Source organism: Pempheris klunzingeri, chromosome 4 (assembly GCF_042242105.1).
Source record: "Pempheris klunzingeri isolate RE-2024b chromosome 4, fPemKlu1.hap1, whole genome shotgun sequence".
Lineage (NCBI taxonomy): Eukaryota > Metazoa > Chordata > Actinopteri > Acropomatiformes > Pempheridae > Pempheris > Pempheris klunzingeri.
The window spans coordinates 5,789,061-5,933,239 of NC_092015.1; the positions used below are offsets into that span (position 1 = coordinate 5,789,061).

The 144,179-nt window shown below is 40.5% G+C and overlaps 1 protein-coding gene across 1 annotated transcript; it reads right to left on the reverse strand.

Moving 5' to 3' along the window:
* Positions 1-552: 552 nt before the first annotated feature.
* tenm4 (teneurin transmembrane protein 4) lies at positions 553-112,145 on the reverse strand. Its single transcript, XM_070828739.1, has 29 exons — positions 111,923-112,145; positions 110,736-111,008; positions 89,282-89,503; positions 79,770-80,019; positions 77,492-77,590; positions 76,381-76,616; positions 70,137-70,301; positions 67,854-68,068; positions 66,614-66,824; positions 62,461-62,562; positions 61,585-61,779; positions 59,882-60,082; positions 56,040-56,225; positions 50,747-50,893; positions 49,666-49,882; positions 44,902-45,021; positions 40,906-41,167; positions 39,228-39,495; positions 38,999-39,142; positions 36,086-36,335; positions 30,877-31,109; positions 29,888-30,042; positions 21,931-22,808; positions 17,437-17,609; positions 14,372-14,607; positions 10,231-10,527; positions 7,607-9,221; positions 5,261-5,403; positions 553-1,311 (listed from the first exon to the last, which is right to left on the reverse strand). Exons 1-29 carry the CDS (start codon positions 112,143-112,145, stop codon positions 553-555), a joined length of 8,475 nt encoding a protein of 2,824 aa, XP_070684840.1.
* Positions 112,146-144,179: the final 32,034 nt, after the last annotated feature.

A 144,179-nucleotide genomic window follows, 5' to 3' on the forward strand; every position in this document is an offset into this window, starting at 1 on the left:
AGTTCAGCTGGGGTTTTGATGAAGGACTGTACCGCCAACAGAAATCTCTCTCATTATTTATGGATGACTGGGGCTATGAGGGTTTCAAGTATAAAAAAGAAGTGATTAAAAGAGAAGGAATCTCCTTGGCTGAGGCGCAGAAAAGGCAGAATGGAGCAAGCTTGTGAATAACAATCTGCAAGTCTGGCAGCAGAGTGAGCCAGTGAACATAATGCATTACCAATACTCCTCTTGGATTCCTTTGAACAGAATCACCAAAAGGAACGAAGAAATGGAGTCACAACATAAGTCACAGACATCGCAAATTTTCATCCTCTAGCAGCCGCACTTGGAGGGCAAAGACTGTTAAAGAATCTTCAAAAGGGCAGAAGGGCACTCTTCTATTAATACAGTGCAACTGATTGCAACCATGTTTTTTTCTTTAACAGTATATTAAAAACCAAGTTGAGCACAGTCAAAGAAAAAAAAAAAGTGGTCATGTCCACAACTGTCTTTGGCAAGAAGTCCCATGTCCTACATCAGAGTCTGTCACTCCAGAGCCTCGTGTTCATGTCACCTTCGGCCCATTTCGCTCTGTCTCATGAAATGAATGTTGTTGACACTGTCTGCCAGCTCAGGGTACTGGTCAACTGAAACAACGTAGTATCCATCATAGCCCTGCACCTTCCCTGAGCCCAGGAGCTGTTGCTTCTCTCCCTCAGTCCAGGTTCGCGAGCCCTCCTCTCCATCCCTCAGTCTCTGGCGTTCCCGGGCCCAAGCCTGGGCGACAGCTCTCTGCCGAGCCAGCTCCAACACACGAGCTTTCTCCTCGTCCACACTGCTGCCATAACGCGTATTCAGACACAGCGCGCCATATTGTAGCTGGATGTCAGTAATGCGCCTAGTCCTGCCATTGAGAACAGTGTTAACCTGAGACACTGTCACATTGACGCCGGTCTCTAGTGTGCGACGGCCCACCGTCATGCCGATGAGGGACAGGTCTCCCTCCACTGAGCCCAGTTTGACAAAGTAGTGGGTGTCCATTCCAGCAATGGTGAAGTGGAGGTTTTCAAGGTAGAACGCTTCGTTCAGAACTGCAGCCATGCGGCGCCCATCCTCATTGGCTAAGCTGATGATGTCAGTGCTGATGCGCCCCTCTCGGATAGCAAATTTCACCCCCTTGCCAAAGATGGAGCCAACAGAGGCAAAGATCTTCTCGTCCTCTGTCTGAGGACATCCGGCACTTTTGGCTCTGTAGATCTGGCCAAAACGCTCCAGCTTCACAAAGGCCTTCAGCTGCCGCTGAACTTCACACTGAACACCCAGCAAAGACTGCAAAACAAAGACAATACTGTTAAGTCACAGCCCCCGCAGCCTCTGCATAGACAGTAAAATATCACTTCTGTTTGTTCTCTGGGCATGAAATGGATTTACACGATATCAATGGGGACGTAAAAATTGTGACTCAAATGTTTGTAGACATTCCTCAAAACTTCTGATTTCCTCACACCTTCGTTTGTAATCTTTATCCTACTATGCATGAGAACTAAGCAGATGCTCCCATTTTTCAAAACCGACATTCACACTGCTTCATTAACACTTCAAACATTTCAAATTCAATGGTATGACTACAGAGTATAAGCTATTCTTTTTTATGTTAACGCATGTGACTGAATGAGGATGATTTGACACCTTTTGTAAATTGCTCATGTATTAATGTGATGGAAGTCAAGACCTACAAAAAAAAAAAACAACTAAAAATGATCTGGGTCTAACATAACCTGTAAAACCTGCAGAAGATCACAACAAAAACTAAAATCTAGGAGCATCCAATGCAGAAAACAGAATTCCTTAAGAACAAGTTCATCAAATTTTACAGGACATTATTTCCCGAAGTTCTGTTGCTGGGGTCTCGAATTTGAACACCAATGGTGTCGTCAAATTTATTTGTACAATAAATTGAAAGGTGTAAAAATAACAGCTTACAGGTGGCATAGAAAATATCCCATTGATCCCTCATTTATATTTGATGAAAATTATAACATCGCATATAATGATGTAATTGCTTCGCATCCATTATCAATGGCAAACAGCAATTCCATGATTCTTTGAAGCTGTGAATGTATCACACATAGTCAAGGTAGGGGTAGAGGTGTTTGTCAGCAAATGCAAATCTCTCTGATCATCTGTGACAGGCATGATATTTTGAAAAAGGGTGAAATTACTATCTTGTGACAGCCATGCTGTGCCAAATATGAAACAGGAATTGGTTGGTAACTCGTGTGTGTATATTTTTTTCCTTAAGAGCTTTGTATAGATACCCTTCAGCCAAAATTAATCATTTGTCCTAATACTACTTGACAAGAGATACTCCTCAGGATGAAAGCGAGATGTTAAAATGAGGAGAGTGATATGGAATGGAAGCTGGCCAACACACAGTGAGGCAGATGCCTGAACTCGTCTAGGCAGGAACAAAAAGGGTCTCCAACACTGTGCCTTCTTGCCATCGCCCAAGATCAGGGGCCGTGAGCATCCTGAGGAGTTTTTGTCAACCAAACATGTCCAAAGTTCTCCTGACAGTTTCTAATTCGGTCTCGCTGTGCCTCCGTTAGAGGGTGGCTACAGGCTGGGACACTGGGTGGGGCTGAGGAGTGTGGAGCAGGACGCAGTGACCAGCATATCAGGCCACTCTTTGACGTGACACCGTATCAGATCTTGCATGAAGATGAAACAGAAGAGGAGGAGGGGACAGCTGTGCTGTTGGGCCCCTTGGGAGAAATGGCCTAAAGGGACACTTCACACCATGCCACTCCATGTTTGTTTACCGTGCCAACAGTGTGACCCGGTCAGCTGTCCCACAGGCGGTGGGGGGGGAAGGGGGCAATGTCCTCCACTTTACTGAAACTGCCTCACGGGACGCTCCCAGAGAGGCATCATTCACATAGCATGGGGTGCAATCAGCCTCCAGCACAATCCACAATGAGAGATCAAGCCTCGTGCAGCACAGACCTCATCTGTCAGGCCCCTCACTGCATTTTTCAATCTGTGTGCGGATTCAGCAGCATGGCGAAATAGGGACTTAAATGAAAAGGGATAGAGAGGCAAGCATGCTTTTTTCCTGTATAAAATGAAATAAAATGCCAAGTGCACAGGATAAACCACATGTAGTTTTAAAGCTATATTTATGCTTCAAAGAACCCTACATTTAATTAGGCTGGTCTGGCCATCTGCAGTGAGGATCAACTTGGCATTTACCAGCTCAGAGCACCACTTTTGAAGCAGGAATTCGAGATAAGAATATCATTGCATTGTCTTGTACATGGGGTAAAGACTAATTATCTCAATCTTTTCTTACATACTGTGCTGTGTGCTGAAGGACAAGCTCCCTCACAAACACGAATAATACCTCTATCTAGGCTAACATTGCTATTTAAAGCCTCAGTTACATGGTTTTTAGAGACATTACAGTATAATGGGTAGTCATACTTGAAAGGTTGGATTGATGCATGAAAAAAATACCTTTCAATGATATTATTACCGAAATGGACCTAGTTCTATTTAGTGCTTCTGAGTGAAGCAAACATGAACATAGCTTTATGTATGACTCATTTCATTTTAGCATAACAGAAGTAAAAAATGTAAGCAACCTAATATCTTGGCTTGCTGTGTTGGGGTTACTGTCTCTAAAATGATGGTTAAGGACTTTAACTTTAAATTCTTGGCAATTCAAATTATAAAAAAAAAAAAAAAAAGGCTAACAATACCTATTGAAACTGTTTTCTGCCATTTGAAAATGCTGATAAAATTGTGTACTCTGAGTTACTAACAAGCAATATAAGTTATTTTGTTTGTTGAAAATGTTCCTAAAAATAACAAGAGACGTCTTCCACCATAGAAATGTATGTCCGGCCTTGCCCCTTCTTCTTTTTTTGGTCACTATGGTAGTTGGCATCCATAAGCTTTGTGGTATTGCCACCTGCTGGACTCTTCCCTTGTCCCAATCTATTCTGGCATTGCCATGGCATGTGTGAATAGGTGCGAGATGGAAATATTCCTGAATGTAGCTGCATGTGTGAACGGTGAAAATCACTCGCTGTGTCTGAATAGTTATGCCAGTAATTTAACGGGAACTATGTGTGAAAGAGGATTTAGTCAGATTTGCAACTGTCTGTCTGAAAAGAGTGTGGCATTTATTCTTTTAATCTAAAACACTATTCAATCATATCTACTCACAAATATTTGAAATGGAAATACCTAGAGTGTCTTTGCATTCAGTTAGATATTTCCTCTGTTGCAGCTCCTTTGTAGAAGTACCTTGGGTGAATTTGGATATTGTCAGTGAGAGTGTCAGGCACGAGCAGCATGCATGAGTCAGTCCCGGGGGGGTTTGACAGTGGCCCTCCCAAAGCGTTTTACACCAGATGAGAACATGACCGGGATTCCTACTGTTATGGTTTCACACTTCATAGATGTCCTTTGTATAATTTTTTTATTTATATGCAATGTCAAACCTACAGTGATTGTGGAGATGAAATGGAAAACACAAGGTACATGTATGTGTTTCTGAATTTTCATTCTAAATACTTTAAATTCTTGATATTCCAGTAGTAGGTACTATTACAGCATATTCTGACTATAACTGCTTTCTCTGTTTATTATGCCCGGTTGGTGTGCCAACCTATTATGGTGGGTTGGTCAGATCAGAGGTCACAGATTTGGATAACCTTGCATTGCATCGTCCCAGTAGCTTTTAGTTTAACAAATGTTTCATTGCAACAATACCCACTGTGTTAAGGTAGCAGCTAGAGTGTCACTCAACATTAGTCTGGCCTCCTGATGGGTGGCATTCACTAGTCTAGCTGTAACCAAACCCGAGACAACAGTGGCCTCTTCAATAATTCAGGTAAGTTGGAGGCAACTTAAAAGGGCTGATAAACGCGGGAATCAGAGCATGTCTACTACTCCTCAGACCTTGGCTAACGGTGTAAGACTGAGATAAAATCAATGGCCAGTGGTGGAGGGAATGGAGAGTGAATTTCCCTAATGGCAGGACAATTACAAGAGCTATTTAGCCTGACCCCATTCCCCAAGATGAGGACTAGGGGCAGGGACCTGGCTCACTGGGCTGTGTTTTGGCCAGATAGCTGGCAGCTCTTCTGGGAGTCTGGCTACACAGAGCATGTCTATTAGCTCATGATGTTGGAAGGGAGGGGGAGCAGCGGTAGAGGAGGGTGATCTGTGGTGAGGTGAAAGGTGGGATAGGTGAGAGTGAGTGATTTACCTTGGTGCTGTCCCACTCCTGTGTCTTGATCTGGGTGCGGACTAACTCATAGGACGGCTCCATGGATTCTGTGCTCGGTTTGCGATAGCCAGGGATGACGTTGTACAGCTGGAAGCCAAAGGTCACCAACCAGCTGTTTACATCTGCAGGGGAGGGATCAAAACATTGAAACAGTGATTTAGATACTGCTATCTCAACAGACAGAGTGATTTCTGGCTCCAGAGAATTAAGCGCTAAGAATTGATTTGTTCAATTTTAACAGTTGACATTCTGCGGTCAAGTAGCTGTCTCCTTGAAATACTTCTCACTCGGTCTGAGCACTTGATTTGTTTGTGAAGAGGGGACAAGCTATAATAAACACTCAAGATGGTGGCAATGATTCATGTCCACTCCTGCAGGTGCCGTACTAATGACACACAGCTGGGTCCCAGAAACGCCAAGTGACATCTGAGAGTGTCTGCTGTGCTGATAATTATATACTGTAATTTCACGTCATTTCAAAGCAGCCGAGACTTCAACATGAGATATTTTGAAGACTCAGCGGGTTCTTCTGCAATATTTTTTTTTTCTAATGAGACGCTGAAAAAGGGGAAAGTGACGTGTCTGGGTTTCAAATCCATGCAAATATGATAATGTGGTTGGTCTAATAGCACTGCCACCAGCACTGTGGTTATAGGTGCTGCTGCCATCCTCTGCGATAAGTTGTCATTAATTCTGAATATCACAGAGAGGGCTACAGACATGACTGGAAGCAATGCCTGTTCAATCCTGGCCATTTGTTTCCTGCCCCTTTCAATGTGTTTGTTATGGACAGCAAAATCATTGCTGTGACACTTGGGGGGCAAGTTTGTCACAGATTGGCACTGCCACATTGTGGCACCTGACAAAGCTTTTTTAAATAAGAATTTGTTTGAGGACAATGAAAGGACCCTGATAATTTAGTGGAATGAATGGAAATGTCAGCGCCATCAATCACAATTGAGGCAGACCCACTATAGTATATCTAACAGTCTGCTTAGCATTCAAATGCCAGTCAGCCCCTAATGGTGGACAGTGAAGCTGAACGCCTTTCTGTTAGGCAGGCGGCTAAATCACTTTGTTGAACAGAAAGAAGTAGAAGACTCCACCTGAACAAGAAGTGACTATTTTTCCTCTCCATACTGTCTACAGGTAAATGAGTAAAGGATAAAAGTTAAAACTGATTATTTGATAGACAACATTATGCATTATTGAGTGAATCTAATGCAGAATGAACACAGAGAATGAAATCTCCCAGTTATGAATGCGATCTGGCTAAAACTGTGATTTAACCGCAGAGTATTCATAGAGTATCGTTAACAATGTTGTTTTCCTTCCAGCCAAAGAGGTTGATACAACTGGCCCTGGCTAAGGTTTCTATGGATCCATTGTGCTATCCTTCTCCACTGGGGTGCTTTCACTGCCATTTACCTCCTCCCTACCACAAAGCTACAGAAAATGATGTGATATTTCTGGGAAAAGACCTGAATGTTCAACAACAGAGGGGGCTTTGCTGTGCAGCATTGTTCCCTTTGAGCACTTTCAGAACAACGGCCACTGGACACACGCACAAGCGCATAGGTACGTACGTATGCAAACACACACACGCACGCACACATGCACGCCAGAGCAGGAAAACAACCTCAGTGTCCCAGTGAGGAAGCTCTTAAAAGCCTCTCTAGCACACTGCTTTTCAATTTAATTTTGGCAGGGTCTATTCTTCCATTTGTGGCTTGTTGTTAAGAATAAAAACACACACACACAATTTGACAGAAAAACCCTGAAATGAGTATTGTTTGCTCAACTGCAAGCAACAGCCATTTCACAAAGGAAGGAGATTTAAGATGTGAGACCCTCCTTAATACCCCTAATTTTAGCACCATAAAAAACCCTACATGCTTCATTGATTGCCCCGGTGGGACTCACCTAACATCTGTCTGCTGCTATTTATAAACAGTTACTTACCTGTAAACAGTTCAAGTACTCATTTTTTTTTGTTTTAATTATTTAATGCTTCCTACATACTTTCATTTCAGTTAGCGTAATACTTTATGCAAAATTTTGCTTTTGATTATCGAATGCATGCTGTCCAATGGCTTGAAATGTGTCCGTGACAAGTTTGCAGGTTGCTCTTTGGCAGGGGATGGCAGCAGCTGTGGTTTGACAATTTGCGATGGACGTTAGATACTTAACTAAACTGTTAAACTAAACTCCCTGTTCCCTGCATAGAAAGGTTAGGTGGATTTATTTTTGTAGATTTTTATTTTAAATGAATAAAAGAAATTCTCTCATCTCATCATCAAACATGGGTCTGATAAGAGAACTTACCTGTCATGTAGCACTTTATCTCCTGATTGTTGCTGAGAGGATTGTTATTCTTGAACATATACAAGTTGAATGGCACAATGTGGTTGCTGTTGAGACGTTTCCAGATGTCATGATTAGGTGTTGTCCAGCGGCCAGCAAGGACATCGTAATCCCGTCTGCCCATGTGGACGAGTCTACTGAGAGGCTCATACAGGCCTCCTTGGTAGCCGATTATGAGCTGGAAGCTGGGGTTGGTGTCAAGGTAAACCTCTCCAAACGCTGTATGAAGGACCTGCTTGATCATGAGGCCTGAGCCACTAAACACAGCCAGAGGGGTGCCTATGTTATCACAGGCCACATAAAACTCATCCCCGCTGCTTAGCTCCATGGCAAACAGGTGTCCCTGTAGGTCATAGTACAGTGAAGTAATCTCAGAGCTGGAGTGATTGTACATATGGGTGACCCGAGTGGGACTGGATAAGTCAGCGTAGAAGAACTGCAGGTGGTGGCCCATGGTGCTTCTGCTGGACACCCTCCTGCCCAGGCCATCATAACGATAGTTGATGCTCCAACCGCTCACTTTGTTGTACACCTTAACCAGCAGGCCAGCTGAGTTGTAATCGAAGTAATCGTTCCCTCGCTGCTTCAGGAAACCGTCCTCATCCATTCTGTACTGGACATCTCCCAAGCGAGTGATGCGGTCTCTGATATCATATCGTAGTGGTGTGAGGCGTGCGCTGTTACCAGGGCTGAGGAGGTGCAAGTTGCCGTTTAGGTCGTAGCTGTACCTCCACAGAGGCTTGTCGTTGATGGAGACCACCTGGAGTTGACCATCTGCGTCATATTCATATGTATAGCGTGTGGTGTTGGCATAAGGTCCAACCTTTAGCTCCTTGGCCACCACTCGCCCCATGTTGTCATATTGCACCATCATCCAGTACATGAGTGACCGAAAGATCTCATATTGGACCTCCTTCACTCTGCCATAAGCATCAAAGTGTTTGGTGTGGGTCATCACTGCTGTGGTGATAATTTGATTTATGTCATAATAGATCACTCCAAATTTGCCAAACTGCTCTGTTTTGCCGGACACGTCGTCATAGCGATACAAGTCGATTGGCAGCGGTGTTTCATTGATGACAGCCTGCATGCTGGTGACTCGGAAACTGTTGTCATACACATAGTCAAATCTGGCGTTGACCATGCCCTCTTCACTGAATCTGAAAATCTGTCTGTCGATCAGTGGGCCGATCTGACGGTAGCGGATGGTGCAGGTAAAGCCTTCACTCTGCAGGTTGACCGTCTTCAGCATGCCTGCCACCTCGTCGTAGGAGAAACCAATGCGTGTGGTGTCATAGAGAATCTCCAGCAGCTTGGCAAGCTTGCCATATTTGTAGATGACCCTGCGGCCAGTGCCCAGGTAGGTTGTCTGCAGCAACTGCCCGTCCTCACTGTAGTCCTGGAGCACTGAAGCGTTACCTTCAGGGGGCCGGTAGGTGTTTCTGTAGTAGCCAATGGAGCGGGAGGTCTCTAGGGTCTGCCGTGCCACGTTGGGCATGGTCACAGAGGATAGTCGGTCATTTTTGTCAAATTCAAAGATATACTGCCTCTGGCTGTACAGCAGCAGTACCATGGACTGTAAAGAGAATAGAAATAAAATAATAGAACAGAAAATTATTTTAAAAATAGCCATTACTTTATGTCTAGTACCTGTATTTACAGATACATAACGATTATATATATATATATATATATATATATATATACACACACACACACATATATATAATATATATCAATGTCATAGAATAAACAAAACAAAACAGTTATTTTTTAACATTTTTTAACACAAAACATACTACATACTGTCACAGTGTAGGTTGGGAATGTACGAGGCACACAAACAGACAAGCAAACTGTCAAAAAAATAACATATTATTCATGCAAGTCAGATTCAGACCAAATCTAATTTCTATACTGAAAGTGGAGTTGTTGATGTTCCTCTGACATAAAGATTTCCTTAAAAGATGATTTCACAAACAGGCTGCATCTTGTTTCTTATTTGTGGGATCTTCTAATCCAAACAGTATGGAGTTTTCACAACTTGTCAAATCGAAAATTCCCATTCACACCCTTTGTGATCCTATAAATGATGTGTTTAAATCAGTTCTACAGCTGTCATAACAGATAGTATGCATCTCACTTAGAGGTTGCTGAAAAATTGACTGTAGACAATTAACAAGGTGACTGGCTGCCATTTTCATATTACAGCTAGAGAATCACAGTTCTTCACCTTCTCAACAATCATGCCTTCAATTAGTGAGTGGAAAGTGACATTTCACTCTGTTCTTCTCATCATTGCTATTTCAGGTTGGCCTTGCTGCCAGACTAAAGTATAACGTCTGCGGTGCACCAGACAGGTTTTAATTACATTTCTACTGATATCTGTGCTGGAGCCTGATAAAGCAGCACAAACACTGCTGCAGTATTACAAGTTAACTTTTAACTTCAGTCTAAAATCTCCTGTCAAGTTTCTTACACAAATAGACCTCCAAAAGTTATCTGTACAACATGTTGCTACCATCTTAAATAAAATTCTTATCTTTAAACCATTTAATCATTATTACAACACCAACTATTCGTACCTTCTCAAGGTAAGTGTAGCTCCACGATTTACCATCAGCGAATATCTGGGAGGTGATTCTGCCATTCTGGTCATACTCCATGCGTACGGACATGGTACCTCTTTGGATACCTGCCACATGCCCTCCAGGGGAATAGGTGACATTGACTCCATTCAGACGACTGCTTGGTGCCCACAGAGTGGGCCGTCCAGCATGGTCGTAGTGGATCCGCAACGTAAACTTCCTGTGGTCATCATAGACCTTTTCAGTCCTGGTGATTCGATCAAAGTCCAATGACAGCAAGTTCCTGTTATGAACCTATAGGAGAAGAAGCGGGGAGTTAGAAACATTTACCACAGAATATCCACCAAGAGGGAATAAATATGTTTTTAAGTTGGAAATGATTGAGGGGAACTGGTGCACTGCTCCTCTGAGGTGGAACCTTATAAGGCAAGCTTTAATCACAAAGTGATTATTTTATATTCTTCTTTTCACAGCTTTTAATTACAACAGAGGAGCTATATCTCAGAACTGCAGGAGCTATTGAAGTGATGAAATTATAAGAATTACCATATTTCTTTGTTTGTGTAAAAATTCAGCTGAGTCTTAGTGGGAGTATGCCTATTCATGCAAGAAACATTAGAGCCACATTGATCATTAAATTCATTTTCACTGCTTACTGAAAAGAATTACCAGGCGCAGATGACTCTCGTTTTATTTAGCCATTTCCGTAAATTGGAAAAGAGGAGAAAAAAATCAATTATTCTCCTGCATGACTCAGAACATTGTTTAAATGACACTTCAGACTTTTTGCCTCTTTTGAATGCACGAGGCTGCACACAGTGACCCTTGGCTTCACTGTGATCAGAGCAGAGAGCCACTGCTCTGAGGAGCGTAATCCTTGAGGCCATGTTCAGGTCAACAGAGAGTCGAACCCGCTGCCAGGCTTTATGGAGGAGGCAGCTCCCGTACTGCAGGCAAAAAGACCAACCAATAGCCAAAACACTACATTTATCCATCAGCAGCAGAAGCTATAAAGGGAAAACAAATTAAATCAAGTACCGAAAAGGGTCTTAGGTTACAGGTCAGAGCAAATCTCCATACAAACCACTCCTTTTAGAACCAGCTGATTCTATATTATTTATCCTGTTTTTCACTTATTAATCTAGATAGTTTCTCTTAAGATGTGCTACTGTTTGGCTTGCTTGGCAGGGCTTAAAAACATCTTAGCTCAGAAAGCTGCTTCTGGCCTCTTTCCAGACACTATATGCTATAGAGCAGGTCGCAGGGGTGGATCTTGAGAGGCCTCACTTTTTCAGTCTTACACTGAGAAAAGCATGCTTAAGTCTCTCATCTGTGAAGGGTGAATTACACCGGAGGCAATTAATGCCATTGATAGATACCTAATTGAGAGGATTACTTTACGCTAAAAGCAGCAGATTCATTTGGAGCACGTTTCCATGAAGGTTTAGAGTGGCACAAGCAATTTGAGACCCTAGTCTGATGGGGGGGGGGGGGGGGGTGTAATCTAGATCTGTGGATCTAGAAGTAAGAACAGGGGGGAGTCACATTAGTTATCTTCTCTGTAACTTTCTTCTGGTGTCAAAACACACTGGTAAAAGAGAAAAATACTACAGCACTGAGATTGAGTTGTTAAACTACCTATATTCTTAAAGATAAGTAACTGGATATCACAGAACTGTAGTCCTTCCTAAAACACTGGGTGCAGTGGTTCAGACTCTTTCATTGGCAGCAGAGACCTGCTGTCTGTCCAGAAAGATTGTATTGAGATTGCTTCCAGCAGAATATAAGGTATAAGAGAGAAAGTTCCTCATGCCAGGATCTGGTTCACCAAAGACTCAGCAGAGTGTAAAAAACCTCTTACAGCAGAGATCCCACGATCCCATGAGAATGGAAACCCACTCAAGAGGAATTATTTTAAATTGGACATTGCCCCTAAAAGGAAATTCTGAAAGAAAGTAGATGTGTAGAAACAGAGGAAAGACTATGGCAATACAGTGGACCTGCAATGTTACATTTTTAACAGTTAACATAAAACAATAGAGCAACATCTAATCTCTCAATCAGTATTAATAGCTCTTGTGTCAAATGACAATCCCAATCTGTCACTGAACAAGTGAAAATGCCTTTCATCACTTCTCATGCTTAATTCAACAGTTACTCTGTTTTCTGCACTGCTTATCCTCACACTGCAATCAAAGAAAACAACTTTTCTTTGTCAAATTTTCTTATTTGTTTCCAACTCGTATCTCCTCTGAACACACAGCCCTACATTATGAGATACTATAATGAAGCATGGCTTTAACAGGAGCAAGTCTGTGAACATAAAAATACGTGGATATATATAGTTTACGTATTTTCATTCCCTTTTGTTGTCCTTAATCGTCATTTACACTGTCAATGTTCTTAATTGTTGGTTTTGATCATTGTTGTTTCAATTACTGTTTGTAGTGGTTGTTTATCTATGTTCATTCCATTGTCTGCCCCTATGCCTGTATTATTTTATATTTTTTATCCTTGAAAAGCCTAACAAGGGACAAGGACTGCAACTTCACCACAGCTAGAAATCCTGCATACACTGCATCGGTTTCAATTTTTAAATGTAACATTTCCTACATGCATCGTCTCTGTCAAATAAATTAATAAAACAAATAAATAAATTATACTAAAATGCTCCTGTCTCTGTTTGTAATTCCACACTGAAGTGTTGAAGACCCTTGCTATGGCAGAGTGGCAACCACAAGGGTTCTCTCATTACTGTACAATTTCAAATTGATGTAACAGGAGGGTTTGCTTCGATGGTAAAAAGCAAATCATGTGGGTGGCTGGGCGGGGCGAGCCCGAGTGGCACGTGTCACTGTGGAAGGGGTAAACCCAGGACTATCAGTGACCTGTTTAGCCTTAGGACACGTAAAGCACAACACAGCAAACACATGCAGGCGTGGTTCCACAGTGTAAGAAATACAGACAGAGAAGCAAACTGGAACACAAACAGCAACAACCCAGATGGCTTTTTTGTCATCTTTGCTCCTTCTGATCACAAGAAAAACATGTGAAGTCAGAGCCACACGCTTGCATCTCTTGCTCCGTTTCTCATGCGTCCATCTGCTCTGTATTCGAGACCCCACCCACCCCCCAATGCACTGCCACACTCATTCAGCCACCCACATAATGTCACTTGACATGCCACTCAAGGTCGCTCAATGATTCCAGCTCTGTTCATCCCCTCTGTTCTTGCCATTAGGCTGCTCCCATTTCCTATCTCACCCCTGGGGCCATTGTCTGTAACATACATTAGAAGCTTTCACTTCCAAAGGGCCGACAGGGCCATTAAATGAACAGCCAATGACAGACAAAGTGGCACCTCCCCATTAGCTGTGTCGCCTTCCAGAGAATGTGGAAGACAACTTAACCAAAGTTGTTATTTGCCTTACTAAGCCAAGAGAAACAATACAAGCCAATTAATGAGAATAGGTGCTCCCTGTGCTTACAGTAATTTCCAGTCAGCCATTTTAGATTCTTTATGGTCAAACATTGGTCGTTTATCTTATTATGAAAAGGAACCTGTTGATGTTTTGTGTGTAAGTGTCTTGTCTTTACCCAGTCACACGTCTTTGAATTTTGATTTTATCTGAAAATATTTTTAAAGACTTTTCTTATCAAAACACCAAAAGAAAAAAGAAAAAGTCTCCACCACACTTTTGTTTGCTTTTGGTCAACTTAGGTCATGTTCATGTTACTAGGTATTCTAGAAGGAACGTGTGCATGTATGTGCTTGGCCAGCACAGTGAGCTACCGGATGACACTGCGTTGCATTTTGAAATTGGTTGAGCTGGGTCAGATTTTCTTTCCCAGACGACCCTGTATTATAAACTCTGCTTTGCCAAAATTTTAACACTGACCTGAATGATGCCTTAATAGTGAGCAGAGCTATCCTACACCTCAGACTCACAGTGAGGAATGAAGAGGTCTGTCAGTCAAGGCTAAATTGTGCAGCCACATAAAGGGGATAGCTAAAATTCAATGTCATTTGAGTGAGATAGAATTTTTCCTCACTGCCATCCATCTTTTAACAGTCACCTTGTGGCCCATTTTAAGTGTGTATAAGCTCGAGTCACCTTTAGCTATGCGGCATGCTTACCCTTAATCTGCGTCCATACACAGTGACCTGGCCACGAGCCTGCTCCTTCCGCTGCCTCCACTCCACCAGATTAAGACCATTGTCGATGGCCAGGGTCACATTCCTCTTGCTGACTGTGGGGTTGACTGTGCCGGCCAGCACATGGGGCTCAGTGTACAGGGACACCTCCATACCATTGGCCAACACTAGCCGCAGCGAGCCATCCAGACCAATGAAATAGCTGTTCCGAACTTGATCTGAGGATGTGGAGGGGGCACAGGGGAAAACGATTATGATTAGGATTAGAAGAAGAGAAACAATCAGAGCTTCTTGTAGCTGATGTAAGAGGAGTAAATCTAATATTCGTCTCAGTCAGACACAAACATAATGATCTAAAATGGCTGCTCAGCAAAAAGAAAGCCTTTAGCAGCAGTATTTAACTGAACCCCTGCGATAATGTTGGGTCTGTGACAACAAAGATCAATAGTGAGAGGTTTCACAGCGCCAGTAAAGTAAAGTTTTACAGCTGTAGCAGCAGCCTGGAGGATATGGGGGAATGAAAACTATCAAAGCTGCTAGCTTGCCTGTGGCCACAGAGAAGGCATGGTGAACACACACACACACACACACACACACACACACACACAAATTCACAAGGGATAAATCTGAGCCTGTCTGTTACTGTCCCTAGGTGACGACAGCCTGTGTTCCAGCTCCAGACCAGTGACTAATGTTTCCACTGAGCATCTCATGTACATTTATCAGAGAATGCCTCCTTCTTACCTCCTGTAGTAGACTGACACCAGAGACCAGGATGAATATTATTCTCATTAACAACAGTGGAAAATGAATTGCTTGTCAAACACTAATTAGATGACTTCATTTAAGCAAAAAAAAAAAAAAATCTATTAAAAAAAAAAAAAAAAATCAAAACATACACTGCAATTTCCTAATGTTAACATGTCATGTTAAAGTAGCTGTGACGATTTCTCTACTATGCAGAGGGAACAACAGTAAACACCACGTGAGAGGATGGAGTTCTTTGTCTTTTTCTCTTGTACTGAGCGCGGCAGGATGTGTTGTGCTGCTGAGACAAGAGAAATGGGCAGAGGAGGCAGGGCTGACCCTGCACTGGCCCTTACCTCTCTCCATCATACAGACACTTCAGGGGTTGACCAAAGGCCTCTGGGGCAGACCTTACCAAAAGGAGGCCCCCCGAGACCAGATAAAGCGAGAAATACTGCTGAATTTGGGAGTTAACGCTAATGCATGCATACAGTTCAGCAGGGAAGACATCTGCCTCGCATTGACATTTAAGGGGGCTGTAGTCTGCTGAAAATGAAACATACAATAGAACAGCACCGCGATCAAGCAAATAAGGATGTTTCTGTTGAAGAATAAAAAAACAATGAGCCTAGTTAGTTAATACGGTTTAATAATAATTACAGTAACAGTTAATTATAATTTCTTGTTTTACTCAGTCATAATATATTTTGGGTCCTATTGAGTAAGTTAAACAAAGGGAAGTGCAGTATACTTAAATGATTTGCATTATTTTACACTTGAATCTCTAGTTTCATCACTATTTCTATTTTGATATATTTCACATCTTGATATGATGGTTATTGGAGTTGCACCTACAATTTTGAAGACTTTTACAATAAAGCTTCCTTGAATCTTAAAGTTTGCAGCTTCACAAGTGTGTTGACGCTCGCGCAGAGGAGGACAAGCACACAAGCAGATGACCAGAAAGGAATCTTGAGGGCGGTGCATTCATGTGTTATGTGATCACCCAGTTGCAAGCTTACAAAGCAGACAATAGTGAATTAATTAACAGCAGAGTTCCTGGCGCCTCTCTACTCACAAGCAGATGTCTATGACAAGGTCACAGCACAGAGGTGACCAGTCCATTGAGCAACAGTGAGAAACCAGAGATTGTCATCTTCTGTTTCAGACACAGCTTTGCAGTGAGTCAGTAGGGCCAGAGGTTAGAGGACACATTTAAACGTAAATCAAATGTTTGAAGGGAACAGGGTGTGGGTGGGGCAGAAAGAAAGTTCAAAGCTATCAACAGGTAGTCAATGAAGCAATCTGTCATGTACAAAACAGCATATCAGAATGTCTGTGTAAGACAAATTGGGTGGACTTATCCACAACATCAGTTCGCCCTCTGGCTGCATCTCTCTTACTAAATTTCCTAAACCTGGAGGATCTTGTATACCACCAGCATAGTCCTTTATAAATCATTTTTTATGATAGACAGTCAATGTACGTTTCCATTTTGGTAAAAAGGAGTTACACTACACATTTAATTAAAACAAAAAGGGGCAACAAATAGTACTATGAGTCAGCTCTGTGATTAATAAAATCAAGATAATTTTCTAAAAAAGCCTTTTATTGGCTCAGGTTTTAAGACATCTGTATATAAAACATCTCTCTCTACCTCAGTACAGTGAGATAAAGGTGAATGAAATTTTGTTTGTGCTGCTGAAAATTTGAAAAATTCAATAGCTTTGTATCTGTCCGGATCGATGTCCTGGTTCTTCTCAAATCAAAACTGGAACTACTTTCTGAGTAGTCCCCGTTGGTCTGTTGGTCAGTCCACAATGCAACAGCCCACATTACTCCTTCAGGCTGAACACAACCAGGCATCGCCAGGAGATGTTTGCCTACAAGCTCTGACCCCATGAGTCCCTTTGCTCGAAGAGGGTCGATCTCAAAGCGACAGTCCACACTCCTTTTGTCTAGTCCCTCACCTGACACGAGTTTGAGAAGCACACCAAAACCCCTTCACCGTGATGACGTAGTAACTCTGGTCTTGTTTAACTTTCAATGTCATTTAAATATTTGAGAATCCCTACTACAAGTTATACATCTAAACAAACAGAAATAAAAGTTTGCAAACTACAGCATGTTAAGATTCATCTTTATCTAGAATCTAGAGTACCTGATCACAATCTTATATTTCAGATAAGATAAACGAACTTTGCAGTTCAATCTAAGTTAAAGGTTTTGGCACCTCTATTGGCACAAAATATGTTTAAAATCACACGCTCCACTTGTGAGCAACAGCAAAAGGCACTCACCTTGCATAAGTGTGTAGAAGGTGCCAGAGGCTGACAGGTTGGTGGTGACGGTGATATCCTCTTTGTTGGAGCCCTCTGTCTGGATGCGGACTGAACTGTCGGCGTCTGTACGGTAGCTGCTCACTCGGCCCGTGGGGTAAGTTACGTTAGTCAGACGCCCGTAACTGTCATACCTACAAGGAAATACACTGATGTCAGCCAAAAAGGCAAAGAGGGGCATGTCATCTGAAACTGTGCATAAACAGTGACAATAGCAGAATTATAAACAGTGTCCTGGCATGACAAATGCACTGAACCTTGTTGAGATTTGTAAAATCACAAGGAAGCAATCATAGTAATAAATGCAGGTCAGGTATGCATAAATGCATATACATACATAAAAGTGACTAATGAGTTGTGCTGTCATCTCAGTCTCACTGTGATTATAAGCTGCTGTCGAGGATAAACCGTTCTAGTGGTAATTAGGAAGTAGGAATTGGGAGTTTTTTTGTGGAGTCCAACATTTTCTCTCTTGGTGTCACAAATTCCAGAGATGTGTCATCACAGGCAGTAAACACAGCAGCAGATCCATCAAGGTTGGCAGCCTGAGGTAATAAAACTCAAAACTATCAGCTTTAATCACTGAAGCACAATCATCACAACTTCTACAAAGTGTGTAATGTCTCCTGCAGTTTGCTACTCATGAACTGAGAGTGGGCACACCAACGATTTGAACTCAAAGTTCACAAGCTGAAGTTTGGACTTTTCTAGCTCTGCTAGTAGGATATGAATGTGATATTAATATAATGCTGCTCAGTTTGTAAGTAACATTTCAAAGGGCGAATGCACACAATAGAAAAAAAAAAAAACACAACTACTGAAGGGAAAAACTGTCATGGCCAAGACAAGAAGGCACACACCTTTTCACATTTGGAAAACTGCTTATTAGCTTAAAAGATTAGTGATATCACCTAATCTCATTATACAGTCTATGAAATAGGAGCACTGAGGTGCGACTCCTCAGAGAGACGGAGCCTCTCCCTAGCCTACAAATCAGTCAGTTCATCACATACAGGAACATGAGTGGCCAGATTGTTTCATTTCACTCAGAGAGCACATCAGCATAGAACAATTTGAAATCTTTCAGATTGCCAGTGTTCCAGAATGGGAGTGAGTGAACGGTACATTACTTAGAATGAAGACTTTTATCTGTGCACTGAATACAGATTGGAAAGCCCTCTTCAATGTTGCTGCCTGCCATAATAAAGCCTCTAATAAATGAGATGGCGGGTGCTGGTTTACGGATATTTCCTCAGCGCTGCCATCTCAAATATCCAATATGGAAAGGAAGAGTGGGAGAGGAATCATCTCCCAGAGATAAATGTTATCTGATCTCAACTGTACTAGGGACTGGGATTCACAGATGCATTTCAACCCAAGTCTTTCACTTCAGGAAATACTAAATAGCAGAGTAATTTATATCTAAGGCATTTGATTTCTTTTGATACTGCTCATATTTTATCAGCAAGAAATTCTCCCTGTGTTCATCATACAATCAAAGTTTTTGCAGTGAAAGCACTAGAAGTTACACATCTGCAGTGTACCACTTCTAACTGTCCAACTCATGGACGAAGACAGTGTTCCTGTTTGCCATCACCTCTGCACAAACGACAGAGTCCCCAAGACAGAAATCTCATTCCAGAGCGACGCTGCATGCCCCAGCTTGATCACTGACCCAAACTCTCTCTGTCTCAATTAAGGCCCTGAGCTAGAGCCATTCCTCGGGCTTCACCGCTGAGCTCTAATAGCTCTTGCCTGCTTCAACTCAGCTGCCTATTAGCTTGCTTTCTCTGGACACGAGGGGCATGCGGGGGCAGGGTACTCAGCAGAAGGAGAGGACTGCTTTCCCCCTGGATGGCCAAAAGTCCATTCGGATCGCATCACCTCTGTGTCACATGCTAGCTCTATGACCTTTCACGCTGGGGCCCAACAATAGGCCGGACACTTCATATCAGCATCCCCTCCAGCATACCTAACCTCACTTTTATGACTTATTCTCATATGTTCACTTCCTCTTTCTGCCTGAGAATTTCAGAACGCATGTGACTGATAACTGTGGACATGACATAGAGGCAACAGTCTTGCCATTGCTTTAATTTCATTAACATTGTTTTACATGATTCACATGTTATTATTCATGTGTTACATCAACCTAACAGCAGTTGGAACCTATCCACATCTTGAACCCAGTGGCTTAAGTGCATTCGTTAGGAAATAGAAGCATTACAGTCCTGTTAATTGGAGGCTAAGAGAACAATTAGGCATTCTCCAGAATGCTCCGTGATTTATTAGATTTACAGCAACCCTTAAGCACTTATCATTACGACAAAAACATAAGGAGGTTAGTAAAGCATCTGCATGCACAGTAAATGTCAGAGCACATGAGGTTGCCAAGGGTTACAACAGAGAGAGAGTGTAGCATATGTGTTTTGTTCTCAAGTCAGTCCTTTGTGTTTTGCTTCTGCATTCATCCAAATTAATTTCAATCTATAGGCTATAGGACGTAGCCTTAGTACACATTAATTAATACGGGTAAAATGTTTAGCTGTGCACTTTGTTGAGCAGAGATAAATGGATGTTCCTTTTCAATTCTGATGACAGCAAATAGTTTTGACCCTCAGGTGGTGGTGTGACCTTCAAAGCTAATTATTCAGGAAAAACAAACACCCTTTATTGGGTCTAAATGAAACATGGATGATCTGACTTGCTTGCAGGTAAATATGAAGTCTTTGTTAAATTAGAATGAGGAAAACAGGAGTAATTGCTTTTCTTGATTCTATCTTTAACACATTTCTGAATACAATATTGTGTTTTGTAAAAGGAGTGGTGCGTATTCTGTTCTCTCTGCCAGTGAGCGTGTTTTAAAAGGAAATGAACAGGCAACAGCTCCACGACTCAGTTTGACAATATGTGTGTTTTCAAATCGTATCCCTTTTCCCACATTTGATACATAGACTCTAGCTCTTTCATTACAAATGCTTTGCTGTTGCCATCAATGGAGTGTCACTGACTGTGGGCAGCAATTCAGTTTTATTCATGATACAATCATATCGTTCTAGATTCTGTTGTTTAATGAATGATTACATGTATTGTTGATGTATTGTTGTTGTAAAGGAACACAAGTGTTGAGTATTTTTAGATGTAATAAACTGTGCAACAGTGCAATTACACTGACCATTAATCTTATACATTGCCACTCAAGGTGGTAGTGGGTTAGTGTACATAAAGACCTAATTGTAGAACAATATGCATACTTGCCACAGTATCCCAATTTCTTCCACATAGCCCTGTGATGTCATTAAATAACACATGTGTAATTCAGTCGTCCATGTTTTTAAGCGTAGATAGGATTTGTGAGAAATTAAGGATATTCTTAATATGCATTGTTTGTATTTAATTTTTTAAAAAGCCCTTTTTGTCATTGGTGCTATAATATCTTTCTTCTATACACATAAAAGGGAGGAGTCTTCTCAAACCTGATATTAGCAGCAGCCATTTAACAGAATGTCAACGAGAAACAGTTCAGAATTCCAACCACCCGCTGGATTTGTTAAAGCCGTAGGCAATTCACTCTACCTTGAGAAATGCCTATGCAACCGTCTCAGATGACGACCAAATCAAACACAGGTGATAAATGTCTGCTCAGATTAAACAGAGCGTCTGATTATGTGTCAGAGTGTTATATTCCTCCAGCGAGGTGTAACAGATGTCTGACCAGCCAATCTGCTTAATCACGCTTTTTGGAATGGCATCCACTTAGCACAGTATCCCTTGGTACAGTTATTAAGCTAAGGGACAGATTGCTCCTCAGAAGTCACAAGAACATGAAATCCTGAGCTTTAATGCTGCAGCATGTGGGAGTGTTTTAATTGCTCCTTCACAATGTGTGGTTTGCCTCGATCAATTACTACCTCTGGCTATTCTATTATGCTTATATTGCCAGGCCTTGTCACAGTCCTACGGGTAAAATGTGCTTGCCAGCAGATATATGTTGCTCCTGTAGCTAAGGACTCCGAGCAAGCCCTGGTCTGCACTTTGTCACTGCAAGCAAGGGTGCAGATGACTAACATATCATGCAGTAATCCTATTTGGTATGATAACAGCAAATAGGATTACACCCATACTTCCACAGGTCTTGTATTCTGAGTGACATAGACATCAAGGCATACGAACGCAGCTCATGTGCCAAACTCAGATGTCAAAGAGCTCTTCAACTCTACACATTCACTCACTAAATCATCTTAGCATTTAGTGCTACCATGAATACAGAGCTTCTGGTTCAGATGTTCCAGAAATGACTTTTTGAAAACTGTATTTTGGATTTAAGAGATTTAACAGATCTATTCAGTTGCTCTCTGGGGTGATGCAGTAATCTATAAACAGCTCAAGTGGGATGCAGACTCTGGATATAAGGATTATAAAGGTATTTTGCAAATGTTTCTTAATATTACTTACTCAAAGAAGGTTGTCCATCCATTTTCATTTGTCTTTGTTGCTAGAAGTCCTGAGCTTCCATGGTAGGTCATTACAGCTAGTTCTTGACCCTGGGCAGCAACAGTTTTTAGGGCATTGTTGGTGCCAATAGTGAACCAGAATGTCTGTCCATCGGGGACCATCAGCCACAGAGGCAATCCTGTCGTGTCTCTTCTAATGATCACGGTGTTTTTGTTCTTATCAGTGATGCTGCTTAGATCTCCTGCGCCCGTGTAGGTCAGATTGTAGAGGTAGTCTCCTGTAGTCAGACTTTGCGTGAAAATGTGGCTGCCGTTGGAGTCGAACAGATAGAGCTCATCATTAATGGGTGAGGACACCTCATACATGCTGAGGGGATTCAGATAGGGCTTGTTTTTGCGCACATAGCGGATACGAATGTTGCCTAGATCTGCAATGTAAAGCTCTCCATCTGGACACACTGCCAGCGAAGAGGGTGCATTTAGCTTAGCATCCTTGGCATAGCCTTCATCTCCAAAGTAACAATCACAGTTGGCATCATTCTTGCAGTCACAGCCACTCGGTGCCCCTGCAACCAGGGAGATTTCTCCATTGGTGGACACCTGTCGTACTCTGTTTATTTTCTTTTCATCTGACTCAGCGATGTACAAAATGCCATTGTGGGACACAGCTAGGGCATTGGCGGACTCCAGGGTGGCATGGATGGCCACTTTGCTCATGAGGAAATGGTCTATCCCCGGCACTTGGCAGTGCATGGGCCTGCCTGCTACAATACGGACTTGATGGTTTTCTGAGATCTGAAGTACTACATTGTTGTCCAGGACAAACAGGGAGTTGTCCATGGGACTCACAGCCAGGTCTGTGGGCCATTCAAGACGCACCTGAGAGGGAAAAAACACATGAAGAATATCAGACTCAGGTCACAAAAAACACACCATACTCTTATTGATCCACACATTTTTCATTTTATCAGAGGGAAACAGTCCCTCAAGGGAGGAATCATTGAAAACTGCTTACAAAAAAGATAGGGTCTGTAAAAAAGGTGGGCTATCTCAGCACTCACGCTGGAAGAAAAAAAATTTTTTTGAAACGATTTATTATCTGATAAGGAGGAAAATAGTAGCTGGTATACCGTTAAAGGGGGAAACACAAGAACGTGATTTTTAAGATCAAAGATGATAACAAGAGTGGCGAGGAAGGGCAGAATGAGGAGAGATCATTCAAATGATCAGATTACCTGAAAAAATACAAGCACTAAAAGAACACAAAAGAACTCTGGACTGGGCTTCTGTATCCCTCACCTCTACTGAGTCACTGTTTTTCCTTGCTTTGGGTTATTAATTTTGTAATGACAAGAGATTGCATGAGTCCTTGAAAAGAAACTGGAGCACACTTATCGAATGAAAGCCTAGCCTGCCTCTGGCCTCCTAAATTATGACTTATTGTTCTGCTAACAATGTATCAGGCTTTTAACAAATTGGAATGATTGGATTCATCCAATTTACCGGTCTCCCTCTCACTTATGATCCCAAGGGGATCTCTTAGGAACATAATATGAAGTGCCATATTTCAATAGAAGCCTTGGAGCACCAACAAAGGAGACTGATTAAAACCAGAGCCAAAATGCAAAGATCATTTCAGGTTTTAGGCCACCTATAAGATAATGGCAGCCTTAACATTGTTTTGGTCATTTTGTCCTACAACCGGACAAGAGGCAAAGTGAATGAATTTCATGTAGCTTTTACCCTGGATGAATAATCACTTTATTTATTCATTAATATCATAATGACCAAGAAACTGTCAAGTGTGTATAAATGTAAAAAGTGGATAATAGAGATGCTATCTGGCCACGAAGTGGGCACCCACCTACTGTCTGTGGTTAAAGAATACATTCACGACAGGTTTCTCACTTGTGATTTAAAAAACTTGACGGTTAAAAATGCCTCAGGGAAATGGTTTCCACTGATAAATGTGGGAAAAAACTAAAGGTTGACACATTCACATTCATCTTTTTTTTTTGCCATGCTTCCCTGCATTACACAGGGGTCCTGAAACACAAAATATGACACTCAGTAGAGCAAAGGATAGCAGGTTGTTAACAGCCAACAGCTTTCTGATAAAAGTCTGCAAAAAGTGTTTTATTTACCTGCTATCTGCTCATATTCTTAATTTCCTAATTTAAAAGGGAATGCTGACACAATATATGGGTGATTACTTGAATGCTTCTACACTACTTCTACTTGGTCTTGAATCCCTGTCACTTTTTCCAAGCGGAGCACTTGTCCACCTTTGATTGAAAAACAGATTTGAGCATCACGACCAACTCACATTCCATAAACCTCCTATCATTCCCCACAACACAGAGGAGGTTTATATAATAGGACATATCTTGAGCCTCATACAACAAGCAGGAGACTGGCAGTGGATACATGTCGTCTTTCAGTGAGCAGAAAATGCATTTACTTGGGAAATGAAGGGGAGACTTTCAATTTCTTAAAACCTATTTCTTGTCAACACTGCTGGTTAAATATTTCATGAGCCACAGTGTGGAGTGGCTCAGGGGAGCTGCCTGTAAGGAGGTTTTCACGCCACTCTGACTGATGAGGGGACATTTCCCGAGCTGCTGTCCCATATGCTGTAACCCAATCGTACCCTCCCCTTTATACAGTGGGGCAGCTGTCAGTAGTGCCTGCCTGACACAGCCGCCACCAGCAGAACACCCAAAATGCGTTCATCAGCCAAGGAAGCGAGCCGCGGACTTGCACCGACGTAACACAAAACTATTTTCAAATGTATTTTAACTTGTATTAGAACTATAATGTCATTTTCTATTAGTGATCGTTTCACTCTTTGCTCGTCCCAGCATGATGCCCGTCTGAAGAAGTGTAATATGTCATTATTTGAAGTCCTTCTCAGATTTGAATTAAATGTCACAGTCAGAGCGCTGATGAAGCTTTCTGAAGCTGCTAACACCCTTGAAATATGTTCAAGTGATCTTGTTTTAAGACATGGTTTCCCTCTATTTAAGTTTGAACTCAGCGGGGGATGCATGAAGGATTTTCAATACTTGAAATAGAAAATGAAACAGATTTTCGAAACAGCAAGGACCTAAGATCGGTATAAACAATTCAATGCATTCTTAAACGAGGTCAAACTCCAGTCCTTTTGCATGACAATAATAAGTTAAAAGAAAGAAAGGTTACACAGTTGCATACTGAATTAAAAGTGGGTTTTGCTGCAGTACAGATGGCATGGCAAGATAGCGATGACTTCATCAGAGCAGAGAGAGAAATCTGACATTATTTTTCTGCCTAGAACAGGTGAGGTACAGCAAAAGTAATGACCACTGTGATGAGCCTTCTCCAGAGAAACTATGGTCCTAAGTGAGGGGTTGGGGAGTGTTTGAAGTAGGAGGCTATGTGCCCTGGATGAATTTTTAATGGATGCTTTTTACTGTCTGAGTGTCTCTGGCAGTGCTTGTGCGATTTGTCATCGTTGTAGAGCTGCAGTCAGTCTGCCTGTATTCTCGCTGCTGTGGAGCTGTGATGGTGAGCATCTATAGGCGCTTGTGTTTATGTGCCGGGGTCTGAGGGAGCAGCAAGGTCAGGAGGGGGATGAAGTTCCCCCGGTGCTGGAAATGGGCAGCTGGAGGCTTTGCTCCCTCCATTGAATACATCATTTCACACACACAGAATGCTTCTTTCCACTGGCATCTGCGGGTCGCTCAGGACCTATTTGCTAGTCGTCCTCGATAAAATACACGATGGGGCAAGAAACTAGTGAACGCACATGGAGCAGGGCTTAGACATCAATCGAAACGTATCAATAAAGCCCAAGAATGCTCTTTTCATGGGAGTGAAACTAAAACAATTATAGACCACAGGAGCCTCGGAGGTCATGGAGAAAAAAAACAAATAAAACAATTTACGCTCTTGATTTAATAATTTGTGCTCTCGAATTACTTAACCCGTGCTTTGCATTTAATATTTTGTACAAATGGATTATATCACATGTGCTTACGATTTAATATCTTGCCCATTCAATATTTATTTCTTTGCAATATACAGACTACTTGCCTTGTATGCAGACACTGTATTCTGTCATGGTTGTTTTTTCTATAATTATATCTATATCTATTTTTCACCCACTTATATGTACATAATATTTATTTATATCACCTATCTTTGTTCAGCTTTGTTGTCCTCCTTTTTAGCTGTGTCTATTTCTATCTTCTTGTAAATTGGTGTTTCAGTACATTCAGAACAACTTAAAACTGGATTCCTTTAATGTGTACACATACTTGGCCAAGACACCCACTTTCAAGCTCTGTCTTTTGCTTTCCTGCCTCCCAAATGAAGCCACAAACCCTCCCCTGAATGAAAATGAAAATATACAGTAGCTGTATTGTGAACTAGCCTGCCTTCTCACACAGGATGCATTCCAGCTCTGAGACAAAAGCCGCAATTTGTGTGGCTTTAGTTGGCGAAGGCACACACACAGACACACAAAGACACACACAGACACACACACACACACACACACACAGATACCATTCCAAAATTACAAATGACCTTCAGGTAGCTTCTAAATAAACAGTTATTACAGCCACTGAATGAGCAAACCCTGCGCTGGCTCCAGCTCTGCGGACGCTGAGGAGCACCGCAATATTTTTGCACTGCACCTCGAATAACAAATAGTCCAATATGAAAACAGATATCTGACTATTCATCATGAATTTAAAATGATTACATATGTCCAGTCCTGTTGGAGACAGCTTTCACAAAAGGGCATACAGTTAAATATCAAACACACATTAATACTGTTGGTAAACAGAAGTTACTTGCTCACTGACTTGCAGAAGAGAGAGAAAGAAAGCTGTGTGCAGTGCGCTCTCTTGTTCTATTGACCAATAAGCTCTTTTATGCACAGCCAAGTAGGCTTTTGTACACAAATGAACAGTTGTTACCGCTGTAGCTGATTAACCAAAACAAACACAGACAACGTTTTTTCCTGCCATACAATGGATTCAAAACAATAAAAATAAGGTTTAGATCAGATGTTTCAGTATAACAGCAGATCTGAACGCTCATCATAAACCAGTTACATGATGCCTGAATCACACAGCCAGCCTTGTTTAAGATTTAAGGGCGCAGTCACTGAGTGTATATTAACATGTAATATTTATGCATTTATTACAGCTGTCACAGACCAGTCTGTTGTTGATGGGAAAGACGTTTAATGGAGCAGACATATTATTTTTGGATGTGTGTTTTCAGATAAATTTCAAAATTTGATTTGAAGTGGACAAATTGTACAGTCTTTCACAGTATTTTGTTATTTCTAACCAATCCTTTCACAGCACACCTGAGCTTCTCCTGTGTTAATCTATGCTGCCACCAGCTATGGCGTCTGAGGGACTTGAGCACTAATATTTTTGCCCATCCCTGGTTTCCAAATAGTAAAACTTGACATGAATTAGATCTGATTGTGTTGCCTGTTATAAGTTGTCTGCCTGTCCATCATAATTAAACCAGTTACCAGCTAAGCTGTATGGTTCTGAGTGCATAACCTGACAGGCATATTAACCAGGTGTGTTTTGGGGCAGCAGCTACGGGCTCAGAGTGTTTCTTCTGGAAGGCTGAGCAACAAAGCACCAGAAAATATCAAAACACAAGTTAATCATAATCAGTAAATAGCATAAATTACTGCTCATGCTGTGCAGAGAGGGACACAGCTGTGGGCTGTATGGCACCCGCTCTCATGCTGTGCCTCTGGTAAGTTTAATGCTCAAGGTGATTTGGTTTTATGCACAAAGCAATCCATTTAAACTCTCAGTGTCTTAGTTGCATTTCGGCTAATTGAAGTGTGTGCGTTTGGCTCACCCATGGACTGATGAAAATGTGTGTGCAGGGCTACTCATACTGCAGTGTTTCCCCTACCATTATATTACGGCACCCCGCCCCCCCTTGAAGGTCAAATTAATTTTATTTTCTATATAGCACCAGATCACAACAGAAGTCATTTAAGGTTCCCTTTCCTATACCTTGTTCTTTTATTAAACAAACCAAAATGCTTTAAGTTATTTATCTTATTTACACGACAGCATGTCATTTCTGTCTCTGACGCGCGTTTACAATTCTCCTCTGCTCTCTATATCGCGCACGGCGGGGTTCCACCCCGATGCGCACACACACACACACACACACACACACACACACACACACACACACACACACACACACACACACACACACACACACACACACACAGACACGTGCGCGCACACACACAGGTGAGCACCAGTGGACAGAGAGCGCAGGTCGGAAAATATGTCGCATATAGATTTACAGATTATTCAGAGGCTAAACCTTACACATATATTTTTAGTATTTAATGATTTTACCTCCTCCAATTAGGAGGTGTGTGTGGCTCAGAGTTGAAATGTGGAAAAAAGCTTGTCATTTAGATGTTAGTTAGATGCCTAGTTAATGATACAGCTACTATACATTTTTCATAGAAGGGTGGTTTTGATTGGGTGGTGAGAGAGCGAGAGGCAGAGCTTGAAAGTTAGTGTCTCAGGCCAAAAACAATAACTGAATAATAATTAAATAACTTGCCAAAAACCATTTTTTGAATTGAGAGTAGAGACCTTTTTTTTTCTGGGACACCTTCAACTCTTTAAACTGAAAATTATAATGCCAGAAAAAAAACAGCCACGCAAAGGCTGCTAGAGTATGCAAAAAGTCTGTCTCTCACCTCCAAAGGGAAGTCACCGAGCTACAGAGTGATGTGACCTCAGTGCAGCGTCCTTGCCTGGGGGATGTGTTCTGTCTGGTGTAGTGGTCTGGTACATATGTGTGCATATGTGTGCGTGCGTGTGTGTACATGTGTTTGCCTGCATCAGTGAGCATGTGTGTGTCAATCGGGAGCCAGTGAGGTTATAGGTCACCTCATCATCCCCCTGAAGCTATAGGTCAAAGGCCCTTTGCACTTCGGGCTGTGTGGCTACTTGACACAGACATGGAGGGACTACAGTGCCACCGCTAACTTCAGCATGGCTCTATAGCCTAGTTTAAAGTCTATTCCAGTTTCTGTGGGTGCCTCCATTCACTTAGTTACATTTGCTTGTTAACTTTAAGATTATTTAAATTTTGCAGTTCACCAAGCTGACACAGCTGCTTTCCTGAATTCCTCATTTTCTGGACCAATAAAATCCATTTCAGTGAATACAGACCATCTTTGGTTTAATTAATTTAACATCCTCATTAGAGGCAACATGCTAAATTTTCCATTTACTCTACGAGCAATAAACACATGCTCAAATATATCACCAACTGCCCCTTGGTTAACCACACAGCCTCACACTTTATCTGATCCTTATTTTATCTTTTCTGTTGATTTATTTATTTCAATCCTGCAGCCTCTTTAGTGTATTTTATTCTGTGTCTATAGTATTTTCAACTATCTTTATCCATTTTATTGTCAGATTGTGTTTTTATGTTTTTTGCTGCCTTACGGCATTATGAACTCTTGTGGAATAATAATGATCTGACCTGACATGAACTATTTCAGTCATCTTTCATGATGAATAACAGGTGCAGAAATTTTACTAACATGGGCTTAAGTGAACATAGGAAAGCAGTATTTTGTGTGAAACTGGCAGCAGAATCCCAACAGTGCTGAATGTCTGTAGGCTGTGCCTGCCTTTCTCTACCTTCATATCCTCTGAAGATCCAAAAACTAGCATCATGCAGTTGTGAATCCAAAAACTGGCATCATGCAGCCAGTAAACAAATGTGGATCAAAACTAGACCGACGGCCACTAGATCCAGACTAGGAGCCTCCAGCTGCAGAAACAAAAGCTCACATGGCCATGCAAGCATCCAGGAAACCAGGGTCAGTCAAAGAGGTTGAGAGACAGGAAAACACATGACGGCTGCCCAGGTCAGAGAGGTCGTACCTGAGAGATGTCCATCACAGCATCACAGCTGAGAGGTCGGGCAGAGGTCAGATCATTGAAGCCCAGAAGTGTAGAGATGATACCGTTCTGATCAATTCTGCGAATCATGGTCCCATCCACAAAGAAGATAACACCGTACTTATCCACCGTAATGCCTGCAAATAAAAGTCACCCAATGGACAGAGCAGGAATATATCCATTAATTATTTTGTTTATCTGTGACTTAATGTGAGGACAGAGCGCCACTAAATGACAATTAAGCACTATTCACTGCAATAAAAATTAAGGACTAATGCCAGGATTGATTTTTTAAATCAATAATGGAGAATAAAAGAAACATCAAAATAGATGAAGGGTATTGTATGTATTGATTAAATTACAACAAAAATTTCATCAATGTAGTCTCTTTCTCTCACGCTCAGCCTCAAACAATAATGAAACTAAGAATACTAACCTTCACATTGCACAATCTGTGTTTCTGTGACAGTCAAACAATATTTAAGCAGCTAGGAACATCTAGTCCACAGTAGTTACAGTAAAATGCTCCATTTCCAATGCAGACTTGGACCATTCAATAAATGTTGCACATTTCAGTGGGTCTAGAGAGTTATTTCAGGATATGTGACTCACAATGTCATCCCAATGGAGAACAAACAATATGCATGTGATCTAATGACTAATGCATCATCCAAATATGGAAGCAACAAAAAAAAGGAGAACCCCTTGAAATACATGGAAAGCCATGTTGTAAAAAATAAATAAAGAGAGTTTTAAAATAACTGAAGCTAGAGAGCTACATGTACATAGTTTGTGATGGAGGTAAGAGAAGTGAATTGAATGCATGAAAACTGAAGGGTATTGATTTAGCCTCTGGGACTACTGTCTTCAGCTATTGAACAATCAAATTGTTGAAAAGAAAAGAGAAAACAAGACCCCCGACTGAAATAGAACTGCACACTACATTGATAACAATAACATCCATACAATACCTCGAGGGTTAGTGAGAGTGGCCTCAACGGCCTTTCCTCCATCCCCGCAGCGAGTATCATCATAGGGGAGACATTGGTCACCAGTGCCCGCCACCAGCTCCAGATTCTTGGCCACATCTTTCACAATATTCAGCGATTTCACCTTGAACACCTTTCTGCTGCTGGTGTCCGAAAGGTACACAGCACCGTTCACTGGACTGGTGGCCAGGTAGTACTTGTGAGCAGGGCTGTTGCTGAAAGACGGAAAAAGAGAGGAGAAGCCCAAGTCAATAAAGCTCAAAGGGCTACAGTGCTTTCAATAAGAAACATTGTGTAATACAATTAAAATGGATCCAAAAGCCATTTAGAGAGTCAATTGGGCACAATTACAGTTTAAACCAAGGACATGGAAAAAGAAAAATAGAAATGAGATTAAACATGGCAAAAAAGAATGAGATTAAACATGGCATAATGGTGGAGCTTAGAACTCGTCTACAATACAGTCAGTTTAGTTAGAAATCCCTGTTGTCAAAAGAGAGTTAAGACTCCACTCGTCAGAATGTATCGGTATAGACACATACACAGTAGAAAAATGTGAAAATACCATATATGTATAGAGAAAGATACAGATGTCGAGTTTCTTTGAAATTAGTGAAACACTGAAATGTAAAGTTGGAGGGATAGAGTGAAGAAGACAGAGGGGAAAAAGGTCTAGTGGGACTCATTGGAGTACAATGGATCCTTTAACAGAAATCCTAATTCCTCATTCCTCCCTCATCCTTGACCTAAGAATTCTGGGATATAATCTGAAAGCTACAATATGAAACCAGTGTCTATACAGTAGCAGGAACCTGTTTGAAGAAATACAAACAAGTGTGTTTTTTTATTTCCCCTGGGATTTTTTTTAGAGACACACAAATGCATAGCTGAAGCAGCAATCCAAACACACTATGCATCCATCAGGAATAGATTCCAGAAAAAAAATATCCTATTAAACTTCCAACCAAGTCGACAAAATAATCCTTCATATCCAGACAGACAACAGAACCAAGTAGAACCAATCCTGGTGTAACGGGATGCACGCAATCTATTGGCACACACCAGACAACACAGAAAACAAAGATGACAGTAGATGAACCCATAATAACACAAATGAAAAGACAGAGAGCACTGCTTCTATTAAAAAAACTTCATGTTAATAATAAACACATAATCATTATACACTAATGGATAGTAGAGACCACAGCCAGGGCAGGTCTTATTTTGAAAGTGGTGGACTTGACTGGTAGATTTGACAGACTTGTCTGTGCTCCCATAAATACAGAAGTCCTTTTCTCTACAGGTGCCTCCTATGTAAAAAAACAGCTGACTGATCCCTTTCAGCTGGTTCTATTGTCACAAAATGTATCAACAACATTGCATAATTTGTCAGTTTTGCCTAATCTATTAAATTGTTAAATCATTTAAAATGTTCTTATGGTAGAATTGCATAAAAAAAACAACAGAAAAACAGAAAAAATGTGATATTTTGCTGCTTTTCCCAGTTGTAAATTGAACTCAATCACTGCAAACACTGAGAATTTTCAGGTTTTTTAACTGTCAGGAAAAAAGCCGAAAAAAGCCAAAAAAGGAGTTAGTAAACAGTTAAGCAGTGTAGTGGTTGGAGCCACTTTAAAGATGACCACACTTATCAGGGCAGGGTACAGCACAGTTCTGACAGACCTGATAAGCATTATGGAGAAACCTGTCAGCAGGGTGTCATTCAAAGTGGATTAAGACAGAATTTCAACTATAACCTTGAGGGTTCTTTGAGCGGTTATGGTCAGCATGACAGCGCCAAAGCTGATATTTTTATAATACAACAAGAAAGACCAGTGGGTCTGTGGAATCGTCAACTCCAGTACATAATTTTAAATGACAATTGACCTTCAATGAATCAGTGGTGACACGACACTGCAGCAAACCCCAGGCACATGTGTCAGAATCAGCCCAGTGACCAAGTTGACTGATATGTTGGTCTACAGTACAATCCAGGTACAAACAGCTGGCGTAGAGAAGCGACCGCTGTTTTAGAGTAGGTCGGTAGCAAACCTCAATAACCGGATTGTACTTTGCATTCTATCTGTCATGTGCAATCAGCTGATACCTTATCAGCTCCCAGTTGCATGTACAACATTGTTGGTCCCCCATAGTGTTTGAAACTATAAAGGGTTATTCTCTGACCTTGAGCTATGGCCATATACTCCATCTATATTCACTGACAACATCTAGTTTGTAGAAGATAATTGGATTTTGCTGCATGCTGGCAAGGCAATGGAGGGAGCGTGGTAGGAGTGGATGGGGACATCCTTAGCAGGGGGTCAATGAACACTGTAGTGAGATCACCCACCTCCCAGTCCTATCGCTTACTCACATATGAACAGGAGGCAGCCACACGTTTTATACAGACACATGCTGTGTTTTCCTGGATAAATCTCCTTTTTAATATGCAAATGTGTTTGGAATACTGAGACCAAAGGAACAGAGCGCTGACATTTCTTTCTTCTTTGTTTTGCTTTAGAATACAGAGCTTGGAATGGGAAAGTTAGTGTGAGTAAGCATACTAGCGTTTTTGTTCTACATGAAGACATTTTTGATATTAAGACGGAGAAAAGATAACTGCAGAGAGACCGAAAAGGCAATAGAGAGCTTCTGAGTGCTTGTTATTGTGATCTCTCTTGAAACTAGAGATCGGTGACCAGTATTATTTGTCTTTTCATCCAAAGTTTGACTACACATTCCCCAGCTGAAAATCAATCAATAGCCCTTTGCCGGAGGCGTGGTATCCAAAAGGAAGCACACAGAGATTTCCTTCACCAGTACATACCAAGGACTAAAATCTTCTCTGCTATTTTATTAGGCTCACCTGGCTACAAACATAAAACATTTGAGACTTATCATATCCAGTGTTGCTATGACAATCAGAAAGGGGTTGGTTTTTTCTCTGAGTTTTTTTTAACTAGTAATATGCAGTGCAGCTGATTTGCATTTTATAATACAACATGTGCCTGTTCGGAAGGTGCCAGTGGCTTCCAGTAATTCTAAATAAATCTAAATAGCTAACTACTCAGGACTAGGCTATTTCCAGGAACAAGAGCGTTAATTCTGAAAGTTACAAAGCTAATGCTTGAAATGTGTGAGTTAGCTACAATGTAAAATCTCCAATGTCCAATCAATTCTCGAGTGCACTGTATCGAGCAGTAGTGTGTGCTGTACCCTGCATGCAATTCTGCAGTGTAAGAGTGAATGGAGTCCTCTCTCAATACATCACACAGCAGGGGTGGGACCAAGCCATTGTTTTGCAACTCAAAAGTACGCCATTAGTATTTGGCTTGTATATAATAACCTTTCTCTGGCTGTAGTCAAAACTCTGTAGTCTTGTTCAACGTCTCACCCACAGCACAATCTGATTGGTTACATGAAATGAGCGACAGCTTTTCGACACTGAAGGCTACTGTGCCACAGACAAGACACTAGAGCTGCTCTATGTGCAGCTGTGTGTCGAAGGGTAGGCAGCATATTCTGCCTAAGTTGCAATAAGCATCAATCACTCAATGGAGATTCAACTCTTACTGCGGCAGTAAAACTGTATTTCACACTATGATGGTAAAACTTTGCAATTAATCGGCGCTCACATGCGCGCTGAACCGTGGGGCGGGATCCGTATGGCTCACGGATCAACTACGCTCTGTTACACAACTAGTTAACATTAGTTGATTCAGGAAAAGGAATTTATTCGTGCCATGCTTCTGAAATAACGTGTGCTTTAATCTTTGAGCTTGGGGGAAGGTATCAAGTACTTTCACGTCGAAAGGCTCAAGTCCAAGTGAGGTCACGAGTCATTAGTCCTAAAGTCCAAGTGGAGTTCCGAGTCTCTTTTTGATTTTGTCAAGTTGAGTCTGAAGTCATCAAATTTGTCATCATGCCCCCTCTACACAGTGTGCACTTCTAGCGGTGGTAATGCACCACTAATAAATATGTCCTGTAGATCTATAGAGCTTGCACTTGACACTGCATTTCCTTGGCTCCTCAGTAATTCATCCGCCATGTGTGAAGTTGATTGGATGAGCAGTTGTCGAGAAACTCGAAGGACAGACATACAGACAGGTGGAAAGGTAAAAGTAATTATGGCACCTTTTACCATATACTACACTCTCCTGAATGACCACAGAATTGCTGCCTCCGACACTCACAACACAAACAGAAAATGATAAACTAAATAAACTAACCCGTTTCATGAAGGCAGTGTCGCTGTGCTGTCATGGTTGTAGTGAGGTGTACCTAATAAATTGGCAATGCAATCTGTGCTCTATATCCATCTTGACAAATGGCAATATCACGTCATACATCAAGAAGCATAATACTAGATCAGTCAATACTTCACACATGGTTGGGCTAATAATATCAAATGTAGTATATTGGACAATGTAATCTGACTCCCATTATGAATCTTGAAGACAAGTGCAGCCTCTACTGAGCCAACAATCTGCTGCATTCTCTCTTTGCAATCACACATACAGATACAAACACACTGTTGTGAAACACAGGCACTTAATCCTGAGATTAAGTAAACTCGGGAGACTTAGCTAACCACTAAATCTTCAACTTTATGAAGATGAAAATTATACAGACACTCAATAGCTTAGGATATGATTTTCTAGCTGCTCACAAGTGCATGTCAGAAATAGGCTAAAAAGGTCACTTTGACATCAAGTATGTGGACTGTACGCTTCTCTTTATTAATTTAAGCAAATACCGCATTGCTTACCTATGCCTGAAGTCTTTATTTCTGTCAGAGTTTGCCAAAAGCAGCAGAAAAGGAGAGAGGAAGAGAAAAGAGGGGAAATTTTAGTTGTTAATGGATAGAATAGAAAAAAGCAGCTGTTAGTGGATAGAATTAATTCAAAAAACATTATATTTCTTATCTACTCAAACCTGTCTTTGCTGACATTAACAAAGATATTAATCTTTTCCTGGAATGTCTTCTGTTAAGACCCCATTACATCCTCTTCAGCCCATATCAGGACCAAACTCCAGCTGATACAGGTGGATGAGAGAGGCAGGACCATCAATCCTGGCCCTTTAGGGCTTTTCTGTCTATCGCAATCAACCTCTGTGGTTTATGACCTGTGTGCAGGCCCATCTGAGCTCATGGTCCTGAGTGAATGTTAGTAGGCTGCTCCTCCGTTACCTGAGCTCCAGGACGCTGGTGACATTCCCCGTGGTGAAAATCCTCCTCACATAGTTGAAGTCGCCCACGTACAGGCTTCCATCTGAGCCACAGGCCAGAGCCACAGGGGCCAGGAGCTTGTTTCCGTCAGCAAGGCCATTACAGCTGGGGCAGGAGATGCTGCGCCTGCGACCGTTTCCCATCACACTGCCGATTACAGGAGGCTGCTGGGAGATGAAGACGTTCTCCCCATTGCCCATATGAAGAATACCTGATGAGGGTACAGCAAAGAAACAAGTAACACCTGCAACCTGTTTAGTCTAAGCAGAGTTTGAAGAATGGGCTCTATTTTCCGGAAATTGGATGAAAACAAAAATTAAAGTGAAGCCTAGAGGGAGCGAGTGGAAACGGGTGTGGCCAACTGTGTTTGTTAAGTTTTGCAATTTTGGTAACTAGAGGTGGGTATAAAAATAGGCAGTTAAATCAGCTTTTCTAAAATTATTTGGCAGCAGTAATGTTTTATAATAAGCCAGGAAGTGCATCCAGGCCAGCGTCTCCTAAGAAAAAACTTCTTAGAGAGGCATTATTATACAACAGCCCAATAATGAATGTAAAGCACCCAAGATGTGCTACCAGATGATGTCTCATTTCAAGTTGAATTTATATTTTAGGACGCACTTACAATCCTGTCCAAATGTGTTGATGTACACAAACCTAATTTACAAGAAAGTTAGTACATATTGTAATTTTAATCTCGCCTTAATGTTCACTGTTAGTACACAATTACAAAAATAGTTCCATTATTAGCAAATGTGGACTCTACTTTTACAAGTGTTTCCAAAGTCTCAGGCATATTTACTGTAGGTATGGGTACATGCATCCATTAATGCAAATTTTGCAATTTGTTTGTGCAATTTAACAGCTCCTGGTTAATCCTGTTTACATTCTTATTTAATTATACACAGGAAATACCATTTGGAATTTTGCTTGAATAAAAATGCTGCTACTCTTTTGAAGGAGCTCAAGAAACATCCTGATGCTGCCTTCTACATTTGCAGAAACTTGCATACAAACTGTTGGGAATAGCAAGATGTGTAGAAGACTGTAAAAATATGTTTGCAAATTCTGTGTCAGTAGATTCAATCAATTAATTAAGATACCCATGCTGCTTGATGTGTGTGTAATAGTATGCATTGCGATTAGCAAGTGGTGAGCAAAAGATGCTCATGTTGCTCTGGTTCTGCTGGATGAGTAAGTAGGCAACTGTTCGCTAACACGTTTCTGATGGGAACTTGGTAAGCTGAGAAGATTTCAGTGCTTTGATGCTTCAAGTCCCAGTCTCCTAGTGGTTCAAGATTGGTTAATATAAATCTAAATGTAGTTTAGATGAAAAGTGAAAGTTAACAGACAGATAGGTCTGTTTGTGCACCCCTGCCAACAATGAAAATTGCTCAGTGTGCCTGTGTTTGCAGTATGAAGAGGTCTTAGCGCATGAAAACACAGGCACAATTTCACGCCAAAATGGGGACCAAAAAGCCGTTGGCACAAGTGGAATCTATTGGAGCTAGGAAATTACCACACAGGCCCAATCACAAAAAAATTAACTTTCCCCCGATTAAAAATGCCGTTGTGCTTGCCTTTCTACCTCCACTGGCTCTGTGCATGAACAAAAATACAGCCACATGTGTACAGTTTATGTGCAGGCATGTGTGCACCCACACACACACACACACTATGTTTCCATTAGTGTTGCCAATCGACTCTTGGAAAATTGTCAAATATGTAAATGTAAAGATGCTTCTGCTGCCCAATCAATGTAATCATATTTGAAATTCAGCATCTGCATGTCTGCTGTAGTTTTTCTGCTTCTGATGGTATTTGGTGACCTGAGTTCTTTCAGCAGCACAACATTTGGTCTATCAGAGAAGATCAGCCAAGCATCCCGCTCCTGGGACATGATTTAATCTTAGGGGCTGCTGCTGCTGGGAGTAGCAGACTGACAGCAATTAAATTAGGGATGATTCTAAAAATGCTGGGCATGAACAAGACATGGAGCTGCCAAAGGGGGGTGTGGTAGGGTAAAGGCCCTGGCAGCGGAGGTGGAGAGGGGTGCAAGGAGCAGCTCTCTTCCTCCTCCGGTCAGCACATTCAGACTCAGCAGGTTTAGTGTGACAGATCAAAGTGCCACCTTCCTGAGCACTTTTCATATAAGTATGCCTCATCTCCTCTGATGAGCCCTTCCAGACACAAACAGACTGTGACGCCTAGCTAGTGACAGGTGCTGCCCGAAGTTTTTCTCTCTTCATTCCTACTCCTGCCTTTCAGGAGTAATTTGCTGGCAATAAGAAAATTGACCCCCCTCACCTAAAAATGGACAGCGGTAATAAAAAAGTCAGATCTATCTTAGGCTACATGACACTGCCGAATTGAAAAAGCCTCAGAAAGCCACAGGCAGGGAAGACAATTCAAAGTTACACTAAAAGCATCATCTCAGGCACAGGGTGGACATACTGGCACTTATCAGCAGAATGACATGTGTAAAATACAAGAAGTGGCAAAAGAAAAAGAAACACTGCAACATCTTAACAAATAGCAAAGTCTATGACTGAGTCCTAATGAGATTTACTCTCATAAATTAAGTAAGCTTGTTTCTATTGTAAATTAAAATAAAACTATTGTTTTTACAGTTGTAAAGTAGTGATCTGTATTATACTCTCTTCTTTTTAATCACTGACACTAACTCTTATACAATTCCTAAAGCAAGTACTGGCTATTGTTAAAGTGTAATTGCATGTGTTTTGCAAGTGCAAGTTGAAAATGTGATACTTTTCAAACTCAACAATGGAATAAATAATGTGTTAAATTAAGATCTTTCGCAATATAAATTTAGCTTTTGAATAGGTGTTTTGTTGAATGAGCGGCTTGTCGACTCACCACTCTGGATATTTAAAGCATGGTGCTTATCTATAGTCCATCCACCCAGTCTGGAGGCAGTGGTTTCATAGCCCTGTAGAACAGCAGTCCTCTTCTCCCATAGAATAAGGTCTGGACATGACTCATACTCAAAACCCACAGATACTAGGGAAAGAAGCAAAGATAAAACTAGAATGAGTGAACTGAATAAAAAAATTGCATTACATGCAATATATACTTGATCACTTACCAAAAGCCACAGACAAGCCATAGACCTTCTGGCTGTAGACATCAGCCTTGTCCCACACAAAGTCATACGAGAGGTTGGGGGATGCGGGAAACCACTTTCTGAACAGCCTGCCTTCCACAGCCACCATGAGGTGAACTTTCATCAAGTTGAAAGGGATTGTGGAGTGTGTGAGCGTCACCCTCAGTATTGACTTGTACCCTGGGGTCCTGCTGCTTAAATAGCCGAGTTTCATATCTGTTCCTGGTATAGGCACTTCCTCTTGTAGAGACTATAAAACAAAAAACAAAGCTTATCGATGACAAACAGCGAACGTAAATCACTAAACTAGCTGACAGGAATTGTAAATCTATTTCCTTCAGTGTTTAAGGTAGGATTAATAACATGCTCCTCCATGCCCTTCATTTCACACAGATTATCAATTTGTCATTCCTTTGGTCAGTGGCCACTACTTTTTATAGCACATATATGGACCCCTGGGAAGATTAGAAACATCAATTAGAGGGCAATTATATTCAAGCATTACAGGGAATTCGATGAAGGATTTCTTCATTATGTACTCCAGTGAGTATTTTTCACAATTGATTTAATATTAGCAAGTCTTTCATTAGGACAATAATATTCCCTGGAATCCATATGACAATGGTATCAAAGGAGTGCCCTTGGGCTCAGAGTGTGCACCGTCCTGTAATATATAAGGTAATAAAAGTTAGTTTAGTAAGAGACAACATCGTGGCCTTGGGAAATTTCCACTGATGTCAGACCTATAATCTTTTGATGATACAACAGTAGGTCAGCACTTTACATTGTACAGTGTTCACATTAAGGATCAAGGGTCGACACCCCTGGTTTGGTTGACCAACTCCTCTCTGCTCTAATTGAGTCACCTCTTGTCGCCTGTCTCCACAGTGCAGTGCAAGATGTAAGGCAACAATTAGAACAGCTACCCAAAGCAACATTGTTCAGAGGAGACGTCACTTATGATGTGTTTCTTGCTTGCAGAGTATACCTATGCTTGGTTAACGGATCAAAATTCCTTTTAATAAGGACAAGTGTAAATTAGATGATGTCCCAGTATGGTGTTCTTGCAGCTCAAGGAATAGCAAAGACAAAGCTGCTATAAATAGACAGGACTGCATACTAAATTCACTAATATGCCATAAATCTTATGAAGCAAAGTGGGTGACAAAGTAATTAGAGAAGGGCACAGAGATGCCTGCTAGACATACAGTAGCTGCACACACACCTGCACACACAAGCCCGTGCATGTGTGTGCATGCCCCAACAGGACACATACACATGTAGATAGGTGTCAGAATATATATAGTCACGAAATATAAAAGCAAATGTTTCCCATTGATACTTGTATGCTTAACCTGGGAGACTACAACCCAGGAGAAATTAAAAACGTCGAGGCTGTTTTCTGTGTGCAGGGTAATCATCATCACTCTGCAGTGAGACAGTACAACGCACAGTGTAAATCGCCCAAGTTCCGCAGACCAATTACACTAGAGAGATAAAATCACAGCTCTGCCATGAGCCAGAATCACTATTACACTTGTACTTGATGAATAGTCTTCAGAGTCTCTCCCAGATGTGTGCCATGAATCATCTGAAGGAGAGACCCATGTAGATCACAACCTGCAGGGCAGTAAAGAGGGTGAGGGTGCCGAGTAGTCACCTGGATTTCGGGCACGACGGTGCGCCTTTCGGAGCAGGAGCCAGCGAATGCAGTGAGCGGAGCTGGGGACACCAGGGGGCTGGGCCTGGTAAAGCTGCTGAGGTCACAGCTAGGGATGTCATTTTCCTCATGCCGCATCACAATGGTATCCATGACAAAGAAGCGTCCCCATGGCAACCAGAGAGTGTGCTCCTGGGTGATGAATGGGGCGCGCTCAAAGTGCAGGGCTATGGCTATGCCCCCATTGGTCACCAAGTCAAAACTGGAACACAGACGTGCACAATGTCAGAGGGGAATGATGGCTCACATACAGTGAAGATGAATTAAGTATTTCTTAAATAAATACTGTGGAAAATTTCCATTAGCAATGCATGTAATCTGTTGTGTGTTGAGGATTAAACCATGCCACAATATACTGCGAATATAATGACTATTTTTCTAATGAAGTGTTGTTATTAGAAATGAAACAGTAATAAATTCACATTTAAATAAATAAGGACTGTTAAGACAGGATGTTGTTTTACTATTTAGCATTATTTTTCTGGCACACACAGGCTGGAAATACAACTGGATGATTAGTCACACTGTTAAAAGCACAGCTCTAATCATCACAATCTGTAGATTTTATTTGAAGAATGGAAAATAGTAGATTCATGCTTTGAGTTCAGGCATGACTGTTTCCCCCGTATGCGTGTATGCATTGCTCCTGTGCTTTATGTATGAGAGCGAGAGATTTGTGCTGCAGGATGGAGGTAGCCGCCACTTCACTATCGATCCCTTAGATGAAGGCTGTCCACTCTAACATCAGTCTAAAAGCCCTGCAATGCAATCCCATCTACTGTTGCATTTAAGGGCCTCTGCCTCTGGTCTGGCTTGAGTGGGTCTCAGTAAACAGGCTGCACTGTGGCGATTTCATCATCTCTAACTGCTGCATGGTGACACCAGCATCCCTGCACCTGTGCTGTACTTTTGCAGCTCTTGTCATGTCTCTTTTAGAGCCAATTAGCACCTGGTCACCTACATGCCTTTGGGACAGAGCCTCGTCCGCACATGGGAAGCATCTTTTCCCAAATTACAGGTACAGAAGCAGGTCCAAATTGCAGCCTTTAAAGCGGGTAACCTCCTTCTTGGTTCAAGCTATTATATAAAGAATCTGCTCAGACTAACTTCCCGTGAGGGTAAACATCTGATTGGCTGTGGTGATAAACAAAGGTTTGCTCCGCTCTTGGTGTTTTGCCCTTGGCTGGGTGTAAGTAGAGTGAGTTTGTCCTGCAGTACGGAGGCTGCAGAGCTGATGGGGGCTGTGATAGGTGTACCCTTGTGCTGCTGTGATCCATCAGTAGCCATATAGCTGCAGCCGGTCAGTCTGCATGAAACCTGGCAGGCTCAGGCTACGCACGCTCAAAATACTTCTGGACAGATACTCATGGGCAGCGTGGCCAATCGATGAGGGGATTCACTGGCTGTTATCAATCATGACAACAGCCTTAAGCTATGTGACAAAACTTATTAAGCTACCTACAACAGCCTTGCTTGCTTACGCCCTCAGGGAATGCATCTTGCTTTAAGAGTTAACCCTGCCAATGAACTTGGCATACCTCAAACAAATTATACACAATTACTTCTCAGTCAATGCATACATGCTAGGACCTGGGCGGTATCTACTTGATATTAAAGTGAATCAAGGACACAGGCAAAAGTTAGTAATGAATAAAGACTGTACAGATAGTCTGGTAAAAGGTGGGCACTTAAATTGTGAAGAAGTGATGAAAGCACACTAGTATTAGCTCCTCAGTAAAGTCCTCATTCACTAGAGTGGCCTCAACAACAGGTAGTTCTCATTCACTGGTAAAATACATTTAAAGTCAATAACACACTGGTGTCTCCTTTGACACTGAGTATGTAAAGGAGGAAATCAACAGTATAATAAAATAATAAAAGTGCATGTGAGATGTGACTATTATATCTTCTCATATTGAGACATTTGGATGGAGCGTTTAACAAACTGGCAAGTAATTAAGTGAACACTGGATTTCCAATATACATAAACATGTCATGGCTCCTACAGAGATCCTCACAAGCACCTAATAATCTAACAAGCTGGAATCCATATCAGCATTTTACTCATTATTGGAGAGAAACATTAAAGGGAGCAGGTGTGCCTCAAGTTCAGTCAGTCAGAAAATGGCCACACAGCTGTAAAGAAACTACACTAACCTCTTTTGTTTAGGCCAGAAAACTTTTTAAGATGGTATAGAAAAGGTAATTTAGAAAACCTAAGGTCTTGGACAATAAAGAACACATCATAAAAATGAGTTGAGACAGCTTTCCCATTTCTAAGTGGTTGAACAGGTGCATTTCTGATTTCACGCTGCACTGAGCCAGTTTACAGTGATTGCAGGGGAGTTGCAGGAGACTGGGCATGTTTACAGGGGAAGCTGGGAGATGGAGTAGTGTTTACACATATGCTGGAAGGTAGAAAAGAGTATAGGGCTTTGCAAAGGAAAAGTGGAGTGATGCATAAGAAAAATGGGACACGCATTAATGGGAAAAGGATAGAGATGAGGGAAGCCAGTGCAGTGGAAAGGACATGAGACCTGGGCTCAAGGAAAGCACAGGAAATAAGTGAAAGAGAAGTGCCCAGAAAAAGAAAGGCTTAAGGGCAGTGGGAGATTGGAGGAAGAAGAGCGTGAAGGGATGGAGAGCAGATTAAATGAGTGAGGAAGGTGAAGATGATGAGGTGAGAGATTTTCGTAAAACCGAGTGAGAGGGAGAGGACTAACAAGAAAATGGAGGGAATGAGGAGAGGGACGAATGATCAAGATGAAACCTGAGACAAATGCGGGCCTTTAGAGTGTCAGTGACTGATAAAAGTGTCAGGAGCGAGTGGGGCTTTGAGAGCAAACACCAATTCATGCTGTGTTGTGATAGTGGGGCTTGGTTTGCCACAAGGCCTTACTAACAGCCACTACTATCAGAAATACAGGGGGACTGGAGGTTGTGCGTGCCACCTAATCCAAAAACCATATTCAGAAAAGAACAGAAATAATATTAACCAAGGTTTGTCCCAGGCCTTTCTCTTTCAGTCCAAGAAACACATCGAAATCTGTCCGAGGTTTTTGTCTGGATTTCTGTGAGAAACTCTCCTGGTGGCAAAGCAGCAGGCACAGAGTCGTTCAAAGACAGCCAAACAGAGAACTCAGACTACTTCCACTTGTTTTATTCAAACCCTTCAACACACAACAATTTATCTTTCTCCGAAGGGGTTCTGGCAGTACTGTAATGACACATCAACAATCTAGACGATTGTTTATTGACAAGGTTTCCTGTATCTTGCTGACGCAGGAAATATTTATAAATGTCTGAGGAAGCTAGAGGTAATGACCTATGTCAATAAGTGCATTTACTATTTTATATGCATAGATTTAAAACAACCACACAACTAATTAAGGTTAGGATTATTTTTTCACCCAAGACATTGATTGCAAAAAAGCATTATTAAGCTACAACAAGAGAGGAGACAGATGCATAGCAAATTAATTGCAGGTCTGTGGCCTAAACTTAAATGTCTCACTTAATTCTCTAAATCTTCCATTGTCAAATAAATAATGTCCATCTGCACTATGTTTCATAGCCCCCGTGAGCTGCTTTGAATTGGCATATTTTATTCTTTCCCCTCCCTGCTGCTACTGAAGCATAACTTATGAGTGTACCAGAAGGGCTTTGTTTGATTTCTCTGGGAATTGAGCCGAGGACTCCAAAATTGGACCAAATGAAAGCACGAAGCAGATCAATGGCGGCACAGTTTGCAGTGGCAACTGTGTTTTTTCCTTCCATCATTACAATTCAGCTCAGCTAAACAACCCAATTTGACAATAATATAAATATCAATGCACATCTCTGTATAGTATATTTAGGTAGCGGTCAGTGGCATTTATGCTACATCTCTTGTTTTGGTGTGTGTGCCTGTGTGATGCATAAAGGAGATGCTCTTACCTTCCATCCTGCCTAGTGATTGTGTAACCATAGGATGGATTGTTGATGAAACTGATGTTGACTCCAACCAACGGTGTTCCATCCGAGGTCACTACTTGTCCACGGATGACACAAGCATGGCTGCATGGGAGTGAGAAAGACCCACAGAGTTACAATTATGGAATACTTTTCACCCAGGCAGTGCAAACAAATAGTCTTGCATTATCTAGTTGTGTTTGTGGTGCAGTCTGTCCACCTCATATACGCACACAGGGATGGATAAAAGATATTAACAACACATTTCAACAAAATGTAGTCTAATATACCATTACCAGAGTCAAAAGTGACCGTAGAAATAAATCAACACCTTTCTGACTTGGGGTCAAAAAAGCTGTTTCACAAAATGGGATTTAATGCGAAGCAGGATATTGGATAGCACTGGCTTGTGCAGGTGTAGCTATTGGTAACCCGATGTACCCAACAGTAATAGAAATAAAAAGCACAGCATTTTTCCTTCAAGCAACAGAAATTCACCAAGAGCAGTAAAGAGGAAAAATATACAGTAAAAGTATGGATGTTATCAAAAAATAAATACTGTACACAATAAAAAACAAACAGAACAACAAAAACAGAACAACCTCACACCTCCAAGGATGTCTCTGGGGGTTTTTCTACCCAGAATGGAAGGATAATGAGATAAGGAGGCTTTACTTTGCTTTTGCTCTAATTAAAAAAAAGAGGATTTATCTTTTCCATTACAGAATACAAGGGAAGGAAATAATAGGACTGCAGATTGTAACACTTGGTTGGCTGGTTATCAAGACCTCGACAGATTTCCAGACTGACATCAGGTCTCCAAAAGCCGCATAAATTAGATCTGATCATCAGTCCCCACCAATCAATAGTGGGAAGTCGTCCAAATTCACCTCCTAATCTTACTGAACTGATGAGTTGAGACCTTGCTGTATCACATCTCCCTCGCCGAGTTCTGCCCTCGTCATTAGTAAGGCCCAACTCATGGTCAGCCATCGTTTCTGTAGTCGTTCGCAAAAAGTCCCCTAACAAATGCCTTGCTGCCACGGCTTCATTAGACCATGGCTATTTTTAATACATTTGGGTCTTAAACACTGCCACGTACCGGAAACAATTAACACTAGTGTGTTAGGAGCTGCCCTCAACATGTCCTTACCAGAGGCAAGATCATTCACCCCTCACTATCCTGGTCCCCAGGAACCCAGTTTTATGTTAATTAGGCCGGGTCCCCTTCAGAAGACCTTGGCTGTCCACCACTGCACTGTAAACAAGCAAGGAGATACTGCTCTGAATCCTTGGGCTCATACCCAAAGATCTATCTGGATGCATTTACATAGAATTACTACTAAAGTTAACCCAGCAGTTGGCCCGGCTGTCTACAATTAATCATTCATGCCGACAGTTTATTTTAGAGTCCTGTTTGAAGAGGCAATCATCCACATTTTCTTCAGATGGAGCTGTGAAAGTGGAACTATCTCCTTCCTCACTCTGTGAACCACATGGGGAGATGATTCCTCGCTGTCAAGACAAATGATTTAAATATTGACATCAAATACAGCAGAAGGAAAGAAAGAGCAGCAAAGGAAGCGTGAAGCATTCTCTGCAGAAACTTCCCCTCTGTGTGAGATTTCACTCGACCAATCAAGTCGAAAAAGGACTTCACAATATCGCCAACCTTCAGTTTATCATACATCATCCGCTGGGGGGGAAAAGTGAGGGCATGTGGAAAATAAAACAGGTGATACCCAGATTCAGCAAGAAATTATTTCTGGTTTATGTTCTTTAAAGAGAGAGTATTATGGATAACAACACTTAGTCCAGTCAAGTCTTAGGGTGAATTTTGCGATTGATGTCATGTAAGTTATGCTAATGCATGATGTTGATTTCCCTCTCTGCTTCAATAACTCATTGAGATGATGCACCATTCCAAAAAGCAATTCTGAATTGACTCAATGCCTCAACTGGAACTGGAATTTCTGTATCTAGCTTTATTTTAAATTGAGGGTGTGAATCAATGTTAGATATGTTTTTTGGGATATGGGGAGAGCTAGTAATACTTACGGCTAACTTTGTCAATGTTTCATGAACAAAACTACTCTTATAGTTTACCACAAACTGCCTATTTCAGCTGAATGGGGCACTAGCTCTGGAAAACAAATGACTTTTAATGAAACTGAACAACCTTTGGTGGAAAAAAAGTTACAAATAAGCGCAAAGACATGCAGCTGTAACACGGTATAAATTTATCAAAATATGCACCTCTACCAGTGTGTAATCGTGAGGAAACTACACTGCTCTGCAGTACTTCAGACAAAATGAAAAAATGCATTCCAGAGTTAAGTATAGAGAACTTTCAATAAGCAGGGCTAATAAATGGTACCATCACTGCGAAAGCAACAAAAACATCATTACCCACGCAAATTACTTGATTATAGGGTAAGCCCTGCTACAAATATAAGCATGTCGCTGCAGCCCTCTCTTTCCCTGCCTGTATGTTACCAAGCGCACTCAGGAGAGTAAAATGAGGAGATGTCAATGTAAATACTTAGCTCTCCAAATATATAATGCTCTGAAAAGTTATTGAGCACACTGAGAACAAAACAAACAAGAGGCTTTCTGACACTAATGGCCTGATGCTAATAAAAGAGTTATAAATAAAATAACAAAAGCGCAAGCCTGTAAATGAAGCGAATGGCTTCTGCCTTGCTATTATAAGCCAGCTATCAATCTTTGCCCAAATTGTTCCATGGACAAAGTCCCTGTTTACTATTCTAGTCAGCATCCGCTGCTGGGCCTTGGCAGCCTCTTGTATTATGTGTCATGGTGGAGAGTTGAGACGTTTTATGCAGTGGCAGATGCTTTATTCAGTGGCACCTTTGCAGCTTTTTGTGGTGGGAAACAGCAGGAATAGCAGTCCAACATGTCTACTAGCATGAGGAAGTGGTTAATGGATCAATAAAGAGATGATCAAGTGACCAGGGCAGGCATATCAGGAAGATGCTGAGACTGTGCCTATAGGGCTCATCTGAAGCCCAGAGCCCCCTGTCATAACCGCTCATATCTGTCAGTGGGTGGCGAATGAATACCAAGCATGAATAATAGATTATCACTGATATTTTTAGGTGAGCCGAGGCCTCCAATCTTGCAGCTCATCTCTGGATTCTTGATTTTACTTATTTATGGCTGCGTCTTATTGTGAGAGAGACAAGAGTATTACTCAACCTTCTACGCCTGTTCCCCTGTCCAATGAAGACCTGCGAAATGTTGAGTGGTTCTTGAAAGCCAGAAAAATGTCAATGAGGGAAAATGTCACAAATGTGTTACAAGTGCTTTTCTCAAGTATATGCTGACACGACCACAAAAGCTAAAACACAGGAAGAGTTGTGATGACAGTTGATGTAATTCAGTTTTTTTTTTTCTTTCTCCGCCAGAACACACTGAACGGTGTAGAGATGAAAACGTGTTTTACTGCAACAATAAGGGAGGATGAACAGCATTAGGTTAACAAACAGCACATTATTCACACATCTCAACCAGCAGCCAATACTAAGATGTGTTATGTTGCAAATTATAGTAAAGGAAATGATCCTGCTTCAGCAGTGACACTTTGAAAATCGATTTTCTCTTCAAGAACAAAGCAACATCTCTGCTGGACTAAAAATAGGGATGTCTGAAACCACAACCTTCTGCCATCCAAAAAAAAAGGAAAAAGCCTGAAATAATAACTCCATGCTGTGAAGTTTGTTTGATTTGTTTGCTGTTTTTGACTCAATTTGAAAAAAATTCTATCAATAGAAATGAAAATTTGAAACATTCTCAAGTTATTTCATTCTTTTTTTTGTTTTTTGTTTTGACTGTTGTCTGTTTGTTTCACAGAAGTATAATAAGCCAAGATGAGAGAGATCCACAAGCAAGTGGGATGCAAATAAGGTGACACAGCCTCACAAGCGATTAAAGATGAAAAGAGAAGGAGACAAAGGAAAAGAGAGGCAGGGGATTCTTAGGGGACTTTGACAGCCATCGTGCCTGATATGAAAGCATCTCAGATTCCATGGCTGGGGTGTCATGGGCTCTGCCTCTGGGATTGGGCCTCAGATGGATTACAGTAAAAGTAATCACAATACATGAATACAAGATGCCTTTCACGGCAGGGAATGCGCCTTGTTTTTTGACACATTCTATGTTTGTCCATCATCATCTGTCAATAGTCCCTCTAGCCATGCACACAACAGGTCCTTACCCAATGCCTATAGCTGGATCCTCTCCCTAACACGGACATTTCGGTCTGGCTCATAAAAGCAAAACTTTTACATTTGCTAAGATCTATCACTGCGATTACATTTGCACTGGCTTAAATTAATAATGTGAAAAAAGGAAAGCCCCCGAATTATGCTTGCACCTGAAATGTCATTACTTTATGTTAGTTATAATGCAAATTCAGATGAGATCGCTGATAAATCCAATGAAAATGAGTAGAGCTACACAACTACGTATTCAATCAAAGTAAAGCATCCTTAGTAAGTGAAGTAAAATGTCAAACATATTAAACCCTGATTTAACTGACTTAACTGAATGAGTATGCTCTTACAAGAAAATGGTGCGTGGAAAACAAATCATCAAGCATAAAAAAGATAACTCAGTTTGACACTGATGTCAGACATCCCTTCCCAAGAGAATGATAATCTTTGTCTTTTTACAGACTGTTACACTGGGTTGTGTGTGGCGGTGTGGAGTGATGAACAAGTCACTTACTTTCCATTGAAGGGGTTGGCTCCAGGAATGATGTGGGTGCTGTCCCTGCCCACCAGGAAGTGCACACGGTCATAGAAAGTCTGCAGGTTGCTCTGTGCTGTAGACATCTGTGTCTCCTGGATGATATCCAGGGGGTCCGGGGAGCCCACACACAGAGAGGTGGTGTGACAGGTTGCCTGCAGACAGCAGTCTGGATCCATGCAGTCCACCAGGCCATCTGACAAGGTCAAACGAGTCACACACACACTCTCGCATTAAACAACAGCCTGGACACACACCTGGCAAGAGAAACTAAGTATATATGTTTTTAGTTATTGGGGCATTATTCATTTTTACTGTTCTATATTGCTGGAGCCATGTTATGTACATCTCATCCCAGAGAACCCTTGAACACCTCTAGCATTGTTCATGGTTCTTGATCTGAATTTAGATGAAACAAAACAAGGCAGAAAGAGCTGCTGTGCAATGCACTTTACTTTGCTGAAGTGGGTCATTGGAATCCCTACCCTTTGCTTTAAGGGGCCTATCTGGCCAGATGGGTGATAAAAATAAACCCTGCTGTCAGGAGTCAGTCAAATCCCCAGCAGCACCCCGTCTTTGCCAGTGAGTGCCCTGTGGTCCCCACACAGTGATGGGGAGACAAACAGCCCCTGCATAAATAAGGGATGCTAGTGCATAGCTCAAGCCCGGAATGAGGTCTGGAAGAAAGGAAGTCACGTCTTCCACTTGGCCTCAAGAGTGGTGCAGCCCCCTGGCTGGCTCTGTGTGTGTGCCTGGCTCTGCTCGGGGCTAGTTAGGGGGCAGAGCAGGGACTTCCTCCTGGGGCCAGCGCATGCTTGGGGCTTCAGGCCAGCTACTCTGCTTTTTAATAAAAACCTGCTGTCCATGTGACTGACTGGAAGCCATTCCTCACCCTCACCTGCATAAGAGTATCACTGAGCTTGGAAAGCATAAACCAGGTACAATATATTCTCAAGAACAAAGGAGGTTAATTCTATAGTCAAATGGTGTCTAGTTAAGAGTCCCTGTTGATGCTTGGCCAGTGTCAGAAGGCATTGCAGTGTGCTGTTTGTGATTTTACCTCCATCGTTGTCCTTGACATCACTGCAGGCAGTTTCCATAGAGGTGTCACAGCCAGTGCCCCTCCAGCCCAGCTGGCACACACAGTACCAGCCACTGTTACCCAGTGTGCACCTACCATTTCCATTACACAAACCCGGACAGCCCTCTGTGTAACAAAAAAGGACAAAGACAGAGGTCGGAACAGAATATCAAACAAAGCAGGTTTAAAGGCTGATAGATAAATACTGTAAATTGTTTGGGAACCAACAGCAACAATAAAAACAATGACAACAATGTGGGCTTGTTGATGACAGTGGTTTGTTGCTAATATTTCTCTGGTAGCAATAGACTAAAGTCATTTTAAAATTTCAAATGGGTGAGGGTGGCTATAATGACCCTCAGCTGAAGTTGATTAATTTGATACACCTTATGTGAAGCTTCTAATATCCCTTTGCAGTAAAATCAGATAAGAGGGATCTTCTGAATCAATATTCACTCATTACTACAGTAGATTGGCCTCCTGTATCTATGCTACTAAAGCTGGGTAATGAGAGCGGTGTGGTGGTGTATATGTTGTCACTTCTGCACATAATTGGATCCTTTTTTATTAATGTGATTTTCGAATGTGACCATCATTACGATCATACTGTTGTCAGCAAAAAAAGAATGAGCTCCAACAAACCTGCATTAGCGATTGAAAAAAATGTCCGTATCATTATTTGCTCTTTTCTTTTTGGATAAATTGTCTTCACACTCGTCTTAGTAATCAATAAAATCATCTCTCTAGGGAGAGCGTGTGTTCTGTCATTAAGAGAGGCAAAATAAAATAGTAGGAGGCGGATAGGGCTGAGCTCACTAGCATTATGCAGGGGAGGACTTAGCTTGCACTAACTGTGTTCCCAGGCATGTGACCCCAGGGGAGCTGAAAGCAGACTGGAGCAGAACGACAGGTGAAACATTCCTCTATCTCTCTCCAGATAGGTCTTCACAAGGGCATAGATCAGAGGATTATCTCGCCCATTTTTCTAGGGCTGTTTGGCATTTATCTGGTACCTTATGATTCCTATCCCCTCTGTGAGGCAGAGGCAAAGGCAGAGGGAGAGGGTAACATCTCAAGATATCAAACGCACAAATCTGTCACAGTTAGCGTTGTTAGCAAGCTGCCTTGATAGGGAGAATGTTAAGCTGACCCATTTTATCAACTAAAGAGACTGGGGCAGCTGTCTCGATGCTCTTACATCACACAGGAAGGAGAAGAGTGGGAGACAGAGAAAGCAAGAAAGGAATAGAGACAGATGCGGTGAATGGGAGACATGTTATTAAAGGGAGAAAGATCAGTTGGAGAAAGAAACAGAGATAAGTATTTAGGAAGATAAAAGGTAAAAAGGACACCAAGAAAAGATGTGTGTTGTAGATCACGTTGAAAGCTGACTGTGGCATCAGTTGCAATTTGGTTGTTGCAGAACAGAGGAAGGACAGCATCATGACATGAGTCATAATACAGTCACGGATCAATGAACATCCACACTTATACATGAAAAGAACTCGGACAAAATATTGCCAACTATTATCCCCGACCTTTCTGCGTCCTTTCTTTTCATCTAATCTAGGAAGCTACTATGTAATACTTAATTATCATACAAGTTTAATATCAGAATATAGCGAAGCTTTTAGCCATGTTAACTTTCAAGTATAAGTCATGAAACATGGCAAGGGCGACCTGCAGTTGTGCCCTCTCAGTTGCAGCTGATCATTTATACTTTACACACACTCTGGAGAAGAAACATGGGTTTTGTTGATCTGTGAAAGGATGCTTTGAATCTATGTCAAAAAAGGACTAACCAGCAAACAGACTGTTGAATAATAGGGGTAAATTTTGAGGCATTAAACATTTTTAGAAACATAAATTATGCCATCTCCATTTTCTTCTTGTTTTCTTGAAAAAAGGGGACTGACTGTTGAGGGCTAATTCCATTAGAGAGTGTCTTGCCTCCTAGACACGTTTGGATATTAGCCGTCCTTTTATTGGGCAAATGGACAAAACAACTCTGGTTAGACCAGTGGAGACAGATGATTAGTAAGCTCTGAATGCTTATTACAAGGATAAATAAAGATCCGCTCTCTGTTGGCACCAGTTCAACTTAATTGGCAACCCTTTCAGAAAGGAGCCCCTGCTGAGCCCTGCCCAGGCCTGCCTGAAACAGCTCCAAACGTGAGGCTGCAAGTGTTCGAAGGACTCCTCTGGCAGCCACTCTCATGCCAGGTGGTCCATTACCAAGGACACAGGGAGAGTGAGAGAGGGTGCTGGAGGCAGAAAGGCAGGGTTGCTGCAGAGCCTCCACCCCTTGCTTGCCCTGCACCAACCAGACCATGAACTCTTTTAATTAGAGAGGATGCGGCCTCAGCACCTATCAGGCCCCGCTCACAGCTGCACACTCATCCATAATGCATGGCACAGGTTATGAAGCCCCTTTCCCAACATCCCCCTATTGAGAAAGCAAGGCTGCACACAAACCAAATAACACGAAAAGAAAGCAGCACAACTTGACTCACCAGGTGCGAAAGTGCTAAGTGGAGATTACTGTGTGACAATATGGCAAAAAGTTGATGGGAGGTGGGGATCTTTAGAATGAGTTGTTTAGGGCAACAAGAGGTGCATAGTGTTTGCATATGTCAATGTAGGGGAAGAGCATGGTGTGTGTGCATGATTTGTTAATGCTGGCTGGAGTTACAATGAGAGGAGGGCAAAATAGAAGGAAGGAGGAATGCCATACCTTTCACTACCTTATCCAGATAGTGAGCTTGGGAGATAAAAGACAGGACATATAAGGGAGGTTTGAACAGTGCCACTTCCATGACAAGACAGCAAGGCAAGGTGTTAGTTTACATTACAAAAGGTAAATAAAAAAACAAAAAAAAAGGAAAAGTGCAGTCATGAAGCAGAACCATGCATTACAAGCAACACAACAAATACAATCCAACACAGAGGGAAGAGGGATGGAGACGGAAAAAAAGGGGGTTGTGGAACACCGAGAGAGAATGAGACAGAGAGAGAGAGAGAGAGAGAGAGCTAAAAAATAAGGAAAGAGTGAGAGAGAGGGTAAAAAAGTGATATGTTCAGAGAGAACATTTCAATCTGTCCCCATTTATCAACTGCTGGGATCGGCAGAATATCTCAGGGGAGTATTTCAAAAGCAACGTGATTGATGCACATATTACCACCCTTAAATCTCTCAAGCAATACTGCACAGGAGGTCAGGGTGTTCAACAAAAAGAGCTTTTAATCTTAAAACACCTCTATACGATGAGGTCACCAGAGGTTTTAGCAATGGTGGGGCCAAATTGGACCTCCTGCGCTCACAGTGTGGGGCCTGGGGCCAATGCAGAGCTCTCAATAATGAAAATTGATTTAAATTGAGATCTTTGGCTTCTTAATGGATGACACTGAGGAATATTCTTGTCGAGGGAGTGGGGATCTCAATATGGCACTTATAAAAGGCCCATCAATAATGTAAGGCCAGCATATAAAACATTCACAGACTGAGTCAAGGCTCTGTACTCAGGCAGCTCTGCTCCAGGATATGCATGAGAATACTGTGAGAAAAATTATCTTCATCTACTTGAATATGGAATAAAGCTTTCACCTATAAGACTAGCATTCTCAACCTTTGTCCCATCTCCCTATTGATTCAAATGTGTGGGAGCTGCACTTTTCTGTTCACTGACATGCTGTGGCAGAGGGGGAAGAGATGGCCATTGTGTTTCCACTTCCTTTCAGATGCTTGACTGGTTGGATCATGGAATGATTATGAGTGAGTTACCATGTTAGGTGGCAACTGTTCAGAAAGCAGCAGTGGATCTTTTACTTGTAGTCTTTTACAAGTAAAAATTGTATTACACAGCTGGTTGATGTGGAGTTTACTTCAACGTATTATATGTTGTATAGTTAGCCTATAAGAATGCATCATATTTTATATAATTGCTACACATTTTGAATGTAAAAGCTTAATCAGTAGCTATTAGCTACAACATTTCCCCCTGAAATATGATGGAGTAGAAATATGAATAAAGAAATATTCACGTAAAATACCAATCTCTCAAAGTGGTATCCAAGTACACTTCTTTCCATCGATAAAACCAAATAAAATAGAGCAGAGCAGAGTAGAGAAGAAAGGCAAAGAGAAGAGAGGAGACGAAAAGAGAAGAGAAGAGATGCAACACAGGCACAGAATGGTTAAGTTCCAATCTTGCAAAGCAGGCATTGCACAGCATGTCCTCTGGATGGACTCCTCTGATATTTAGACATCAACTACCACGAGGCTACCTACATTAAAACACTCATCTTAATAAGCTTAAGTTACACTTGAAACACATGAAATTGTCAAACCCAAAAACATCCATCACTGTAACTCGGTAATAACTTCACGCCGTCCATTTGGCAGTGGGCATTTGCAACGAAGCAGAGAGGTCACAAACAGAGGTCGACTACTGCTTACTAGTATTTACATATTACTGCAGTCATAGTCTCTGAAGACAAACAAATTCCTCACAAAAGGAAGCCACCTCTACAGGAACTCCAAAATAGCAAATATACTGAGTACATTTTCTTAAAAAAGTTCAGTTGGCTCGTCTCTAACTATTCTCTCAGTAAAGGATTTTAACAAAAATAAAAAGAGCCAACATTATCAACCCATGAACCACTGCTGGCATCCTCTGCTAAAGGATTATGAAATCCACTACAGAACACACAGCTCATAATGACTTTACTCTCTGGCAACACAGTGAAAACTCAGTCAAAACTTTTTTTTAGGTTTAAGTGAGCCAAGGTTTTTGAGAAAGCTCTTGACGTTTAGTCAAGGTCTTCAAAACTTAACTTCTGCAAGCGTTTACAGAAGGACAACTGTTAGTAGAAACATAGAGCCAAAAGTGGTGGTTGACTTGCTCACAATGACTCACATGTCAGCATTTGAAATTAATAGTAAATGGAAAGGGAGCAAAGAAAGAGATGAGGAAGAGGATGAGTAAAATGAAAGGACACCTTAGCACATTCCCACATTAAAATGCATGAAGGCAAGCCTCAGATCCTTGAGTAAACCTGTTCATGCTTTACCGAGTTGCACAAATTCAATTAAGCATGCTTTTCCCTCTCTTCTCCAACTGGACCCTTCCCCTCACACCCAGCGCTTCATACACACACGCAGGCAGACAGAGACAGCCTATGCCTTTGTTGGGCCCCCAAACTCCTTCCAGAAACATAGAAATACACACACACACACTCCCCCCACCCAAAGCAAAACCTCCTCCCATCCTACCAATAGTGCAGTGTTCTCCGTTCCAGCCCGGACTGCATTCACATTTGCCGTCCTTGCAAGTGCCATGTTCGTTGCATCGAGGGTGACACGCCCTCTGGTCACACCCAGTGCCCATCCAGCCGTCGTCACAGCGGCAGCTGCCCGACACACAAATGCCATGGCCACCACAGTCCGCTGCACAAATCTCTGTGGGAGACAGGGACATAGAAAAAGACAAAAAAGAGAGTGGGGGAAGACAGACATAAAAGAAGGAAGGGGGGTGGAAGTGGGATGGAAAGGGAAGACAAGGCGGTGACGGGACGAAGCAACAAGGGTGAAGAAAAGACAAATCCAGGAGTTATTGTCAAGGAAAGGCGGCCACGCTCCACTACCTTGTCTGATGGCAGCTGAAAAGAAATTCCTGCACCTCATAAGGGGCAATCCTTTTTGACAATACAAATCTAATAAGTCCATTACAAAGAAAAGACATGGATTGTGGTGGCCTTAGCAGACTTATTCTTCTCTCTTCCCTCTTCTCCTCTCTGTAAATTCATCACTTTCTGCCGCAAAGGAGGTGGAGAAGAAAAGATACGCTGCTCTTGTAAAAATGGCAACATTATCAGCACTGCCATTTTGATTACACTGTAAATGTTACTGTATTTCCCTTGTTGTACATGCAGTGTTCAAGGCTTTGCCATATGTTTAACTATAGGCTACAGGCACGAGGCGAAGCTCAATAAAATGTTTCAGGGCATAGAATGTCAATATGCTGTTTTTATTCTACCTAAGTGCAGTGTACCAGCGGAAGAAGTACACTCATGGAATGAAGCAGACTGAGAGACAGAGCCACAGTAAAGCTTGGCTGGCGCTATTGTGTGGCAGCTGAAAGACCTCCCTGACAGGCTGTGATAGAGCCTGGGACATTACCCACGTCTCATGAACTCAAGGGAGAGTATGACAAGACGCAAGCTCAAAGAAATTAAACACTGACAGATTTATTATGAATCTCATTGAAATGTTAACCTCTTTATTAACTATGCTGTTAAAAAAGAGGCTTAGCAGTATGGGCAGTGAGGAACAATAGCTATGTATTCCTGGGTTATTAGCCAAGCTAATTCAGATATAACCACAGGGGACGAAACTGGAGGTAAAATCTTTTAATAAGTCAATTACTGCCTTTAGAGTGTCTATTTTGTCATTGCTACAAATTGAATTTGAGTGGTATTTTGAGCCACAAACCATACCATGACATTACCAGCTTAAAAAGCTTTAAAAAAATCACTCTCCCCTGCTAATTACAGCTCAGCATATTGTTAAACTATGAAAATGCTAATTTTACATCTGACTTTTGATTTAGAGGCACAGTATGCTCGCAGCATTTGTATCAGTGCCCCTTATGACTGCTTATATACACACACAAACAAAAATCATTATATATATATATAAACATAAAATTTCAGAATAGGATTCAGTTACAGAGGTTTGCTTATCAGTCTTTTTCTAACTATTCATTGTGGATCTGTGCCTTCTATATCCTCTAAAGACATGATTAACACAGTTAAATAGAGGTGCTAATGAACCTAATGAACATCTTGAGTGATCTCATTAGCACATAAAAAATGCAAGAAAAACGGACCATAGCAGGTCTTCTCTCAGAGTTATTACAACACACACAGGTCAGAGAAAACAGACTCAAACTGACTGCGAGACAACTGTTCACTTGGAGCACAGGAGAAAGCTTTAACGTGATAAAGATGCAATTACAGCCTGCAGGCAAACCCTCATTATCCGTGGCCAGAGGAGTCCACAGTGAGAAATACCCCCATCCCCATGATGGCCGTTACCATTTGCACTAAAGGACCGTGTAAACAAACTTTCCTCTGGGTGGGAGAATGGCAAAAATGGCATAAAAACACACATATTAAAGGACATAAAACCTCAGGCATTGTTTTATGGCTTGTAACAGTGTTACTACCAACTGTGCACACCCAGGTTGTACTGTTCCAAAAACCACATGAGAAAATGAGTTTGTGATTTAAAAGTATTGGGGAGGGGGTATTAAAGAATCTTGAAGGATGTATTGAACGCTTTCCATCTTTTTCTTCCTTCAAGTCTGCAAGGTTATTGGCTGCTAGCTGTTCTACCACTACCAAACTACCAAGCTTAGTGTTGTATTAGACCACAGAAAGCTCCACAATGAAAAGGATAAAGGCGGATAAAGAGCCAACTCATCATCATTTACAGAGCTCTTTCTCTGCGAGGCAAACTCAGACTAACTGCCCATTTCCCTCAAAATCCCTGGGATTACCTAATAGGTCATTGTGTCTGCTTGGAATATAAAGGGACTCGTGGATCCAAGTGACTGCTGGACTAAAACTCTCACTTCCGAAATATTTTGTGAGAATACAAATTATGTTGTCTAAATGAAAGCAGCTGAAGGCCGCAACTGTATCAGCATCTGCAAAAACAGAGCTCATGTACTGATTACCAACACATAAGAGGCCTGATCAAACAGAGCTGTCTGACGCTGTAATCTGCCAGATAATGACCATAAAACATGAATACAGTGTCATATGAGCATTTATATGTGTGGAAAACTGTGAAATTCTTGAGCTGGCTTTACAGTTAAAATAAAAAACACCCTTTTTTTTATGGAACTTTTGAATTTGCCCACACTGCAAGTGAATGATGTTACATACCTACATTTGACATCTCTTTAACTACCTCTACCACTGAGTTCACTGTGGTTTTTCAGTAAAATACGTCTTTGTTAAGTCTGAGCAGGCTGCTGTCAGTGCTAAATCTAAATTGTGGAGGACATTTTTTCATCCTTACAGCCTCATGAAGGTACATTCTAGCTGTAAAATGGTATATTGTGCTGGGCCTATTCCTGACTACCAAGGGAGAACATTCCCAATGGATAAAATGAAAACAATGGGAACAATCCTCCATGGCAGAAGAAGCTTTCATCAGCTGTGATCCTTGTGGCAACGTGAACAAAGCCAGAACTGAAGAAATAGCATTAACTTGCATTATCTCTGTCTGATTATGCCTCTGACAAAATCCCCACTATGCGTGTTTCCCCTCTTTTCTGTGACTGCCGGCTAACCATGTGGAGACTGAGGATGAAACCATTTGTAAAAGAAATACATTTTGAGCGAAATCAACCAGAGTCTGATTGCTAGCAGTCGACCTCCAACTGATCATTGATGTGAATAATTGAGGCTTTTATGTGAGCCATTTTTGTTAACATAATCAGAAATGTTTACTTCTGTGAGGAGTCTAGCAATTATCAAACTTTTATTAAATCAAGCAGTGAAATAAATTCTGACAAAAAAGGCAAGGATGTTATCAGGGATGAACTGATAGCGATGTCAAGGTTATTACATGTCTATTGTGAGGTAGTAAACTAAAGTTGCATTATACTGAAAGGCAAAACTGTGATGACTATTTGTCAGGAGTTGCGGATCGATAAGCATGAGAGATTATATAACTGAGAAATGTCTAACTACAAACAAAGGCATGACTGAGGTTTCATCTGAACGCAGCTGTGACAAAACTGAAACCTTCAACTGTTGTATTACATTATTTCTTATTTTTTCTCTTACTCACTTTATAGTTAAATTCATGCAGCAGCTCTACTTGAATGGTTACCCTTAAGGTCCAGGTCCGATAATTATTCATCTTTAAGAGGCTGCTTTTCCCACCCAGAAAAAATTCCATCTTGGCAAATTAAATTAACTTGACCTATGAAATAATTTCTGGCAATGCACTGATTTATTTTCTACTTGGTAATACAACAATCAAAATTGGCACTGCTTTGTGAAAGGAAATGTGTACTCTTATCTGGGGGAAGCACTCACCTGTAGAGCAGTCATGGCCTGTCCAGTTGGGATCACAGCTGCAGGTTCCGGCGTCTGCCAGGAAAGCTCCGTGTCCTGAGCACTGGTCCATGCAAGAGGCCCTGGGGCTCTCACATCCTGGCCCGCCCCATCCCACAAAGCAGTGGCACTCTCCCTGGACACATACCCCACGGCCTGAGCATGTTGGGTCCAGGCAGTCCACTAAAAGGGTTGCAAAAATACAGTTTCGAACACGTCAGCCACCTGCTGTTTCCCTCTTTGAGAAACAACCTGGTGTCTCTATTTGAGCTTGCAGTGGGCTGCAGCTCAACTGCAGCTGCAACTGTCTTAGCACATGTACAATAAATGTACAGCGAAAACACACAGATAATTGCATGAGGAGACCCAATTCCTCTAAAATCAAAATTTACCAACAAGCAAATTAAATGGCTGTTTTCAAACTGAGGCTTGCAGCACCAACCTACAGGCGCTGCCCACACTCCTGCTGACACTTGCCCATCATCTCATAATGAAAAGAATTTGCAAAGATGGAAGGTGTCTTGGCAGAGGCATTTTTCTCTAAACTGAAAGCCACAGTGATGAGTAGTTCAGAACTGGAAAAATTAAAACCCACATTAACAGAATGTAAAGGAGAAAATTGAGTAAGTAAGGAAAGTAAGACTTCCTAGGCAAACAATTCTAGTTTACAGAAGTCTTGCACTGGCTTCTGTTTTGTACACTGCGTAATTGTACAAGGTATCAGTTCAATTAGTATGCAAAAATTAAATTAACGCCTGTTTCTATAGCATCCTTTCCTCTGACATGCTGTTAAATGAGCGCTAACTTTGTAAGGCACTAGAGTAGTGGGAGCATGCAATCACAATAATGACGCTCTCTTTACCAGACAATATCAGCATAGCAAACACAGATGGCAAATGGGCGCCATGCAGGAGCAATGTCTAGCCACTGAGAGCAGCAGGCCGCGCCATGGCAGCTCCCCTTTACTGTGACATAAATGGATATAAAGGCCGTTATAGTAGACAAACAGGATCCCTTGCCTCTTAGCAGATGGTTTGGGCACAAGGCACAAAGATCAGAGGCTAACTGACAAGAAACTCTCTCCTGGCAATTAATCATTGTGCCTGAAGGTCGCACGGAAGAAAGGTAAAAATGTTAAAGGGCCCTGGTCCACATTCCCCTCCACTCCTTATGGCTAGCACTCTACCCAAAATAGAATGGGGGCCTATGGATGTCACAAACCCCCATTTATCAAACTCTCAGGGTCCATTTTTCATCTTGAAATGAGAGCCTTCAAGAGCTGACAAACACAATGGCTCCTTCAATCTTATCTGGTCAAGCCTTATCCAGGATCATGAATGTGGAGTTCCTAATGGATTAACATCAGACTTTCTGCCTGAAATTCAGGCAATAAATGGACTGTTTCGATTAACGTGATGCCTTATATACATGATTTATATTGAAAAAGTCACCTAGGATGCATATTGCGAAGTGTTATGGCTGCAATGCTCTTCATAGAGGATGCACTGTCTTTACTACCAGATAGACTCTTAAATTAAGCCATACCAACCTAATAACTGTTCCCATTATGAGGATTCTTCTAAAATGTCATGCACTAACAAGCTACATTAGTGGTAACAGCAGCCATATAATGTAGGAGTTTATAAGTTTAGGATACATTAACCATGACTTATTAAAACAATCACCTTCTTCACAGTTTTCTCCTTTGTAGCCTGGGTTGCAGATACAAGTTCCCACGATGCAGGTCCCATGGCTACTGCATGTGATGTCAATGCACTGGTTGGTGGGAACGTCACATTCGGAGCCCTTCCAGCCGCTGTGACACATGCAGCGACCTTTAAGGTATTGACCATTCCCACTGCATAGCACTGGACAGGCAGCTTTGAAAAGAGCAGACAGCATACATCCATTTGAATGGACCCCTCCAACCATAGCTTCAAAGAATAGTGAGTGTGTGCTAAGCCTCGATCTGACAATGAGCCTCTGACCAAAATGTTAAAAGGTTTCCTTTCTAGTATGCAATATGCGGCACAAATTACTTCACTTTAGCATCCAGATGTGACCAAAATTCTAACAAAACCAGACAACAAGTGTCGACACAATGGCTGTTGTGTAGCTGTTGAAATGAAAAAAGAATTGAATAAAAAATGTCAGATATGGATGTGAAGATGTAACCAAAACTACTATGATTCTAACACATTGCCTTGAGTCGTTTTTCATGTAATCATTGGTGAAAAATGGATACAGCCTTGGTTTCAGTAATTGAAAGAATGAGTCAATACCAGCCCTATAATCTAAAGCCTCTTCACTATATGGTTATTCCGGAGTTCTTTTATATGTAACACTATAGGCCATTAGGTGAGCTAGAGATACAAAGGAATCATCAGGTGAAGCAGTGGTAATTCAATAAGAAAGATCTGAAGTACAATAAAAAGTAATTGTAAGATTAAAATGTCTTTGTTCTGGCCACACAGTGAATATAATTTGGTCAGGCCCCTAAAACGTTATGTAGCTGAATGATGTCGATCAATAAAGACATTATGACTGAGGGTGTGACTCACCTCGCCCACAGTCAGGTCCTTTGAATCCTAAAAAGCAGTGACATGTTCCAGCAACACAGTCACCGTTCCCAAAGCAGTTACTGGGACAGTCATCAATAGAATCTGCAAGAGAGCAATCAAGAGCTTTTCTGAGTAATGTGGTTTGAAAAATAATTTTCCTCCCACTCATTTTCTCTGGGTTGATTATTATCCTTTCGCTAATGACAGTGATAAGCACAGGCTCCGATCCTGTCAACATTTCTCTTTCACTGCAAAACATTTTTGAGTGTTACTAATGTTTCACCCAGATGGGAGGATTCTCAAGAAAAATACACAATTTCTGATTATCTGGGCTTCTATCAAAAGTCACAAACTAAATTCTCAGAAGTTCCGATGCACCGGATGTGATAAGTGACATGCATCATTTGACAAAAATTATTTGATGCTTTTTTGGCGCACTTCAACCAGACGATTTAAAGCATCAGCAACACTGGAACCTGAATTTCCCCACCGCCATGGGTAATGTTACTGGATCATATTTTCTTCTATGGTCTGATTTTCAGTCTGCTTTCTGTATTTGCAGAACAATGAGTAGACTAGGCAGACTACTTTGTGTTCCTGTTTTGTCTATTCATTACAATGCTATATATATATATATACACATATTTATATATATGTGTGTGTGTGTGTGTGTGTGTTCTTTTATTATATCATCAATCATATCTTTGAAAACAACCTCTATCAGTTCTGTATAAAAGAACAAAATGAACAAATTGACAAAACGATGAAAATTGCGTTGGAATACACAAACCGTATTTTAGCACCTCGTCTATATCTAGTTGTGCTCAAATAAAACAGTGTGCGATTTCATCACCAACCCCCAATCATTTAATCTGATTCAGAGAGTATTTTCTACGGTGGCTGGTGTTAACAGATGCCTTACCATGTACACAGGACACAAAAATAAGAATGTGATTTTTTTTAACATAGCATGTGAAACAAATGCCTTATGAGACAACCCTTCCAAAAATAAAAAAAATACCTGTACTCGTAAATGCATACAAAAATTGTTTTCTATGATATGAATGTTCTCAATCAGAAAACATCAAATTAAATGTTGAACACAAGATGGCCCTGACTGTTCTATATACATGCTTACCCTCTACTCCCTTTAAGTTGTGAATGAACTTCCATTGCTTTATTACTGTATCTTTCTTTGTTTCCTCACGACCTTAAGGAATTTGCAAACAATTAGCACCACATTCTCCATAATTTCCTCCATTGATCCCTCTAACTATATGAAATAAATTGGCAAAATAATTATTTCTGCTACCATGCTCTGACACTAGCTTGTATTACAAAGAAGAGTGACCGCTGATCTCTGAGGCACTCGACAGCAGCAGAATTCTGAAACATGATGCTCACTGAATTAAGCCCGAAATGGTGCTGAAAAATATTCAATCTTGTCCATTGCCTTCAGGCAGCAGAAGCTCTGAGGCAAAACTTACTGAACAAAGAATCTCTTGTGCTCCACAAAGGGCTAGAAATGTGAGCCATGGATTCAGCTTCCCTTTACTCTGGAGAGTCAATCATCACTGAGGATGCAACGCAAGACAGAGAGAGAAGACAAAGAGAGAGAGGGAGAGAGAGATAGAGGCAGACCAGAGATACAGTGACAAGAGGAGAGAGGCAGTGAGCAGAGATACGCTGCTGATGTTTTCAGTGCTGCAGGCTTGCCTTTGTCATGTTGGGTTAGTGAGGGGATGCAGAGGATACTATCCTCTAGGGTGGTGGAGGCAAATCAGCATTTTGGTGGGGTTTTGATGGTTTCCAACAATAATATCTACCTACAGTAGGGAGTTTGGGCTTATTTTTGCTCAAAGCTAGTGAAGGCAACAGTGTGTGTGCATATGTGGTGGGGGTGGGTGGCATGGGGGTAGTAGTTGGTGATGTGTGGCCATTAGATACTCCTCCCAGAAGTACAATTATGCAGTAGAGATTCCTGACACGGATCTTGCAGCTCAAGTATATAGACTGAAAAAAAAAAAACTAAGTGTGGTTGTAATTAATTGTTCACCAAGCAAGGCCATCAAAGATCCAACTTAAGCTGCAATCGACTGACATACTAAGCGGACAGGTATTCTACATTAATGTGCCTCTAATTAAGGTTACCCTATCTTTAACTATCTTGGGTATGTCTTTACTGAACAACAAACCATCAAATCGAACATATTTAATTGAGTAATCTTGAACTGCAGTGCTTCCATTCTGAATGCGGACACACTTTAGTAGACTACACACTCCCCATGTCTATTGCCTGTGTTTCCTCTGAGAGCAGGCAAGGAAGGCCATGAATATCTCTTAGCCACACACTCGACATAGGCCAACGCATAAATCATGGATTCAAGCAGAGCTTCATTGAAATTCATTACCCTTCATATCAGGGGAGCTAACTATTGTGTGAGTTTCTCCAGTCGGTGAGGAAAGAGTAGCGTGCAGCAGGCAGGTTTAATCAGCGCCTTGCCATGCTCTCAGAGGATGCTCAGCACCTTTGAATGATGGGCTGTTGTGTACAGAGAGAGCCTCCACTATAGAGTGAGACAGGATATAGAGTAAGACATTGGTGCTGGGTCTTTGCCTCCCTTTGCTTTGCTCCCCTGTACAGGAAGCCGTGTCGGGGTTGAAGCATGTCTGGCACCAGGCAGCAGGGACAAATGGCTTCATGCTCCAGAGGGCTGTGATACAAAACATTCAGTAGGACACATTTCACATTGCCATGGAGCCACAGCCAAGTAATGAGGAGCAGCCCAGATTAAAGACAGGGACACTCTATCCCACCAGATGTATTATGACATGGCTATGTGTAACAAGCCAACCTTTCATTTAATACATGTGAGGAGCATGAAGACGAGTTTTCTTACCAACTCTGTCAGAAACACTGAAATTATCTTACTGTTAGTGTCCTCTAAACAATGCAGCATGTGTCTCACAGTGTGCCTGTTCTGGATATTGTTCACATATATTTCTATGCCTGTGCGGCTGTATTTGAAGGTCAACTCTTTCTCTGCACGGCTCAATACAATTCAGGCAGTTGGTGAGATTCAATTTCTGCTGAAGGGCACTTAACCGGTGACCCATTTTAGAAAGGGCCCCTATGCCTCCCTCTGAGCTCCTGTGGGCAGATCAGCTCTGATACAAATGAACAGAGGCAGAATTCAAGCTCTGACTAACTCTGCCCCACCCCATCCTATCCCCATTCCCATCCGTTGCATAGAATACCTTATCTAGTTGTGTTTTCTCTGATGCAAACCACAGGGGGTCTTCAAGCACACCCATTCAAGACGAAATAAGCAAAAGTAAACATGCTGCCCTGACACCCTCTTCTTGTGTCATATCATATATTAAGTATTGAATTACAGCTGTTGTTGGCACAGCAAGGGGGCATCTCTTGCCTGTCTCCACTTGGTGTTACATTGGTGTTGAGGACAGCCTCTCATCGATCTGCTGCCTGGCACAGCCCCTGTCACAGATGGACTCTGGCCCAGGAGCTTTTAATTAAAGAGCATGCGAGAACAGCTCCCAGCTGCCATCCCTGTGAAAGTCGACACCTCGGGCCCTCTCACACCTTGCTTGATACAGCAGTGCTAATCAAAGGCGCTTTAGGGAGAACAAAGAGGAGCGTACAAAACGAAATCACCTCCACAAAGGAGGACGTATGTCTGAAACACAGCCGTGTGCCACACAGAGTTAGTCAGAGGAGAGAAATATCTTCCCTACTTTGATATATGGAAAGTAGATGGAAATTGGAGCAAATCATGATCAAAAATGGCACTAGCAGGAGGGTACAATCATACTTTGAATTGTATGCAAATGGTTCCCAGAAGCTGGACCCCTGATTCGCTCGGAAGACACTCAGGCTAATGAGGATATTATGATCTCTCAATACCCTACTCAGGGGCATGGCAGGATAGCACTGATGTCCTGATTTTTGTAATATTCATCTTCACCTTGATTAACCTGCACTTTCCTTGGCTATTGAAATCTGCCTAAAACTGCCTCTGACTCATGCCCCAAGTCTGGGCTGTTTGCTGTGGAGTGCTGCTGGTTGGTATTATAGGGATTATGTGGATTGCTATTACAGGTTTCAGCAGCAGGTCATGCCCAGGGCGCTCACCTATGGCAGTGGTGAGGAAGGAGACAGTTTCAGTTTCTTTTCCGTCGTTGTAGATGGCCAGGTGCCAGATGCCTGAGTCCATGTACTGAATAAAACCTGTGTCGTGTGTGGTGATGGGTACCAGGCTCCGCTGCATAGCCACAGTCCCCTCCAGACCGTGGATGTCCTGGGCCAGGAGCCGCCGCCCATCCAAAAGCTCCACAAAGTCAAACTGCAGACAGACACACAGAAAGTGAGAAAGACTGATAGATGGACCGCAGACACGCCATTAGAGTGACACATGAGACTTGAGTGCTTTCAGCCCTCTTTATAGCGGAGCATCATTTGGTCTGCATGAATAACTCATCATTCCAGAGGAGCCTGAGTAAGTCTTGGCACATGGTGCCTGGATGGGCTGTGATAATTTCATAGTTCAGATATCTTATATGAAAGCTTTGTTTAAAACTATCAAAGTGAAAAAAGCGAAGCTGGGGGGAAAAAAATTAAAGCTAGTGTTTACCAAATAACATCTGCAACAATTTGCAGTCAGTAGCGACTCAATGAATACCAATGAGACATTTCATTTTCATCTACATAAGGAAGGGAATCATGACTGATCTGCCACTCTATGTGTAATCAGTCAAAGCACCACAACTCCACTCGAGATTATTTTCTTTGAAGTAAAAAGAGAAAAAACGGCAAACATGATCTTTTGACTGAAAAATAAATAACACTGGACATTAATGCAAACAAAAATCATGTTATTAACAATTTGTTCAACTACAGTTACATTTACAGCAGAAACCTAAACTCCAGGATCCAGGCAGTCAGACGTGATTAATAACATGATATATCTGAGTCTGTGCTGCACATAGATGCGAAATTAGTGTAAAGAAAAATCTCCCCCAAGCCCTGTATCTTTGTGTGATTCATTGATGATATTGAACCTGAAAGAAATTTGCGTCAAATCCTTTCTGCAACAAAGAAAGTGATTCATAATACAATAAAGAGATTTATGAATTGGTTTGTATTCATGACACGCTCCTTCATGGTTAGATAGATTTTTTTAAACAATATCCCAATTTATATTCTGTGGCAGAGGAAGAATAGAAAAAGAACCTGAGGCATGATTGTAATTTACAGCTACTCATTTACAATTTACTACTGTCTTCAAAACTGTCCTTTCATACAACTAATAACCACAACAAAAACACATAAACTGTACATACATTACATACAGTTACAGTCAAATATTTCCCACCTGTGTGTGTGACGGAGGTAGGCCTCTCCTTCCATAGATTCCCACTAAGGCATCTTTACTCAGGGACACATTAAACTTCAGGTACATGGGATGATCAATGAAGACCTGGGACCTCCAGAAGATACCAGGAGGAATCTGCTGCGCGACCTTGCGCCCCACGTCAATCTCGCCCATATCTATATAGCTGTCATCTGGGAACAAGCTGTCCAATTTGCCTGCATTGCACACAAAGTAAATCGGTCAAAGAGATCACACCATTAATCCAGTGTGTGGAGGGCAGAGGGAGTCAGTCTGCTGAAGCATGATAGTCTGACCATATCACAGATATTCAATCACATCCTTGACAGCCAGGGAAAAAAAATGTTATGAATGACCATTGCCAGCAGTCCCAATTCCAATGAAGGAGAGAGTACAAAAGAAAGAATAATCTGACTGAACATCAGTCTGATCCTCAAATAAAACTCTTGTTACGTCCTGAAGTATTTTGTGTTTTTTGTATGAAATGGTAAATACAAAAATCCTCTTTAAAATTAAATTTTGAAATGCTGAAATGTTTCAGTACCAGGTAGCATTGATTATTTCAAAGCACTGACATCCTATCATTGAACTGAGGATCAAACTACACTCATTTTGTCTAGACTGCAGCAGACATGGTAAGTTTAGTGAGCAGTTTTTTTTTTTTTTATGATCTGCACACATTTAATAAATCTTGTTCATCAAAGTAAATAGTGATGAAAGGTTCTAAAAATATGATTTAAAAGGCTGAACATATGGAGTGGAAAAGGTGTGAAAGATACAACTGCTTCAACACTGTGATAAAATACAGTTATAATAAAACAAAAAGCAATAAAGTGAAAATTGTAATTATAGTAGAGAGGGATCTCTTATAGTTGTACCCGCTCAGGTACTAGCACACCCACTGCCAAAAATTGTCCATATGCTCCATAATACACCATATATTGGACTCCGTGGAAATGGCAACATCTGTTTGCCCATGTAGATGAGCTAATTTCAGCAGCAGAGTCTACTAAAGCAGACGTCCATACAAACTACCCCCAGGACTTGGTGGCAGACACGGCTTTAGGTTACACGTGGCACGGCAGATGGCGGTCTTCTCAAAAGTCCATCAGTGGCATTGGGTTTTATCACAGAGGACGGGACACACTCCCCGTCTCCCAGACCTGGGCTTTACATAATGCTACAACACGCAGGCTCGTTCTCCACATGTTGGGGTTGTGTTTGTATTTATGCAGCACATTAATGGTGTACTCATCAGGTTGTTTAAATAAATCATAAGCCGAGACCAGTGATAATGGACCTCATGGTTAAATAAATGGTTGTTGTTCTGCAAGCTAAACTACAACATAATACTTTGATGGAAAGACAGGGCTCAGATAGAGAGAGCTAGACTGAATTTCAACACGGTACACATCTGCATCACCTTGATAAAACATCAGATAGATCATCATTGTTTCTGGTGACAGCACAGCAGAATGAGACTTATTTAGAAAACTATGGCTATTGATTTCCTATCAGCAACGGCTGCCATGCAAGGGTCTAAGCTGAGCTGTAGTCATGCTTGTTGTTAGCTAAACACACTTTCTGCTGTCTGGTAAATGAAAAAGACAACTCCTGGATTCATCTATATGGTAATGACCCCATCTTCTACCTATTGTAGTCTGCCAGTGGCAAATCACATGGTTAAATCTGGGGCCATTTGTTCGAGAATGGAACAGAGCAAACTTTCCTCGAGTCGAGCAGTTGGTACCGTGGGGTGAGCACATGCTTTCTTTGGCTGCCAGGAAAGGCAGCCCAGACTAGGAGATGAAAGGATCACATCCGTTCTGAAGAGGACAGAGTGGCTAATCCCCCTCCAGCCCCTGGATACTCCGTCCCTTAAGCTGTCCCATTTTCTCCCTCCAGGAACAAATAACACTTTCCCCCTTACAACAACTTTCATAGGATTACAATGCAGATCTCTTTGCATACCATGGAGACATGTGAACACAATGTGAAACTGGATAACCAAATAATAACAAACTAGCTTGAGCTCCAAAATGTCATCTGTAAACTTTAAGATTTGAAAAACTTTTTTCCTTGTGCAATGTCGATTTTTTTTCTCATGTGGGTGGAACAGTGTATACAGTCAACAGAGATTCATGCCAATCATCTCAGACATAACATCATCTATATTAAGATATGTTTACTCAAATATCATTTGGAGGAAAAAACAACTGTGTTCATTTAATTAAAATATGGTATCCTTCTAAAGATTGCACTTACTGTCATCTTTTCCCTTGCGGTCTGGTATTTCCAAGCCTGTGTTGCCTAGTGGTGGCAAGCTCAGATCCGTGGGAAAGGGTAGGCCACTTGTATTGTCCTCTGACAGCTGGTACATCTGTCTCTGCATGGGCTGCAGGTGCCAGTTTAATCCAAAAAGGTGCATGGCTGAAATATTAAACATAAGACAACCTCAGAATTCATTTATGTTAAGATTACTCTGAATTAATTTTACCTAAGTAAAAAAGATACTCAATACAAAGAGCCCCAAAAAGTCTAGAAGTTTATTCTGTTTTCTTTTATTTTTAGAAATTATCCAAAGGTGACAGCTGGGAGATGGAATAACAGGACGTGAATTCCATAGGATGAAGAACAATACACGGTTTAATGGTTAATGGCATTTTTTTCAAAAGTGCTGAGTAGTAAGACCAGCAGATGAATGCTATCCTGACCTCGCGAGACAACATCTGTCTCTCCACACCAACATTGGCATGGACCATCCCCAGTGCCTTGTCATTTTTCCAACCCCATTACCTTTCCATTCCCCTGCAAAACTAGGGGACAAAAGGGAAAAAAAACACATCAGCAGGGAGACACCAGGGGTGTTTCAATGTGAACACACTGGATGAAGCATGCTGATATTTTACAAGGTCGACAAAAGAAATGTCCTTTGGAACAATGGCAGTAGAGTGCAGGACAGAGGAGGAGGGGCTGACCATGACAGATTACCAATAAGAGAATGGACAAGACGAGCTTAGCAAGGCAAAAACCACCTTGGAAGTCAACAGTCAGCAGAAAAGGCCCAGAAACTCAATATAGCTATTTTATTGGTTTGTTGGTTCTGTTAAGCTCCTCAAGTAAATAACCACGCAATTCAATTATAAAGAGTGAAATTATCTGACAGTTATTAGACCGAAGCCGGGAGTAAGACCTCTCCTGTCCTTTCAATGTTATTTTCTTCAAATGTGTTTCCTTTTTCCCTATTATAAGAGCATACACTACTTCATGTCATTAATAAGCCTTTCAGTGACTGTTCAGACAACACACACTGTGCCCATCATTATTTGAATACATAGGGAAAAAAATTGTCAGTGGCTTACAGATTCATGACATGCATAAATTTTAACGAATTATCATAGCTTAAAGTTTTATACATAAATTCAGAGTTTATTTTCTTTGGCTCAAAAGCACAGTTGTCTATTTATCTATCTATTTGTGTTTGATGTATTTAGGTTAATGCCAATCAACAAGTCAAACAGACTGTTGAATGTGTTTGAAAATGAGGTAAGAACACAATGACTATGACTGGGATCCTCAAAATCTAGTCTGTCCATCAACAATATGCACAAGCACATGTTGTGAGCACATCACCTGATCTCAACTCACTCAGGACCTCTCGTCTGCTAATGAAAGTTTAATTCCTTCAAAGCTGAGACACAGGAACTGTGTGTTCAGGGTGGCAGCAGACTATAAAATTAAAATCAAAATTAAAATTAAATCCAACTAAGGTAGCTGTCATCTTAAGTATGATGGTATTATTATTTGTTGTTTTTAGTCCTGGAATATGAACCAGGTGCTTCTCAGAGCTGAAAATTAATAGTTTTGTTTTTCTTTCAAATGAAACTGGATATTCATGATGCGTTAAAATAATAGCTAATATTATCAAGATAGACCCTGGATTAACAGTACCACAAGCTTACTGAAATATTTAGATTAGATTAATTTGTGAACAAAGACAATACAAACATTCCCTGACAGGATGAAAGTTCAACAGCGACACCAGTATCTGTTCTGTGTCTGTCCAGAGCCTGTGGAAATGATTGTGTCAGTGAAGGACACCCAGTGAAGAGACAGATGGTTTTGTTTGTTATTTTGTAAGCTCAAGAAAGACATTTCTTTTGATTTGTAGCTCTACATTGACTGGCTAAATGGAAAAAAAACAGTCAGTGTATGTTGTTGGCAGAACCATCGCAGAGTCACTAGGCAGGGTGTCAGTCCAAGCGTCCTAGTAATCACGTCTTTGTGAGCCCCGTTCATCCCATTCATCCCATCCGTCCCTAAGGCCTATAATGGAAAATGGTTGAAGAGGCCTCCCATCCTTAAAGATTTACTTGAACTCCTTCTTGGTATCAATGATATGCAGAGCATTGGATCTGAGCCAGCAAAAAGCCTCCTGATTTTGTTTTGCTTGCTTTTCAAACTTTGCAAATACTGTGCATTGACACTTCGAAGGCTGCAGCAATTGGCTGCAAAATGAAGACAGGTTGTAGGAATAACAAGGTACTTCTAATGAGATGGCTACAGGCAGAGACAAGCTGTGTCTGTGTTCCGCCGATGCCACTGACCTGTCAAGAGTACTGAACTTCGTAGCATCGCCCATTCTTTCCTGAGCACATGTTGTGCCCTCCTTTCGCTTATCTCTTGGCAGTAAGTTGGGTCACGCCATGTGCCAATTAGGGAACAGAGGTACTGTAGCACTGTGGTGTAGTGAAGAATTCTCAGCAAATCTCAGGAAGTCAGCGCTTATTGCTGTGGGTCATCTGCCAGCATTCCCGTGCTCCTATTCTCACATCTGAATAGCACCTTCCAAGTAGTGCACACTTCAAGGGAAGCTATGATAAGTAGAATCCTTTTTTTCTCATCTTACTGGTCAAAATGATCAAATACTGAGCATTACTATCTCGAGGTATTTCAAAAAGCCTTAATAGAATCCAGTCATATAAATACCTTGGACTGAAAAATGTTTTTACCATATGGTCAATTAAAAGAAAAATAAAGTTAAATAGACGTTAAACGTGGGAGCCATCGGTTGCTCATTTCACACCTATGTTTACACCACACTTGAATGGCAGTCAATGGTGTAAAACACCACTCTCTGCCAAGCCATGTGGTGGATCATTTATATTTGTACTATGTCAGATATACAGGTATAAAGTTAAGGTAAATATCCATCAAAGCCACCCCTCCACTCTACCACCACATCATTCCATCACTGACATGCCATCTTTCTTCAAACAAAGCGCTAGAAAAAGAGTTAACATAATGCAGGATGACTGGGGATAGCAAAGGTCAGTGTCAAATGTCAAATATCAGCACTGCACAATTCTTAGACTATCGCCATGATCTTTAGCAATCGGCAATGTCAGAGTTTGGACTAATGCACAGTATGTCCTTCCTTCAAAACTGGGCCATTAGAAGTCTGGTGTGAATGATTATTTTTTGCAATATCCATGTGGGGAGGAACTTAATTATATAAATGATACATTTCCATATAAACAGTTGTAGAAAATGAACCAGTTTCTACCTCTGAGACACATCATTCCCATGCTGCATTTCTCTAAAAATAAAGCACTATCAAACAATAAAGTAACATCATAAGGAAACTGACTGGAGTACATTCTTTGTTTATGTTTTTATTTAGTTTATGCTTCAGCTTATACTTTCATTTTCAGTGCATCTTTGGCACATAAATGCATCATTTCCAATGAATATTGAGTATTACTAGATTTTTACTGAAAGCAGAATAAAGGATTTTTTTCTAGGCCACTGAAGTAGCATTGCATGAACAGGAACTTTTTGTACTTGAATAATGTTTGGTCTTTCGATACAGGTAATATTTAAAATTCATAAAACATTCATAGTAAAGGCATTGGAGTAGTTTCTTAAGATTACACATAAGCCAACATTTCATTTTTGAGTGTTGACAAATTTAGATACTGCAAATATCACATTTGCATAAAGAGAAGCCAATTCAAACAAAGCCATAATATTTTACATTGCTGAAAGGCAGACACATGGGCAAAATCTCTGTTGCATAGCTGGATGATTATGCAGTGAAAAATTTTCTAGGACCCAACCTCTTTGTCCTTGGCTAGATACCCAGTGTGAATGAAAGTGAACACAGGAGGATACAGATGACCTTAAAATGAGGAACATATAACAAATGTGCTAATGAGCGAGCGACCACAGAGAAAATAGTGGCGTCTTACACCCCCCACCTTTTTGCACTTCAAAATGTGCCGATTTACAAAGCTGGGACAAAATAAAACCATGCTTCAAGTCAAAACATCTGTCAAGAGGCATAATTGGGTTCATTAGACATCTCACCCAGAGTTCCCAATTACAGGCCTCAATAATTAATTGCACTTGAAATTAAATGTATTTTCTCATCAGCCTTTAATTAAACATGGCCCTCATTCTTGATTGGAAATTCCGATCTTAGGGTGAGGTTTGGTCTCCAACATGTTTACTTGTGGTGCATCGGGAGATGGTGTGAGTTTTGCAGGGTGTAATTACACAGTCTGATTAGGCACTATCAGGCTGACGGATCTCTCTGGCTTTTGGCCAAGTCACAAGCAGTCAACTGTAGACACATACTGTATCTCTACGTCTACGGCCAAACCACTCTGATGATGCCAAAAACAAGCCAAAAGAACCAGAACTTGCTCACATCCACCGTCATTCATATAAAATCGCTTGATTCATAATTACCAGCAACCAGCTGATTCCTTTTTCTTACAGTCCAACGCTGTTCTGAATTCAAATGAAACAATTTAAATGGCTCTTGTGACAAAAAAATGAATAATCAGACTTTAGTTCATTTGGCCTCAAGGAGAAGCAGAAACGATAGCTTTTGTGATTGTTACAGCATAATGCATGTCTATAACAAATGTCCTCAATGAAGAATTCATTTATCTCACTGAAGAAGGCCATGCAGGGGGGTCTGGCTGCTCTGTCATTGACTCATATGAACTGCAATGTTCTCACCACCCTGCTATTTGAGAGACTATTTCTTTTTCTGGGCGAGACTGAATTCAACAGTGTAACCACTTATGTTGAACAGGTATTCACAGCCAATCACATGTATTTTTATATGGTAAAATGTATTAAGTAGAAATGTGTATCCTCTTACATCCTAAGAACTATCTGCCAACAATGATATTCAACAATATATAAATCCAGACTTCAAACATACCTGCTTGACATTACATTTTGATAATCTTTACCTGTTGTTTCTCCCCTCACTGCACTGCAGGAATCCTACATCCTAAAGTTCATCGCACTAATTCAGGCAATATGTGATTTACCTTCCTCACCCACTCCTCAAACCTGTTGTCATATGACCTTAAGTGCCTCAAAATCCTGCCACTGGAAGAAACCAACCTCACATTTTCACTCGACATTTGACCTACGCAGAATCCTTGCTGTTTGCCATTACTTGTCTACCTGACCACACTGAGAGAGAGAGAGAGAGAGATATATATATATATATATATATATATATATATAAAAGTGTATATTGCTATTCTATAATAGATTCATTTAACAGTAAGTGATTCAACAGTTAAAATGTTGGGAGCACAGTGAAGAATTAAATAAAGTTGAATTTTAAATTACTGGCAAAGCAACAGTTAGCTTGGAATAAAGAGAAAATAAACTGAGTAGCTTCCCTGAGAAGTGATAGCCAGCATGGTTGAACAGACCAGCAAGAAAAACAACATAATATCCAAGAACACAGAGTTGGGAACACAGTTTAATACTTGATCTCTGAAAATTATGGCGAAACAACATCGTAGCACTTAATTGCAGAATCTACTTACTTTTAACTTCCCTTTCTATTTTTGTAAAATGTTTGTGTCTTTATCAACTGCTTCTTCTGACCATTTACGAGTGAAAAGATATGTCTTGTAGGCTTGTTGATCTCACACATAAATAAAATGTTGTATAATCAGATCTGAAAATCATATCTTTGGGGAATGGCATCAGTTGAATACGCATAACTGATTTAATGGCATAACTCACAATATCACAGCTTGTAGTCCTTACCAAGCTGGGATCTGGGTATGCTGGTCAGGGATTTCTAAATCAAATTAGATGAATATTCTGAATGTGAAGTCCTCTCATCTCTTGTGTGATGGCTGATGTCTTTTTAATTCATTCCCTACCTGGCCTTTTCACAAGAGCAAGAAAGTGGACTGCCCATCTCTGCAGATTCAGTCAACCCAAACTATGAATGATAATGTTATTTCGGGCAAGGTGTGAAGGCGAGGAGTCAATCTATGAGTCTCAATTTAACTATGCTCATATAAGGCACACAGTGCAGATTCAACACTATTAAAATGGATGATAGAGGGAACACAATAGAGTATGGACTCATCCTGTGTGTGCAGTTAAGTGAGGGGTGGCGCTGGAAGCGGATAGCCAGAGGCGTCCACCCTGGTTTGTAGAAGCATCAGAGGTGACTCACCAATGAAGTAGGCCAACAGGAACAGCAGTGTTACTGAGATGAGGATGGCACTGAGAGCAGCACATTTCCAGTTGCAGTGTTTATAGGGTTTCTTCAGGCTGAAGGCAGGTCGGGAAAAGGTGTTTCGAGGCAGAGGGCGTGGGGGAGGCGAGTATACCGTACTGGAGGTCAAAGGATATCCTGGTGATGTTGTGCAATACATTGGTGATGTTCCACCTGGTTTGAACAGGAAGTGCCTAGAAAAGAAACACATTTTCTTTTTAGTCTTACCAGAAACCCTAATTTCTCAATCTATCCAAGTGCAGCCCTTCCATTGGTAAGTAAATCTGTTTCCTAGCACATTCAATACTTCCATAGTCATAGTCCTGCTAGATCAGTGAGAGTACTAAACCATACTGGGTTTTGCTCAGTCGAAACTGTGAATCAATGTTAAATCTAATTTACATTACTAGTGACCACAGCTGGCTCTTGTTTATGCATTCATGCCAGTAACTATGTGTCAAGGCTGTCCAGAGGAGAGACACACTATGTACGGTTGCAGCATGGAGTGGAGCAGATGTATTTGTCCTTGAACAACATGGCTAGCTATCTCAGAAAACATGTGTAGAGCTGCATGTCCAAGTGCCGTATGAGCAGCGCATCAGAGAGTCAGTGGCAGCGGCACTGTTGTCAAGGCTGTTTAACTGACAAGTTTACAAGAAGCTCCTGAGCGACAGTGACATGAACGTGATTGAATGTCACATTACAATGTATGATGTGGAAAGTCACTGAGACCATATTTTGTTTATAAATATCAGGGCAAATCCTGTTCCTATCCTATGGCAATAAGAGATAACATGGCCAACTGTGGATCATAAAGCGGTCGTGCTTAACATTCATCAAAAGCAATACAACCCAACAATGTGATTTAATGCAAATTGTTAGTTGTATCAAACAGGGAAGGGACAAATACAGCAAAGGATTCTAGCACTCCAGGAGACATACACTGATGATTGACGGCATTTCAAAACAGAGGATGTTTGATGGAAAAATAGCACAGGCATCACTATTGTTTTCATGGCAAAGCAGATTCTGACAGTAGTGTGAGCCAGATAGCAAACATGCAACATACCCGTCGTTGTACGAGGCATCATGGCGTGCTGATGCCAGAATGTCCATCTCAATGAGGTTGTCCTGTAAAGTCTCTAGGAATGTCTGCTTTGCTATGTTTCTACACACAGGTGGAAAGATGGATATGAAGCTAGTGTGAGATGTGCGTGCAAGAAACACAGAAATGCCAATACAGTATGTGATCACCAAGCAACATGAACCACTGACAAATGGAGATCAAGACGGACGGCATGGGACAAAGAAACCAAAGCCCTTATGGAACTACTTCTACAAAGGTGTGAGACAAATCAAAACATCTACTTCTCTTGTTCCCCTCATTTGGGCACTGCCATACCTGGTTTTGTACGAGCCCTGCCCTTCTCTGCAAGCGTCTTGCTCCTCCCTGATAAACATTAGAGTATTCTGGCTCCTTCAAGGTTGTAATTGGAAGAAAACAATGCATCACTTACAAATAAGAACCTTGAGGTTTCTAACACTTATTTCAGACAAAACACTTTTTTAATATCCTAATTTCATACTTTTTACGCTGGATAGTTTCCTTAAGTACAGTTGTTTTTTCACTTTGTGTTTGCAACACTCCCAAAAAGTTTCAGTTCATTCTGAAGTTTCTAGAGGTGCAAGTTTCATTTATCCCATAATGCACTCCCCCCTGTGAAAGCTCTGTTCCATAAGGAAACACTGCAGCAATGCAATGGAGAAATGAACTGTCCACATGCAATGGGCAGGCTGAACACTTTAAGTGGTACAAGAGAAAAAGCCTTGTTTTAGATCCCTGCCCCTTCGAGCCCAGTAGTGAAGTCTGTTCATGGTCTCCAAAGCTTGTGTTTTGGAGAAGAATGCAACTTTTAATGAAGAGAGAACGTTGCTTGGCAGAGACTCTAAAGAAAGTGGTGAGCCTGGATGGGGCCAACCAACTGCTGGCATCTCTCCAGTGGCAGAGCAGGACAAGAGCTATCATTGCCGAATTTATCAGGGCCATTAAATTTCACAAAAGTGAAGAGAGAGGGCCATTGTAATACTATTAAGTAAGTTATGATGACATTTAATATTTCAGTGTCCATGTGGATATTAATAATGGTCTCAATTTCATTATTGGAAATTCAGCAGTCGATCTTTTTTCAAAGCAATAGGTCTTAAGGACTACATATGTGGTATGAGCAGCACTCGTGCCTGTTGCAGATCCACTCTCTTCACCATCTGTTTTCTGCTCCACAGGGAATACCTGTGCAGGATTAACTTTGGAGCTGGATGACGTGTAATCATTCATTATACCACTAACTGTCCTTCTACCAGCTGAAATTGATGCTCATTTTCCTGTTGACTGAGCCGTCTCACAATAACTGAAGGAGGAGACAGTAATTCTGTTCATAGCTGGTTGTTCAGCCATGCCAAATTACCTATTAGCTATTCTCCTGTCAAGAACAGATTCATTTATGGCAACATGTTTACTATATACACTATAGACAAAAATGTGGTCAAAAGTTTTCCACCAGACTGCTTTGAATAGATGTTAATAATATAATCATCTAAATAAAGATTTTCTTTTGTTTGTTTATCACAGCTTCCTAAAAAGACCAAGGCTACAAAATGTGTTTTTTTTTTTTTTTTTTACTGTATTTACACTTGCTCAGCGAGTGACCTGGTCACACTGAGAAGTTAAGTTTTGTTTGGGGAGTTTTTTGCTACTGTTAGCTGAGATATGTGATCATTACAAGGGCTGACATAATTTGCATTACTATTTTTGATTTGATAGCACCTTGCAATAAGACCAGCCAAAGAAATACCAACAGATATTCCCTCTGTTACAATAACACTTGACAGATCTACTTCACACAAGGGCCTCCTATTGAGAAATGTTCTAGAGAACTGAACACTGATTAACATGAAATAAATAAACTCAGGGCTGAAGTGGAGGAGCTAGGAAGCCTGCTCACGGGAGCCTGAATGTAATTTTGCAAGAACTGCTTCATATCCAACATGATTATGATTACTCTGCTGTTTAAACTCAATAGCTTCCACTGTTAGGATTGCTAACATTAGCCGAAGACCCAAAAGCAGAGCGTTTCTCTTGTTTGCCACAAAATCATGTTCATCTCAAATGTAGGCCTTTGCCCCTAGCAGGATAGTTTCCATTTTATTGCTTTGCTCCTTGTTAGCACTGTGGTAATTTAATATGGAGCAGACAGCATGAAAACCTGTCTTCAATGGCACCAGCTCAAGCTCAGTCTTACAGTAGCGAACATCTCTGTACACTGTCAGGGAGACAAGTTACACAGTACCTCGTTTCCAGGGGGATGTTGCTGTTGAGAAGCCAGTTGTCCTGTGCGCTGCCGGAGTCTTGACCACTGGCCGGACCCTCAGGGGGAACAGAGCTGTCTGTGGGCGCAGGACTTGGGTTGCTCCGTGGTGTGTAGTTGCCTCTGTTCAAGGAGTTAATGGAGGCTGCATGGTGCTGATGATTGGGTGAGTGGGAGTGGGAGAGGGGTAGAGGAGGCGTCCGCAGCCGAGAGTGGTTTTGAAAGGCTCCGTCTGAAAGCGAAAGAGGAAAGAAATGAAGCACATTGCAGCAATTTCAAAAGAATGACTATTCTGCTCATTTACTGTTTGTTTTGAGTCACCTTTTTCTTGGTTACCTTTGGAAACACCATCAAAGACACCCAGACTCACAGTCTGTACGCCAACACAGTTTCAGAACGACCTCAGATCCACTGAGGATGCACAGTACAAAAGGCTTTTGAAAAGTGTATGTGTGTGTGCTACAGTATGTGTAACAGGGTAAGAAGAGCCTTATGCTGTTATTTTAACTCCCTGAGCCTGAAAATTCTGACTGATCAATTACTAGGCATAGTTTCACCAGCGGCCCATAAATTAACACCTAAACTGAAGACTAATTTCAATGAGGAGCTGCAAAGCCTTTTTATGAACCACTCCTACAAAAGTCGTTGTTCTGCTCATTATTTCTCCCAACTGGTCTCTATCAGAGTGTGCTCTCTGCCTCCCACAGAGACCTGGGCCCCAGACCAGACACTGGCTCCTGTGTAAACAGATGAGCATGCCTCTCCTTAAAACTGGCCATGGCTGCTTTTGCCATCCATTTAGCAGAGGAAAGGATGTTTGAGCATGTGTAGTCATTGTAGTTGTGCACATTTGTAGTCGCAAGTAAGTACGATTTGAAAAAGCGACTATCAAGTAACAACAGCTATCTGTTTCAACAAGCCATTATTAGATTTGCTGTGGTCAAGCTTATTAGAAGGGATTCAAGTGGTCATGTACTGTTTCAGAGCTTTAACTCACCGCAGCCACCAAAACTTGCTCTGTTCTTTTGAACGTCTTTTACCAGCTCTGTTGTCACTTCATCAGATGATTTGAAACCATTAGATATAAAGAAAAAGAAATTATACCCAATAGTCCTATTGTATAGGCACTATTTGATACGCTCTGCACTTCACAAGATAGAAGACCAATGTCCTTGTGGACTCTATATCCATTTATTTCCACATCTGCTAAGCCATTCATCAATCAATGAAACCTTGGCTTTACAGAGAGCCAAAGAGTGGCTCTTCTTTATAGCAGTAAGCCTCCTTTATTTCACAGATATCCACAACACTAAATTGCCAATTTACAGCAGAGAGAGTGGAACAGACACACACAGAGAAGGCTTATTTTGATAATCAGCTCCTTCATTAAAATGACACCTATTTGCACTAATCAAGAAGCATAGTCATTTCAAATGTCTTAGGTGCCAGAAACATGAAGTTGCCTATATCATCACGTGTCAGTTAAAGCAGATTGATTCTGGCGGCGCTGAGAACAAAGCAGCACTATGCTTCTGTGCTTGAGATATTTTGGGAAATTGCAAAGAAAACCCGGCTGTGTTCACAGGTAAAGTGCTAACGAAAGGCTCAGCAAGAAAACACAAAAATAAATAAATAAATAAAATGTAGTGTGCTGCATTTAATCCTCAAGCACCTGCTTAGGTCTCTTCCTGCAGGGCTTTCAACGCGTGTTTTACAGGAAACTTGGCAATTCTACACATTCTCACATTTGGAATGTTTCAACTAATTTCTATTTATGTTCAGTACGTTTCATTAAAACTACAAAAATAGCAAATTATGACCTTCAGGCTGAACTCTGAACCTGGCTCACTGCCGCCTAGTACACATATTTTATAGGAAGAACAAGTGACAGAAATCATTTCATTTCTATTTCATTGGAGAAAGTACTTTATCATGCATCTGTCGCACTGACAGATGGTTCCATGCTGAGCACACTTTTTCACATTGCTGCCCTCGTAATTAGTTGAGCTACTGAGAGAGAGGCACACCGCAGTCCTGATGAACAACAGACTAGTGTGTGGTAAAACCACACAGTTGTTGATGACCTCCCTCCTGCTCAGTAATGTACCTGATCCCTAAAGCCATTAATAAGGTTATGCTAATTCGATACAGGGACAGCACAGACATACGCAGAAAAATATATCACAAGGACAAATGCATCACTGCTCTGGAATGCATTTACTGCTCAGTAAACAAATACTTTACTTCCTATGACGAAGCAAATGTGGGGCAGCAAATAATTAATTGTTCTGACACTTGGTAACACTTTTTGTGAGGGCCACGGTTGCAATACATTTTAAGAATCATGCCATGGCCTCAAAATTGCCACAGAAATTAATCACTATATATCATTATAAATAGCAAGCTTCACAAAAGTAATATTTACTGCAAGTTTAATGTTTGGGATAGCAATATACTGTGAGGCATTCCTAGTATTGTCTACCTGCATAGAAAGCAAACATAATGGGAGCAAGGTGTTTTATTGCTTTTGCAAATTAATACACAGTGTGTACTAAAATTCTTCAATAGTTAGATGTACATATATTTATCTAAATTTAATTTGAGTATTTAGCAAAGATTTTATGTCAATTTGAAATTAAACTTGATTTTTAATTTGGAAGCAGCAGTTTGAAAAAGTTGTATTAGAGTAATTATTGGTGGGGGGTTATTTGGTCTGTGGTTATTTGAACAAACAAGTGTTTTACTCACTTTCAGTTTCCCAAAGTGCCTGGATTAAGTCAAGTTTTAATGCTTCATGTATTCTCTGTTGGAAGTTCAAATGTTTTCTTTTATGAGCCATATTATTATTTGGTATTAAAAAAAACAGCACTGAGCTTTACAATTTGTCTGTATTCTAAAGTACTTCAAAGAATGCTGTACATGTAGCACCCTCCAAATGCTTCACAGTCCACACAGAAACTTGGATTCGTTGCTTATCTACTTAATTACATATAAACATTGATGCATTGTGAACATGCTCTACAGAAAGAACTATATAAGCACGGCATCAAGACTGAAATTCACTACCGGACTGTGGGCATGTTTGCCCTTGTCCAACCAATAACCCATCTACAGCCACGTAAGTGTTCACCGTTATTCTTGTGAAAATATACAGAAAGATAAAAAACAAGACAGGTTTTAGGACAAAGCACGGGACAACACGACCCCCACAGATGTGGTGATTCAGCAACAATTATTCACTACTATCCAAAGGACAGAGAAAAATAAATGGTTTTCTATTGACCTGCTTTGCACAACGAAATTGGCAAGAAAAGGAGATTCATTTGTTATCAGAGAGACAGAGAAGGGGGAGTTTGCTACAATAGCTTTCACATGGCATTCAAAATAGAAACCTAAAGATATCTATTCAGTCTGGGAATGTGGTTTTTCATTTTTCTTTCTAACAGATGTATGCGCTGGTTAAGGCCTCCTGACACTATTCTAGACAAGTAATTAAGGCAAATCCACTTCATTAGCTAGAATCTCACCCCCCACCCTGAGAGATAACAGGAATGTCTGTCTAATGGCACAATATTATAATTGCTGGGAGACATCTGTCCAACTTGTGAGCTACACTCGAAAACTAATGCTAATGGTCACTTTCCAGAGTTTTCGTGAAAAAAAACAACTGGTTAACAGACTAAAGAACAAGTGAAGTTTTTTTGATTGAGGATTTGAATCCAGGATTTTAAGAACTATTTGTTAACATTATGCCACATTATTGGCACATTTCAAATCATGTTCTATTACTCAAACAACAAATTTAGATTGTCCAGTCTTGGTAGACTATGTTGGCTCTCTAAAAGCTTTCTATATCTGACGTCTTTCTATGTCTAAAAGCCAATGTTGAGTGTATTGTATACAGAATTGAGTTCTAGTGATACAAATCAACAAATCCCATGAAATAAATATTCAAAATGGCCCAGTTGTTTTAACTGAAATATAACTATTTCAACTGAAATATAGAATCTACAGTCGTGAACATTTAAGTGTGTTGAAGCTGTCACGAGAGGAACTTTTCTTGGGTCAGTGATTTCAGTGAAGCCCATCTGTCTGAGTTACACAACAAGAAAACTACAAATCTTAGAGATTTAAGAGATTTGCAGAAAATTTTGAATTAATAATTAATCAAAAAAAAAATTGTGCTTCTTGGTCTACATCTTTGCACACTGACATTGACTTGTCAGTGATGATGGCACTCTACCACTGAGAAGTGCTCCGCTGGTGTACTTTCTGTCTGGCTAAAATCAGCAACGGTAGTCATGGAAACAACGCTGCACAATGGCAGTACATCTATATGTAAAAGACCAGTCTTTATTTCAATGGATACATATTCAGTGGATATGTGGCTACCAGATGGTAGCTATTCGAAGTATGAAGCACTTTATTTGCTAATGTAATGTATGTCAAATAATCTGTATGTAGTGCTACAGTATGTTCTATGCAAATGAAAAACTAATTTGTTTGATGTCTATTTGTAAACCACAGTAACTGTAAACTTGTAACTGTAAACTGTAAACTCCTGAAATGCTTCTCCACCAATACATGTCAGATTAAACCTAAACAGATTCCTAAAAAAAATGTACAAAGTTTGATTTAATCAAAACCTTCAAAATACCTACATTTATTGATACCTAAACATGAAAAGCTTTTCAGAGGCATAATCTTTGCCACATTTGGCTACATGTGGAGGAGGAACACTGAGTTCTGACTTAATTTGCCACTCTGTGCAGTGTCCAGGGAGGAGGTCTATTTCTGAACAAGGACAGTGGATAAAGTCCACAGCACTAATGGTCACACCTGATGAAATAAAGTGATATGACAAGCCCAGGACACCCGATCAACGCACTGAGGTGTGAGCCACTCGATACAGAATTAATCAAAAGCTATCCAGAGCCCAGATAAATCATTAAATCTTGCTTACTGCTACAGCCCCTAAGGCTAATCACAGGAGCAAAATTTCCAGTTGAGTAGCATTTGTCTATAAAAACACAAATAGAATTTGTCATGAAGGCAGTGAAGCTGCACTCTTTCCTGGCTCCCTGAAGCTCGTTCTCTCTGCTGGCCCTGCTGTTTCCTACACCATTAGAAAAGTCTGAAGGGAAGAGCCTTGCGGGAATAGTAGCTGTCTTACCTGGACTCATTTGAGAGGTAACAGGTACCACAAACAACACATGGTGGGTATAACCCTCAGCTCTCCACTGGCTCTCTCTATGGGAATGAGGGGAAAAAGACCTTCTGGAATCTGAACATAAGCTCGCCTTCATTACTAACTGGAGGAGAAGAAAACCTGCTATTGTATAAGTATATACCTTCCTGCCACCAGCTTCCACTGAGCACACCGAATGAGATATGTAGCGAGAAAAACAAGTTTCATACATTATATTCTATGCACAAAATAGTCATACAAGTCTTTGCAAAAGTAAACTCAAAACACGCACACATACAAAGGCCTACACACACACACACACACACACACGCACTACACCGATTCCATGTTATATATTTATTTATTTTGTACTGCTTCAAACTGAGGTTTACCACAGTTTTCAACCTAATCCATTAGGACTAGTCCTGGCATATGCTTCTCTCTTCCTTTCTCAGATCAAATGGATTTTCTGTCATTCTTTGAGCTGCCTTAGCAAGAACAAGACAAGTGGTTATGTATGCTCTGTTCTGTATGTCACTCCGCTGCATATCCATCAAGAGGTTGAGGATTTTGTTAGAGGGCACAGATGGTCTGCAATTATCATGGAATGAAAGTAATGCATCTCAATTTATGTCAATGAAAAGAAGATATGTAGGTATGCAAAATGCATTATCCATGGTCTCTGTGCACTGATGAACAGCAAGTTGAATGGAACTGGACAAATTGTCTGTTGGCTCCAGTTCATTGATAACTCAACATCAACATCAAGAGAAACACATTCGTTTTGATATGTCAACTCAAAAGTGGAATCTCACATACTCAGAAAAACAGGGGCATGGCATGCGAGTGCCATGTGCTCCTCATTAAATTATTATTTAGCCTCAGATAGTTTCATTCCTCTTGGTGTCTGCGTGGATAAATTACTTTCTGGGGTGACCTCCTTTAACCACATTTCCCTCGTCCTTGCAGACACGGGGGGATGATTAAGCAGTTCAAATGAAGACTTATTTGAATTCACACACAACCGCGTTCCTAAGCCTTCTACCCGGCTCAGCATTCCTGCTTGGTCAGCTGTGAGGTGGTGGTGTGCTGGCCCTTTCACCAGGGAGCCAGGCTACACTGAAGCCAACACTGGGCGACCCCATGCTGCTTTGCATTAAGAGATGCTAATACTGGGAGGTTGCAGTGTTTCAGATCTTGCAGCTCAGCGTGGCAGCGGGCTCCCACTGGCAGTCTCCCCAGGAAGAAGCCCCTCAGAGAAAGCCGAGGGCCACAGTGAAACACATGCTTCACAAAAGGACTGCGGGCTTCAGCGAGCAGCCTCGTCAGCCTTAAAGAAACCCTGGCTCTGTGTTCTTCCAAATGAAAATAGGATCCCGGAGAAAAAAAAGTAAAAAATAAACACTGCAGCCTTGGAGGCTACTAATGTGAATAACGATATGCTGCTGAGAGCATTTACTTGTTCAAAATCCAGCAGAACATTTTAAGTCCTGTATGTGGGCTCAAAGATGACCTTGAGCAAATGTAATCTGAAGTGATAAAAAGCCACCTGTTTTCCAGTGCAACAGATACACCGCGAGCCAATTATTTTAGGCATACATAGTTTTCTGTGGTTGTTTACTGTCAGTAAAAAAGTAAATATTTCAGGCACCATGTCAACTCTGGATTTGAATATTTCTTCAATAACTGACCTGTGTGTCAAAGAGATCTGATTTGATATTCCAGTCATTTTTACCATGGTGGCTTTTAAATTACCTTTTTTGCTCATGTAATTCCCACTGAAAACCTGAGATGCATACTTAATTCCAGATTATATTACACTTGGCAACATGAAGTCCTTTTTTTTCCCCCAACCAGAATACCAACCTCTGCATAAAACTGGGAGCATTTGAATTCCTTCTCCATAAATTTGTTTAGACAATTCAGGAAATTTGTGATCTTTGTTTTAATCATATCGGCTGAGCAGCCCTTTGTCCATAAGCCTGTTCTGTGTGCCAACTCTACGCAACCTATTTAGCTCACTCTGGTTTTGTCACCTTGAGAGGTTGAGCTTCATGTAGTCAAAGTAGTGGTGAAGTGTGGTGAGAGCAGCTAGAATTGATACACTTGTTTAGTTACATACATGCTTTTCCCCAAATGTGTGTGGGGCAGGAAATATTTTACATGGAGGTATCACTCCTTCCTCAGTAAAGTCTACACACTTTTGAGCAAGGCAAATACTAAAAAAATGTGGAAATTGTGCAAGAGGCAAAAAAGCAAGCTTACATGGCTCACTAGGAGGTTTAAGTGAACAAACAGTGGAGGCTCTTTTCTGTTCTCTTTCTGATTGTAATTGGCTTCTTACTGTCAACGATTTTCTGTAATCAAACAACTAAGAATGTCAAAGAAGAATCTCACAGAAAAGCTTATTTTGCATAATTTACTACTTATTCATATGTAACTACAGCAAGGTGAGAGGTCCTCATTATGGCAACAACAGCATCAATATTGAGAGTACTGGCTTTATGCTACTGAGTTATAAAAGTGGGAAAAGGCTTTGCACCCTCTAGCAAGAGATACACAGAAACATGCTGTACTTTGCAACTTAAAAGGAATCTTACAAAGCTTGTGGATGACTAAAGTAGCAACTAAAACAGGAGATATTCCTCCTCAGTCCTCTCCTACCCCTTACTGACAGCCTAAGGCCAACCTAAATGCTGTACCTATGCAAATCAGTTTCATTGTTATGAGACAAATCTGCCGCGGTAAAGGCCATTCCCCCCGCCCATGTCCCCTTAAGCACAGTCATGTCACTGCTGGGTGACCAGCGTGTTGCTACTGAGGAATTAGGGGGGAGATTTGCGACGGGATTAATAACTCATTCTCCAGGCTTTCGGAGCCGGCAGCTAAGGCACTTTGGAGTTTGATGTAATTCAACCCTTTGGGTAGTTAACTCAGAAGCTTGATCAATTATTTAGACCATTTTATTTTGTGTTTGCCGTGCCAGTGGGATAAGCAAGTAGCTGCTGTAGTTGAAAGTCATCAACATTCAAATATCAGAAAAAAACCTATTCAGCATGCTTGCAGAATGATGACTTATGGGAGATTTCCGGCATAAACTGCCGAGTTTGAATGACAGCATTTTATATTTTCATATAGATGGACCATAAACAAGAATGTATAACCTGCTACACTTCCAAATGTGATATTGTGTGACCATAATAATAAATCTGTATTCCTAAGGTTACCTTACGGAAATGCTTGAAATGTGCCTATGTCCATGCATTTTTCATATGCCAAGGAGTGAGTCTGTGGTAAGTAAAGTCCACTGGGTTAGTGAGCACCAAGGCCTTCCAAGCTGGTAATGAATCCACGAGGGTCTATGAATCTGTTCTGGTCATACAGCAACAAACAAACACAATTACATCAACTTAACAAAACTACTTCACCCCATAGGCCGGCCAAACCATACCGTCTGCTACACGCAATCCATTAGTGTCCATAGTGACATGCCAAATAAAATCTTCACAATTAAATGAGTAAATTCATTGCGAAAACAATGTGTAACACACATAGACTGCTACCTAGTAGATCCACTGGACATGTTTTACAGTCTGAATTTTTGTCAACTGTCAACACCACGGATGCAGTTTGAGCGCAAATGTCATTCTGTCAGACTGAATGAGCGTTAAGTCAACAGCAGGAGACACTGAGTGTTTCAAGAGGAATGAGCTGACATTTATTAATGAGAAACCACATTGGGAATTTTCAAACCTAATTTAACTCAAGAGGCACTGTCTGTGCACTATCAAAATACAAAACTACAGTATGTCTTTCATGGGGCTAACATTGAATTTAATACAACTTCAAAGGAGTCAGTCCTTGCAGTGATATATGATGATACAGCAGGGACTGCATTGCACCTGGAGTGAATTAACTGTCTTTATTTCTTGCTTATTTTCTAGCTGAGTTGTGGAAGATGCATGCAGGCTGTTGTTACAGAGAATTCTATGGAGGGATTGTAGTTGGTTGCTCCCTCCAGCATGCATGAAACTGAAGAGAAATATCTGTGACAAATATCTCCTGCTGAACCAAAACCGTCCATCTCTTTGAGAGAGGCTCTGAACTTTGCAGACCTTGCTTCAGAGACTTCTGTGGATTTCCTGAGGCTACATATCGACTCAAAGTTTCAACTCCCTCTCATTGTGCTCGGAAAAAAGGGACATATTCTTGCCCATAGCCATCTGCACGGCCTATAACACAACATATCCAGGAGCAGGGGAACGCTAACCTCCAGAAAGCAACAGTAGTTTGAAAACCAACTCACCATCAGCAGTTGCAGTGGCAGGAGCATACAGGTTCCCTGAGCCAGTTTTAACTAAGAATGAATTGGGGCCAAACTCATCCTCAGAGTCAGAGTCCTGGGCTGGCTGAGCCGCACAGTTACCTAGCAACCCTCCCTGGCTCTCATTGGCTGCAATGGAAGGGGGAGGGTATGGGAGCTGCTCAACAGGGGAGGAGGAGGCGGATGAACAATGCAGCGGAGGACCTGTGGACCACAAACAGAGACAACACATGGGGGGGAAATGAAACACACCCAAACACAGGCAACATCACATAGGAGCAGAACACACACACACACACACACACACACACAAACACACACACCAGACTTAACTCTGACACTTCAAAAACAAACAGGGACACATCTGCCTTTGTCTCCGCCACCTCACCCCAGCTGGGAAGAAGAATACAAACAACTGAAATGACTTTGAGATAGAATAGAAAAGGCAAATGGCTGGCACTGGTTTAGAAAAAAACAAAAAAAAACAACAACACAGAACACCTTTTTGGGATGTTAACTGCAAAACTGAGAAAAATTCCAGTTTACAATGATAAAATCTATAAACAAAAACAGAGAAAGAAAAAAACACAGAGCTAATCAGTTAGGCTGTATGCATACATCAAAGCACAGCCTATGCCTATACAAAGTATGAAGGTGTGTTAAGTAAGAGACCTCTACTAACACACAAAAATGATTCATATTCTAGATGCTCAGTTTTAAAAATAACACCATCTAACATAACTGGACATCTCCAAACTACTGTAAAAAATAAACTAGCAGATTCAAATGTGTGTACTGTGCAGCATGCACATGAATAATATGTTCCCAGATATGGCAGGGTTGTTAATACCCCCTTCTGTGGAAACACATATAACCCCTGCCAGCCAAGAAATGAATCCAACCTGAACCAATCCTTCCCATTCCTTCTGTACTCTGTGTCCATCTCAGCTTTCCTACTTGTCAGTAATATAAAATACCTCCGGGATTAGACTGGCCACTCACCTTAACAGCAGAATATGAATAATTTACATTTGTGATTATTTATAGCCCCGTTTTATATACCGATATGCAACCGTAATTCTTACATACGAATATCATACAATTTCTTCTTTCAAGGCTTATTGGCTCCAATCCCCATGCTGTCATGGAATGTTAAATCTCCACAGAGCTCCTATTAATGAGTGATTAACTTCTGATGCAGCTCTGCACCACACTGAAAATTGAGTGCTTAAGTAATGTGACTGCAGTGAACAAAGCCATCAGTTTGGTGCTCTCCCCATCTTCTCATCAGTCCGTCGGCCTGGATGTTGAAATTCCTGCTGACTCTACTGTCATCCGTCAGGAGAGATAAATTTCCCTTTGCTCTGTAATGATCCCTGAAGAGTATTAAAGTACGACTCACTGACTCGCATCTAATTAGGAAACAATTAGTGATACTAACATATCAGCCACAGCCCTACACAAGCAGCAAATGTCCACTGTCCCAGAGAGCTACAGTTTGCTCTTTATATATATATATATATATATATATATATATATATATATTTCACATCGCACACTTCATTTCTCCCTCATTCTTCTAATGCTAGTGTAGGTAATGGGTGCAGAGGCACAGTAGCCATGCTGTGGGTTAATGACCAAAACACTGTTGTGCTTGAATATACAGCGATGTACAACTGGGAAAGGAGGAGCTGTTGAAAAGAACATCATTACAAGTCATTCACAGCATCCCTCAGATACATCTAAGATACTACATTTAGCATATGTCAAAACAACAACACTTTCTGCTGAATAGAGTGCCACTCACTGAGCAAGTATCTGCCGCTGTGAATTGCCAGAGACAAGACGGAAATTCTTCAAATTCAAAAATGAGCCGCACCAGGTCATGGACCGAATATTACAGCATTTTTCTCAAAGAGAATATTAATCAACGAGACAAGGAAGATTAAAGTCCTCTAAAAACGCTCAAAGTCATAACCTAAATGAGGTCACGGTAGTCATGCTCAGCAACCATTAGTCTTGCACACAGAGATTTTACCGTCTCACCGTGTTTAATTAATGCTGGACTTTGCAGTTCATGCCGTAACCACATGCACCTACATTCACAGGCGAAGTTTCTCTGGCTGCCAGAGCTGATTGCCTGTGCCTTCACTCACTATGTTACAGCGGCAAAAAGAACCGTTACTTAGGAGCCCCTGGACCAAGTGCTACCGCTTTAGCTCCTGACAGCTTCAGGAAGTGCCAGTTACTGCCTGGTTTAGCAAACACAGACCACCACAAACTGAATTAAAGTTCTTAATCAACTCATTGGCAACCCAATTACAAGAAGAGACACACACATTGGTGAGTGTGATCTTTAGGTAAGGATAACTTCAGATGGTATTTTAGAGCTCAGTATTTTGGAACATACGTTTTGATCCACTCCATAGTAACTTTCTAAAGGTGTAGCAGTTTAATGAAACACTGACTGTATTTCAATTCTAAAACTAGAGATTCAATGATTATGAAATCTCCCATTCCAGTATTAAGTTAAATGAGATTCAATAGGATTTATTTCAAAAACACTTAAAAAAAAAAGTATAATAAAGACACAAGTGAGAGTTGTGAAACATTATAGAAGTTGTTCAGGCAACAATAATTCCAACAGCTGTAAACCACACTTCAAAGCCCTAGTTCAAAGAATGACATTTATTTTCTAGGAAAAACAGTGTGAGATACAGACGCTGAACAGCAGCAGGAACATGAATCAATATTTCTTTTACAACTGTACACCTTACAAAAAAATAACCAAGAAGGTGTTCTATGTTACACTCTAAAACGTTGAGAGGACACTGGCTGTTGTAGAAACATAACGAAGGATCATTGGGCTCCTGACCTGGGGCCACCCTCATATTTCAATGTAATAACATAAAGTGATGTTGGACAATAGGAAAAATACATATTTGATAACATTATATATAATTTTGTATCAGGTAACAATATACTGTATATTGCAATATAGGTTATCTTCTCAAAATTCAAATGAAGTCATTGGTTGTAGATAATATAGCCGGACGGGACTGTCTTGATCGGCCTAACTAATGAAAATCCAATATCAACATAAAGCAGTCCCGTTCATAGATGTGCAGCGTTCCCAGAAATTATGTAATAAAATTCCAGGTATTAAAGGGATAACTGCATTGGTAGCTTATAGGAAACCAAGCCAAGTGTGAGAATATCTATACTGTTCACAGATCTCTAATGTCTCACATTATATATTAGGACACTCTAAGCTGAAGCCGTGCCAGAGAGTCTTCCCAAAACACCATCCGTCTATGGGAGAAAGGCTAAATCACTGGAAAGGTAATTTTTGAAATATAAAAATTGGCCAACTATCAGTCAATACAGGCATGAATATTTTATATAACATTTTTTGCTTTCAAATTTATATCCAAGCATGCTCTCATCGCCAGTTTGTATCTACAGTATGCCCTCGCACACCAGGTGAGGTGTCCACATCCCTTATTTGTCTGATCAACACTCCAAAACCCAAATAAATTATGTTTATAGAAGAACAGAGAAAGGCAAATCCTCACATCTGAAAAGAAAATGGAGCCAGCTTCATTAATGATGGTAACAAGTGATCAATTCATTCAATCATTCATTTATTTTCTGTCAATCCACAAGGCAATGAACTAATTGCTTCAGCACTAAAACCAATAAATAATTACAAACTTCAAAAGGATGTGTGGATACACCTTTTGCTCCAATGACGCCTAACAACCTCCATATGTTGTGTTAATTTGATCAATCCTTATATGCACGGCTGTGTGCTTCTGCTTGTGTATATGTGTTGAGTAATGAGTGGAGGCAGGATGACACATCAGCACAAATGTTTAAGATGTATGCGCCCACAGTAACCGCAGTCTTTAATGTCGGGACTGTAATGCAGAGTCATGCATTGAAAACTATGAGTCTAATCACAATGATCAAGTTTGTGCATGAAAAACAGGCAGAATCAGTCATTATCACTGTGCGAATACACGCACGGAAATGTATATTTAAAAAAAAAAAAAGGAAAGTCATTTGAGGAGGCTTCTCTAGCTAAGGGAGAGAGAGATAAATCAGGTAAATAGAGAATATAATTTAGAAGAAGGATGTAATTGAGTGAAAAGAAAACTGAGGAAGAAGAATCAACATTTATCACCCAGGGAGTCCTGATCTTCACTTCCCTCTCTCTCTTTCTCTCTCTTGATCTCCCCAAACCGAGCTAATCTTCCTGATTTCGCCTCTAACCGCTATAAATTCAGAGGCTGTACATAGAAACACAGATACATTCAAGGTGATATAAGTTGTCTTTCTTTAAATACACAAACAAGATCAATGACTACCTTAGTTAAATGTACTGCACACCCACAATGCCGAGCAAGGTGAAGCAGATGTGTGACTCCATGGTGACAACAGGAATTATCTCTAAGCTCGAGGACTACAGCTGCGGGCAGCATCTATAAAAAATGCAGCATATTTGCAGATGAACAGTGAATAAAAAAACAAACATCTCGGCGCCTGTCCTGTACCATCAACTGATGCCATGTGGCATACAAAGCATGCAGGAGGCAGGGGAATGACTCAGAGTCTCAGCCGGGAGTGTCATCCTCATACTGCCTCCCTTGTTGTAAAATACAGACAGTGTTAAATCTCCATTTTACCACAAAGCACGACGGTTTGCATGCGGGATTAATGTACGCAAGATAGCGGCATCTTTATTCAGAGCAAATGCTTAATTCACATCCAACAATGACACCTGGGCAAAAAAAGAAAAAGAATCTATAATACTGAACTTGCCACACTGGCTTGCGTAGTAACATTCGTGCATGGGTGTGTGAAAGGTTAGCAGTCTGTCTATGGCAGATCAGTAAAATGTTGAGTAATCCGCCCTTGGCGCTGGCTGTGTCATCCACTGTGGGAGGAGTGTGATTCACTTCAAGATGTCATAGCATGTTCAAGGCTGTCGTTATATTTTCAGCTGTTTAGCTCTGTAGAATTTTGTGCTGACTGCTACCGCCACCATCTAGGGCCAGACTTTTAACAGTTATTCAGATCCTTCCTCTGACTGTATTTGCATGTGGAGGTCACGTTGAAATGGACTGCTCTATTTTTTGTGAGGGCACATGGTTCATGGCATGAAGTGGTACTTACTAAGGTGCAGTGGATTTTATTCCCTGCCTGCGCCTGCTTAGTATTTTGCATTTAAAATCACCGGTGTGCTGCTGTTTTATCCCCCCCTGGTGTCACTTGCAAGCCGTTAACACATCACAATTCTGGTGTCAAGACTTTTTGCGCGGTCCACAGCCCACCTGTTTGGACCAAGCCTACAGCATAATATGCTTACCGTGCATATTATGCTTTCTGTGCTGTTTGTATCTCTAATTGGTGAGGGTGCACCTTTATAACGCTCTGCATTTTATATGCCTTTTATGTGCGTTTGGCTTGTCTGCTTCACTTTCATTAAACATTCTTCAATCAGCAGACATCTAATTGCACATTTCTCTTTTTTTTGATTTTGATTATGGGAGTGATGCCAGGAAGGCATGCTAAAGATTAATGTCTGATTCTTACCAGCATCTGTCAGCCACAACAGCTTTCATGTATGAAGGCCTTCCCTTTCAGTTGATTAACTCCTTTTGGAGTTAATTATATGATTATGCACACCACATTCACCAGTAACCTTGATTAAATCGTACACAACCAACACAAGGCTGTTGCGAGATCTTAGTATTATTGACATTTTGACACAGTTTATGGAATAAAAACATCTTCAGTAACTTGTTGCTTATTATTAAGGTTAATCCTACATGCAAACCTTAAGAAACTGCTTGGGCCTTTTTTTTTTTTTTAAAGTGTGGGTAATTATAAAGTATCCTGAGCAGAATGTACTCTATAGTTCTATGTGAAAATGAACCGTGAGTTTTCATGTTGCTTGCACTTGAACACTAAGTCATAATTACTAATTTATATTGCAGTGTCAGTGTTGGTTTGAGGCACTAAGGATGCATTGTAAGTCTGTTCAAAGGAAAAAAAGAAAACAGCTGGTTTTAAAATAAAACTATTACGCCAAACCTAATGCAAATAATGGTCTATTAATTGAGTTATATTTGCCTACAGGCTACTTTGGTCAACAAGGTACTTTAATTGGACATTTAATAGCTTTTGAATTGCCTGAGCATCAACAATTAACTTCTAAGCATTCCAATTTTGTCCCCCTTATGGTGTCCTGTTGCTTGGCTCTAGTGACCATGTTTACAGTATGAAACACGAATGTTCACTGCTCAGGCTCATGTTGTCCTGGGATTGTTGGGTGATACAAAGGCTTTACAGCTGCCTTTCCCATGAAAGGAGGTTTGATGCCCTTTTTGATTTTTTCTAACTGGCTGGCAGTGTTTGAGCTCTGCCATGACTGATTAAATGTGCCCTCTTGACTGCTGTATCACTGCTCTAGGTTTGGATTGAACTTCAAAGACTGTGGAAAGGCAGTGTTAGTCCTGCCTTTGTGTCACTGACAGTCTTTCTACGTCTTTGTGATTGAAGGAAATAAAGCCTGTAGTGGTGTTTTTGCAATGTAACATGATGAAAGATGGGGAGAATACTGGCTAACAGACTGGCTAGGGTTGGGAGACAGGAGTATATACAGCACAGCATACTGTGAAATTAATCTGCCAAACATCAGAGATTTTGCTGTTTAACATACAATATTTTGCTGTATTAGAGCACCGTGGGCAATGTTTCAAATCAGAAAGTAGGAATGTCCTTTGGTGACTAACAGGATACTTTTTCAGGCATTTGTTTCACATTGCTTCCCATCTGGTTATTGTATCTAGAAATCATTTTCTAGACCTGTCTTCTTTTACATTTACTATATTGCAATATACAGAGTGTACAAAATACTGGCTAACCGGCAAACATTTGACAAATACAAACATACAGGGTATCTTAATTAGTGGCTGTTAGGACAATTTTAATTCATTCCAGTATGCTGATGTGCTGATGCCACTTGTTAATGCAGTCTTTCATATTCCTCTGCTGTTTGATAACAACACTATGCAAAACCAAGACTTCATGAAGATAATGCACCTGATCTCTCAGAAATAATGTTAACTGCTTTGCCAAAACAACTGCACTCTTTCAGTGTGACACTGAGGCTGATTGTCGCCTCGGGGATAGAAAATTATTTTTCACTCTTCAGTGTGAATATATTGTTAATTTCTATTTTCCTAGTAAATTTGGCTCAAGGCAGACTTTTCACACTTTGCTGAACATTACTCGTGGGCATGTGATCAATGAAGGCAATGTACTTCACAAGAGGGCAATGATCCATCTACAAAAACGATGAGGTTCAGATTATAGACTGTATCCAAACACGTGTATCTTATTCCATCTTCATAAATAGCACTGCATTTATAAATGTTCATCAGAAAGACAAGGTAAGATCAGTTTACAATGTAAGTAATCATAGTGTGGCTTTAACAACTTACCTAATAATTTAAAACCTAATAATTTCTAACATAAAATCAAGTGATTTTTGTATACTTCTATGTTTTGGGAACACACCAATGTGCTCGTGAGTTATTGGTGTATGTGCTCAGGTAATAATTACACTTATCAGATGTCTCTGAGCGATACAAACAGGATGGCTTAATTCTTGTTCCTGCATTATCAGGATTCCCAAATTGTCATAATTGTTTTATATTGCACAGCTGGAAGCCATAACTAGCCTTTTATGAAATTAATTCTTGAAAGGTGATCTCAGTTCAGTGACAACAACAAAAAAAGAAATCACAAATGAGACAGTGTGTAGCTCAAAGGGATGGGTTTGAAAAGGTCTAAGCCTAATGATAAGAAAAATAAGCAAAGGCAAGTAATAAAGTGCTTTGTAAACAATGTGTCATCCATACAAGTAAAATCATTCATGCTATTAGTTGATTTTGCATCTCTTTACATCGTTACACAAGTTATGCTAAACATATGCCTGCTGCAGGATTACAACTGTTTTGTTGATATGGAGCAATTTCATCAATTTGTCAATCTGTAATTCTGCTGGACACTGCATACAATCCAACACCCCAAACTACAGAATGAAAACACAAAGACACACTCACAGAGGAAGTGGGAAATGAGCTTTTATGAACCAACATTGGAAAAATGATAAAAAATTCTCTGATGGTGCTGTTTACCTGCTAGGAATCAATATCATAACAGAGAGTGAACCTAATGCACGACAAGGTTGAATACAAATTGTAAATACCTATAAATGTTTTTTATGGACATGACCATTACGGAGAAAATGGAAATTATATTTGTGTGTAATAAAAAAGCATTACCACAGAAGGCACAATTCCATTTAAGGCTGACCCACAACATTTCTATTAGCACTTTAAACCCAGCACCCATTACATTCAACTACTGTACACACTTCAAGAGATGTTGAATGCCGAATTATAAGTGGGTGGTTAAAATAAATCCCGAAAGCAAGCACAAAATCTTAATACAGATGCTGTGACGCCTGCAGAGCAGTTTGGATGCTAAAACTCGGCCTAGTTAGAACTGGGTGATTTAGATTAAATTAGGAGTTGTCACATTTTCCATAAACAAGTTCACAAGCCATCGGGCCCAGATAGATCAAACTTCTACCCCTCACTCCTCTTTAAATTACACCAATTTAAGGATGTAATCACTCAGAGCTAATGTACTCATCTGCATGGAAGAGAAGGGAACCGTGCAACTAAGATGAAGAAAGCAGCAGTGGCACACAAGCCTTAGCACACTCAGTAGAAGTAGACTGATGCCAGTGGCTTTCCAGAGTATCACCTAGGAAGATGAAAAGGAGGCCAGAGAGGCTGAGACGGCCGGAGACGGCGTTTCTTCTGTGGATATGAGCACAGACCGTCATCTTCTACCCACATCCCTGCCTCTCATCTATCCGGTCCACTCTATTTCTCTGTGTTACAGAGAGTGTGCCCTTCAATCAAGCCGAAAGACACCATCTGTTTCGACTTCTCTGTGACAAACAGAAGAATGAATCAGCCTGGAAATGTGAAATTGAAATCTTAAACGAACTGAATGGAAATGTCGTCTGTTTGAGGAGAAGCCTTAGTCACCCTGCATTGCTATGTTCACAGAGCACTCAAGCAGGAGCAGCGATTTAAATGTAAGTGTATAGGAAATGTTCATTGGACATATATAATAAATAAAGAACACAATGTGCAGGCCAGCTGAACCATGTCAAGCTTAGCTGATGCATTACAAAAAAGAAAAAGAAACAATTAAGTTTTCAAACTGTTCTTTCAGAATTGAGTAATCACTAACTAATCCATTTTCAAGACTCTTTAGTCTTTAAGACCCAAGCTAAAAAAAATTTTTGCTTTTTACTTCACTAGTCTTTTGAATCAATGTTAGTTCTGACGAGCTCTGACATTGCTAAATCCCTCCATGCAGCCCCATTCAAGCATCCCTGGGGCTTTCTTTGTTCTAGGATAAAAAGTAAAGGTTCCAATCTCCTCACCTCTCACTGTTAACAACATCCTGCAGGCATGTGATGTCTGTTTTTAGGGATCTCTTGGTCAACACCAGTGTTTGTAACATCGTGATAGGATATCTTCTCTAACAGCACAGAAAGAGCAGCGTAAAAACAGGCTTTTAAATGCATCCACACCCATTCAGCGAGTCCTCTGCAGAGGATTCCAGACTTCAAAGACATGCACATGATAATCTGCTTTAAATGGATGTTTCTGTGCCTCTATCATAGCTCGATCATCAACTGAGCCGACTTAAACCGTGGCTCAAAAAACAATGCTAATAGTGGATAATTATCAGCTTTTACTTCGTCTGCACTAGCTGCTCTATTCCCTCTGCCATCACACACAGAGGCTGGTGAATAAACACAATGGCATGAATAAATAATGACCCCACAATCCTCTTAAGGTCCCCGAATAGTGAGGGGAAAAAAGACAAAAGTTTACTTTTGGTGTTTGAGAGCAAGCGGAGCCTGAAATTGTAAGCGACTCATTAGGGCTACATGTGGCTTGCCTGGGGCCTTGCTGAACAAAGATGGCAGCATCCCCATCCTGTCATTCCTCAGTGCACTCTAGGCCTGGCCTAATAAAATTCTAAAGTATACCCTTAAGAAACAGCTACATTCCTGATGAAAGATAGTTAAGAGCTTAAGCACTGTCTTAAAAAATGAAAACCCTCAAATCTTCCCAGCTTCTGGAATCAAAATTTTATTGGACTGCGTGGGATTTCTATGAGTATTGAGAAGGCCACCCTTGCTTGATTTAAGCAGATTTGCTATGCTGTGTATAAACATCATAGTAATATGTATGCTTCCATGCTAAAGGAGCATACCTCTATCAAAACTTTATTTCTTTCTCTCATCATGCTCTCCAGATAGCTTACATAAAAGCCAACTGTTTTTCATTTCAGACACTTTGTCAGTGTTAAAGAATTGATTTGTGTGTGCCTTCCAGCTCCCACTGAGTGCATGACAGTTCAAAAGGCTACCTAAAATACATGCTGTCAAGAGGCTTGTGTTTCTAAGTGCTTATATAATTCACAGCATGGTGAAACGGCAGTGAGTGTTTGCAACAAAGCAAATAAGGTTTGTTTATAATAAAGTAGTAACACGAATTTAAGTGAAACATCAGGTTGGCTCCATCATTTGGACAGAAATAATGTTGATCTAATGTCAGCATACTGCAACCATTCATTTATTCTTTTTTTCATGAAATAAATTCCAGGTATGCATTAACACAGTGGAAAACACCTTTTCCGGAGAATAACTGTAGAGACGACCCCGAAACAAGGTAAGCCAATTTCAATTCAAGATTTCCACTGAGGCGATGAATAGAAATACATTTACCTGGGCTAGATGGAGTCCTAAGCAAATGGAGATGAACAGCAACACAAGAATTCTCCTTTGCTTTTTATTCAAATCAGTGGTAAATCAGAATGCAAACTTTGAACATGCCACAATATGCATGTTTAGAGAGCTTTTGACTTCACTATCTGATCACTACCTACCAGCCAAACCAGCTGATCAATTTGTGGTTCAATAAATTTGGTTGTACTAGGCATATCTAAGCTGACCTACAGGATCAGGAGTCAGTTTTTAACTGAGCAGTAGCAACTACATGATCCATTTTAAAGCCTTTTTTCATTGCATTCCAGCTGTGGGTTTAATTGTTACCTGTGTTACGTTGTGCTGTCATCTCTTTAGAATCAGATGCTTCTTTGTCAAATGCATTTATACTAAATGCTTCAAAATGATGGCAGGGTGACTATCAGAGGAATATCAAAGTCATGAAAGATACTATATTCTGATGCGTACACTGTGAACAAGGTAGAAGATAATCACTCCCCATTTTTACCCCACTTTAACCTTTTTCTCATTTAATTTTAATCACGCTTTTATACATTAATACCCGTTTTTCTTATCTTGTTTGCACTCATAAATGCAGCATGTAGTACTGCTGCATTATTGCATGGGCGTCTCTGTAAACAAGGCGACGGTCACCTCCTCTCACTGGACCACCCTCTATAAATAAGGGCTGAATGAATGAACGGGGAAAAAAAACATGGCCTAGCAGAATTTTGTGACCCTTAATCAAACCCCTTTTTATAGCTGCACAGTTGAGTTGTGACTGTTCAAATTTCAACTAAACATACATCATCACAGACAGAGCCCAAGGTTGAATCAGGCTAGGAGGCCTTTTGCTTTCTTCAATGCTGCATCGTCACTGTCTTTCAAGCTAATATAATAATGACATCAAAAAGACGACGCAACCTATTACAAGAGCGGCAACTGAATACAATTAACAACCGCAATTAAAGTCTGACCCAGAATCGAAAGCACCAAGTATCCAATTAGTGTACACAAACAAGCTGCAACCTGCGGCCTCTTGCTAGGTGAAATATGCAGAGATCATTCTTTAAAACTTTAAAAGTCAGGCCTACTTATAGACTTCAGGGATCTCTTACTTGAAAACACATTGTTTTAATGCGATTTAACTATATAAACAAGGTTAAAAAAAAGCCATGCACTGTTTATATGGCAGCTGACTGACAGAGGTCAATCAGTTTTATACATTTTATTTGATATATTTTTAAAGTCAATCTATTTTTTTTTAAAAGTTGTCCAGCTTGATATTTTAAGGCCTCGGGTCCTAAGCTCAGTGTGGAGATGTTTCTGGCTATGACTACATTTCCCTTTAGTAATAAATGAAATGCTTGAAGTGTTACACATCAAATGAACTGTAAACAGCTACTAATGCACAGCTAGTAATAAGTCAATTTAAGTCATCTGCATAGCTCAAAGTGTGTCTATGCCAAAATCTGGTCATACACACAGTGCAGGCGTTGAGGTTTGAAGACAGAGAGAATGCAGCTGCGGTGTGACCTGCTGCAGAAGCTGGCAATTCATACCGCTGAGATAAGACTAGTGTTTCCAGTGTGACAGCAATACTTTAGAGGAACCACTGAAGGAAGAGGGAACAATTTCTAAAGCTTATATCCTGAGCTATTTTCTTCAACATGCACAGGCTGTGAAATTTCACTGTGCCGAGCTACTTTCACTGGGAGAGAAATAATCTACGAAGAACCTGAACTGTCCAGCACAACAAGATTTTGGAGTTGCAGGATCTTTATGTGGATGAAAGATCTTATGTGTGCACTACCCCTATATTTGAGCATGCAAATCTTACTTTGAATCATGCAGTTCTGACAAACCCTAAGAACAAAAGCATGAATATTACATAGCATGTTACACATGTACAAACAGCTGAGACATCACACAGATGAGCTTGTATTCAGTGTGGGTCAAAGCTACTGCTTTCATGTAAAAAAGAAGCACAAATGTTCTGCAGTGCTGTCATAGATGCTTGTCGTTTGCGTCTTCTGAAAATTCATTATTTTATTGTGCTGTGTTTTCACACTCAAAGGTGCTTTGATGTTAGTTAATTGTGTGTAGTTTTTCAGTGTTAACTGTTCTGCTCATGTATATAATACATATGAAGATAATGTACAAGCACGACACAAAATATTTGATTTTGATTTTGTATTTTACATGCATTTGAGTATGTTTTAACAATGTAACAAATATGATCTAGTTTAGGATGTTGAGGTGACAGAAAAAAGCTTAAACACACACACTAAAAGGGCTGGTGCTTATTGATGAATCTTTCGGAAATCAAGCAACATTGAAAGTTCTGTACCTGGATTTGTAGCAGAGACGAATAAATATCAGAGGTGACCACTAATGAGAGAAATCTCAGCATGGAAGTTTAATTATTTCTGTCTCATACTAGGGCAGCAGCACGTTATGATCTCTGCTTCCTCAGCCTCAATAACAACTGCTAATTGCTTTCACTAGAGATAACTGGTCGTTCAGATCCATCTGGACTTGTATTGCAAGAAAATGGTACATACAATCTTAAACAACACTCAGAAAATAGCGTTACATAAGATAATAATTAGGATAAGAGAAGGAGGGATAATATACTATTTTTTTTGTAAAGTATGCTACGTGGGTGAGAGGAAAGGAACACAACAAAATGTTCAAGAACAGAAATTCAAATAACTTGCATCTGGGAGCCAATCACACTACTGGTGGCCGGGGTGCAGGCTGATCTGGCACCAGTTCTATCTCTTCCTTGTAAATTAAAAAAATGTTGACCTCACTGGGTGGAATTGATTGGACTCTACACAACAACTTCATAAATATAAATGGTGACATATTCCTACACCAACAGTTTTTGTTTTTGTCAGTTTTGTGAAAGGTTTGATTATATTACATTGCATTTTATTTTCCAATTATATAACAAAAACAACTTTTGTGAGTTGGTTGAATCTGGCTGCTACCTGATCCATTTAATAGGGTCAGTATATGCGTCAATACAGATACAGATTATTAAATCAATGCTTTGGTATTTGTATCCCATTTTAAACAGGGAGAATATTTCCTGAAACGTACCTAAATATAACATGAGCATACATAATTGACTGTATGTAAAATGGATATTGCTAAGAGAGGGATGGAAGATGTGAGACTGGGTTAGGATGATCCTCCATGGAGGACGGCTCATCCTGCTCCATGTCGTGCTTTGAGCTGTACTGAGGCCCCTGAGCCTTGGTGGTAAGATGGGCCCTGATGTGCTGTTGGTTTAGACTGTCAGAGGCACTGGCAGGGAGCGGGCATGCAACTCCACAGATAACAGACCAAAACTGTCCACGAGGGCTTCTAAAACCCAGCAAATTAGCCTGCAAATGAGCCAGAGAATATCTCTACTAATCCATGATCTGAGCAAAGACTCTGCCAAAAAAGTAAACAAATAAATAACTTCACAAGAAATACTTGGGTTGGAAATAACCACGGCTAAGAGCTGGGAAACCTCTAGTGATTTCTTTGAAGCATCATTTCGCCTGATATTCTGCTGCCACGATGTCTTTGGCTGTTTCAGAACAATCTTCCAAGTTGTGCTCGATGTGGATGCAGTGAAATTACAGATCGCAATATTACAGAAAACACTGTCCCCTACATCAGACGATCACAGTCTCTGTGTCTCTATCAACAGATGCCGAAAGGCAATGATACATCTGCTTTAAGAAACTGATTGTATTTTTTCTCTACAGGAAATCTGATATGATTACCAATCCTAACTGCTGTTATTGTTTCTATAGTTCTTTAAAAATGTTCTGTGCATGTTTGTCACTTGGTTTATAACTTAACAGGCACAAAAATATCTGTCAAAGAGAAGCAATTATTGTCTGTATAAATAACTCTTACTGTCTCTGAGTCTCTGATCTTGATTCTTTGAACAAGCTTGCGACTTCTTTGAACCAGCACCTTCATATTCGCTGGATATGGGTGTTATTTCTAAAGGAAAGCAAGACTGTATATTGAATAAAATTGGCTATAACAATTTAAAAGTGAATTTAATCTATTTAAAAGCCTCTTTTACAATCAATACGTACATAAAGGATATTCATTCCTATATTATTTCTGCTGTTATATAAAGATGTGAGTATTTTGTATTCATTTCTAAATTTGAGCCTTTCATGTTTCTTTTCAGCATTGCTACATACAACATGCACAGTAATACAGATAGTGGATTAATGTTTATGTTACTATAAGTACTGGCATTAAATACGACTGATTTTACAGAATATTATGTAATCCACAGAGAATTACAAGCCAAGAGATCAATAGTGAAACCCTGCAGGGCAGTGATACAAGGTAAAGACTCCACAGAGTCTGTTAAAACAAATCAAGGTAAGCTGTTGCACTCAAAATATGTCATTTAATTTCATAATTATTAATTGTTTGCACATATTTGCAGTCCACTGAGATGCATAGTAATTTCCATGCCATACTACCATGAATGCATGATTAATTAATTGACTAAATAAGAGCTTAACATAAAACAGTTTTATGTTAACCATTAAATGCCACTGTATAGAAACGATAAAGATTAAAACAAGAGAGGCTTTACTGACCATATTAAATACATCATTAAAATAAAAAGAGCAATAACATGCTTGTTTTAATGCATAGATTTGGAATTTTGTCATTTTTATTTCAAACAAAATCCAGAAAAAAACTCCAGAACAATATTGCCCTCGCATATGATAACTGATTTTCCTGTCCAAGTGTGTGTGCGTGTGTGTTGTGTGTGTTTGTATGTGTGCATGTGTGTGTTGTGTGTGTGTGTGTGTGTGTGTGTGTGTGTGTGTGTGCGTGTATGTGTGTGTGTGTGTGTGTTGTGTGTGAGTGTGTGTGCTTGTACGCACAGATATGCTACTGCTACTCCAAGGTCACAATAAGAAACCCCATCTCTGTGGTCCTGCCACACTGCTGTAAAACATGCCCTAATGAATCCAGGCCTGTAATACAGGAAACGTCTTGTCTAATTGGAAGTCTGATTTCATTCACGCCACAGGCTCCTAATATGGTGGCGACGCTCCGGAGAATCAGTTCAAAGATAAAACACATCTCAAATATGGAGCGCGCATCAAAGAAATGTGCTTAGTCACCTCAGGAGGGCGTGGCCATCAGCACTTGTATTCTGTATGGACAGTCTATGAGAGTACAAGATTTTAAAAAATCATTAAGCAGAGGCTTCATTTCTAACGAAATCAAGTAGTCAAGTGAATAATGATCAAAGAAATTCCAGCTAGAAAGCAGAATTAAACTGTGTTAGCCATACTGGACTGTCGCAGCGGTGATAAAAAAAAAAAACTATGTTCATGTTGACATTTCACCACTAATGTTGCTATGACTTTTGCACAGTGTGTTTTTGCGTCGCTTGTGTCACAACATTGCATTTGACAGAAGAAAATGGACCCTTAATAGAATTCAATCCCTTACAATAAATACTTGGAACAATCACCCTCCAGCTCAGTGGGTGCTTTTCCATGCAGGGAAAACATGACTTGGGCCCAGAATAACAGGCGTGAATAGAACTAAACATTATTTCAATCACTATCAACATGTTGAGGGGACAGGCTGATGCACTCCGTGCTCAAGCTCAAATCTATGAGAGATTTCCTTCTCAGCGCCCCTCAGCCTTTTGTGGCTGTGACATGTTTCTATGAGGAACACCTGTCCCTCATAGACAGTCATGCTATGTTCAGAGACTCCGTAACTGAGCGCCACCCTGCAGCTCTTAACCTCAATCTTTCAACAGTTCAAAGTTTCCTCTGAGTTTTGAACCCTCCAAAAAGTATGTGATCCAGGCAGCAAGGGGATAAATCATTGTCACTATGTAGGCTGCACATACTATGAAATTTCTCGTTTCATGGTCTGCATTATCACAACAGTTTTATAGTCAAGAAAAACAATACTAATCATTATTACTATATTACATTCTTTTACTATTCATTTCATTTAGTTCTACTGGGATTAGCAGTAGAAGTTATAACTATTGGAAGAAGAACAAGAAGATAAAGAAGTTTTTGCAGAATATTGCTATTCATAGCTATTATTAGTAAATTGGTCATTTCTGTAACTACGTGCTACACAGACCAGCTCCATTTACATATTAGAACCTGAATAAAAGTAAGGCACATCTCGATATGAACATTTAAGGGTGTGAGCAGCAACAGAGGCTGAAAAAACCTAATGTCAAAAGCTGTAAACAAAATCATTATGAGAGTGCAGAAAATAGAGCGTACATGGTAAATCTACATGAAAAGACTGGCTTTTCATCTGACAATTCAACATCAATAAATATTGCTCCTATCCCAGCTAAAAGTGCTGTTACATCAGCACATTAGCCACTATGTGCTTTAAAGGTAAAAATGCTGATTGATGTGTTATATTTAATCATGCAGAACAAAAAACAGAATTGAATTAAGAGACCCGACCATCATTCATCTTCAAGTCCAACTTTAAATCATTATAGAGTGGAGGAGCCTCAAAAGCAGAGGCAGGTTCCAAACTTACTTGGTGTGACATAAGACATTTCCAAGATCAAATTAATTATTGGTGATTCCTATGCATCACCAAACCTAAACATCTGATCCACAGTTCGCAGCATGCGTAGGAATATGGAAGTTCTGCTTTTGAGAAAATGTAGTGCCAAAGGAAAGGGGTGTCTGCAAGGTAAAGCAGTGTTAATATACTAAATATAGCATACACTCAAACTGATTCTGCTTATTTTAGATGGGCCTTTGTTAGGTTGCTTAAATATGTTTTGCTGCTGCCCTAGTCCACAGCAGTATGTTGCTTAGCTTCTGTGCCCATACTCCAACCAGCTTCTCCAACTTGGGAGAAGTCCACTAAACATTTCTTTAGTGAGTCCAATTATTAACAGCATTGTAACAGTTCATCCTATGATGTTTTTAAAAATACTTGTTTTTTGTTATGAACCGCAGGGATACCTTGCTTTTTCACAACAGTAAGAAAAAAATCCATACCGTCACAGCCCTGCCTGCAGGAATTTCTGAATCAGGCTCAAGATTCTATTGGACACTCTTAAAGCACAGATAGATCATGGCTCAATACTTGTCAAGTTGCCACCCTGCTTTCTGTGTACACATAACTGTTGTGATTGTTCCAAAGGTAAAGTCTAATAATAATAATAATAATAATAATAACAATATATATATATAATTAGTAGTTGTAGTAGTAGAGGGAGTAGCAGTAGTGATGGTGGTAATAGTAGTATTGGCAATAGTAGTAATATCTCTACCAAAAATACTGTATAATGATTTTGTTGATGCTAAAACACAGCCATCACTGAAGGCTGTGTGCTAACCAAACAAAAAATGAACTCAACAAAAATCTTTCAGAAGCGTAGAAATCTCAACTGAAACCTCCACTAGTCGCTTGTGTGCTGCAGAAATTCAAAATGCAGCAGAGAGGTTTGCAGGGGGACTTTCACAAGAAGATTTCACTGGAGTTCCTAGAGGCTTTGCCCTGAAGCAGTGCCTACAGGTACCTGAATTTGAGTACTGAGCAATAATGAAAAATAATCTAACTCCAAAAACTAAATATCAAACAGATGAAACCAAGAGTGTATGATTTTCTACCATTCATTGGTATCAAAATTCCATGCTTAAAAAACTATATTTAAATAGTTCTGCTCTGAAAATACTACAATCTAGATAGACAAACTGCATCGAGTAAGATCAAGATCAAAGCTTGTTCTGATATTCTCCCTGATCAATAAAGAACTGATCTCCCTGGAGGACTGACTAAGGGAAAGCCAAATCAGGACACATCTGATTACATTTTTTCCATACAAAAATACCCGTGTCAGTCACACAAACATTTTTCTGTCAATAGGAACTGTACAGTCCTTAGTTGAATTACTTTTCTCTGCAGGCAATGGAACACATGAAACAGTCCCTCAGCAGGCTTTTGTGGCTATATCCACTACTGGTTCTCATGGTTACAGAAACGTATTAGTCTAGCCATGACAGTGGGGGAAAGTTGGGATTAGAGCACACATCTGGATAAGCTGTAATGGGCTAAAACCCAAGAACAGCATCCCTCTCCCAAAGCCAGCAGGTTAGGCTGGCCTCCTTGCTGTTCAGCCTCTGTAGGATGTGCAATGACTCAGCAGTCTCTGGCTGCTGGAGGTGTCCTCAAGGGGCTCCCTAGGGACAAGAGGCATGCTGGGTAGGAGACACACACATACCTGTAAACACTGCATGAATGCACATTTAACGCTAACCAATCAGGGCACATGCACAGAGCACGCATGTAGCCAGCCATCTATACATGTTGACACACACACACGCATCAACAGATGGTGCTGGACGTATTTACTTATCTGATACTCAAGTACAAAATGCTAGTGACCAACTACATACTCTAGCAGTCTACACTGATACACTTCTTTGTCTACCCATCATGTAGTAGTTTAGGGCAACTGCTGCTTTAAGAATAGCAACTCATTTTACCACCACATTACAACTGCAATGACGTATAACACATCATTATTCGCAAGGCTTTTTTATTCACAGTATACGGGATGCCTCAGAATCACTTGAGCATCAAGGAAATTGTTCCAAAATCGCTAAGCCTATCGCTTATTTGCATGCATTAAAACCAGGGTCAAGTAAGTCACATGTGAAGAGGGGGAGAACTGCCCAGCAGCTTGAATACATTAAAGCAGAGTAAATGGTTTGTTGATTTAAAGAGATTAAAGCACACACAAGCAGGCCTGCTCGATGGATTTTAATTAACTTGCCATATATAAATTGTATGTTATCAGGCATTACTGAATTAAATGCTGAATACAAGTGCTCTTTCTGGTTGGCTGAGTTGAATAAAAAGCTACTTAGATTCTCAATTGGGCCTCACAGATGCAGCATGATGCTGCAGCTACGGATGCTCTGAATACATTCCAGCATACCAACCCCTAAACTGCCATCCAAGGAGATTCTCTTTAATTATGTACAATACAGCCAAATCCAAGTCCCCTGGCATCTCACATGATCAAGCAGAGGGATGCCACGTTCTATCCCTGAGTCATTCGGGCAAATGGATTCCACTTCCAAGAGTCATTTCTGTCAGTTATAATAAGGAGCTAATACATAATGTGACACACTCTGAAATGCAAAACTATTCACAAGGTTCTCTGCAAGGCTGTGCAGGGGCAATTAGAATTTTGCCGCTAGGCCCTTGATGAGTTCCTCTATCTCTGAAGTATCTTGGGAACAGTATCATAAATCTGCCAGTTAATATGCATGATTTAGGTTTGTGTTTAACTTTGCATAATGTGAAACAGAACTTAGGTTTTTACCACATAGCACCTCTGTGTCCAAAAAAAGTGGAAATTAATCTATTTTGGCAGAAATTCAGGTAAACATATTCAGGAAGGAGGAGGCATACTAGACACAAGAGGGCTACATGGGTAAAGGAAATCTGTCTGTTAGGTGCTGCCTCCACGCTGCACTGAATTTACTCCAAGAGCCTTTCTTTAATGGTAAACACTATCCAAGCAATTGCAGAGTTGTAAGTAAGTTTACTGACATACATGCACTAGGAGGCTAAGGTGAGTATCAAAATGGTGTTGCTACTTCCAAACAGAATTATGTGACCTTGTGACTTTATAACACACTAATGTACAATTCATATAAGAGTATCTTCAGCAGGCTGCTATCATCTTCTGACATTTTCCGGCACTTGACATGGTTCATTGTTACATATTCCCTCAGCTCAAGTGACCTTCTGAACAAGCACACAGGCTCACCTGGCCCTTGGGGGAAACGCCAAGTCACAGAAAAATGAATTCAATACATATTCCTTCCCACTTCCTGGCACTAATTTCACCAAGAAACCTGCCAGACCATTTCCTATCACAAGCCTACACATAAACAGTGATTCACACAATGCAACAAAAAAGAAAAAAGCGACAATTAAATAATATGGGGTTGATGAGCAGCAGAGGTAATGGCATGCCAAAGTTCTGGCTGCACTGGAACGCTGTTAATTATCTTTTCTTCAAGAGGACAAATCCTAAAAGTGCTGGTCTTCATCCAAATTCCGAAAAAAAAAATGCAAATCGAGATTTAAAAAGCTTAATAAAAATGACAACTTCAAGTTGGACAGACTGAAAAAGCTCCAGAGTGTCAAAATGTACCAAGACATTTACAAAGACAGAAAAGATGCAGCTCATCTTGTGGCTGTATGGATTGCAGCTGAGCGTTGTCAAAAACTAAACAATTCCAAACCAACAAAATCACCATGCAGAGCACTCAAGCTTGTGTTTTTGTTGTCTCAGAGACATAGCATGTCATCCTGCATCAGTGTACAGGAGCTCGCTTAAAAAAAAATAAACACAATTCTACTCTATTGCCACATCAAAATCAAATCCACATGGAAAAACACACAGAATAAAAATCAGCTTGCCTGATAAGGGCATGCAAAGACAAGTAAAAGAGAAAAGTGCCCTACCGTTTTCTGTGTTCTCGTGTTCAGTGTCAGTGAGCGTTAGATTGGAGTTTGCTCTGCTGGAGAGGCACGAGCTGCGGCCTGACTTGGTGTTGCTGCGGCCCCATAGTCTGACCGCGTGCTCCGGCGACATGATGCCGTCTGTCTCTGTGTCTGCATCCGAGCCCACACTGACCGAGTACTCGCGGTGCGGCATCCCCATGTCAGTCCTGTATGTGGCTACGTGGGATGGGAGCGCCTCTCCAAAGCCAAGGTTTCGAAGGGAAAAGTCTGCTCCTTCAGTAAGACAATAAATACAAAGCACTGGTTAAATCAGCCACTACCTGCATCACTTAACATAATGAACTGTATTCATTGCAGAAAAAGATGACAGCAATACCCTGGCCTTGAGAGGTGCATTAAAAAGTAAAAGTTTCACAAGAAATACTTTTGGAGATAGATGATGGCGCAGGTAGATTTTGTATTTAAAGTAAGTATAAAATCCTTTATTGTGTTGCTTTCACCGCACTCTGATGTCAGATCTGTGTCCTGTTCCTACCAAAACCTACTTGGCAAAATTGGAAGTCTTCAAACCCTGCGCACTGAGCTTTTAAAGTAAACGCAACTGATATTTTGCATTAGTTTACAAATGCCAAATTCACAGCTTTTAGTTTCAGTTTTCTCTCTCCTATGTTCTCTACCGACGTAATCAGTCAGGAGAATCTCACTGGACACTTTGACTGCTGAAAATTGTTGTTTCATTGTATCATTATGATTAAAAATTAACATTTTGGAGGAAAGTTGCAGACCAATGCTTCGGTTGGATTTAAGGCAACGTCAACAGCGACATCACATCTGACTTGAACTTCGATGATCAATAATACATGTGAATGAGCGGGCAAACTTATGCTTTCATGCAGTTTTTAACACTGGCATGGTAAGTTCAATCCCTGGCCACCTCTGTTGATAGTCAAACAATGTGGAGTGACCTCTACGGTGACTGGATGTGAATTACCAAGAGACTCCTCATTAAAAAGCAATGATGCATTTATTGAGTACAGCAGTAACGTGTCCTTAACCTAATGACAGGCATTTTCATGGTATTATGCACTGCTGATAAACTAATAGATTAACTATAGTGATATCAATGACAATCACTTCTATTGACATAATAAGACTGTATTTCTTATATTGGCACAGCTAAGGCTAACCTTGCCGGCTGAACTCATCCACTTCGTGATGGACCATTTCCTTGACACGGCTCCCGTAGGCCATCCTTGAGTCATGGTCGAAGGCCTTGAGTGTTTCGCTGGAGCTATAGGATTTGGGGTTGGGTTTGCCATCCTCGCTGTCTGCTGAGGAGCTGGTGTAGCGGCGCTCTGTGTCCTGCCGGGCAGTGAGTGAGCGGTAGGGTCTACGTTCCTTCACTTCCATGGCTGCCTCCACTCTATTTTCAACATCAAATGTGGGTTCCAATGCCGGTTTAGTTTGAGTGATTCTGTGGAGAAAAATAAAGAAAATAACAGATGTTTTAGGTATGAATAGATGCCTTGGACAGCAGTATTGATTATTAAATGGAATATGTTCATGATGCATCATCAAGCATATAATTACTTGCAACATGATTAAGAAGTATCATCTTATATATGCTTATATAAACAACATAAGCACAGTTGATCTACTATCTACTATCAAACCACACACACGCACACACAAACTTAACCAAGCAAGTGTGGAAATAAATAAAATGCAAATGCACATTTCGAAACAGCAGTGTATGCATGGCTCAGCACACACAGGGAGAGCATGAAGAGCCACCAGGATTAGATTTAATAAAATATGGCACAACAAATCTTGCACCTATAAAGTTTACAGTGCAAGTCTCCCACAAATATTCTATTTTATGTGCTATATAGAAATGCTGGGCCTCCAGCATCTGCAAAAATGGCAGGTGTCCTTCCATGAATTGTGTTGTTTATAAGTAACAAATCATCACCAGTTGAAAACTGAGGAGCCAAACAAATCTAGGACTACGCTGAACGAGCAGAGATGATTAAAATCTGAAACATAAAACCCCAACTGTCAAATAGCACACAGAGTGTAAGATCAATAGAGAGAGGGAGATCTTAGCATTCAGCCATGTGCCGAATTTTATATTCTTGCCTTGAAGGACAAAATATAGAAGTAAAATCAAAAGGCATGCTTTAAAGTAACTACATTCAAACATGACTGCTCTTTACTTATTTTCTCATGAAACGGTAAATGGTTAAAAAGGTAAAAACAGACAATAAAAAAGAGAGAAAGAAAAAAAATCAATAAGACTTTGCTGTTTTAGTGCAACATGATCTAAATTAATATGTAATATTACAGCAGTTACCTGATAATGCTTTTCCAACAGCTCATTCTAAGCAGCCACATAGTTTAAAGATATTGAGTTGGATTAACAAATGTCAATGTGGATATAAACTCGATTAAAGGCTTGGTCACTATTTACTTTGAAGCTCAATTACCGATAATTTCAAGGGAATCAGCGAGCCAGATATTGCAGCCACATAATATATTTTCCTGCTTCTTGCAAATGCACTGTGATGATGATTTATCCATAATTATATATCATGAGCTCAAAAAACCTTATCATTCAAGCTGCAGGACTCTACTCCTATATTACTTGCCCCCACACTTTAAAAAGTATTTTACTATTGGCAAATGGGATGCAAGTCACTGAATAAAAGAACACAGCTCTTTGTAAAAGAGATAAAAACTACTCTTGGCAAATCTGGGAGTTTTTACTGACAATATGCCTCTGTTGTTCAGACAAGGATTTTTCCACAAGATAAGCTCTTTATGAATACTGTATGAGATTTGTGCCGGACAGAACAGTAAACAATAATCCCTAGTGAACTATATTTGCCCCTGCTTGAAAAAGAAAAACGCTTTATTGAAGACACCATTCTTGGGCTTGGGGGTTTCTTTTTGTATGTATTGACAGCTGAAAAGATCCTGGTGATTAATGACTTGGGGCCTCAATACCAGGACCTCCGCCACATGGGGGGAAGAAAATGCCCCCACTCTGCAGCCGCAGAGAGCACTTCAGCTGCTCCCAAGATTTCAGATGCAGCTTGTGTGGGTTGCTAATTTTTACCTTTTTGCTCAAGATCCTTGATGCTATGCAAATGTGAGAGAGCGGAGAACAAGCAGCTTTCGAAAGTTTCAAGAATGTCCTGTAAAGTGCATTGTTTTTGTTTCCAAAGAGCTGGACTCAGTGCTTTGTCCATCTCTCTTCTGTACAGCCCTTCCTCCTCATTATTAATCGGCTGGTATGCAATGAGATGTACCTTTGAGGCCATGGGAAACAGAGGATTTTTCAAAGAAGCAACAGGCCATACTCAATGACAGATGATATGGGATGCAAATGTTGGTTCTGGAAATATATCCACCTTGAGTGCAGCTGTCAGAGTTTTCACACAAAGCATACTGTAAAACTAAACAGTGCTGTTCTTCATAAATAGGCTACATCTGGCATTATCATTGTGCTTCAGCGCCAGAGAGCAAAGCTGTTGTACTTGTTCATCTGTCTAGGTCTAAATCCTGGGAGAAGAAGCCAAAACAAAGAAAATGCCACTGTGGTATTATTTTAGCGTACTGGTACGTGAAGATAATAAACAGAAGGTTTTATTTAACCAAATGTCTCAACACTTAATAAGAAACAGAAGTAAGAAGAGATAAGAAGACTATTTTTAAAGTATTATCATCTCATACGACGCGAGCGACTGAAGGAAGTAGCTTGAAACACTGAAGGAGAAGGTTAATGAGGGTACATTCACAAAGACTCAGAAAAGTTATTTACAAAGACCAGAGAAAATGACTGCCATGGACTGAAACCTCTGAAATGAAGATAACAATCACATGCTTTTATTTCAAAGACAATGTTCCTCTAAAGCCTGAGTTGCAGAGCTTGAGCAGTGCCAAAAAGAAGCTAACTGCATATCTATGCAATGATCCAAAATCAATTGAGGTCTCTCTGGATAGACAAAAGAAATGATGGATGGTCTGTTTTCCCCTTTAAAACAATTGCACACTCTACATTTTTCATTGTCTGCAATAGACCAGGGGAGAGTCAGGTTTGTCTCTGGGTGTAAAGCAGATGTATAGCAGCTGTAAGCAGGGTGATAATGTGGTTCTGTGGAGACGTGCTGCAGGGAGCAATGAACAGACGTCGACTGAAGTCATCACATTCAGTGATGTGGCACATGATCCTTGTTGTGAGTTGAAATGTGTATATGGAGGGAGTGACGGCAGACTCAAACATTTCCATCAATGAGATCAATTAACAAAATATATTTCCCTGAAGAGCTTAACAACCTTAGGAACACAGCCTATGTGTGACAATGTAAACTGTCACCTGAGAAAAGTTATCATCATACCATAGTGTCTGTCCAGTATTGACAGCTGATTTCTCATGCAGTGTGTATGATTTAATCACTTCTGACCAAAGATTAAAGCCATTTTAATATACGAGCTGCAGTGAAAAACTTTAAGTGGTGCCACTGTCAGAGGGAAAGTAACCATCACAGCCATCAACCACAAACAAACACACTTAAGTACCATTTGGATCAAAAAAAATCAACCACAGGCTGGCCAGTTATGTCCATCTGTTCAAGGGTTCTGGCACTTTCAACTCAGACAATTATTCCCTATTTGTCACTATAGATCTTTAGATACCCCCAGTTCAGCAGTAGCACAGCTCTTTAACATGCATTCAAAGTATTTACAGAAGTGAAATTCAAAATCTAGTTTGTAGCATGTTCGTTTTATCCAACAGTCCCAAACCCAAAGTAATTCAACTTACAATGAAAGAAAATAGAGTTCTGAGTCCTATTATTCATACTTGCTGTAAAAAACGTTGTGCACTTTGAGTCCATCCATGCATAACCTCTCCCAAAACTGGGGATGATGTTGAGTATTTTTCTGATTGTGTTCAATTAATTCTGGATACTCAGAACTTCCCCCAAAACCAAGTCACTCTAAAGAAAAAACTGTAAGAAAAGCTGTAAAAATTCTAGTATGCAGCAAACTTTGTAGCTTCAGCTTCGGCTTCCTCAATGTGAAGGTAGCCTCTAACGAAATCTGTCAAACTGACCCATAAAACAAACCACCTGCTGCGTGAAAACACTTTTTGAGGAGCAGATCATTGTGGCCATTGCTCCAGTGTCAGCAGTTAGTTAAATATGGGATCCAAATACGTGGGAGGTATTTGGGGGACAATATAAATGCAAATAGCTCTGTACTATCCATCAAACAATTAGTAGTGTGCTGAGAATTGCTATTCAGTGTTGCTACACATGAATCTAGTCTTCACTGTGCACACAACCCCGTTTTCCATGATAATTAACCGCTTGCTGCTCTTTACATGCCATAGATTTTCCATGCAGATTCCAAGACTAACCGGTAACATTCTTACGCAACACACAAAGCAGACAATGTAACACACATTCACCATGTTTGGCAAATCCCTTGGAGTATAAAATGATTACAGATTACTTGTCTGTGAAATCACTTAATTACTTACTATTATTACTAATTACTACCACTAAGACTGAGACATAATGTGATACTGATTAGTGATGACATTTTTAGACAAATGCTGATACATTGTGCATGAGCTAAATATTTATAACTATTCAGTTTAGGGAGACCAAACTAATACTATATCATTAAGGTGTGGACATCAACACCCTCTAAGAATCCAACCAAAATCACAATTTATATTTTCTGTGTGTTTTTCTACCAATTATTGTACACATGAGTTTTTTTAAAATATATTGGTTGGTTTATTTCTGTTTTGTTTTTTTAATCTAACCTTGTCACGTAGTCAAAGGATTAGTGAAAGTTAGCCTTCAACACTGCAGACAAACATACACAAAAGCAGCCTGTAGCGCAACAGAGAGGAAATTTGGGCAGATATCAAGAACATTGTCTACAAGGTCCATTGAGAGCAAGCAAAGCTCCATACAGGCACCACTTACTTCTATTCTGGAAATCTTTCACATGCCTGGGCTCTATTGAAAAGCCTCCTCGGTCAACAGAAAGGTGTGTTTTCAATGGAGGAAAAAGACTTGGGTAGATGAGATGAGGGCTGAATGGCTTGCCAAACAGATCTGAATTCTGTAGTGCTAATGCAGGATGGGGATGGGAGGGGAGGGGGCAAGGTGGTGGGGGATCAAAAGCGAGCCCCGCCAGCGAATAAAACAGAATGCGTAAAAGCCTTAACATAAACAAAAGTAGCCTGGGACCGCTGCTGCAGCACGCTCCCTGCTACTAATCACTCTAAGCAATTCAAGGTTTACTCCTGACAGAGGGTGCAGGCAATGGAATAATGCCTTTAACCCAGCGTGGTAAATAACAGGAAGAAGCAGTCTATTTATTCACTTTGTGCATTGATGTACATCCCTAACCTTGGCCAACTACAGCAAAATGTTAGCAGTGCTATGTAAGGCTGAAACGTCCACTTATTCATTTATCAATATTGCTGCTAAACCACAACACACTGCATATGTGTGTTTTGCTGGCTTGCCACTGCAGTAAGTAAGTAAGTAATCTGGACTCATATGGTTCACAATAGCCCTGAGAAACTACTGAGACAATAAATACTTGTGAAATTCATGCAGGTTTAAAAGAGGACCTCTCCACTGGGCTGAAGTGCTTCTGTTCCCAAGCATGGCTGGTGAGTGCAGAGGTCACCCTGGTGGTGACCCGTCTCTCATTAGTCTTCGATTAAAGCTCATTACTCTGCAAAGGCTGGACCTGAGTTTGATTTATAATATGGCCTGCAGCGAAACTAAACCTAATACAAGCTAAGCAATAATCAACTTACTGTAAACTTGCTACTGAACGAATTTTGCTGCTGCAGCCTGAGGAAGGTCTGTGGGACTGAAATGCTGCAAAAAGACAATGCTTTGAACAATAACACTTTATCACTGCATGTCCATTTCATCTGCCAGGTTTTGAGATATTTGCTTCTGAGATTATAGCCACTACTGCTAATACCATGGAGGTGGATGGAATTTAATTTCTGGTGCTCACAGCATTGAAAATTTTAATGAAAAAAAAAAAATTAAAAGCATCATCTTTCCAGAAGCAGCACTCCCCATTAATCTGAATAACTGACAGACCTTGCCGTCAACAGTTTTCATTGGAACTACTTTCTATCTAAGGTATGGTTGCTTTGAAAACTGGTGATCCATCAAACAGAAAGGTCAACAAACAAAAGTCCATTTACTGCCAGTGTATTTGGGGTGGAGGCAGAAATCACACATATCTCAGAGTCTTAGCAGATAAAAATAAATCTGTGTTGCTAGTTGCTGCTAAAGTTGAGTGTAAAAAGTTGGTTTTGGTTCTATAACCAACCGACATTTGGGGTGGCGGGGGTAGGAAAAGGCCAACATAATTATAAGACAGTGTCATAACAGCACGTAGATTGTTTCACACTCTTTCACATGCTTCATGTTGACGTCTGCTCCACGATCAGTTAGCATAACTAACAGCAACACATGCAACAGATCATTCACGAGACATTCAGTCTGGCAGCTACTGGTTACTGGAGGTCCTCTACTATTTAGCAACGGTGGTTTTGAACAGCTGATTAAATTTCTAAATGTAGAATTTAGCCTTCTGAAGAAATTTTAGCAGACAATTAATCAGTAGTAATAATAGTATTTTCCTGAGAGACATCAATCTGAACAAATTCGCAGTTATATTGTTGATCACATCAGGAACTCAACTTGAGAACTATTCAGATTTGTCACTGGTTAAATAATTATTAATGCGCTTCTGTAGACACACCTGATTTGTGTACCTGTGGTTTCACACTCTACACACAAGTAGCAATTACAGGTAACATTTCTCTCTTATTTCTAGAAACGGATTTGCTGGCAAACTAGTGACCTACAACCTGTGTGGCTTGTGCTTTACGTCTTCATTTTCAGATATCGTACTGTAGCTTACATTTTAATAATAATTTTGCACAGCTCCAACAAAGCTTCATGTTAACTGTGATTCCTAGATTTTTATGCACATTGTGTTTTATTGTGATATTGCCACTTCCATTTGGCTTAGCAACTCAAATAAAATCTTTTACCTTTCTAGTGCTTAATATAGCCGTAGCTTTATGACATGTCGCTTGCCTTGTTCTCATTATAAAATAACTGGTTGTACTGTACAGACCTGTTTTGCATTGGCCTCACAAGTATTCATGCAATTGATATTGCCTCTTAACAGGAGATCCAGAATGAGGTCAAAGCTAATGTTTATTGTTTTTTCCCCCTTGCGGTTTATTACTTTTCCATTAAACGCTGACAGTTGGCTGCCAAGATAATTTAAAAGACTGATAAGTACAAGTACAAAATAAAAAACTTCCATGGTACAGACATTGTATTCAAATAGTAAAATTAAATGTGTGCAGTTTCTTGGAAAATCAAACATTTACAAAATGAGTCGTTGCTGTTATCACCTTAATGCCACAAATGATCCTGCAGGTTACAGCATTTAAATATGGTGCATAAATTATGTTTCATCGTGTACCAAAGTGATGTAAGTGTCCGTGATTCTGTAATAATTTATTTAACAATTTACCTAACATTTAGTAAACACGCATCAGTTCAAAGAAAGTCCGAAATAAATCGTGGAATAATCTGAAAAATAGAGCAAAGATGTAGAGGACAAAAAAGAAACAGCTTCACCAAATCAGACAGATACAGCTCAGTAAATCCAGACATTGTTTCAATTGAGTCGAGCCAGATTACAGTTGACGCATGGCATCAGAATTTGTCTCGAATGCGTCTCGAGTGACCACTTGTGTCTGGATTTCACGTCCCTGCTCAATATGCAGATAACTATGCAAATCACTTCCATTTCTGTAGGACTGCAGTCAGTGTTCACAGTGCAGCACGCTATCAAAGGCATCCCTCCACAAGCGAATGTGTCCTTAAGGCATTGTAGCTCCAGTAAAAGCTGTATTTAGAGATGTCCGTAATAAGATCAGCTAATAAACACATTTGACCAAAGTCACAGACCTCCATGGATCCCACCATCAAACTGCCCATTGGAAACCCCCCCACGCTGCTTTGTCCCAGGTTATGAAGACAAGGCCAATAAACAGCCACTGTGTCACTCTTAAGGAGCAGCCCGAAGTGGAAGAACTCAAAGATGTGTGAAATAGTACTGTCATACTGCTGGATACCAATTACAATACACTCACAATGGGGGTCCTGAGATTTCTTCATGATACATAACTCATGTAGGTTCACCGCAATGAAGTGCACTGCAAAAATCAGAGGCTTAGCAAGGTCTTCCAATCACCAATCAGCGCCGTCATCGGCAGGAGTTTCAACTTCAGGAGAACTCTCCTTTCCTTATATATCTTTGCTGGATTTTTCAGAGACATTTGGCCCTTCTGTGAAAAATATCATACTATGTATAGTATCTTATTATCTGTTGAGTTCACAGTTAAATTTAGTTCCTGTTTCAGTGTTGGGTTGGCTGTTGTGTGAAGTGATCAGAGATGCAAGAAACACAGCAGGCCTACACTACATTTATATACACTAAATGTACACAAGCAAGTGAATACAACATAATGATCCCCCACCAATCAAAGAAAACTTCCATATAGTAAGAAGCACTGTATTCAAGTCAAGTAAAATTGTCAGTCAATCACATAAACTGGACTGATTAAGTTTCCTCGCAACAGCAATAATTTACATCTTAGCTGGGCTGAAGAAAATGAATCAGCTAACATGGCAGGCTTGAGAAGATACGAACATGAGAACCACGTGAGAGCCTGGTGCACAACAAGCAGCAAGCACAACTGTGTTGTTAGAGACAATAAAACGAGCGGCTGTTCAATATCAACAGTAAAAAAAATCAGCTCACACAGCAAAGCCATACGGAGGGTTCCTGCATGGTAATGATCTTACTTTAAGTGCCGAACTGAGTCATCTCCACAAACCCCGCTTTGACAACCACACACCTCCCACATCTCCCATCTCAGCAGCCTCTGGGTGGGGCTAATCACTCTGTAGCTTCATCATCGACTGGATGACAGCACCGGCTGAAAGATGCTATGTCTAGAAGGCGTGGCTGCTGCAGTGGCCTACTGTAAACACACATTGCTTGTTTTCTGGAGCTGAAAAAGGAGCATCACAACATCACATTTTTTTTTAAAAGCCCTTTTGTAGAGCACAAAGAATGAAATTCATTTTGCCATCCTTTCAGTGCTACAGTGCAGACAAGAATCCTGAGAGGATTTTCCTGGGGCACTGAGAGTTGGTGTATGCTGATTTGCCCCTAACTGATTATGACATGAAATGGCTGACGGGGAGCTTGGCAGTACTGTGTTGACCTGCACAATCCTCTTCCTCTGCCTCTAAGGCACCAGAGGTCTGCACTCCCTGATCCCAATGGCTGAACATTAGACAGTGCTGAGGCTCGTAGAGAAAAAAAAAAAAAGCTCTCATGCAAAAACGCCTTTGCAATTTCTTTTTCTGGCTGATCTACTATCAGTATTTAATGCAGCTTTTATTGTGCTGTGAAAGCCCCATATTACGTGATGAAAGCACAGAACAAAACAAAATCAAAGATATCTGTTTTTTTCTGTCATCTTGATTGTTGATGCATAAGAGGGAAATGCCCTTTCATCTATCAGGGCAGAGCACAGCATCCTCCTATATATAAATTTAATTCTCCAAGTAAATTAGGATTGATCACCACAGCTCTAGGCCACAATCAGCATCCATGATCTAATCAGGGCCCGGCTCTAGACAGAAAAGGATACTTCCATAAATAAAAACCATATGAGAGCCAGCAAGTGCCCATAACACCGGGGGGAAATTTGATTACCATCTCCCCCTCCACAGGTGTGCTTTTAGCCTCCTACCTTCAAAGACAGTCAGTCTGATTTAATGCCATGCTATGTGCATCCTCACTGTTGTTTTCCTGCACTAAGGGTTTTACATCATACTTGCATCAGCGGATACGAGCACCACACGCTGGAGTCTCTGCTAAGCGGGCGATGCCCGTGGAAGCCTGGCGGAGGACAATCCCCAGTGAGACAGGATCTGTCAGGAGCTCCTTGCCCAGCGACACCCAGGGTAATAAATTACCGAGAATTAACACGTCATCCTGCGCTCCACACAGCAGCCGCACTCCACTCGCGCCATGCTGCTTAATGGATCTATTAACTAAATGGATACGGGGTAAACTGCTTTCAGAGCTGAAATTCTTGTTTGGTATATGCTAACATCATGAGCTAGGGGACAATTGATATTTTAAAGCTATTGTACGTGTATTTAAAATGTAGCAAGGTAGGTTTTTATTACTACTTTTAAAATATAAAATGCACATTTTGGTTAAGAAATGCAACATTGTTGAGAGTGAGAGCATTTTGATTTATGGAGGTTTTGTGCCCGCTGGCTTACACACTGTTAACACATCTTCTGTGTTGGAGTAGTCACAATGCCCTGTGCTTCACTCAGAAAATCTGTGCAAACAGAAAGCACTATGACATGACAGCATGCTCAAAGGCCACCCGCACTGCTCCCTGTGTCACCTGTTTGGCAATTCCTCTGAGACATGTCTACGGCCATTAAAAGCACACTCTCCTGTTGATGCCTGTCACTGATAGCAGAGGATATTTAGTAGAGGATTCAAAATGCCAGTCGTGCAGCCTGTATCTCTTTGGCATCTTTGGCACCCAACCAGCACTGTGACATGCTGACAGTGTGGCACACAGCACCGAGCAATTTTTGACCAGTGCTTACTTATCACAAAAGGTAAATACAGATAAGAGAAAGGCTCATAGTGTTACTCACTTCTTTTGAGCTTTGGCGCAGGTGATGGACTTCACTAGTTAAAATCTACACTCATCCTTAGAAAAAATAAACAATAAAATGGAGACAAACATAACGTGTGCAACCACATCAGGACAAAAATGCCTATTTTCTTCTGGGCTAAAACTTGTATGGACTACACTACTCATAATCCCTTCTACTTTATCTCCCTGCCATGAGGATAGTGGCTTCATTTCTTCCCCCTAAGCTTCATCTTTCCTTTTTTCCCCCACTTTTTGCATATTTCGCCTCCATCAAGAAGAAAGTAGACCTCTGGAGCCACAGTGAAATTTTTATAAGTGAAACCTAAAAAGCAGAAAACTATGAAATCTGAATGATAAAACCTTACTGAAAAGTTATGCATAATGTTGGTAGTTGCTGCAATGTAAAAATTCTAATTTATGACATTGTTTCATGCGCAGAGGATTCAGTCACCAGTCAACCTAGGCTGCAGCTACATTATGTGCAGTTTAGTGTTTTCTGCACATTTTTTGTTGATTCTCTCTGATTTCAAGAAATTTAAAATGTACCTTGTAAATCCTGCTTTCTATGATTTTTTTATTCATTTATGTATGAATGAATCTTGCATTTTAAGAAACAGTTTGTCCTAATTATCCACTCATCTGACACAACCTCCCATGAATGATACCAACTAGAAGGATCAGTTAGGAACAAAACACGAGAAATGGAAGCGATGAAAACAGGAGAGTGTGGGTATCACTTACTGTGAGCTACTGAATTAAAATACAAATGCGAGACATGTCATGTTTCTCAACACAGCTTGCTTCTGTTTTACCTTGTTTTTTTAAATTAACTCATTTTGATATTTCACTGTTTTTTTTTCCAGGCAATTAGACATTGCATGACACTTTTCTAACACAGTTGTATCACAGCTCCATCCTACTTAAATACTTTCTGAGACTAATTCCCCACATGCTGAAAAGTCAGAATAGAGCCCGATTAAGAGATAATGCTCCCAATTGCATCCACATCATCAAAGGATGAAATCTGCTGGAAGGAAGCATTCCTGTGGGCATGTCCCTTAACGTGCTGCAAACCTCGGCAGCTTGTAAGGAATCCAACCATTGCTGGAAGAACACTGCCATGCAAGACCACATCCAATTTGTGAGGAGTTAAGTGGGATGGAGCTGCCATTAAAATTGACTTTTTTGAAAGTGTAATAACTGCAGGCTTAATGTAGCCACTGAGACCATTCACAGTTTGAGTACCCAGGACAGCAGCATTTTAAATTCATATCAGAGCAGCTTTGCTTCTTTCCCAAGTCATGTTTAAGATACACAAATACCAAATTCACATGTAGAGAAGATTTATTCAGAGTCAAATCCACAATAGTCAGTGGTCTGATTCAAGTAAGACAAATGAATGTAAAAAACCAAATCACCAGTCTAGTACCAATTAGATATATAAAACAAAACAGAATGTTCTAATGATTTTTCCAGAAAATACAAAATATGGATGAATTAAATCAGTTTTCAACTTTACTAAGTTAATTTTGTATTCAGTTAGTAAGAAAACCTTTCAAATGAAGTCCAAATCAAATCTAATTTCAGTCTCGAGTTAAAAATAAATAAAATAAAAACAAAAAAGCTGTGATTTGGAAAAGTTAATATAGTGCAACTGGAGGAACGACAAAGATCAGGAGCGCTGCACAAAATGTCAATGAATGAAAGGAAAGTCGATCTTCATATTAATTAATTCTACATCTACTAATATTATAACCTCTTTTAACTGATGGTTTAGAGGGTATTAACCGCATTTAACTTAGCTGTTCCAAAGAAAGCTTTCTAATAGTACCCTGACAATGAACAGCATGGTAAAATCTTCCCTTACTAGCGGAGAAAGTGTCGAGCACCAAGGTTCAAAAGAGGGACGACCTGCTCACGTGTGCTCATTGTCTCCTGTTTAAGTGGGGTCAAGAAAGACTGCACTGAGTCATGAGCATGAAGCCTCACCAAAAAACACCCACTCTTAACCCTGCATACCAAGCAGCATCTCTCCAACACAAAGACCAGCTTTATCCCCCTGCACTTAAGGTGCTCTCTCCTGAAACCTCTAAAGAGGACTTGCTTAAAGTTTAATGGCAAAGCTCATAGTGAGTAGAGGACCTGGTAAGGAAACCTAAACTCTAGCCTTTGCTCTGGATCTGACACAGTGCATTAGGGCATACATTACTACACGTGACACAGAGATCTGGAGGCAAAGGAAGAAGTGAATAAAAATACTGAACAAATAACACTTAATTGAGGTCACTGTGATTGAACGCTGCAAGGCTAGGATGGCTTTAGCATAGGTTCCAGATGGCAGGCTGTTATTTCACTGTGCCCTGCTAATACTGCAGGATTCGATGCTGGTAACCTGAGTGTCCCTTGGGCCCCCTGGCTCCTCCACTGCACTGAAATCAGGGCCAAGCTCCCTCCGCTGCTTCTCTGCAGGTTTACTCAACTTCGAAAAGGGGGGGTGTTTGGATATGGTAGTGGAGGAGGGGTGTGTGTGTGTTGTGTGTGTGTGTGTGTGTGTGTGTGTGGAGGTGGGGGTTGTGCAGTAGTGCTGGAACAAAGCATGTTAACACCATCTCTGTGTTTAACAAGTTTGGAAACAAGAAGGGGTTTCCTTCAAATCCTCATTGGAGGTTAGTTCACCTCTCCTTGACAGCAGGAGAGAATGCTGGAGTTTCCACTTGTCTCTCTTCCCTGTGCCGTCTCACGTGAAACTGACTGAAACACACTCATTCTGTCATCTTAAATGTCTAAGACTTGGCACACGTCAATATCTCTCATTGTTAATTCCTCAGAAAATTAGGTGGAAACACACAGATCGATAATGCATCTTTGAAAACATCCTTGAGGCTATTCCATTCATGCAGTGCTTTCAATGTTGCGTTAAAACAAAAGTACATTTCACCACCGCTGAGAATTCCACTAACATTGGTTTTGGGTCTTGTCCAAGTAAAGCCTTGGTTGTTTCTTTAAAAATTAGCCAACCATTTGAACTTAACTCTAGAATACATTGAGAATGTAAATGAAAGCACACAGGCACGGGCTCCAGCCCCATGTGGTGCTATGTTGGATTAAAGTAAATACCATGGATGCTTAGATTCAAACAGTTTATTATTTAGATTAAACAAATACAGCTGGACAGAAGTTACTCATGGTCTATATTTTAAAAGCATATGAAGGATAAAAGAAGCCTTGCAGTCTATTATGTCCCGTAGTCTGGTAATTATGAATAATGTCTGTTACTCATGCCTGTTTCAGCTCTAACAATGTCCACCACAAAACATTCAAGTGACACCCTCTCTGACACCTTAGTTGAGTTGAAGATTGTTAATAATCTTTTATTTTGCTGCTCTTTCACCTTCAACACAAGAAAATAGAATTAAAAACTACTTTCACAGATCCAGATTTCATGAGTCCACGGCTCCACACTGGTCTGCTCTTCTCCAATGAAAAAGCGATGTGGAAAATTACGAGATGAACTCTGGCAGATCATTACTCACACACGAAGGCTGAACCAGGGTGTCCGAGATCAATAGGCTATTTGAATGAGGCTGTATTCAAATAAAGGACGCACACCACAACAACTCAAGACATAAGACAGATAATTCCCACAACTGATCATTAATACATTATTTTCACAATAAAATGTGACAGGCTGATCTTGCTTTGTTATTAGGTAGCATTAAATAGCTACATTAAATTTGTGGAAAATTAAAAGCATTAGGAAAATTTAAATCATAATAAATAATGAGGCATGACATATTGCTCTAATTCTGCAGTACACTCCATATGGATCTTAGAAGCAATACATGTGGTTTTTGTCAGTACAGACATTTCAGAACATCTTTGCATGCAAGATAACTTGTTGCCTCTTTTCTGAACCTAATTTAATATAGCGATACCTCTTCTTCAGACCTGCATACTGCTAAACCAGCCTCAGGTGATCCAGATTCCTATTTCTTAGGCATTTCCAGGGCAATGTGGTAGAATGAAAGGCCAAGTTTAATGTGTTTTTGAGAACATATCTATTTTAAGCATGCTTTAAGCACTTTGTGTAATATTTTATGGTTAAGAAACAGATGAGCCACTGAGCAGTCTCTGTGAGGTGATTGATTTGATTTTATAAGTGGAGAGATTTTATAGGATCCTGCTTATTGAAGCTACTTATTTCATGAGCAGGAGCTCCTATGAGAGCAGATCAGACCAGACACAGCTGACAAAAACAGGCCAGATCATTATCTCATACCTAACTTAGGTACTCATTTTGTCCCCTTGTTTACTTCTTCTATTTTTTTGGTTGGTTTAGTTTTCACCATTTCACTTTGTTCACAGTATACGCACACTTTAGTACTTCAAAAAAAGTGGAAGAAAAAAAAAACTTGGACAGCTCGTATACATACACATATACATGTGTGTGTGTGTGTGTGTGTGTGTGTGTGTTTTACAACTATAAAAAAAAAGTTCTGTCATGCACAAACACAGAGTCCTTGACCTGATGTTAACAAATAAAGATAAATAACTAAAACAGAAGTTATGAGTTTTCCAGCTGACAGCAATAAATAATCCCTGCTATGGGTCAAACTGTACTATAGCACAGCAGTTTCCTTTACTATGATATTCTTCTAACTCAGCACAACAGCAGCTTCCCCAGTCATGATCTAAATCACATAAGCTCCCTCTATGTTTGTGCTGGTGCTCAGGCCCAAACAAAAACATTTCAGGCACATACAGAGCTCCACTTACACCAATGAATGAACTGGCCGAGCTATAAGCTTGGACAGAAAATACAGGTAGTGTATGGCTTTGAGTCATACCAATAATATTACAGTCTTCACAGAATTTTCACCCTGTTTCAGCTGAGGCTTTTCATACCATCTGCTGTCTCACACCCTTTTTACTTTGCACTTTTATTATAACTGTTATCTATCCATATAGTCTTGCCTTAATCAGAAAATTAAATGTCTTTACACCATCTGGTTTTGCTATGTTTCTGGAACTTAGCCACATGTTTAAACCTCTGGAATACACTGACCTTGGGTTATTGCAATAGAGAAAATGATGCACAAAAACCCAACAATTAACACATCTTTTCACAGAGAATGTATATGTTAAAATAGACTACTGTATGTGGACTCATCTTTAGACCCTGGCTGAGGATACTTATATCTGCCAGGATGACGTCATAGTAAGATATTTGAATAGTAGAACATGGTCATATCGTGTGTTGAATGCATCATTGGTTGACCTGTATAACATTGTGGTATTTGACACCCGTTTTACAGTTAAAATCTACTTGTAGATGACGAAATTGAAATAAGGGAATAATTCATCATATGTGTAACATGTCGCCACAAAAAGATTACTGTGACACTTTTTACCTTGATGACTATTTGCATGAACCAGACCAAACTATTCAGATGAAAACTGAGAGAGGACTTTTTCTCAGGGATAGCAAATTTGCAGTGCCATCGGCCCAGTTGGCCCATGCACAATAACTAATAACTTCCATGTTTGCTTCTAATTACTGTAAAATCCAAACAGAGCCAGGAAAAACTGGAGGAATACAAAATCCCTGATTCAAAATAAACCCAAAAAGCAAGAAAGCATTTCTACCAAGTTGTTCATTTTACACAACACTGCATTGAACAATGAGAAAGTAGTGTGTGGGTGGCACAGTGGGCAAGAGGAAGAGACAAAGATGTGGTAGAGCTCTTTTCCTCCAAATTAAAACAGTTTTTGTCATATACTCAGAAGTTAAGATACAACATTGAGGAAACAGTCAGTTGATTTACTGTCTTAACCTTAAGCTGATTCTGAACAACTACTAATTTTAAGGGCGCAGACTAAAACTAATACTGTCTAATGTTTGCATGTCTACCTGCAGTGTGGTATTTTGACAACAGGCTTCTTACATCAGCATCTATTGGACATGTTTTGGAAGCAGACAGCCTCTGATGCTGAAGTTCTGCCTGAAAACCCACCAACCGGCAACAGCTAAATATACAGTAACTTTAACAATACATTCAATATAAAAATGATGCAACATGGGAGTCGACTCAAGTAGCTTCATCATATGTATACATATCCACCAAGCTGTACTGCAGCATATAAATAACTAGCCAGTGAAGCATGTAATCAGCAGGTAAAACAGCCAGATTACCAAAACTAATGCAGATATAAACTGCACTGATTTATTTCATGGGTTGGTCGGACTGAAAGGCAGCAAGATGTAAAAAAAAAAAAAAACAAATGCCCAAGTGCATCCATGAAGTGACATTAATAAACTGCACACAGCTTAATCTCCTGGTGTGCAATCTCTTTTTGCCAGAGTAAGAGGGGGAAGGGGGCATCTCTATTTTGCAGCCCCACTTTAAGATTTACGCTGATAGGTTGCATGTATGTATGTTTTACATAAAAATAGTTTGTGCTTTGAACTGGGTGTAAAGGCGCTTGGGAGAGTCAGTGGGTTTGAAGTGCATTAGACAACTCTGTAAATCTACACTGTTAGCACATGCATGCTGTAGCAACCCCATTACTTATTCAACGGTGCACATGTACTACGCGTCAAATGGTAGCAACATATTTGAGCATGAAAGTAGGATATCTGAAAATGCAAGCTGGCTGTGAAATTAAGAATATGCTCTCTGATCCAAAAGTACATTGCATTATTGAGTAAAAGGTCACACGCCTATGCAGAGGACCATCAAACGGTTTCTATACTCCGTAAATTCCTTCAGCAGCAATGCTCAGCTTATTAGTGTTTTCTGCCCAAAGGTCATTCAATTAATCAAGGCATTCAAAATACTATACATAAAATATGTAAAATATGAAACACTATACAAAAATAAATGATTAGATGTGAGCAGCATCTGATGTCCACCAAAGGTAAATGCTTCCATGGGTAAAGAAATATTTAACGATTTATTGACATTTTCATGGCAACCTTAAAACAACAATACTCAACACACCAGTGCTGGTGAAATAATTTGAGCAGTTTCTATTTATCTATGGCCTTGCAAGCATGGATTATTAGGATTGCTAGTCAGGATGTTCTTACTCTTTAAGTTATCCTACTCAAAAACAATTGACAACACTGGAACCTAACTAGCCCTGGGACTGACTGGTGCCTGGGCCAGGATGTACACCGCCTCTCGCCCAACTGGCTGCTGGGATTGGCTCCAGTCTACTTGCGACCCTCTGACCCTCTCTGATGATTGATGGATGGATGGAGTTCAACCACAACAGCTGCTGTTATTCAATCAATCAATCAATCATAATTTTATTTTAGAGAGAGATAGAGAGAGAGAGAGAGAGAGAGAGAGAGAGAGCTGGTCAAGACCAAACTTTTTAATCAAGAGGAGAAAGGAGACCTCCCTTTGAGCCAACGGGGGGTTACAGTTTCACATAACCATAGACTGTGGATTGCAAAGACTAAGGGTGTTCTGATCGATTGTCCTCCTCCTGTATTCGCTCTAAATAGCTCAATTGTTTGTCTCTATAAAGGCCAATCAGAAGAGCCAATCAAATGAAGCAAGACAGTTCTGCTTTGAATGACAGGTTGTTATTTAGTGCCAAGGCCAGCGACCAGGAGACAGGTGTTGCAGCCAGGTGGAAAAGGTGAGTGAAGGCACGGTGACGTGAGCCACTGCCATGCTGACTCAAAGAATCAGGCCCACAGGAGGCAATCAGTAGGGTTGTGAAGAAAGTGGAAATTAGAAGCCGACGTCTGGTCCCCCAAGCTCATCTTTGTTTAGCCTCAGAGGCTAAAACCAGAATAACAATGGAGGATTTTGCAAGATAAAATCAAAATACTAACAAACAAACTGTCCATAGTTATATCCAGTAAAATCCTCTGTTGTTATCAGACACCAGACACTGAGTCCACACGACAGATGCTAGCTCTGCTACATTTGCCTCTGATGCTAAAAACAAACAGCTGGGTGGACCAAACACTGGCTGCTAACTTTGACTTTCTTTGATTGCCTCCAGTGGGCATCATTTTTAGTTCCTTCTTAAGTTTAACATCAGATTATTTGCTACTTTAATGTTAAAGTTTAGAAGAAAACTTAAGTTGAATGGTTTGGGAGAAATAATAACATCGCTTTGACGATCAGCTTAGAATCTAGGTACTGGAGGTACCTGCAGTGGAAAACGAAATTGAGAAAAGCACCTGGTACCAAAAGCTGAGTTGAGTCAAATCGAGATGTGCTGTGCAGTGAAAATGCTGCTTTAGTGTGTCTGGATATCATAGAAAAGAAAATAGCCCAGATGCAGGTGGTCTGAGTTTTATTCTACCGGCAGGCAAAATATCTATCACCTCATGGGTGCTCAGTGGGATAAGACACATTGGACTTCAATAATGCCAACAGAAGGATACGTCTGCACATCTCTCAAAAAGTCAAGTTCTTCAGATTCAATTTAATGTCATTTTTTTTAAGTTGTCACTAAGTACACTTGTGTTCTGCATGAATACATACATTCATCCTGGTGAAGATGCTACAGTATCAAAAGAGTTGCCTGTACTCACTGTGGTAAGTGAGTATAAGTGAGTAAATAATGTGCCAATGTGCCTCTGACTTTTCTCAAACTCTATCATTTAGATATATTCGCTGAAGAAGGGGGGGGGGGGCATTGATTGTCAGTGACAGTGTTTTTATTCTGTTTCAACCCATACAAAATGCTGGTTAAGACCCCTAGGCCTCTTTCAGTTGCCTCGTGCACCAGCTCTGTCATGTCTTCGTCAAGACGCTGAGGTACAAATTAGACACAAACAGTTTATAAGCTGCCCTTTCTCTGTTTCTCTCGCTCTCTCCATCGCTTATTTTTACCCAGTTATGCAAACACACACGCACACAGACCAACACGCACACAAAAGCGCTGTGATGTGCAAATATTGCACCACGATTGTTGTTGTGAACAGCTGGTTGCATTTCAAAATATGCAACTGTGCTATTTGAACAGAAAACCTGGTGTGTCTTTTTAACTGGAAACTGATTGTTTAGACCATTATACAGAACGAGACTTGATTTTATTTTTAGATTAATGAATAGTTGTATATGGACAACTTGATGCAGTGGAAGAAACAATGTTACTAGTTAATGGTTGTTGTTTTTTTAGTATTTGACAAGAAAACTATCAAATGCTATTACATTTTTTGATTGAATTTTTGTTGCTTTCTGTTTTTTCTAACTCTTCCATGTGCCATGACATTAGTTTTTTCTCCAGGAAAATTGCAAGAAATATGATATAAACACATTTTTTCACTTGGTGCATGGTACATTTTAGGATTCTAACAAAGCAGAATGCAATGCAACACCATATACTCAGTGTTATGAGTAAGAGGTGAGTCTCTAACTTCTCTGGCTCTGCTATTGCACACTCTGCAGACATGTACAACCCACATCAAAACTTGGCAGCCAACATTTGAAAAGTGGGTGATGATATGCAACTGTAATGCTGGTTTTCCATTGGCATGATATTGCATGTGTGACATTAACTTCTATTTGCACTGTATCCTCACAGTGGGAGGGGTGACCACGCTGACGCACAACCTATCGGTCCTGCTTGGGAGACGGGCCAAGCCGTGATGGGCTCTTGCCATCTACTGAACCCTGTGGACGTCATGGAGAACTCATTGGCACAACATGAAGTGCTACAACATGTGTGATCAAATGACTCTGTTTAGATTTCAGTAATTTTTTCTTTTCTTTTTTCTTCGTTCCAACGTAAAGTTAGAGTTACTGTTCTTTGGCGTTTTGGTTTATTGTTACATTTCCAGTTTTTAACAGATAGTAGCATCTCTGTTTTCTGATTTGCACGTTGCTATTTGAGATATTATCAAATGTCCTGTACATGTAAATGCTTAAGAATAAAAGCCCTTCACTGCAGAACCACTAGAAAGCTTTTATTGTGAAGCTGTTGCAGAATATGTTGAGCTCTGGAGTTAGAGAATGACTGCTGACTGCTTGTTTGTTAGATGCATCTATATTTGGATATTTAGACACTTTTTTGTTGGTGTACACATATCAATATCGCAGGCAATGAATGAAAGAAAAAATGGTTCTACAGTTGCAGCGATTATAGAAATAAGGGCAGGGACTTATGGTGGTCTGGATAAACCTAATCTCTTTCTCATCACCAAAGCAAGCAATCTTTTTTGTGGACACAATGGCAGTGCTGTGTCCGCATTGTCATCACGGTTGCTCATTGCCTGGCACAGTACAGGAGCCCTGCCTGATGAAAATCTGCCATTAGAGGATCCACAAGATTTTTTTTTAGCAGGGAGAGAAGGTACACTAGAGAATGGGCTCCACATTCAGTGTGGCCATATTTTCCCTTATTAGCTGCTTTGCTCTGTGTGTATAAATGGGGCCTGTTTCCTACATATATACAATACGTACAACCTAGGGATGAAAAAAGCATTTCCATCTCCATCTGACTTGACTGACTCAGTACAGAGAATACATATAAGGATAAAACAAGGTATTACATGTTGCTATAATTGACATACAAGCCTTTCTTTTCAGTATAAAAGCCAGGGTTGGCATAGATTCATGGAACATCAGGAATTATTCTCCCCTTCGATTTCTGTGTGGTATGTATTATGTGCTCCTCTATAGCACATTTGGTATTGCTTATCTAGACAACTTGCCACTGTAAATACTCCCTGAGCTCTTAAATATCACAGCTCGACCTGCTGCCATGATTCACTGAGGTTTTTCACCATCCACAAAATGACCACAAATAGTTGGTCTGGTCAAATCTGACCACTCACTGAGCTAGCTTGACGATTGCTTATATAAACTGTAGCTACTACAGTATTTTGATATAAAACATTTTTGACAGTGGAAACATGAAAATATTTTTTCCCAGAAATGACTCATTAACAACAAATTAGTTACACAGAGCCGAATAAGCATTTTTCTATTGCATCCGAGCCACATTACCTAATCAATTTCTGAACAAGAACAGCGTTGAAGTAAGGAAGCCTAAAATGTGTTTGTGGCTTTAATTTGAATACAAATGTAAACAGGTATGCTGCCTTACATACGACTATATTATTGTTCTTATCTGTTCTCTTTGAACTGAAATGTAGCAACCTGATCTCGGGCCAGAGGGATTAAGGAAAAAACTCCAAGAACCGAAAAGATTTTTGTCAACTAATTAACACCCTCATCTTGAATCTTAAATAGACCGCTTAACATCAAAGCTGCTCAATTTTACACCTTACCACACAGGAATTATCTCCTCACTGGCGTGAAACACCATTAATACAAATGCTTTGGATACCATAAGCCGAGAGAACAAGTCTTTTGTGTTATGGTTGCCATATTGAAGCCATGGCTGTAAATGCAACTGTTTAATCTTTGGATAAGTGCAACTAAATCTTGTCTGCATGCAATTTATGGTGGTAAAACTGAGGGGATAACTAGCCAGGCTGCATTAGACTGTTAAAGACAATTTATTTTGGTTCAGTAATGCTAATGGGAATGTGAAAATACATGTAGAGAGAAGGTATAGATGGTTGTAGAGAGAAATTATATTATAATGTCCCGCTGTTTAGTTTAGCCACGATACATTTACATGCATTGCTTGGTGTTTGGAGGGCATTATGGATTAAAAATTCTTCTTTGGTAGAGAAAGCAGCTCCACAGATAATCTCAGGTGTATCATAAGTTAGATGGTAAATGTTGAGAATCTATGTAGAAGCCAAATAAACTGATCCACTAATGGTCCACTGGTAATAATAATAATTATCATGCATGACTTGTAATAACTGACCAATATGCGAGTTTTGTTTTTGTTTGCTTTAATAAATGCAGCATGTTACTATTTAGAAGCTCATTTCAGGCAGTAATGTTTTGGCGAAACCTACGTTGATTTATTTCTTTTCTTTTCTTTTTTTTTTTAATCTATAGTCATCATATGCTGCTTACTGTATCCTGAAACAGCATCTGAGGAAACCATAATGTTCCTGGTCCACTACTTCTAATTACTGATAAGATATGTTACTGAGATATCTTCCTAAATTGGATGAAAGTACTGCACCAGTGGAAGATGTGGCAAACTGTCACATCTAATGACACCTGAACAGCTATCAAAGTGGGTTTGCAATAGAAATTAACTGCCTTAGTTGACAATACCACCATTTTTAGCAGCCAAAGGACGTATACATCTAATTACGCAAAAATGTCCCCAGCAAAACAACAATAACTTAATAGGATATATTATACACACTGAAAGTAGTCTTCATGTGTCTGTCACATTAGTTTTCGATGATGATTTTTGGACTAAAGTATGTGCAGTGGCTACATGTGAGCTGTGCTAGAGCTTGGCTACAGAGCAAAGGGAAGTCAGTAGCAGCAATGTTCAAAAGCAGCAAAGAACAATCAGAACGGACAGCTCATTGAGATGAGAGACATCAGCGGGGCCAGACGCTTGACCAAGTGAAGGTGAGACATGTCTAGCCTCAAAATTTGCATTTAGTACCTTTGATGCACTGTGAAATGGTCTCCTGATTTCTGACCATTTTTTTCTTTTCTTGGCTGTAGAACTGTGCCTCTCAATCTGGCCCCAATGTGCTTTGCTCACTGACAGTATGGCAGGCTGAATGTAATGCCTGCACGGGGGTCGAACTGGGGCCCAAATAAGCATCAGGGAATCTTCCTCATACTTCCAGCAGTCAATTCATTTTCATGAATATCAAATAACATCATTTTTATGGCAGTCAAAACAGCTTTCATGGATGGTTTTGAATTAGTTTATCTCACAGAAACAATATCTGCATGTATTATAGATGATGAAAGAAATAGAAACAAAGCAAACGCGCAACATCTGTTAGCATGCCAAAGCACTGTGTTGCTGCTTAGCCTTAGTTGCATGCAACAAGAGCATCTTGGCAGAGCAGTATCAGCTGCAGCCAAAACTCTCTACGCCTGTCGACATTGTATGTTCCATTAAATCCAGGACTGCATGAAATCTCCAAGTTGCTCAAAACGTTCTCTAACCAGCATTAACTATCTTACATGTGTACAATCATACACTTCTTTGGAGCTGTCTGCAAAGGCATCCACAATTAATAATCAATTTTGATATGATGGTAGCTGAAAAAATAAACACATAAATAAAAACCAAACTAACAAACAACCCCACAGGAGGAATTGTTTGCTGTGTCACAATTTTGTAAGGGGCAGGTCAGCAGACTCAGCTTCCGTTTTCAGTGATGACATTTCACATTTGAAAAATGAGGCCTGTCACTAAATGTCATCTTACCACCTCTTTGTCATCTCATCACTCTTTTCACAACTTGTCACATTGAAGCTCAGTCAGTGACATGAGCAAACTGTTACCTTCCTTCCAGGCAGGCTAGTGGGCCTTATTAATATTTATAGAATAACAGCTTAAGGCCAGCCCCCTTGAGAGCTATCACTCCACTTTGCTGCCTAACACTTACAAAATATATTGACAACTCCTTTTCAACACCCCCCTGTCCCTGAATACCTCCCTATGCAGGTGTGCAGCAGTTAAGCTAAAAATATGACAGTTTTCTGCAGGAATAAAGAAAAGACTTCCTCCCAATTGATTTAATAATGTGCAATTTTCAAAATAAGGACATTTTTAAAGAAGTGCGATTGAAAATTCTTCTTACTGAATATGAATGTTTTTTTAAAAAGGCAAAATCATGACATGATGTCATGGATGTCACCCTGGTGTCTGGCTGGATGAAAAAACAGGCCCTGTTGGCAGAACTCTGACGTCTCAAGAGAGCAGCCAGCCAGTTTGAGGCAGTTTTCAGTCAAATGTTTGGCAAAGGACCTTTCCAGTACATAAAAAGAATTTTCTCATGTCACTTGTCAAATATGAACACTTGTGAAGTTGACCCCTCATGTGAAGCAGCGTGCACATGGACATAATCAAAGGGGGATAGTTTCCTTCGTGAGACGCTATCTGATTGCTTGGATTAGCGAGACGCATGGAATACAGACGGCAAAATTATTTCATCACTCTTTTGCCAAATAAACGTTTCCAGATCTCTCCTCGTGGCTACAGGGAGACTTTTCTATCCTGTGATGGCTGGCTTACTGTAGCATGACCACCAAATATACTTTGGTGATCAAATCAACTTTCTATCCTTCTCAGCTTTAAAAGCTTTTAAAGGGTTAGGGAGATATTTAGTAGTTTTCTTTCTAACTAAGCTTGTAAACTCACAGATGCCCTTCTTACGTCAATTACTTGAATGTGTGAGGGTTCAGGTAGCTGAAAGCAGTAAACCCCCAATATAGTAGAGGGTGTATTTCCTTTCTTTTGAATGTGGCAGCTACTTTATCTTATATACAACATATCTTGTATACATTCATGAGCTGCATTAGCATACCTTCAAGCTGCACATTCAGATGACATAAAAAAAAAAATCACCTGTGTGCCAGTCAGTTAAATCATGGCTAAATACATACAGTAGGGCTATATCTTGTGAAAATGTTCTATTTCTTATTAACTTTCATAACATTTTTAGAAGGATACAAAATTACTTGCGTGCAACTTGAAAGATAAGGTGCTATAGCAGATGCTGACAGGAAGCTGCTGCCAACCTTATAAAAAAAAAACCGTCTCTGATCTGAAAATGTTTTAACGTCTTAAATGGGGGCTTAATCACTAAGGAGTATGATAAGCTTCTAAATGTCCTGCACCTTCCCTTTAATGTTGCTCTAATTTGTATACTTTAAAAACACTTCTGTCACAGCAATCATAGCCTTAACTCACAGCAAGAAATTAGCATGAGATCTGTCGGGAATTCGGCACTGAAGTCAAGCCCTGCAAAGTTAAACCTTATTAATGGTATGTAATACTGTAAAGAAAAATTTTAAAAGGCCTCCCAGTCATGCCTGCAACAGACAATGCAGGGACATTTTCATGTTTTTATTCCCAACACTCTGAGCCTTGTTCTCACTGCAACAGATCTAATACATCCATGGTCATTAATGTATTATGACTGTTGAAAGATTGCACGTTGTTTGTCCACCTATTGTAACCACTGTCGCAACCCATAAAAAACAGCGCTTTGCTAAGATTTAAATAACCAAGATATGTCACATGATGATTATCCCAACAGCTGAGGGAAGTCCACCGCAAAAGCTACACAAACTTCAAATAATCATACAATTTAATTTTACTGGTGTTATTTACTAAATTAGAAAAGCAACAGATCCAACTTTTTGCATCATACATTACTGATTACTGGAACTTCCCTGTTCAGCATTGACCAGATATACGCCATGTTTGATCCAGACACCACTCCGTCAAGACAAACTTTTCACATCAGAGTAGTAACAAGACCAGCATGTCTATTTCAAATAGAAATTGCAATACCCCATTGTAAAATGAGTGCTTACCACATCAGATTGTTTTTTAGAACTACAAGCCACGGACCTCCAAGCATCCATTGCTTTTTCTACAGAAGCAACTACTACCGTAATAATTAATAAAAAAATGTTTCAATGTTCATGTGACGGGTTCAGAGTAAGAACAGTAGTGCTGAAAACTGACAATGACATTATGGCAGTTTATCAAACCCACCACTCACTGCTGTGATAAGGGAAAATGCCACATCCACAACTCAGTATAAGATCAGCAGATATCAGTTTTTATGGGCTGCCACCATCCCCTAAAAATCCTTATACTGTTTTAGTAAGTAAGTTTCACTGGCATACATTATTGTAAACAATGAAAGTTCCTGATGATGCCATCGTCACATTATCATTCAAAACATAACACAACCACACTGACAGCCTCTCAGTACTGTATATGTTGCTTTTCCAACTGTAAATCACTAGGGTTTAATTACCTGCAGATTAACTGCCGTTTCACTGTCTTGCATAAGATTATCCTGGTCATGATGAAATGCCACTAGGGAGGCAGTTCTGATGGGAGGATTCCAAGAAGCAGAAAATATTAGATGCCACTTTGTTAGTCTGATAGCTACAAGGAATGTGATGCCTGTCAGCCAAATCACCCTCGTAATGTGACCTTCAAACACTGTAAGGACATCTTATTATTCCTGTCTTTTTTTTTTTTTTTTTTTTTCAAAATCAACATGAGTTGAAGTATAGTCATTAAATGACTGGCTTTTTTATCTGCTGTCCATTGCTGCAGCGGGCCACAGCATACACACAACAATGTGAGTGGGGCAATTTTCTGCACTGCATTTAACTCTAGTGGTGTAAAACACATTGACCCGACAGTTGGGCAGAGTCAGTCAGCGAGCAGTACTTGGGAGCTGTTTGAAATGGTCAGCCTCAATTTCTCTCAATCAGTAGAGAGTTTTTACTGCGTGATGGGCAATCAAAGATAAAAGTTTGTATGGCTAGCATTGCCAAATCTGCTCTATAAGAGCAAATTGTTTGATGACACTTGCTTTGACATTTCACTTTTGGAGGGTTTTTTTTCCCACTTTGGACTTTCTCTGTTAACTTGATTTGCTGCCACAGGTCTCCATTTTATTTGCACATTTGCCAACCATTTTACACCCACATTGGAGCAAAATCTGCCAAACACCAAAAAATGTTTCCATTAGTCACACTTGTGATTAAACTCTCGCTAGCCTTACCAGCATTTTGACTTATGTTTCCGTAGTCCATGTGAACTAGGAGTCAATCTGCTCTACCTCCTGTGATGCCTTTATAGCAATGCACAGAGACAACATTATGCAACTGAACACACAGATCAGACCGAGCACACTGTATAAGCTAATTGGGACAGATCACACCATCAACAAGCTGCATACTGTAAATTTAAGAAACAATAGAAGTAATTTGCAAATTGCGACGGTAAGAGAAAAAGAGCTGGCCATATGTGCATTTGTGTAATATGGAAACTATTTTTTGGGTGCAACCACATTTTGTCTTGTACTGACAGCAGCTGACAAAGATACCGACAACACTGACATGATCATGTGATTGTACAGTTTGACATTCTTTAACAAGGACAAACCAGAACTTCCATTATCAAAACTATCCGACTACATGCTAGTGGTCAGGAGACACTCTTGAGTGTGCTTGGTTGGAGCATTATAATCTGAGAATACGGGGATATGCTGAGAGTACAGTGTCGGCACCACTAAGTGCACCTGGTCCTGTAAAATAGCCTCATATTATTTGGCTGTTAACAACCGTGCAAGGCAACCATCAGATCTAATGACCCCCCCGAGATGGCTGCCTATCCCATTACTGGTCCAGAACCATGTTTAAAAGTGAGAACGAGACACTGCAGGTCGAAGGCACTGTTTTACCTCCAAACCTCCTCTAATGTTTGAAAAAAGACGACTAATCAGACAATGAGACTTGTTTTTAGCTGCTCAAATGTAAAGGCCTTGCTGTACACCACGCAGCGCACTGTGTGTTTGTATTTTTGCACTGCTGCTGAAAGCACCATCTTGGTGAATTTCAAAGCTGGGAGTTTTTGTTTTTTTTAGGCTGCAGAGAAGGGACTTTGATTTAATTCTGGGGTAATTCTAAGGCTGTGGAGCAACTACCTTGTTAAGTGCATCTACAGCCTCTCTAACCACTGTTCAATTTTCATTTTCACTAACGTCTCTCTTGGTACTCACATCTTAAATTCAGTCCCATGTGCTCCAAGTGATTTGCCGTCTTTGGAACTGTGCTAGTTATCTCGTGTTTGCCTGCGACAACTCACATGCTGACACAAGTAACATGTCTACCCCAGGATAAAAAGGAATACTACTATTCATATGGCTACTATTCATAAAAATCACCCATTTGTTCCTCAGACAAGGTAAAATGCAGCTCTGGCAACTGATATACAAAACTGGCTCTTCCCTGTAACATACATGGAGGACTGTTTGCATTATTAATGTAAGAGATGCAGGACTAATGCATGAGGTGGGACTTCCAACAATGGCCATCACTGCTGATGGGACTATTCCCCACTCTACTGTGAGTGTGATGTTTCTGCTCTGTGAAATATTCTAAAATGCTCTGAAATTGTATGAGGAGGACAGCGAATTTTAAGGAAAACTTGAACAGCATAATGCTCTGCTGTGGCATTGAGCCGACAAGAATATATCAAAGCAGAGTGTGCAAGGATAATGAGCAACACACCTGCGACTTGCCATTAGCTTCCACTGCAATGAGAGTCATCTTAAAATTGCTACATGCATACTATAAAATGTCGGACACAAAGGGGAGTCTGTTGCTGTGGGCCCAGGAGGAGAAACACTACCCCGTGTCTGGGAGCTCAAGTGCATAATTTCAACTCCAACCCCACTCCTTAAGTACTTTGTTTGAGTGTTTCTGACTTCCAGAGCACCAAACAGGTTCAAGATTCCAGCTCTTTGAAACATGGATCTGATAGTTTGCAAGGAAAAAGTGAGCACAGCAATGCTCCAGGATAACGGAGAATGTGAAGAAACATCTAACAAGTCCAGCCAGTGCGATCATTAAGGAGGCTTATCCCTCATCAGAATGCAAAAAAAAATCATTCTGGCTTTTTTAGGGTTTCAGCACATAAAGATGCAAGATCAAATGTTTCTTTGTTCTCTTCATATTTCCCTTCAATTTCCGTAAGTGAATCTTATTAAAGGGGACACAATGGAGCATTTCCTTTTATCAGGGAATTTGGATATCTCTTTGTTTAATCTATATAGCAAAGTTAGGTGTATGTTTATTTTGGAGCCAACACCACCAAGGTGAAATTGACAGGGGACTGCTGAGCATTGTCATTTTTAGGTTCTTTAGTTATTTTGAAAAAAGAGCTTCTTAATTGTTTTTTTTTTTTTTTTTTTAGGTGCCTGTCACTTTAAATTTGTTTGATTCGGCCTCTCACAAGGAATCCATGAAGCTTTCTGAAAGCACTAAAACACACAAAACACACATGCTGCCTCAAACAAACAATTCAATTCTATTTTTAAACCCATGTCAGGGCGACAATGGCCACAAAAATAACTTAAACTTCAGTTCTCTTCTTGTCCAATTAAGATGATGCAGCGCATAAAGCACAAAGGTTTCCCTTCATATTTAAGTGTAGGGACTATCGGGCACAACTGCACTCAGGAGGAACACTGTGGCTATCCACAAAGAAAAACTGCTTTCCAACAATCAGTTGGTCACTTAGTGGCACCATATGCTTCTGATTTCTGCAGTGTCCTCAACTTATCACAAGTCTGGAGTTGTCCTGTCAACATTTGAAAAAAAGGAGGGGATTGTGTGTGAACGTGTGTGTGTGTGTGTGTGTGTGTGTGTGTGTGTGTTTGTGTGAGAGAGACAGAGAGAGAGGGTGGTGGGGGTGGGGAGCAGTGGCCAGCTTTCATGTCCAATAAAGTGGTGCAATTGTGACAGCTACCCATTAGTTGTATGTGTGATAAATCACAAGATGACAGACTGCAGCTTCAACTAAACATAATGCTCCTGGCTAGAAAATTCACCTCTCCTTTTGTTACACTCTGCGCTGCTAAGTTGAAAAAGCAGGTACGGAAGGATCACTGAATGTGCGAACTGACAGGAAAAATGGATGTATAATTTACACGTAAATATCAGGCATCGCACTTTTGACTTTCCTGGTGGAGATGATTTAGTTTTAAGCTTTTCTGTGGTGAAATGCAGGTAAATGCTGCATAATTCCGATGAGCGAGACATAATTACTTCTGCCATGCTCTTCCTGCTAAGTCAAACAGGATCATGGAGAAGGTACTCTTCCTCATCCAGTATCCATTTTCCTCGATTGCAACCCTTTCCTCCCTAGATGGCCGAATAGTCCTCACAACAATTATTACTTGAAATACACAATATCCCCCAGGAAAACTCCGGAGGGACAGAGGCATTTCATTGTTTCCTCTCTGTCATCGTTCTGCCCCTGTATGCTGCCAACGTTAGTTCAAACACGACAATCGTTTATGGAATATAACAAGGTCCAACTGCAACTTACATGTCATCTTTCTTTCAGCAATCTGTCCTTTGGAGAATAGCTGTGCGTTCGGTTCACAATGAAACAACAACAAAGGCGAGAAAGACAAGCAACAGATTTTTCATTTGTGATCACAAAGGGAGGGTTGTTTCCCCTCTTATCATGCAGAGAACTAGTGCTGAGGCTGCTTCTCAGAGCTCATCAGCACGACAAAGACAACTGGGAGAATGCAGCCTTGTTCTACAAAGGTTAACCTCAGTGGGACCTAACAACTTCAGTCTTCTCATTTGGTGCCTTCACCAAACACTTGCCGTGGACGACTGAGGGCCCCTGGATTCCCTTGGATTTAACCTCTAATATCTGAGGTCATGCATCTTCCTACGGCCAATGGAGGAACTTGTGAGCTCTGTCCTGGGAAAAGTGTGACTACTAATACAGACTTAAAATACCACAGTATTTTTTTTTTTTTTCACTTACATCATGATGCACCTTTTTGAAGCCAATTACTAGAATTTGTTGAGATTTTTTTTATAACACAAAAGTTTATAATTCTTTTAAATAGTTTTTAAGTTTGAGTACGCTTTTATTATTGGAGACTTTCTCCATACATTTATACACAATGAATATTTGTGTGATGTAGTGTGAGCCCAAAATCTACCACATCACTAAACTCAGAGGTAAGTGTGTGCGTGTGTGTGTGTGTGTGTGTGTGTGTGTGTGTGTGTGTGTGTGTGTGTGAGAGAGTCTTACAAGTTGCCCAATCACAGGGCAGAGCTGGTCTAAGCTGTGTGTGTATGGCCCCAACAATGACTCCCAGGGGTCCTACTCACGCTTTTACTCCTCCAGTGCGTCTCAAATGTTTGTGAACTGCAGAACATTCAGATGGAGCTGTGTCTTAATTTACTGCACCTACGTTAATTGGTATGGTTATGACCCCCCATGATGATGCGGTTTTTAAGGCTTTGCCTCATAAATTTGACAGAACAAAAAAGCCAAATCAAACTGTGCTAAATTATGAATGTAATTTGATATGACAGCAATAATACGACTATAGTTAGTCTGATTTATTACTGTCTTTGATGTTGTTAAAGACTAATATTTCTTGGAAGAAAACCAGATTGAGAATTTCATTCGTGTAATTTTATTATAGGAAATTCTTATCATTATTATTGCACTGTAGCAAAACTACCAGCTTTGTATTTCCCCTAAGCTTTGCAGAGCTTTGCTCCATTTACCACCACCAGACAGACACAACCACCGGGTTGAGCTGCTGCCACACACACACACACACACACACACACACACACACTGGCTACTACAAACTTAAACATGGACTCACCTGTTCAAAAAAAAAACGGGGAGCCTACAGTACAAATCCAGACCATAACAAATCTACATTTCCGTTTTCACGCCTTCACACACACACAAACAAACGCGTGTGTTGTAATGTAACTCAGCCGTAGAGGACAAGGCTGGTGCACACACTCGGCTCACTTTAACCTTCCTCCTCACAAACCCAAAGTCCTCGTCCGTCTTCATCCCTTATTTATCTTCCTATTAGGACGCGCTGCAGCCATTCCTGTCCTACAGCCTGCTGCAAAAAAAGGCAACCGCGGACTTTCTGATGCCTCTCTGCCCCATCAAATCCTCCCAGT

What these genes read in the sequence shown, in the direction of transcription:
- tenm4 (XM_070828739.1), bottom strand. Translation starts at nt 112,145, where the DNA reads ATGGAAGTGAAGGAACGTAGACCCTACCGCTCACTCACTGCCCGGCAG. An exon ending in ACACGAGAACACAGAAAACG is followed by an intron (nt 89,504 to 110,735) that starts GTAGGGCACTTT and finishes TGTGGTCCACAG; the next exon opens with GTCCTCCGCTGCATTGTTCA. An exon ending in CTTCTACACACTTATGCAAG is followed by an intron (nt 14,608 to 17,436) that starts GTGAGTGCCTTT and finishes CCACATCCTCAG; the next exon opens with ATCAAGTTCGGAACAGCTAT.